Here is a 144,179-nt window from a genome sequence, read left to right on the forward strand (position 1 = left end):
TTGTATCTGTGCTTTTAAGGAAAAATAGAATAGCATAAAATCCTGTAGTTATCTCTTTTTTTCTGTCCAAAGCATTTTGCCTACTCAAGACAATACTTGGGTATGGCTGAATCAGCATTTTACAATGCAGAGTTGGGGGAGGGAATAGATGGAGGGAAAGTCAGAGAGGTGGCAATTATATAAAGACTAACACCAGCTTTGTTCCTTCATATCATCTCATTTCTCCTTGTGTCAACATTATTAAGAACCAGGAAAGCCATAGCCCTGTGGACTGATGGGAGATGTGAGAAGATGTCTCCAAACAGCAGAACTTGATCAATTATTCCCATGTGCTCTGGAGATGCAAGAAGGGCTGAGCCTCCTCTCCCCCTTTTAGTAGCTTGAGGATGAAGGTCAAGGGGAAAATTTTGGTTCTGAGGAATGAAAAGGATCTATTCAGAATTCAGTTTACACTTCTTCACCTCCCTGGCGTAAATCTCTCCCACCCCAAGCTTAACTAGGGTAACAACTCTCTTTTTTAATTTGTTGTAAGGCTCCTTGCATACCCGGAGTCTCTGTTTCTTGGTGGTTTCTCTCTTGTGTGTAAACAAGGCAGTCTCTCCCAACTCAAATACCTACAGCCTAAAATACTTTCTTCACTCGTTTATTTTCCTATTCTTGAATACCTCGTTTTTCTCTCTGTAGAGGAGACATTGCATGACCTCGCACTTGCAGCCCATCCAGTTGTTGGTGTTGCTTGTTTTCTACCCACACCTTCCAGACACTGGGTGATGCAGCATTGCCACAAGTTATGGCAAACTAGGTGGTGATGCTGTATAACAGGCTGTAATGAGAAACTCTTTTGCTTGTGACTTTAATAGCCTTTTTACCCCCGGTTGTGTAAGTAAGCAGCATGTAAATATGCATTTAAATATTGATTGTCTTAAGATACACACTATATCGAAACTATGGTGACTCTACAGGTGTACAATCTACAAATAGTTCATCCCTCTGTCTTAGTTTTCCATGGAAAGCGCAATTATTCCAAACAGAAAATGCCGAAGAATAAGTGACTGCCTGGACATCACATTATGCAATGTATTTGCATGACACAAACCACTTATTTGCATAGTTATTGCATAGTAGACTTTTCAGACCTGAACCACCTAGTCAAAATAGAAAAATACAAGGAAGTATTAGCCTCTTTGAAGATGCTATAGAAACAGGGGGATCTGAATACATAAAGACTGGGAGAACTAATAAGATCCCATTTGAAGGCAAATAGATACCGCACATCTGAGTGGTGTAAAGTGAGAAGATGGATATAACTTTCACAGTTTGATTATTATACTCTTATTCTGAATACTGGGTGACAGTTATAGGGATGTTTTACAAGGAGGATCTCTAGACAACTCTCCAAATAATTATTTACAAATTATCTCCAAGTAATTATTTGGAGAGTAACCTGGTATTTACCTTTTGTCTTACTGTAGCAGTTAGGAGCACTGCGTAAGTGCTAGCTCAAATAAATACATCTAGTATAAATCTTGTCAATCTAAAGACTTGTCATGCAGGGAAAAAGAGGAAAAGGACTGTGGGTGGAAAGATTAAGTAAGCCTTTCTACAGGATTTTTAATAATTGTGGCTTAATTTTTTTTGTTGTTTTCATACTCTTCCATGCACATTGGAAATCTGGATCTGATCTCATGTGTTTGGGAAAGAGCAATATGTTTTCAGAGTCTAAAAGGCAATATCCAGTCATCCCATAATGCTAATTCTCTCCCTTCTTTACCTGTCAACACATTAAAAAGAAAGGAAAAAAAAGACAAAAAAGAAAGAAAAAAGTTAACTTCTCCGTGCTTAAAGGTGACTTGAGGGAGGAAGGCAGGTCTTAGCTTTGGAATGCAAATTTAAGTAGCAAGATAGATATTTTATAGCTTCTTGACATACAATGTGACTTCACTTTCTGTTTTGTGTTAAATATAACATCATGTAAATCAGCTTTAGGTCTCATAATGTATCTTACATTTCCTGTAAAGGATGAAGAAAATAACCTAAATATGATTGTGGAAACATTTAGAAGCAAAATCTAGTAGAGTTTTGCACTGTCAAGAAAGTACTGTGGAAAAACAGTTCCTGTTATTAGGACCTATTTCTAGACCAGGAAAATCAAATCCTGGCTCTTAATCACATATATTTCAGGATTTTGTTATTTGAAGGTAAAATGCAGATCTCTTATGGTAGTTTCGCTTTGTACAGATTAGCAGAATCTCCAGCACTGTTGATCATGTCTGATTACAATGTCTAAACACAGAATTTTTTTCCTTCTCATAGAGAAGGCATTTGGTAGGTATGTGCATTTATGCTACTGATCCAGTCGGTTTTAGCCCAAAGTTTTCATTAGTAAGTTAAGTTGTCACCATTTTTAAGTGTCCAAATGGGAATTACAAAAGGATGCATGATTTTTCAGAATACGGATTTTCTGTAGCTAGCTTAATTCTGGATTCCCATGTCTCAAGTGGACAAAAAAAAAAAAACAACAAAACAAACCACACAAATTAAAAATCAACAGCCAAACACTGAAAGGCACTTTGAAGATAGAGGTCTAGGAGATCAAAAAAACAATCAGTCTTTGAATTCATGTGGAAAAAAATGCTAGAATGCAAATAGCTTTGTTCATCAGACTTGTATTTGCTTGGTTTCAATGCTTATTGACAAAAAACGGAAAAACGTGTAGAGAACTTGTTTAGTACTTTACAGCTTTTTTCCTCTGCCTATCACCTATCAGATCCATTTCTTTCTTAGTTTTTTATGTGTGTGTTGTTTTGGGGTTTTTTTCTCAGACATTCAATTGATTATAAAAGACATAAAGGGAAAAGCACTATTTAGAACTTTAGTCATTTTGGTGGTGGGGAATTATATCAATCAATCAGAAGTGTAAATCCCTAAGGAGCCTGAAGAGATCAAATAACGTGTCCTATTTCTCCAAGGAAAAATAGAGTGTATATCTAACTTTGCAACTCATCAACTTTCTTAAGCAGCATGGTCCAGTTCTTAACTACTCTCAGAGAATGTTTTCTAGTTGCTAATCTAGACTTTATGTGTTGTGAATTGAGCCATTTTCTTTTTTTTTTTTTTATTTACAATGCACATGAAGACTATTTGAGCATAATCTGCCAACAATAATCACTTCTAAAAGCAATTTCATATATCCTATGTCTATGTTGTCTTTGTTCATGTTTCTAAACAATTTCTCTCTTAAAATATATTCATAGGTCATGTTTTCTAAAACCTTTAATTTTAAACACTCTTTTATGGGCCTTCTCCAATTTTCTTAAAACATTGGATACAGCGTTCTGCTTTCAGTTTATCAATGTCAAACAAGAAAGGCATTCGTGTTTGTCTTTTCAAATCACACTCTTGTTTATACATCTCAGTGTGAAATCCCTTTCTTGCAACATCATATTCCCATGACTCTTTTAGTATGATGCAGAAGTATCCTACAGCCTCTTCTTCAGTACTGCTGTTATTTTATGGTTTTCATTTGCAGAGCTGATTATGATCTTACTTTTCTAAAAATCACAGTCACCTGCCACTTACCCTTACTGAGCTTTATCTTACCAGTAAGTCCCTCTGTTCTGAAAAGATCATTTTGTATTCAGCACTTAACCACCAAGTGTTTACAACCATTCTGCCTGATGCAGTCCACAGTTTTCATAACCATTCCCTATGTTCCATCTTCCAAAACATGTACAGAAATACTATCTTGAGCTTAAAAGATATATTCCAGTAGGGCCTTATTTGATACAGCCATTCATTTGGCAATGAAGCATCACCAGGTATTCTCTAGATATATTTTTTGTATATCCTTTTTACAGTAATTTAATTAACACTATGCTTCGTTTTCATCCCATGAGAATGCATTGGAAACTTATGAAAACCAGCATGTACTATTTCTCTGCCTTATGCATCATACTGTGATTGTAGAAGAAAATAGGATTTGCCCAGTGATTTGTTCCTGGTAGATATGTTTCGTAGTGCTGTCATTTTGGTGGCTTCTTTTGAATTAAGAAACAGAAATAAGGCTGAGTAGTCTCCCTTCTCCTGAATTTCTGTTTAAAAAAAAGGAAAGAATATAGTGCCTTTAAACCCATTCTGCAGTGTGTATATATATTACCTAATGACCAGATATACAGGAGAACTTTCGGCAATGAGTAAATTTCCATGACATCATCAGAATCATTTGCTGTAACTTTATCACGTATGTTATTCCACTAAACCATATTACCGTGCAGTACTTTACTATTAGTTTGAATAACCTTTTAGATATTTGCAGCTACATGATCATTTACGGTCTGGATTTTGCTGATGACTCATCTCCAGCAGAATCAAAGTAGTACAGAGCTATGCATAATACTTCTGAAGCAAAAAACTGAGCTGTATAAGCAGAAGAAACAAAACCTCCAGCATTTAAAGACAAGAAAACTAGGCCAGCACCGGTGAAAGACCATTAAGTCATCCACAAGTGAGTAATTGTGGCATTAAAAAGAAGAAAAGTAGTTATTTAGATAATTTTTAGCTTGGTCCTTCGAAGTAAAATCTTCACGATGAGCATAAGTAAGTTAAGGGAAGTGCTTTTTGGAAGTGAGATTTGATCTTCATAGCTAGTTATTGCAAGGAATAATCAGCAAAGTCTAATTGTACTGCTGTCGAATATTGAGCCACTGCCTTAAAAAGAAATTGTAACACATGTAACATATAAAAGAGAAGTGTGAAGAACTGGGTGCAGTTATATGACAAGAATAAAGGGGTACATATGAAAGGCAGGAGGTAACTGCCTTTAATGTAATGCTAAGAAAAGAGCATTTTTAATATCCCTTCTCACGCGTGTGTAGTCGTCCACTCCCCACCACTGAGCAATTATAGTAGGTGCATGTTAAAAAAATGATGAACTTTATCTGGAGGAGCAGGAAAATACACTACTTTCATACGTATTCTAAACTCCTACCCTAACACATTAGAGCAGAACACCACGTGTACCTCTGCAGAATCATAATTGCGAGCTGGGTTTGTAACTGAATAAAACAAAAGGTTCGAGTTGATACTAAAAATGATGTGGAATGTATTTAAAGAATTGCTTTACAAGGTAAAAAAAAAAAAATCCATCTACTACACATGTGATCTGATTATCTGAAAATTATCGAATTACATATTATACAAACACTCTGGAATTTATAAGGACTTTTTCAATAAAATAATAGCACCGACAGCCGTTATTTTACTCCACTATGCTGTCAGGAGGAAATATGCTGGCATACTGAAAAAGCTATCTTTGTGTAATACGTGCTTTTCCTTCAACAGATGAAAACAAATATAGGCTTTTGAAAAAGTAAAATCCATCTTTTAAGTCAATATTCCTATAGCTTTAATATCATGAGAGGATATACTAATTACAGTAAGTTTATAACCATACATCTCTTTCCTGGAGAAACTTATTGTTATGGTGGAAGTGCAATCTAACTGAATTGACGGTATTTGGGATGATTCACTGGAGAATTTAAAAGAACTTGTTATTTTTGGATAACAAACAGCATTAAAAATATTGATTACGTTTTTGCTTTTGATTGTCTCTTTTCCACAAGGTTATTTCTCCTCACATCTACACAGTGCTTCACTGGCAAGGGTATCAATCACTTCAGGCTATGGTTACATATTCCCCACAAATTAGAAGGGGCAAGGGCAAATATTTGAGTTCTCTGATTTGTGACCTTCATTAAACTGTCTAACTCCTTGTGAGCTACTGAAGTGCGTCTTAAAAACCAAGTGGTTTTCTGCATTTGGAATAGCCTCTTGGCACTAATTTGCATGTGTTAAAACCCCACAGTCCACCTAAGTCGCTGAACAAGTTTGACCTTACCCACATCTGCCTCCTGCTCTCTCCCAGTCACCTTGTGGTTTTACTCTCTGAGACACCATTAGAAAGAACCCCAAATTTCAGAGACAAGCAAAGAGGTGTTTCCAACAAAGTGCCAAAGACACCTTCCCTTCCCACCCCGCCCCATTCTGCCTTTCCTCTTGACTGCGAGAAAGCATACTGTCTTAAAACATGAAAGAAATAAGTGATATTCTGGGTCCTTAATACTCCTCTTCCTCTTCTTCCTCGCTAGTTCCCCCTGGCAGGTATGTTTAAGCGACAGGCTAAGGCCACTTACATGTGGTTAGATTATCAGGCGGATAGAACTGGTCTCACCTCTCTGCCCTCCATTTAACAAGTCTGAGTGATAAGTCTTTAAGTTTCTCTTCAGGTTTCAAGTTCTTCTTGGCATAAGTACCTAGCAACTTGTTTTTTGTTAAGAAATAAAGTTAACCTTGTCTTAAATTATTACCCAAAGAAGATGGAAAATTAGCCTTAATGGCCAAAATTAGATAACGTAATGGCTTACAAGCCCACACAGTTACTCTGGCTCTTCAGGAATCAATCACAAGTAGTTAAGCGAATGTAGCCAACCCTTCTTTACAAAATAATGCTCTGTGACCTCAGGTTATATGCTCCATCTACATTCCTTTTAATTGCATTTTCCACAAAGCTTTCTTCAAAAAAACCCAGATCAAAGCTAAGCTGAACTCAGTCTAAACTAAGTATTTATGCTGGAAAAAGGTGGAGCTACAGTATTCTAATGTGATGCCATTACTCAATCAAAAAACACAGTTTGAAACAGGATTTTCTGCTTCTATGAAATGTGTTAGTGTGTACTATGGCTTACGTTTTGTCAAGTGAATAATTCCGAAGGTCATTATAGACCTCTCTCACATCAGCAATTAATTTTTGTTTATCTGTGCTCACAAACACATGCTTCTATTGTCTGTAACAGAACTGAGCTTGTGTGCTTTAATGTGAGCTTTGCTGGTTCTCTTTTATTAAAAATCACAGTGCAGTTCCTTCTCCTGCAGAGGAAATTGGGAATTGAAAATAAGCTACTGCAGTTTCAAAGTGGAAGTGTTTTGTCCTTTGTAAAGAACTTGACAGCCAAATGAACAGTTTGTTCTGTGACTCAACGACACATCTCAACCATGAAACAGATGAGGAACCCTCACCCCAGTTCAGGTACTGCTGGGACAGTGATTTGGGAAGGGGATGTTAAGGTGTTTTTATTAAAGCAGCATCAAGGAAAAGAAACCTATTTCTCTTTGCTGAAAACATTCTAATGACAGTTTACTTCACTGGATTATCAGCAACATGCTGGCTGTGCCACCTGAATTTTAATTTCTTAATTTACAGCGCAGATAAAATAGAATAGAGCTGGATCTCTGCTGCTCTCTACACTGGGCTGGTCTTATCAAGCGTGAAGTTTGGCGCATTGCAAACCTATTCAAGTCATTATCTGTTGAGGACCTCTTGAGCCATCTCCATCTCTGCAGTGTGCTGATAAGACAGCTGTTTCTGTAGCTGCAGTGTCTCTCTGGGCCTCGGTCTTCTTTCGGTGCAAACTACAGCTTTGTCACTGTGCCCTGATGCTGTCAGTTTCTCTGTTGTGCAAGCGTTTGATCCAAATACAAAGGAGGTTGATGGCAGAGATTGACTGGCAGGTGACACAGTCTTATTATTTTACAATTAAACGTGCATTACACACCATTGGAAATATAAATCCTCAATAAAAGAAAAAGCTACCTAAGCTGTGGTGCAGCAGAAATCTCCTTTTGCCTGGTCACAGTAGGAAACAAGCAAAGATACAATAATTTGAACAAATAGACAGCTTCTTTCAGGTATTACATTTATCTGGATTAAGGCTCCACAGCTGTCTGTAGAAAATCTGAGCAGTTGTGGTTACCTTGTGTGGACCTGAGTTTTAAGATACCTTTTCACCCTCTGATGAAAAAAGTGAAACACCCTCCTTTTCTCTCCCCCTGCAAATGCTAAGCTCTTTTTGAAAAATAGCTTTTATTAATATTCAGACACTGCTGCATAATAGAATAGAGAAGAATATAGCAGCCTCAGTTGCGGTGTTCACACTACTGTATTTTTATACAATATCCCTGTCTTATGACCACAGAGAGGCTCAGAGAAGAAGAAGGTAAAACAATCACGCAGCTAAACTGAAGTGCAGGTATGTTTTGTATCAGGAAGTGTCTGTCTGAAGACTTGCTCAGAAGCCTTCATGCCTATTACCATTTATTTGTCAAACTTAAGGGAACAAGCGTAAGCTTGCACTGTAAGAATGACCCGTGGAGTCCCCCGGGGTGCCGTAACACACATTCACACACACACACAAGCAGGCACGTACCCGTGTGACCGTGCAGTTTCGCACATGAACACCACTGGGCAGGAGCCGTTTGTCTGAAGTGCCTTCGAGCAAGCCAACCCCACAGCAACATCACGTACCTTAACCGTGGTTTGTTTTTTTCCGGGGGGGGGGGGGAGGGGGATGGGGAGAAGGAGGGGGCGATGGGTATATTACCACTTGTCGCGATGCTCTTGGTCGCTGCGATGCTCTTGGTCGCTGCGGTGCCAGCAAGGAACCCAGCCCGGTGCCGGCCCCGGGACCGAGCCGCTGCCCCTCCGCCCCCGCGGGCCGGGCCGGGCCGGGCCGCGCCGTCGGGCCGCGCCGCTGTCCGTGGTGCTGACGCGGCGGCCGGGCTCCCCCGCCCGCCCGGCCCCTCCCGCCGCAGCCGGGCTTTGCTTGCTCGGTTTCTTTTGTTTTTTGTTTTTTGTTTTTTTTTTCTTTCTTTCCTCTCTCTTTATGCTGGTTGTGAGACCTCTTTTCCGCCAGCGCGTTGCACTTGCCGCTTTCACTGCCTTCCCCGACCTCCCGGTCCCGGACGGGGGGTTCAGCATGCCCAAACAAGTAGTCCCCTTCCCTCCTCCTATAGCTTTCCCATGTCCAAACACTATTTAATAAGCCATACACGTTTTAGCTTAAGGCTATGTCCAGACAGCCAGCTACCGCTAATCATAAAGACTTCTTTCCAGACATATTACATAAGCAAAGGCAACCTTCACAGAAAAACGTATTTTTCCTGGGAGAGGGGAGAATTTAGCTTTCCTTCTTCTGCCATTGCTGGCATCAAGAGCCTCTGAAAATGCACCAGAGACAAGAAGGGCCGATGACAAGACAATTCACTTTAACAGCTATTTTCTGCCTAATTTCACTTTAGCACCATGTATCGACAAATGTGACAGACGTGAGTGCATTATCGGTAGAGATATTAAGCCTCGAAAGAATGCACAAAGTTTGGCTTCTGTTGCTAAAAGCTGGTCACTAATTATAGCTGGAGAATTGTTACTTTTTGGGGGAGGAGGAGGGGAGATGAAATCAGAATCCTGAGTATCAGACCTGACAGGGAAGCTGCTGATAGCAGAGACCTTTAATTTCCTGAAAGTTCAGAAAGACACACTTATGGTTTCTAATATACACTTTGGCTTCCCCTTTCAGACAAGTTTCTTTAGTTCCAAGAACAGCTGTGTATTCATATTTTTTTGGGGGGGCGGTCAATGCGCTGAACTGCTTTGGAATTTCAGAGCGCTTATTTACTTCCTTTCTTCCTTTCCTTTTCTTTTTCTCTTCTCATACATTGCTGACTTTCTGCTAAGGAACACTGCTGTTGGCTTAAACACATTAGCACAAACCGCACAAAGTGAGAAAGTAACCAGCAACTAAATCTAGTAATTCCAAAAACGGCAACACAGTGCACAGGTTTTACAGATGTTTCCTGCATGGTCTTTGCCCTAACCCATGCTTCAAAACTCACCCCGGAACAAATAATCACTTTTTTTTCCGACAGATGTATACAAAATTTGTTGACGTATGCACCCAGAGCATAAAGAACATGAGCAAGTTCATTGTTAACGCTGGTATCATTAGAATTTCCAAAGCAGTTTTGCTGTGTCAAAGGGTAAAAGTTGCCACAATCAGACAAGAGCGAGCATCAGATACAAGCTGAACCACAGAGTAAACTCAAAGGACCTTCTCGAGCACCAACAGACACTGCTGAGGGCACGGTTTACATGTGCAGTTCCACAAACTCTGGGTGAACAGACATCACTTCACATAGGATTTTTGTACAAGCAGCTTTGAGGGAATAGTCCCATTCTTTATTTAGTCCTTAGAGGTGCTAGCTTGGCACAAGTTCCACCAGGGAGTTATTCCCTTTTTCGGAATGCTGCCGATTCAAAATGTCGGTGATAGATTGTAAATAATCAGCTAAAGACTGTGTGTTCTAGAAAAACATCAGATGCATTCGGCATGCAACTAATTACATAAAATGTAAAATCAGGCCCTGTGTAACACTCAGGTTTTTGTCACAGTCGTAGGATACAGAGATTATAAGAAACAGATGATATAAGCAAGCACGTTTTCTCTTTCATTGTATTAATCATTTATAAACACTGAAGAACACTCTCAAGAAACACTACTTTCTCTACTTGAAATTGCATGCCTCTTTATTTTTGTACCTTGCTACATGCAAATAGCAGAATATTCTAAATAAGCATGTCCTTTCTGCAGGCCGTAAGTGCTTTGCTATCTGAAATACATGATATACACTTGTGTGTTCTGTGTCAGAAAAGACAGAAAAGAAAAGCCATCTCTTGAAAGCACTTTCAATTCTGGAAAGAAATTACAATCAAATGCAATGAAGGTCAAGCAGTACACGGAATAAAAGGCATGTTTCTGAACACCATGCAGTTTTTTTCTTCCGTATAACCTTTTTCTCTGCGAACACGTATCTGTGCAAGACATAGGAATCAATCCAGGCTTCCTCCCTCTCTCCCTCCCTCTTTCCTCTTTCTTTTCCTTCCCTTCCCTCCTTCCTTCCTTCCCTTCTTTCTTCCTTCCTTCTTCCCCTCCCTCCTTTCCTTCCCTTCCTTCCTCCCTCCCTCCCTCCATCCTTCCCTTCCTTTCCCTTCCTTCCTTCCACCCAGACTATTTGTTAGGGGAAATATCACTCATTAATACGTCCACTCTCAGAAGGGCAAATCGCAAGAGCATTCCCTGGGGCAGTGACATAAACTTCACGCGCGCAGCGACGACACACATACGGCCAGAACTGCGTGGAGCAGGGAGGGGGATGGAAGGCAAAAAAAATAAAAGAAAACAACCACCAGAAACGGGGTGCTTTCCCGGCAGCTCTCCCTGAGAAGGCACGGAGCACCGACAGCCGGCCGCCCTGGGCCAGGCCGTGACGCGCCGGCCCGCTCCCACGTGGCCGGCCGAGCGGACAGGAGCCAGCGCCTCCCCACGCAGCTGTCCGCGCTGCCGGAGCCCTGGCCCGCCGGAGCCCTGTCCTGCCCCGCCGCCCGCCGTGGGCCGGGACGCGCGGTGCCGCAGACACACGCGTGACCCCGGGCCGCGCCCGCCCCGTCCCCGCACCCACACGCGACCGCGAAGGCGGCCCCGCACGCCGCAACCCAGCCTGAGCCGCGGCGCCATGGGGCCTGCCGGAGTGGCGGGGCAGGCGGCCAATGGGCGGCCGTCGCCTGGCGGGGGGGCGGGGCGAGCGGGCGGCAGCCGGTCCAATGGGGACACGCGCGCGGGGCGGCCAGCAGGTTGCGTTGCGCCCGGGGTGCGGAGACGCTGCCGCGCGTGGCGCCGGGGTAGGGCCGGGGGGCGGCCGCCGGGCGGGGGGGAGGGGAACGTGGGGGACGGACGACGACACGGGAACGGGGACGACGGGGACACACGCCCACGCCCCCACGCGCGCACCCCCACGGGCGCGCCGCCGGGCGCGGCACGCAGACGCACGCAGCCCGGCGCGGCGGCAGGCAGGGAGCCCGGGCGGCGGGGGGCTGCTATAAATCTGCGGAGCCGGTCCGCCTCCCGGCAAGGCACGGGCACGGCGCGGCACCGCACACCGCACCCCCCCTACCCCACCCCCCCCCCCACAGCACCGCACCGCACCCCACGGCACGGTACGGCGTCCTCCCCCCGCGCCCACCCCGCGATGCAGCAGCTGGCTCCGGCGGCGAGCCGCTAGGAAGGGACCGGCAGGCAGGCAGGGAGGGAAAGAGAGAGAGAGAGAGACGGTCTTTAAAATCGCCCTTCCATCCCTCTCCTCTTTGTTCCTCCGCTGCTCCCTCCCTCCCCGCTTTTTGTTCGGTGGGGTTGCGAAGGGAGGGCAGTCCTGTCACTCTCCTTTTTTTTTTTTTTTGAGTTCTCCCTTTTTTTTATTTTTTAATTTTCCACATTTTTTTCTTGTTTTTTTTTTTTTTTTTACCCCCCAGTGTTGGATTGTTGGGGGAGGGGGGGCAGAGGATTTTTTTCTTTTAGGGTTTTTTTTTTTTTTGCTTCCTTTTAGAACTGTCCCCAATTTAGCTTCTTGTGTGTTGTCTTGAGAGAACTATCCATCTGCCTCTTGCTCCTCTTTATTGGGAGAACTGCACCATTACTTTTATTTTTTAAGCCGAGGAGAGGAAGGTAAGTTGTGGCTTGATTCTTTCCGTGGGTGTGCGAGGGGGTTCACGCGAGCGCCCTGCGGTGCATGCCGTGTAAAATGACGTGTGATTACCTATATTTGCTCCCCGCGAACACCTTTCGTGCCCACCGCAGCCTGCCCGCTGAGTTGCTGGAAGTGTTGGCAGCGTGCGGAGGGAGAGAGGGAGGGAGGGAAGGCAGCTGTGGAAGCCCGGGAGCGGGGGGTGGGGGGCGGACGACGACGGACGGAGGACACTCGGCACCGCATCCCTACCTGACCCGACCCCGCCTCAAAGTTCCCGCCGCCGCCCCCGTCCAGCTGCGGGTACGTCCCGTCGAGGGGGAGCGGCCGAAGGGACGGACCCGCAGCCCACGGGTGACGGGAGGCGTATCGCTTTGAGGAGATAAACCTGCATTTGCAGATTAGCCGGGATAAGACACCCCCCCCACTCCCCCACCCCGGTAATTGCATTAGCCGCACGGCGTTCCGTGGCTTCCCGTGGTGCTGGGAGGCGGATGCATGTCAGGGCGCACAAAGACGCAGCCGGCCGGAGCAGGAGCGCACAGCGCCTAGTGTCCGCGGGTGCGGAGGGCGGGCGGCGGGGAGCCGGGGTGCTCTCCCTGATGACCGTCGGGGCCTGGGGGGGTGGGTGGGTGCCGTGGCGTTTCGTGGAGATGACAAACTGCGGGAGGGGCCGCGTCCCTTTGTTCGGGGCGCTGCGCGGTGTTGCGCGGCGGCGGCGTCCCCGATCTCTGTCCGTGGTCCTACCGGGGCGGCGGAGGGGAGGGGAGGGACGGGGCGGGGAGCGGTCCCCGGTGCGCTCGGGGGAAGTTTCGCATCCGGCGGCCGCGGCGGGGATCCGAGCGGGGCTCCGGGCGAAGGGACGGACGGGGCGTCCCGTCCTCCCCTGGCGCCTCTCCCGTCCTCTCGCCGTCCGTCCCCGCGGCGGTGGGAGGGTCCGGGCGGGAGGAGGTGGAGGAGGGGGAGGAAGAGACGATGGTAAACGCTGGCGCTGCAGCGTGTGCTCCCGGCAAGGACCGGGCCCGAGCACTGCCATTGTCGTTTAATTTATGCCCAGCACGTTGCTCCGTGCCCACCTATTTCAGATAAGAAAATAATTGATGTGGGAGCAAGCGGGGCAAATTGGTAGTTGCACCTGTTCCGCCAACTCGTTTCCAAGGGCCGGTGGTGATGCCGGCGTTGAGACGGCTTATTTTGCCTAGTCCTTGCGCGCTGCAGCGCCGGGAGGGCGGAGGGCACACCAAGCCGTGCGGCCCCCCGGGGACGGGACCCCCCCCGTCCCAGTGACAACCCCTCGGGCACTCGCTGGGGCGATCCCCGCGGGACGAGCCTCGGCGGGCTGCCGCGGCGCTCGGCAGCCGCGCTTCCCCGGGGGCGGGGAGGGTGGTGGCGTCCCCGTGCCGCCGGCAAAACGGGACGGTGCTGTCACAGCGGCTAGTGACCGTCGCGGGGGCTCGGAGCCGGGAGGGGGCCGGGGAGCGCCTCCCCCGTCGGACGGGCGGCTCGGGGCGTTCGTGCGCCCCGCTGGGGCCGCTTTCGGAGGGGCGGCAGCGCAGGACCAGCGTTTTGCAGGGAAAGGCGGCGAGCCGGGGAGACGAGCGTCGCTGGGGGGCTGTCCTGCCCCCGACCTCACCGGCGACCCGACGCCGGAACACTGACGGTAACGGGAAGGGCAAGCTCCCGCCATCCCGCTGAGCGCAGCCCGTTGCCGCGCTAGGCGGCGGGGCGGGGCCTGCCCGGCCGTACCGCTGCCTACCGGGGGGTGCCCGCCGGGCCCGGGGGCGCGGCCCCGCGGGCGGGGGGCTTCTTGAGTGGCCACCGGCGGCGTCACTCAGGCGGCGGCGGCCGCGGGGGCGGGCGGTGGGGGACCTTTATCAGCCGTCACCGGAGGCACTGCTCTTTTTGGCAGCGGGGCGGCTGCGGCTCGCTGGGGTAGCGGCGGCACCGGCAGAAGCAGCGGGTGAGGCGGTCGCGGGAGTCGCGCAGCTCCCTCGGGGCAGCGGCCACCCCCTATCCGCCCCCTTCCGCGGGCGGCGGCCACGCTCCGCGGGACCTGCCGGCGGCTCACCCGGGGCAGCGGGTGGCTAAAAGGACGGTGGGTGGATCGCGGAGGGGCTGGGAAGAGCGTGTGGGCATTGCGGGGAGCCGTCGGTTGGGTCCCCGTAAAAGTGCGGGGTGGGGGGGGGACGCCGGGGCTCCCCACGGGGCACGCGTGGAGGAGAAGGGGATGGGGAGCGGGGCTGCAGCCCGGGCGGGGGTACGAGGGAAGGAGGGGCGGCCTGGGCAGGGGGAGGCTGAGTTAGGGGCCGCCGGTGCCACACCAGGGCCCCCTCTGGAAAAGGGGGGGAAAACCCGGTGTGTGCGGGGACCGTGGCCCTCCCCGGCTCCTGTAGGTGACCGGTGGCTTCCCGCCGGCACCGGCTTGTTGCACAGCCGGTTGCAAACTCTTAAGGTGTTTGCGGCGTTACATCAAGAGGGGCTTCCTCTTGCTGACAGGGATTTATTTTATTTTTTTTTCCTGCGAATGTCTCTCTGCCCCCTTCTTCGCACTAGATGGGGTTCGTCGCTTTTTGTTTTACCCGTCAGGATTTTCTGAATGTCTCTCCTCCCCACCCCCGCCCCGTTCCCCATGTGGTGCTAATTGGGCGAGTTTAGCACCTGTTCTCCTGACAAAACATTGTTCAATAAACCCTTTGTTTTGTCTGCAACGTCCCTCCGAACGACTACCCCCCCCCCCACCTATTTCCTTCGCCGTGGCCGTGCCACTTGAGCCTAGCTCCCATTCTTCCTGCAAGCTGCACCTCTTTTTCCCCTCTTGTTTGGGTCTGACCTTGCTCGAACCGGGTCGTTTGTGTCCACAATGGTGCATCTGCCGGCTCCAGCCCGCGCTCTCTCGTCTGGCGGAGCCGCCGCCTCAGCCCCGGGGGCAGCACCGGATGAAAACCGGGCGGGGGCCGTTCGCTTTGCTGACGGGGTCGGGGTGGGGGGGGTTGCTGCAGCCACGGGGGTGTTGCGGGTCCCGGCGCAGCTGGGCGGCTGCGGAGCCCCGGGGGGTGAGGGGGCAGAGCTGCGCGGCCGCGTAGCGCCCGCAGGTGCGGCCGTCGGGCTCCTTCCGATGGAGGAAGGCGCGGTATCCCCGGGCCGAGCACCCCCCGGTGCACGGCTTGTCGTCTCTTCTTATTTATTTCTTAACGCTTCAGGCGCGGCGGGGCTGGGGGCTCACGCCGCCCTGGGTCAGCTGGGGAGGGAGTCGGCCCATCTTTTTTGCAAAGGTTTTTTGTTTTGTTTTTGTTTTTTTTTAACCTAGGTTATATGTGTTGCCTGCCTTTTGGGTTCGTCCCGCCCTGGGAAGAATGAAGTCTCTTCGTTCTGGTGGCCGTGTGTAGGGGAGCGAGGTGGCTTTGTTTCATCTGCATAGCGCTGGGGATAAGATAACTGGTCCGAGCAGGCAGACGGCTCGGTGTCCCTTTCACCTCTACAATCCCCTATCTACATCCATTTAAATACAGGTATAATTTATTAGAGTAGTAAAACTGGTCTTTAGTTAAAAAAAAAAAAAACAAAACCCAAACCCGCAGAGCGATAACCAACAAAACCTAAAAAAAGTAGTCTTATTGTAGTTGATTTACCTGAAGTCTGCAAGACCCAAATGTGTTGCTGTGTTTATTGAGTTTTTGAAGACCACTTTGGTAATATGGTTTCAGTAGCTACATAGGTCTTCACTGTCTTTTTTTTGCAAGTGATATTTGATAAAGTAGCAATGCCTGAAGAACTGAGTATTTCACAATGCGCATGTGTGTATTTTCTTGAAAGATAAAAGGTCGGGGGGTTTTTTTGTGCTAAAAAGCCCTCCATGCCATTTGACTTTGTTACTTATCTCTGCCTTGATGACCAATGTTAAAATGTGGGAGTACGGAAAATATTCCAGTAAGTGGGAACCTGTTCAGTTGAGGAAACGGACACCAGGGTACTAGCTAAAGCTTCAATTTTGCATTTTTCTTTTTAATCCCATGGATTCTGAACCCTGAAACTGGATTCAGTTTCTTCCTCCCTCTCTTTCCTGGCATTTTGGAAATACTGTATTGGGGGTGATAGTTTGAAGAGTGGACTTGACTCTATTTCATAGCTATTGTGCATAAATCATTTAGTTTTCAAATACTGAGCTGGTAATTCTACATACTCTTTCAAATAGGGTATTATTTAATCAGAGATAAATGTAGATATTTGAAGTTTTGCTGTGATATATTGAGAGCATATCCAACTATAGAGACATATGAATGACCTTGAAACTGCTAAGGAATTTTATCGCACTTATTAAGATCTGACAAAGCACATCTTTAATGCCCCCTTCAAATGTCTTACAGCTGTACCTGAACTGATATTTCCACTCAGCAATAGCTGTTTTAATTTTGTATGTTTTAATTCTGGTAGAGTGGCTGATCCTTTCCATATGCAGTAGAGATTTTTAATTGCTTTAGTCTTTGCGATGGATACCTCTTCAATATGTTCATATTTGCATAAATCTTCTCCTATTATTGGCTTAATTATACCTGTATAATATTTCCGCCTGTAAATTTATTATGACTTTCCCATACTAATCAGAGAATGGTAGGGGTTAGAAGGGGCCTCTGGAGATCATCTAGTGCAACCCCCTGCCAGAGCAGGGTCACCCAGAGCAGGTGGCACAGGAACGTGTCCACGCGGGTTTTGAATGTCTCCAGAGACGGAGACTCCACCACCTCTCTGGGCAGCCTGTTCCAGGGCTCTGCCACCCTCAAAGGAAAGAAGTTCCTCCTCATGTTTAGGTGGAACTTCCTATGCTCAAGTTTGTGCCCTTTACCTCTTGTCCTGTCCCGGGGCACCACTGAAAAGAGCCTGGCCCCATCCTCTTGACACCTGCCCTTTAGATATTGGTAAGTGTTGATGAGATCCCCTCTCAGTCTTCTCCTCTCCAGGCTAAACAGACCCAGGTCTCTCAGCCTTTCCTCCTGAGACAGGTGCTCCATCCCCCTGATCATCTTTGTAACCCTTTGCTGGACTCTCTCCAGTAGTTCCTTGTTTTGCTTGAACTGGGGAGCCTAGAACTGGACACAATACTCTTCTCCCTGGTTTCATTTTAAACTCTGCTTTTCAGTGATAGGGGAAGATCCTTTCATCACTGTAGGTTTTGTTGTCATTGATTTATTTATTGCCTCTTCAAAAATTGTGAACTACCATGCTGCAGAGTGAGCAGAGTGATCCAGGTGTGGTGAGTTGAAACTGTTCTAAACAGCTGCTAGAGCTGGAGTATCTGGTTAAAAAAACCCAACCAAACAAAACCAACAAAAAACACAGAAGTGAGCCACAAAACCCTAGGTTTTCAGATTATTTCGCAGGTTTCTGGATGGCAATATTCAAACTACAGTGAAATTCTATTACAGGCTGAATTCTATGAAAGAGCCTGTAATGCTAAGCTAGATTTTTTGGGGGGCCAAAGCTAAGTTTGCTTTATTTGAGGACTAAGTAGGAAATAGATGACATGTGATGCAGTGTTCTAAAAGCCCAAGGAATACTTCAGCTTTCCTGTACTTCTTAAAATAAGTCAATGCCGTTGCAGAGGTGGACTTTGCAGGTAAAAATAGTACAGGGATGCAAGTGCAAGCTCCTTCCTAGTAACAGTGATGTTGAAATGCTGCTTTTGTAGGTAAAACTCTTGCTGTCTTAAAACATAATGGCTTTTGATTATTTTTTGACACTGATGTTCTTCATAGCAATAAAACCAATTGTTAGCTAATGGATAAAGTCAATTTGTGGTGAACATACATTTCAGTCTTGCTTTAAAGCGATCTTTGCTTTTGCTGTAATGCTTTTCTAATAGATGCTAGCCTCTACAGAGGGCAGGGAATGTTACCAGCTGTTGCTAAGACTTTAAAAGTGAGAAGATGTTGCCTTTGTGCACTGAGCGTTCTTTTCTTGACAGCCCCCAAATCAATTGAAAAATCACGATACTATCCAGCAGGATTAGCTGATGATGCCGTGGGTTTTGACATCTCTAGTTTCAATTCTGAAGGAAGCCACTACATGTTTTTTGATCTGTCGCCTGTGTGAATCTACCTAATTTGACTTACTCAGGAAGGATTAGTTCTGGAGAAGCTGGTGTAACAGGGTTAGAGTTCATAGTGCTTAGCTACTACCACCGGTGGGCCAGATCAAGATCTTTTCTTGCCTAATCCTTGTTGAAATTTAAAAAGTCATCCTGAGTTTCTGGTGGCAAAATAACACAAAGAGGCAGGCTCCTCAACTGATTGCAGCTGAAGCTTGGAGAAACTGCCAATATTGAGCAAGCTGCTTTTGCCCAGTAGGCATTGCTGTGATTTGAAGGGACTTCTAGCATCTAATATTTTGCCACTAAGCAACTAAATACCATGCTAAATTTGACAGAAGCTGTGGTAAGAGAACAGCTAATTGTTGATCTTCCCTGTATTTGAAGTGCTGTTTCGCATGGATTTTTTTTGGCATATGGCTCTGCAGAAAGGGCACCTTGGAAAGATTACCTCAGTGAAATACTTTGCTTTTAGTAGTCAGTGTTTTTGTAGGGAGTGCAGTTTTTCAGCTTTAAAACTAAGTGAAATAGTTATAGACAGCTTATGGCAGAAATCTTAAGGAAAGCATGCTTCCTCAGAAACTTATTTAAAAATTCTAAACCCACATCAAGTTTTTTGAAATAGCTCACAGTCTAAATCTGTCTTTGCTGGCAAAATATCTGGGGTTTTAGGCGCAGTAATTATATAATCACAGAAATTGTAATGGGAAGGTCTTACTTGGATACATTTGGAAAAAGCAAATTGGGAACAAGCTGAAGCTTTCCAGATGGAGCTTAAACTAGTGTCACACTGTTTTCTATTCTGTTTGAGCCCCACTGTTCCTCATGGTACTCCAGTACTTAAGCAACAGGGGTTTTCATTTGTTTTAATCATCATAGTAATCCTGGACATAATACGGTTTTGGAAAAAGCTGTAGTTCCCCTAATAGAAAGCTGGGATGAGTGTTATGTGTTTAAATGTCTTAGGAATGCTTCACAATTGTTTGTGCACCAGCCAAGGATCAGAATGAGGATCATTGTAGGCAGTCCTAGGCTTCACTTCATAAAAACATTGTGGTACTGATTCTTCATCCCCTCATACAGCCCTGACATTGCTGGTGGCTCAAGTGGTGCTGCTGCTTATCAGAATCTGCCCAGATGCTTAGGCTCGATAAGGCTGTAAGATGTTGCAAGGATGAGTATCTTGGTTTGCTGTGTTTAGCAGACAATGGGTATATCCCAGTAAACCTGCAGTGGTTGACCAAATGACTCAGAAGCTAGAAAATAATGAAGTGCTGAGCACACTGTAGGATGGTCTTAAGGACTCCAGACACTTTCTCTGGTGTTCAGCTGAGCATGGAGTAGATTTATAAAATGTTATACATTGGACAGTTACTGAATTGCTTGAATGTAATGTAAAGTATGTACGTGCAGTTTCTTAAATACCCAAGTACTGGTAAAATAGGGAAAATCAAATGTTCAAATGCTTTGTAACACCATCTACATGGAGGTAGGAAAGGCTGTTCGAGGTATCCTGGAACATTCATTGTGACGCACTGAGCAGCCTTTCTGTTGGTCTGTGCTAGCTGCATTTGCTTTTGGATTCCTCAGGGTGAGTTTGTTTAACCAAGTACTTATTCAGACTTAACTGAATAAACTTTATGTATTTTTGTGGAATGAAACTGCCATTGCATGATTGCTGGAGTACTGATGTTCTACAGTTTAAATCTTAATGACAGAAATGAAATTAGTAGGATTTGTTTTACAGAACGGATGAACAGAGCTAATTTCCGGGAAATTGAAATAAATATTTGTAGATAAATGCCTTAGTCATTTGAAAGGATTGAGAGAAGGAGATTCAGCTATAGAAAGGGAAAAGTAATGTAAATTCAGCTTCTCTACCAGTAGTGTCCCTGCTTCTTACCCTGGTAACAATATTTTTCAATATAATTCTTATATATTCTTTAAGAAGTAGCATTATGGTCAGAAGGGGTACTTGAAGTCAGCTTCCCTTTGGCTTAAGTTGCTTGTTATTTCTTATTATATTGATTTGCCAAAGATTTCTGCCATATTAACCTGGAGTGAGGTAGGGGAGGATGGAGGGCAGAAGACGACAGGCAGATACTTTTTATGCAACTTCCACCTGGTGGGATTGCCTGGGTGAGGTATTGGTTCCACTGGGTTTTGCAGATACTCAAACAGTACCTACATGCCACAGGGGCTGAACATGGGAAGGGAGCCCCTTGGGCTGACCTTGTCTTTAATTTCAAGGTGAGTAATGGATACATTCCAAGCATGAATGTTCCATGGTATCTAAATTGAGTTTGGTAAGGAAAAAAGTGTGGTTTTGAGAGTCTTGAATCTAGAGCTGTGTGTCTTTCTATACTGAGATTTGGACAGTCAACCTTTGCGTGCAGGGGGCTGCAGGGTTTTGTTTCGGTGTAATGATATGGGAAGCCTACTGTTAATATGGCTTAATGTAGATAAAAACAGCTAAGGCTTTCATGGTTATGTCCATTGTTAATAATGGAACTACAAAGTGCCTTCAAGAAATGGAGTTCCCTGTTTTAGGCTTGCTGCAACGGCTATCAAAAGTGAGAAATTAAATACCTAAACACCAGAAAAAGGGCAAGGGTTTGTCTGCCTAGTGTTTATACTTGTCCTAGTGAGCTTGGCACTTTTTGTTTTGTAAATACTTGTGGCTTGAGTGCTCCTCTGTTTCTTATCTGTCATTAACTTCAATACTTTAAGGATATCTGTGAATGCATTCTTGAGGTTATGGTCTTCCCCCTTAAAAGCTGCAGAAACAGCTGTGCCTGGGCTTGAGCAGCACCTTTGGAGAAGAGTATGCTGAATGGCTAAATACCTTTTCATAGCTCATGGAGTCAGAGTGGCACAGATGCACGTGTTTACCTACAGAAATAGTTAAGGTTCCTGCAACACTGTTCCAGGTCACACTGTGAGAAGTGCATGCAAGGTGGGGAGGATGAGGAGGTCCCTTGGAGCTCTGGTCTAGCGAAGGGGTGTTTCTGATGAGTAAGCTGGGTGCAGGAGGGAGTAGGTATTGTGACAGAGAAGAACATTATTAGGGGTTATTTGGTCTTCTGAATTTGCTTTGAGTATATACATGCACAGCTGTTGCTCTGAAATGGGTTAATATATTGCAAGAATGCTAGCAGCAAACATACCTTCACTATGTTCCCGTTTTATTTTTGTAATGGAGTCTTTGTTTCAGTGCCATCCATTTTGTTCATCCTCTTGCAATACCAGAAAACTAATGCTGTGACCTCTGTTTTTATTCATCCATTCGCATTAAATTTTGTATGCATCAACCCAGTTTTAGCGGCAGAGCAAGATCTTGGGATTTATTTATTTTTTCTGTATCTACTCTTCATCTCCAGTCTTGAACCAGCAAATATAATTAGCTAAAGGTAAGAGGTGAACACGATTGCTTGCATGTCACAATTGATTTAAGAAGGGCTTTTAAATCTTCTACATTTAAATATAAAAATCCTAATACCTGTGATAATTGTGATTAAGGATGTTATTTTTATCTGTAGTAACATGCATAGAAATCTCGTCAGACTTCCTGCTGTGGTTCCTTTCTACCCAAACATGCAATAGAAGCTGCTGTTTCCAAAAGAGGGACAGCTAAATTCATAACTCTAAACCACCATATGCTTCTTGTAACAAACTATGCATGTACTGCATGCATGCAGTAGTGAAGAAATTAGTTTATTAATGAGTTAACTTTTTCATTTTATGTGCTTACACCTTGAGCTGTAACCCAAAAATTGAGTTCCTGACCTAAAACTGTTGTTGCTAATCTGGTCAGAGCACCCATTCTGAAGGGTACTGGGAAATTGCTGACAAAGTGAACTGCATAAAGTGAGGAAGACTTTAGAACTGCTTTTGCATTCAGATAGCTAAACTGTGAAACTTGGCATAGCGATAGCACTTGCCTTGGACTGCATCCATGGTTGAGATGTTGGTAGGCAAGATGAGAATTACAGCCTCATTAACCAACTGAGTAGCTGAATTTTTTTCTGTAACAGTTGAGCAAACTGAAAGAAAATTAAATGGAGTCATGCTTGTCTTTTGATAAAAGCTATTTTTATAAGGAGAGTGGTTCTTGTAGTGAAGTTCCTCTGAACCGGTACAGCTGAAGGATATAAAACTAGCCATCATGATGGAGACTGAGGCTTTTTTTGGATATAGCTCAAGGATCTCTTCTCTGCTGAAATTGTAACTGAGCTGTTGAATTACTTTTTTTTGTGTGGAAGGTTTCTCGCACAACTCTGAGGTGGTGACTGCTTCCACATCAAGTGGTGTAACACAAATGACAAAAGGTTTGTGTCTAGTGGGAAGGGTCCCTGCCAATGTCAGCAGTGTTGGAACTAGGTGATATTTAAAGATTGCTTCCAACCCAAAGCAATCTGTGAATCTATGATAAAATGTCAGGGAAGGGGACTTCATGTCCAAGTTAGGTAACATTAGGAGAAATGTAGATTCCATTTTTTGAATTTGATAATCTAGTCTTTCAGAAGTAGCTGTTAGAAAAGGAGTAGATACTGCAGACTTTTGCTGTGGTAAAAGTACAACCTGTTTTTCTTTTGTGTATATGGCCTTTTTTGATCTTTACAAATACTGCATGTGTGTAGCCAGGTGGAGTAAGGATTACCTGTTTTGAAACATGGGATGTCAATGTTCCTGAAGAAATGCTAAGTCAAATTGCCCAACTTTGGTGTGAATTGCATAGCATGATCAAATGCACCAAGTTTCCTGTTCGAAGCAATGCGTGACAAAGGATAATGAATTGATAGTTTCTGTAGGAACAGTTTCCTTTTTTGGCTTAAATTAACTGTGCAGTATCATATTTAACTTAAACTTTTGTGTATCAATCCCATCTAATCTTGGTATGTACTGTCAGAATGTCCAACATGAAGGACCTAATTTTGATGGCTTGCTCAAATATTCTAGTACTGAAAATTAATGACCATCTAATTGTGTCTATCCTCCTGTTTGTTAAATTGGGTTGACTTTTTAAAAACTTATTTATATATCTTTTCATGACTCACCTGAGAAGGCTGTGCTGCTTTTATCTGAATACATCTGAAAAATCTGGCTGTTAGGCTATTAGGAAGAGCTGTAGGCACATGATTGTAATGATACGTTTGGTCAAAATTCAGATAACTGAGTAAGTTCCTGTCAAATGCAGTACATGTATGCAGGACTTTCCATTGACCTACGTAAGCGGATATGAAATGATACACTCAGGTACAGAATGATGTAGACAACATCTAATACTACCTAGAGGTTTGAACAGTTGAATGCAGGTGGTAGGTGTTTGTTATGTGTAATGCATATGGACTGAAGGGTTATTTAATCCTCGGTGGAAAAATACAGTTGTACAACAGGATTAAATGGGAATGGGAGCATCAATTTCTTGAAACATAGAAGTATTTGAATTATTGTGGATGTCACAAGAGGTGAAGATATCTTTTGTATTTGAATGCAAGATGAATAGTTTGAGCAGTGTCTGTGACCCGAACTTGTAAAGTTAATCAGTTTCTTGGGACATCTGCAAAGGTATGCCTGACTCCAGTGCTTGTAATGCTCTTTGAACTCAGTAGACAGTGGGTATAGCTCATGAGTTCTTAGCTTCCGGATGTGCCCTTCCTTCTGGTACGTGTCAGCTCTTTTTTTTCTTTCCTGGCCTGAGGAAGATGATGAGCTTACTTGCACGCGTATGACACTACATTCTTAAGTCAGTGACATCCTCCAAATCGAACTTTGGTGGCATCATCATGCTGTCATGTTAAACATTTTAAAAAGTCTGCTTGAAGGCTTGTGCTACCTGATGGTGTGCTCACTACAGAGGTTCTGCCCTGCTTTGACTTAAAGATGAGTGGGCAAACATTGAAGATTTTTTTCTTAATCTTAGATGGTAATTTTTTTGGTAGGTCTTAAGTCTGGCCAGGGAAGTCGTGCACTGTATATCCTAACATGAAGAGTAATTTTCCACACATTCTTGAACCAAAAAAAGTGTCAGACCAGGCTTTTAGCTACTCAGTCAAGAAAAGCGTTCCCTGAGGAGCAGTTTCTCACAGGTGTCTCCTCTGTACCAGGCACCCTTAGATGACAGCCTAAGCCTTTCTTGCTGCTGCTAGCTGCTGTTCAAAAATGGGTGCTTTGTGTGTAGCACCAAACTAGATGGGACTAAATAGTGAGAAGCTATTCCCATAGCAGAGGGACCTCTATGCCCTGTGGAGGTAGTTTATGAAGCAGGCTTCTTCCTTGCTTATTCTTCTGTGGGGATTTCTAAAAGCAGTTTTTTTCTTCCCCTTACTTTTCCCCCACTCCAGCAAAAGAAGTCCTCCATACGTTTCCATCTGAAGCTTGAGGGGTAAAGTTGATTTTGGTGACCTTGGACATGTTGGTTCCCATAGAGACTGTTTGGTGAATCCAGTGTCTCACAGGAGCAGAGGCAGATGCAGGCCCCCTGGGACCTGCAGTGGTGGGTTGGGAGATGCTGAAGAAGCTATCGGGAGGAAGCTCATAGGGCTTGTCTGGGCTTGAGGAGGCAGGGAGGAGAAAACACCATACCAGGGGTGACAGATCTCGCTTCCCTGAGAGGGTCGAGGGCAAAATGATCTTTTTTCAGTCTCTGTATCAGGAATCTGAAGGTCAGAGCCAAAGTAGCATGGGGAAAACAAAGTTCGTCCGGTAGTGTCTCCTGCTGCATGTCAGTGGAGGACTTCACATGGTGGTGGGCACCCAGATGGGGTGCTTCACCCCAGGAAAATATTTTCATTACTACTGGTGGAGCCCTGTGCTGGCTGAGAAATAGGAGCTTTGTCTGAGGTCTCAGCAGTTCTCATAAATGCCTGCAGTTCTCCTGAACTCCCTGGATTTTGTCAGGAAAGCAGCGATGAAGGAAACTTGAAGTAAGACTTCGAGGCGGGCTGCCTCTTCTTTCTCCACCTAGGAGCTTCCTCGTCGGGTAAAGCTGATCTGTGCCTGAACCTGGGTGAGGTCTGGCTGCCTGGCTTTTCCCTCTGCAGAATGGCAGCTTGCGGTGCTGGGTGTCGGAGCAGGCTTTGCGGCAGGCCCTGCTCTCCAGGAGGAGGCCTGGGGCTGCCCATAGCAGACATGGCTGCTTCCAGACAGATCCGCAGGGGCCTCATGGCTGCAGGACCCAGCTGGGGGAGTCCCTGGTGCTGTCATGAGAACCTGCTTAAGAAAGGATAAAGTAATGCACGGGTGGAGAAGAGTGAGGGGAAAAAAATGTGAGGAAACAGCCTTGTGAGCACCGAGGGTGGAGGAGGTGGTGGCGCTGGCCCGGGGCAGACGTGGCCCTGCAGCCTGGGGAGGAGGCTGCAGTGGAGCAGGCCTTTCCCTGCAGCCCATGGAGAGGACCGTGCTGGAGCAGAAATGGCATGGCAACCCAGGGGAGGGCCCTGCGCCATCACAGGTATGGGTGTTTCCTGAAGGAGCTGCTGGCTGTGGAGGGCTCTTGCTGGAGCAGGGGGAAAATTTGTCGGTAAACCCCCGTTCTCCTTCACCTCACTGGAGGGTGGTGGCATCGGGGGCGAGGAGTTGGGAATGAAGGATTGAAATTGAGCCAGGGAAGATGGGGCTGGAGGTGAGAAGAAGGTGTTATAATCTTCTTTTTGTTTCTCACTAGTTAAATGCATTTTAATTGGCAGTACACTAAATTAATTTTCCTCAAGTCCAGTCCATTTTGCCTGTGATGCTAATTGGTAAATGATTTCATTGTCTTTTTCTTGACCCAAGAGCTTTCTCATCCTGTTTTCTCCCCTGTCCTGTTGGAGGCTGGGCAGGTGTCTGGCAAACCCACCACACAGGTCATGGTCAGTGGCTTAGTCTGTGTCAGAGAGCAGCGAATCTCTCAAAAACGGGAAGACGTAGTTGGCTGACCAGAATGATATGGTGTGCGTGTGTTAAAAGGCTTCCAAATTTAGGTATGTGTGCTCCAATGTTTGTGTGCCTGTGAGATGTGGCTTCTACAAACTCTGTTGCCTAGTTAACCGGTCTTTCAAGTGGCAGAGGAATGTGCATCCAGGATGTTATTAGTGAAACACTTTGTATTTTCTTCCATACTCCAAGCTGTGCTTGCAGGAAGAGGTGGTTGCTGTGTGTAAGTGTTGCAGGCAGGATAGCTGCTAGATGCATTTCTGTATGAGTACCTGTCCGGGCAACAGATTTTTCTCTTCATTCATGCTGACATTTTATGAAGTTTTTAAATGTTTGTGGAACAGGTGTTCCTGACAGACACAGATCCTGTCCTTCCCAAGAGGGAGTCAGAACTTGGAGGCTTTCTTAATTTTTAGGTAGACAATAGTTCCATGGCGTATGACTTGCTCCATTCTTCTATTGTTTGCTAAACAAAGACATCAGCTGTTGAAGCTGGTCATATCACCTCTCTGTGGTCTAGGCAACTGTTGTTAATGTCTTGTGTTCAGTGCCATGATGAAAGATGTGCAGTCATCCTTCCCCAGCAGTGACAGGTCTTTGTCCCTTCTTTGGAGCAATGAAAGAGTTAGGGTATTGGTGTTAGTATTACGTGTTATACTCCAATGCATAGTAATTGCAACTTCAGTTTTCTGGTCAGTCCTCCTTAACAAGTGGCTAGGTATTAAAACTTGCTGACTCAATTGTCTTTGCTTTTTAGCCAATGATAAGCTGATGGTCAGTCCCCATTGGTATCTTGTGTCCTGTTTTTCACTATCTATAGTAAATGAATGATGATCTCAATCTACAGTGTCAGTGCAGAGCCATAATAACCATGAATGTATAGAATTAGGGCCTGATGGTAGTGGTCAGAGGTTGACTTTACGGAGTTGCAGGGGCATCTGCCTTACAGACGTGCTGTTGTGGGATGGTCGTTGCTGTCAGAGCTCTGTGATCCAAGGTGCCCCAGTGGGCTTGGTGATGCTCATCCAGCTCCTGAACAATTGCCTACTATTTGCCACTTATCCCTGTGGGCAACAGTGGCAGCCAGGGGAAGACTGAAGTACATCAAGTGGGCCACAGAGCTCTGGGGGTGCAAGCAAAGGATACGGGAGCTCTGCCGGAAGTTTTCTCAGTTGAGAAGTTGACTTTCTCTCAGTCTTGTAATTGAAGGGTAAGAGTTTTGGTGGAAGGAAACACTATTTGGCCATTAATAAATGGCTTTGCGGCTAGTGCTGCATACAGCATTTTGCCTCTGATGACAGTGTGTCCCTCTTTGAGGAATGAGGGCTGAGTGAGAGACGTGGGACAGCTGACAAAGTAAGGCAAGAGCATCTTTGCCAAAGGGTTTGCCAACGTGGGGAAAAAGACTTGAAAATAGGTATGATAAGTGGGTGTGGGCAGTAGTAATAGCTTGCAGTCAACTGAGGAGAATGGAGGTTGGGGCTCTAAATATAGGTAATGTTACAGGAATGAGAGAGCCCTCAGGAAGGATAAAGCAGGCCAAAACAAAGCCCACTTTTAGTGCCTGTACCCAAGTGTGTGCAGCCCACATGACAAACAGTGGGAGACAGAGGTCTTTGTGTGGAGCTGTGGGGACTGCTGGTGGAACTGAGATATGGTGGGACTGCTTATGTGGATGACCAGTGTTGAGGTATGCAAGCCCTCTTGGAAAGAGCGTGAAGAACAGTCTGTCCTTTGTAAGAGCAGCTCAGATGCATGGAGCTCTTCTGGCACTTAGGAAAATGAATAGTCCTGTCAGGCTTGGTTATACAGGAAACTCATGACTGAGTTCCAGTGCTAAAAGTTGTGTATAGGAGATGGCAGTGAGGACACGACATAAAGGAGGAGCTTTGGCAGTGAATAAAGGGATGGTGTTAGAAACACTGGTACTCAGCTGCAGTTGGTGAAGGATGTCAAGGGCAACAAGGTGGGTTTGAACCAATAATATAGCAGCAGAGGAATATAAAAAGGAGACTGTGGACTTGCTGCTGAATGGGATGGATGATTTACTGACATCAAACAGACAAGGTGGTGAGGTGTCCAGTGCTTTTAATGCCTCAGTCTTCACTGGTGGGGTCTCCTGAGCTCCTTTTGTGTAGGGAGAGGGTGCAAGGAGAAGAGCTGTTGGGAGGAACAGGTCTGGGATCTTTAGAGAAGTCTCAGCTGTTTTGGGTCTGTGGGTCTGAGGGTATCTTTGGGGCGAGTAGCTTTGACTTTCTGTATCTGACCTGAAAAACTAGAATGGTATTGGAGGCACAGGCTCGTGTAGGTAGAAGATGTCAAGATCAGATTCTGCTTTGTCATCTGCTCTTTAAGAGGTCACTGGTTTGGAAGGTGCACTATAGCTTTTAGTTTCATGTGATGTAAGCTTTATGTAGAGAAGCTGACAAACCCAAGCTGGAATATTTTAATAACTGAAAATGCCAGCACAGTGTGAAACTACTGGCTGTTCTTATGAGTGCCTTTCAAGGTGAAATTCAGTCCTTTGCATTATTTAGCAGTTGTAATACTACTTTGACACTGTCTTCCTGGCCTGTCTTTCAGGTTGTAGGTATTTGGGATAGCAGTTAGATGCCTAGTATTATTGCCCACTATGTGGGCAGCTGCCCTTGTGAGTCTACTTTACACTTAATGCGTATCATCAGTTAACATTTTTTCCCCAGGCTTTTTCATGAATAGTAGTCGAGCCAAATGCTTACCGATTCTGAGGGGCTGTATGGTGGTGTTCTTTTGAGAGGGAAGAATATAGTTGGCTCTTCCTCTACGTAAGTTGATCTGTTTGAAGAATAAATAGTGATCTGTCTGAACTTGTTTTCCTGGTGGGGATCAGCCTAGAGGCAAACAGAGTCCATATTTAGTTCTTAAGTAGTCTTCAGAGCCCTCTTGGAGCTAAAAGGCTGCACTTCTGCATGAACCACTCTCTTGAGAGCAGAGGCTGTCAGAAGGCTTTCCTGGAAATCCCTGAGGGCAGTTCTGGGCCAGATGAGGATCCTTTGACAGCTGGGATGTTCCGCATGTGGATGTTAGTGATGCTCTCTCTAGGTAAGAGGTGAGCTATAATGAGAGAACTGCTGGCCAACACTGACCCAATCTGCCTGTGCCGAGTAGAAACTACTCAGAATGGTTGCTTGTATATCAGTTTAAGTGTGGGGTTTGGCTTTTTTCTGAGAATAATTATACTAGTTCAGATGGGAAAGGGGGTTTCGGGCACAATTCTTGGAGAACATGTCTGAACTTTATCCAGGCTTAGGCTTTTTTCAGAGGCAGGCCATCCAGTGTCCTATGAATCAGGGTAACTTGGTGTGGGCAATATCCACCTTTGTTAGAACAGGCTTTGGTCCAGTAAGAGAGGAAATGCAGCTTGAGAGGAAATGAAGAATGGAAAGATGTAGCTAATGAGTCAGAAGACTGAAGGTGGCTGTACTGATGAGAGTGACCTGTTCATGCAGTAACATAATGTAAGTCTGGTTTATTTTATGGTGTGTTAGACATGGATATCACTGTTCTACCAGACGTGACCTTTGCTTCTTTTCCACGTTCCTGATTTGTGTAAGCAACTGTGGCATTGTATAGTTAAATGGTAACTTAAATAGGGAAGGCAAAGGACTAGTTGCTCTTCTGTGCATTTATGCAATAGAGAGACTTCTGTATAGCAAATCAAAAATGTAAAAGGTTTGTCTATAACTGCTTACTTCTGACAATAATGCTTCTGGCCTGTACTTCTGCTTCTGGTTATGAGCTGGTGATGCTGCAGAAGAGGCATGCATCAGCAAGATGCCTTTTTGCAATTAACAGTATGTGGCCACTGGTCATAACTTGCTTGTATCAACAGTACCTTACTTGCTGTCCATTTTTCTGTGTTGTATAATAGTGGGTGATTTCAGGAGGATTAGGATGCAGAGATACAGCAAAGAACTCTCCTGAGCATGAAAGGCAGTGGTGGCAGAGGAGGGGAGGGAGGGATCATAAGTAGTTGAGGTATTGCCTCTGGCTTAGATATTTTAACAGTAGCTAGCTGTCCTTGTTCTGTGCTTCCTTCACTTTGCTGCAAAATATATTTAACTTGTAATATGATATGGACACTTTTCTTAGAACTTGCAGGTAGGAAGGAATGGAATAGAAGGTTAAGCAGCCTTTCCCAGTGTCTTCTGTGGGACAAACAGTAGTTGTCATGAAACCCAGGTAACCACCTGGAGGATTATGGAGAATTGGAAAACACGACTATGTTAGAATGAGTAGATAATGTTCTGCTTCAGCATCTTTGCCTTGATAGTGATGTGTTCTTTGCTGCCTGCAGTCCTTCAAGTGCCATGCATACCTCATGTGACAAAGACTATTAAAAGTAGGGATCCTAAATTGCACTTCTAATGTATTCCACCTCATGGTCATTCATTCCGTTTAGCAGTTGGGATTGTCTGTGCAGCTCAAAACCAAAACAGTTGCTGTCTTCTACAGTCATGTTACCTCTCCAAACCCAAAAGATGGCTCTTGAAAGTTGAACAAGAAAATATTGTTTTTAAATGGGCAGAGATAAGTGGATCTAAAACTGCTCATGTGGGACTGCTAGTAACTAGCCATTGTGGTGTTGAAATGGGGCTCTTGTCCTCAGCTTTATGAAACCAGAACATTAATCAAAGTTAATGTTTCAGTCTAATAAAATAGGATTAGTGATAAAGTCTTGTTCTCTCTGCCTTTCTGATTCCCACTTTTCTCAAGAGAAGCCTGTTGCTCAGGATTTAATGCTGAGAAGAGTTTTGACGCATTGGAGTTGAGTGAGGTAGACTGAATAGATAATGGTGGGGCTAGCAAAGGTCCAGCCATGCAAACGAAATGCAAGAGTGACGTGGGAAAAATTGCTCTATCCAAGCTGATGAATCCAGTCCTGTGAATGGGTACCAAGGGAACGTGATAAGCCTGGAAATAGACTGATATGGTAGGTAGGGAGAAAACCTCTAGAGCTACAGGAGTAAGATCAAATGCTTGGGTGTCCTTTTTTAATGCTTGTTCTGTGACTAGATGTTCATAGGTTGTTTTGCCACAATAGCTGCTCTCTAATATCTAGGCAAGACCTTCAAACTCATCCTTTCCAAGTGATGTCCAGAAGGAATCATATAAAAGGAATGCTTCATCGTCCTCTTCTGAAGAAGCCTACCTGAAATTTTATACATCTTTTCAGTCCAATGAATTGTAACAACCTTTCAACTTAATAATAAAAAATAGCCTCTCCTCAAGGTCAGATTCTGGAGTGAACCAGGGTGATGTTGTCATTTTATTAAGGAGAGTGGTGTTTGCAGTACTCTTAACGGTGAGCAGCAGGCAATCTCTGTGGCTCTTCCTCTAAAAGCACACTTCAAACAGTTATCTGCAGTATATTTTCCATGAACTGCTTTGCTGTTCCTTGATTAGGAAGTGCTTATGACTTACTGTGCTGTGTGGGTGTAGCTAGAGCACAGCTTCTTGCTGGCTAATCAACATTTTCCTGCTTTTTTTGCATTACGAAACCAGTCTTGCTCAAGCTAAATGTAGCCACTGTTAAAACCTGCAACGCTACTGCTGTGTATCAGTAAAACATCCTTGGAAATAGTACAAGAATACAGACCTGTACTTTTCTTCTGTGCTTCTTCCACCCCACAAATACTAGGGTAGGGAAAGGATTGTGTGAACGTATGGAATGTAAGTGACCTGGAATTCATGTATTTTCCACTCTCTTTTGTGAGAAGCAGGGTGTAATATTCTATGAAGTTGTCTACCTTGCATGTGGTATTGTCTGATTTGGAGAAGGTGAGTGGAATCTGTGAGGACTTCAGGTAGCCATGTTCATTGCGGGACCTCCTGCCAAGGAGCAAACAATTGATAGTGCAGTTATGTACTTTTCAGTCCAGTAGCAATAAGCTACTCTTGTTTGAAGGTATCAGCTGTCTTCTCCTTTTTTTCATGTAGATCTTATGCTAATTTTATGTAAGATGACTGAAGAAATGAAATATGCAGCTGTGCTGGAGTTCTTACCTGCCTGATGTCCTATGTGGAGTTCCTGGAAGTAGAAGTGGCCACTTAGAAATAGCTGTGGCTGGTTCTGGTGCATGCTGTTTCTGATGGCAGTTTTTTCCCCTCAGCATGAGCCAAGACACTGGTAAGACTAAGAAAGCCAGGGCCACTAGATTATACACCACTTGGATTGTTCATCAGTTTAGTGCTTCTGCTCTGCATTAAACAGGCATTAAGAATGCCTCCTTGTGCGTAATGTGTATGGCATTTGAAAACCCTATTCTATGTGGAAAAATGGTAACAGAGTTAATGTTCAACTTCAGTTGATTGTTTCCAGTTATGGTTCTGCTGAATACTCAGACTCTTGTGTTTTGGGGCAGGTATTTGGTAAAAGTCGGGTTGACTGTAGATGTTAAGCCAGAAGTAATTGGAAGATGGCTAACTTGAGTGGTATCACTGAACCGTTGTCTGGTCACTTTTTCCTTCAGCTTTTTGAAGCAGTGTCTTGAGACTTCTTGTCATCCATCAGGATGGAGGGTGACGGGTGGGAAGCAAAACAGCTATCAAAAGCTAACTGAAGTGCTTGGTAGCTACAGCACTGCAAAGGTTGTTGTAACAAAGAGCACAGGTGTACTCAATAATCTAACAAGTGCACCAGGCAAGAGAAGGTTAAACAGATCGGGTGTGCGTATGTGGAATTTTTTTCAGTATTACACAGATGTGAAACTTGGTGCTTTCAGGAGATGTTGGTGGAGCCTGCTTGGTGAAGAATTCCATAGGCAAGGTTTGATGTGTGGAGGGGAAAAAAAACCCTAGAAAGCCAGAACAGTGATGATGAACTTGCACAATGGATCAAGCAGCGATTGCTGTTCAAGGCAATTTCCTTCTGCTTCAATTCATTCCCAAGTGTGTTTTCCTTTTCTTTTTATAGCTTGCATACAGCTGTTCCTTAACATTGAAGAATTCAGTTCTGAAACCTCTGTAAAGGCATGACACATCTTGTCTGTCTCAAGTTGATAAGGAAGCTGTCACAAACAGCCTTGAGGAGGTAGACTGTGCAGTAGAAATGTCAGAACAGAATTAGGGATATACACCAATTTGATATATCAGGAGTTGTATCTTTATTAAAAAATTTTGAAGCATAAACCTTTATTTCTCAAACTTTAAGTCTGTTAATTCATTGAGTGCACTGAGGGTAAGGGTAGTGTTGGCAGGACTCCTTTGAAAGAAACATTGTCTTGACACAGGTCTTGCTTTTACTTACCTATTTATGCTTGGGGAAAAAATGGCACTTACTAGATAAAATGGGGTATTCTCCTGAGCGTAGGTGGGATGCTTTAAGGTACTATTCAGAACACTGTTGTCCTGGACCACTTTCTAGAGTGTATTTTTTGCGATAAACAGGAATGGAATTGCATGGTAAGTGGAAGACTTTGTTGTCCTGGTTTGAGGCAAAACAGAACCAATTTTTCAGTTTTGTAATTTACTTTTTAGGTGGGCCTCTTCTAACTGACTAAACTCTGAAATTAACAGCATATTGTTCAGAAACTGTTCACTTTGAGTGATAAGACCTGATTATACCAAGGAATGGTAGGCACAGAGGCTCTTGCTTATACTTACTGCTATAACAACCAAGGTCAGGTGACTTCACTATTTGCCCCGTTAGAGGGTTGGAAGTGGGAAAGCATAGAGGGGTCCTGCCTGCAGGGAGGAGCAGACAGGACAGGTGACCCAAAACTGACCAACAGGGTATTCCAGCCCATCTGCTCTGTCTCTTCAAGGAGTTAGTCAATAAGAGCCCCTGAGAAATAGTCCTCAAGGACAAGGGTGCAGAACAGAGCTGGCAGATCTTCAAGGATGTTTTCCATAGAGTACAAGAGCTCTCAATCCCCAGGTGTAAGAAATCAAGCAAGAAAGGGAGGAGACCAGCATGACTGAGTTGGGACCTGATGGTCAAACCAAAAGGCAAGAAGGAACTGCACAGACAGTTCAAGCAGCTTCAGGCTGTCCTGGGAAGAGTATAGGGATGCTGCCCTGTTATGTAGGGATGAGGTCAGGAAGGCCAAGGTGTGACTGGAGCTGAACTTGGCAAGGGATGCTAAGAATAACAAGAAGGGATTCTACAAGTATGTCAACCAGAAAAGGAAGGTTAAAGAAAGCATACCCTCCCTGAGGACCAAGAATGGCAAACTAGTAGCAACAGATGAGGAGAAGGCTGAGGTTCTCAACAACTTTTTTGCCTTGGTCTTCACTGCCAGCCTCTCTCCTCACGCCTCGCAAGTTGAAGGACTGCAGGACAGGGACCTGCGGGACAAAGGCCCTCCCACTGTAAGTGAAGATAGGATTCGTGACCACCTGAGGAACCTGAACATATACAAGGCTATGGGACCTGGTGAGATGCACCCCAGAGGCCTGAGGGAATTGGTTGATGTAGTTGCCAAGCCACTCTCAATGATATTTGAAAAGTCGTGGCAGTCAGGTGAAGTCCCTGGTGATAGGAAAAAGGGAAACATTGCACCCACTTTTAAAAAGGGTAAAAAGGAGGACCCTGGGAAATACTGCCCTGTCAGCTTCACCTCTGTGCCTGGGTAGATCATGGAACAGATCCTTCTAGAAGCTATGCTAAGGCACATGGAGGACAGGGAGGTGACTCGGACAGCCAGCATGGCTTCACCAGGGGCAAGTCCTGTCTGACCAACCTGTTGGCTTTCTGCAATGGAGTGACTGCATCAGTGGACAAGGGAAGAGCTACGGATATCAGCTATCTGGACTTCTGCAAGGCCTTTGACATGGTCCCCCACAACATCCTTCTCAAGTTGGAGAGATACGGATTTGATGGGTGGACTGTTTGGTGGATAAGGAACTGGCTGGATGGTCACATCCAGAGGGTAGTAGTCAATGGCTCGATGTCCAGATGGAGCTTGGTGACAAATGGTGTCCCTCAGGGATCCATACTGGGACCGGTGCTGTTCAACATCTTCATCAATGATTTAGACAGCGGGATCAAGTGCACCCTTGGCAAGTTTGCTGATGACACCAAGCTGAGTGGTGCAGTTGACAGGCCAGAGGGATGGGATGTCATCCAGAGGGACCTGGATGAGCTAGAGAGGTGGGCCCGAACAAACCTGATGAGGTTTGACAAGGCCAAGCACAAGGTCGTACACTTGAGTTGGTAGAGTAGCCCTGTGGAAAAGGACTTGGGGGTACTCACGGATGAGAAGCTCAACATGAGCTACCAGTGTGCACTTGCAGCTCAGAAGGCCAGTTGCATCCTGGGCTACATCAAAAGAACTGTGGCCAGCAGATCCAGAGAGGTGATTCTTCCCCTCTACTCTGCTTTCATGAGACCTCACCTGGAGTACTGTGTCCAGCTCTGGAACCCTCAGCACAAGAAGGACATGGACCTGTTGGAGGAGGTCCAGAGGAGGGCCATGAAGATGATCAGAGGGCTGGAGCACCTCTGCTATGAAGACAGGCTGAGAGAGTCGGGGTTGTTCAGCCTGGAGAAGAGAAGGCTCTGGGGAGACCTTATAGCGGCCTTCCAGTACCTGAAGGGGGCCTATAGGAAAGCTGGGGAGGGGCTGTTTGCAAGGGCACGTAGCGATAGGACGAGGGGCAATGGCTTTAAACTTGAGCAGGGTAGGTTTAGATTAGACATTAGGAAGAAGCTCTTTCCAGTGAGGGTGGTGAGACACTGGCACAGGTTGCCCAGAGGGGTGGTGGAGGCCCCATCCCTGGAGACGTTCAAGGCCAGGCTTGATGAGGCTCTGAGCAACCTGATCTAGTTGAAGATGTCCCTGCTTACTGCAGGGGTGTTGGACTAGAAGACCTTTAAAGGTCTCTTCCAACCCAGCACATTCTGTGATTCTATGATCTGCATTATACTCAGTATAAAAGCTGAGGGATCAAAAGGTCAGCTCTATTTCTTCAGTGGCCGATGTCTGAGGAGGACCCTGTCTGTTCATCTGCCTTTGATCCCGATCCGAGCATTCCTGACTCCACATCTGGAATCCTGCTCCTGTGCGTTGCTGACTCCAGTCTGGGACTGGTGACGCGATTGTCATCCTGGGAGCTGGATATGGTTTTGTATATATTGTATACTTTTTATTATTATTTATTTTATTATTATTTATTATTTCATTATTTATTAATATTTTAATTAAAGTAGTTTAGTTCTTTTTCTAAACTTGTAAATCTCCTTATCTCTTCCTCTCCTCTCTTCGGAGAGGAGTGTGTGTGTGTGGCGGGGTGGGGGGGCATCTGTCATTCTGATTGGCCAGTCCGGCTAAAACCATGACATTTGTAAAGACTTGTAATCTAGTGAGTGTGTAGTAAGCAGTATTGAGCTAATATTTGAAATGTTGAGTGCTACTCTGCCAAGTAATTTTTCTGGAATCTTGTGTGTGAATTCTGTCTCCATTTGAGGTGGTTAACACAAGTATATCCTTTGCTTTACTGTTGGTAGTTTCTGTAAGGGACACCTTAAAGGTATCAGTCCATCCACAGAATGGTGATATGCCATCTTTGTTTTCCCCAACATTCATATGGATTTTAACACAGTAATAGTTTGGAACTTTACTAATAGCATGATCTTGGCTGTGAATTTAGGTCTCGGATACTGCTTAAGTCTCTCTCCCCCTTCTTTCTCACTGCCTTCTCTTGCCTGTTAAGTATTGTTGCTGTTGACACAATTGTGGAAGGTAAAAATTGATGTGTAGATTTAACATAATGTATTCCTGTACCTGCAAGTGCATTTGAATGTTAATGAAATGTAGTATAAATGAACTCTTATTTGTTATTGCAGGTAGAATAATAGGATGACTACATGATGGATCCATAAGTTTCCACCACATATGGATGGTGGAAACTTCTCAGTAACTGTCTTCTCAATTGTGAGAAAACAGAATTGATGCAGATGTGTAATGTATTCTGCTTGTGTTCAATGCTGTTTTAATGATGAGAGCTGGTGCTAGTGGTCAACAGCCCTCTACCGCATACTTTAGCTTTTTTAGTCCATTAAAAACTGTCAAAGGTAAATCAATGAGTTAATCAATTATATTACTGACTGAAATGTTTTAGAATTGCAGAAGTTGGCAGGCACCTCAGGAGATTTTTCTGGTTCAACCCTCAGTTTAAAGCAGGGTCAACCTAGAGCAGGCTGCCCAGGACAATGTCCAGTTGGGTTTTGGATTTCTCCTGCTCTGCCCAGAGAGAGTCTGTATGCTCTATGGGCAAGCTGTTCAGTGCTGTCCATGTTCACTGAGTGAATAACCTTTCATATGTTTAAATGTAATATGTTGTCCTGACACTGTGTACTTCTGAAAGGAGTCTGTCTCAGTCTTCTTTACTCCCCTCCATTTGGCACTTGTACTGATGTTACCAGTAAAGATCAAGGTGAAGGCGGCATAGACTGTCTCAGCCCCTTCCATGTCCATTGTCACCAGGTTCCCTATTCAGCAGCAGGCCCACATTTTTCATGGTCTTCCATCTGCCTTTCTTTTTCCATTGATCTAAGTCTCTAGCAATGCTGGTAAGTTGAATTAACTTCTACAGTCTTAAAGTACACATTGTGTAATCAGCCAGCTTGCTAGCATTTTAAAAAATGCTTAGAATGCTTTTTCCTCCCTCTATATTAAGATTTAAGTGCTTGATTTTTAAGAGCCTGTTTTCACTGGCTGTTTTTAGTTCTGCTTTTTACACTTCTTACCATCATCAACAAAAAGAGCTATGAAGTAAAGATCCTCAAACTAAATTTTTCTGACTGAGAAGTTACCATGCTTTCCATCTTATCTAAAAGCAGTTAATATCCTTGTGTTTAAAGATGCAACTTGGTCAGTAGTTCAGAATCCTGTGTTACACCATGGGTATTTACTCTCTCTTGTTTCCTCTGCAGTCTGTTAGGCTGTTGCTGGAGACTTGCTATGGTATAGAGTGCATTATTAAGTGTTCTTTTTGAAATTAATGGTTTTTTTGTAATCTACTTTCTATATTGTGAGTTGCATGAGAAGGAAGTAATAGTTACTGGAGATCTGGTTTTGGGAAAGCTCTGGGTGTGCAATACTGGCTAAGTTGTCATATTGGGGACTTGGTTAAAAGAATGTGTCTGGTAGGAGGATGCCAAGTAACAAACAATGTCTAGAGTTTGCTTTTCATCTCTAACCTTTAGGGGAGGAACCTTGCACTGTCTAAGCAACAGTTTACACTGCTGTTGCATGGGGGGAAAAAAGCCAACTCTAGTATTGTAGAAGAGGAGTAAAGTGCATTATTCATCAGCAGCAGCATTTACTAAACCAGTGAAGACTAAAGACAACTGATGGCGCAGTAAATGTGTGCTAACCTTGTTGTCTTTGCGTCTGTAGAATCTATTGCTAAATCTCAAGATAGACCTTTGCCACAGCTGTCTCCACATCATTTCTGCCACCTTTTGGGTTTTGTGGGGAGGAAGTCTTCCATCTGCATAGTACTTTACAGACTTGTTAGAGAAACTCTTGTTCCCTTTGTGTTTGGGCTTTACTGCTAATAAGTAAGTTTAAGAGTTCTACTTGCATGCAGGACCGCTTGGATTCTAGTGGAACCTGAAATTGTAGTAGGTACTTATTTAGACTGTTTCTTTTGGTAAGTTTGTGTTGTAGCTGAGAGCTAACGGAAGAAATCCTTGTTGGTAATGTTCTGTGAATTTTTTTATTTGCATGCTGGCATTTACCTTTTCTGTTTCTGGTGTTTGCTCTTCTTTTTCCTTGTGTTTGGCATCAAGGGTGCTACATGATGACTTTGAACTGATGTACCAACAAAAATCAGATAATGTTAAAGGTAATAATTTTCTTGTTACAGAAATAGCTAAATATCTTACTTTTCTGAGCCAGTTCTCTAGCATCACTCTCCTATTTTTGACAAACTCAAGCATTTCCTCATCTCAGTTTGAATGATTTCTAAATAAAGGACAAAAATAAACTGTCAGAAGTCAATGAGCTCAGCAAGAAGGTTTTGTAGTGCTTCTCAATGTCATTTCTGTAAAAGGGATCTATTTTGACAAGTTTAGCCATTGACAAGATCTGTGGGAGAAAGCGTTCTAGCGTACCAAAGGCATGATGGTTAGAAGTATCTCTGGGTAGAGTATATAGAAAATGTCATAGATTCTGGACGGGTTTCGTGTGAGAAAGAAAAATCCCAAGAGTCTTTGTCCTTAGTGGACCAAAGTTTGAACTGGAGCTGGTGTTTGTATGGTTTGAGAAAGACTGAAGCACCTTGGACAGAAACTCTTGTGTTGGCTGACTCAATGGATGTTGGACAGCTTAGCTTTTGTGGCCCAAATAGGAACTCTGCGCTTTAACAGGTTTTGACTGAAATTGTTTATTTTGAGTAGAAAAAGCAGCAGATGTCTGGCATCTATTTATGTAGTAGAAGACGGTGATGAAAAGGTAGAGGACAGGCGGAACCTGTGTACGGTGGTCTTTCTAAGTCCACTAGACTTACAGCTTTAGAGCAATACCTGCAGTTGGCAGATTCAATAAGTTCCCTGGCTTATCAGAAAAACAGGCCTAGTGAGCACATCCAGGCTTGCATGGCTCTTTCTCTTAAGTCTTAAACTCACAGGAGAACCGGCCATCTGTTTTAGGTTGTGTGTAACTGTCACTGTTTAAATAACTTCATTCTGTGCCAAAACTTTGTGTCCTGTGTACCAGTTGAGCTAAGCTGGTGCAAAGAACAGAAAATAGAATTAAAAGCACTTTGGCAATCTGTACAAAAATGAAGTGTGTTATGAGCTAAAGAAAAAGTTACTATTTTGTGCTTCATGCCCATTAACACTTCCAATAAGCTTGAATCATTCATTATGTGAGATTTCCTGGTTGTGAGACAGTGTTACCCCTGTATGACAGATTGTGCTGAGGAGGAAGGTAAGGGTTTAGCTCACTGAGTTAATGGATTGAAAGAAATTCAGTATAAACAAATTTGAATGGCAGTGTAATATTTGATGCATGAAAATTACTTGAAAAACTGATTTAATAAAAGGGATTGGGTAGGGTGGTAAATTGAAGTTGATGTAGCATGTTGACACAGCCTGGCACAGTTTTGTTTTTCCTTTTTTTTTTCTGAGGTCAAGTTTCTCTTCAGAAGCCATGTGGTATGGTGCACAGTGTTCTGTGTTAAGTATCTGGTGTGTCAAAACTTGGTATTGAATGCACACAATTTCTGAAGAGAAGCAGGTAGTCTGGAAATACTTGTTTTAAAAGCTAGAATAAAGATGGGGCTGGACCTCATTATTTTTGAACTCCAGTTGTCTCCTGATGAAAGCAACTGTTTTTAAAATGAGATTCTTTTTTCACAGAGAATAGAAAGGGAAACCTAGAAGTTTCTTATCTGACAGTTTATCTGCCAGAATTGGGTGAGATTGTTGGTACTGGTGTATGAAAGATTAAAGGAAACCTGCTTGAAGAAACAGCTTGTCTGTTGCAGCATTTAATGTGCCACAGGTTTATTGGAGCAATGCCAGGAAGCAAATGGTTTGCCTTAGATTTGAGACATAAACTGATGGTGCTTGTAATTATCAGTAACTTTGTCCTGGTTTGAGGTAAGAGAACCAATTTTCTTCTCAGTAATTTTACTTTTCTGTTAACTGTCTTGAAACTAGCTGCATTCTCTGAAATTAATGGCATATTTTTCAGACAATCTCCACTTCTAGTGGATAAGGCCTGATGTTTATAGTGAATACCAAGGAATGGTATGCAGAGAGGCTCCTGTTTATACTCTACTGCTATAAGAACCAAGATCAGCTAACTTATTTGCCCTATTGGAGGGTTAGAAGTGGAAAAGCATAGAGGGGTCACACCTGCGGGGAGGAGCGGACAGGAGAGGTGACCCAGAACTGACCAACAGAGTATTCCATCCCATCTGCATCATGCTCGGTATAAAAGCTGAGAGGTCAAATGGGTCAGCCTCTTTCTTCAGTGGCTGGCTTCCAAGGAGGACCCTGTTTGTCTGCGTTTGATCCCGATCTGCGTGTTCATGAATCCAGATCCAGAATCCAGTTCCCATCTGTCACTGAGTCCAGTCTGTGAGTTTCCCTGTGCCTGCTGATGAGGTGATCGTGATCCTGTGGGAGCTAAATGCAGTTTTGTATATATTGTATATATTTCATTATTTTCTTAGTAACATTGTTGTCTTTTATTTTTATTATTTTATTATTATTTCATTGAAGTAGTTTTGTTTCTTTTCAACTCATAAGTCTCTCTCTCTCATTCTTCTCTCACTTGGAGAGAATTAGAGAGCATCTGTCACTTGTTTTAGTGCCCAGCCCAAACCATGACACTTCTCATGACTATGTATGGCTATTGCTTATCACTGTCAACTTGGGATTTCCCATTTTCATGCAAACATTATATGGTTTGGACTTCTGAAACTTCAGGTGTGAAGAAAGTTGCCTTTGGAGTGTGTTGCAGGTGGATCTTCAGGGATTATTGGTATGAAAAAGCTGAAGAGAGAACTGCGAGGTTGTTGAGTGTTCCAAGTGATAGTGTTCTGGGTAATTAGCCACAGAACTATGGGGATTTTCTGTCTTCATGATTCGTATCTTTTTCTGTATGTACTGCCTGTAAAGATGCAAGTGGTCATTGATGAGCTCTGAGACTTAGCACAGTACCCAAGGTACAGATGGATCTCTCGTGTGGCATCAATGAAATGCTTTCACAGCATCCCAGAAATGGGAGAAATGAGATTTTGGATGAATGTCTTACCAAATCTGAACATAATCTCCTGGGTCATGGTATCTACCTAGGGTTTGCATCATTAATAACTGAAATCAGATCTCCCTGTAATTCTGCCTATCTTTCAAGGAAACCCTTTGCAGATGTATCGTGGGGATTGCTATTTTTTTGATTCAGTTTTTTTTTTGATTTTTGGTTCTTTGTCAAGCCACTGAAATGGGAAATACTCTAGCTGTCATGACGGAGGAGGGCTTCAAATGACTTTTACTCACAGTGGAAAGTTAGAAAATTACTTAGAAAGTCACTTAGAAATAGGAACAGTCTCCTTAAGTTAATAACTCTTCAAAACTTGACCAAAATGCTCTGACCATGAAATTGTTTGGGAGTGATAGTGGAGGGTTAAGTCTGTTGCAGACAGACTGGTGTAGATTTTACTAAAGTACTAAGTTAGCAGCCAGTGGTATCATACATAGATAGGGTTTCATATCCATTGATATACTTCCAACTTGTTTGGTTCTTGTTCAAATTCTTGAGGTAGGTTTCTGTGTTTAGTTATTAGGAATGAAACAAATTTAACTATCTATTTAACAAAACTTCTGCCTGGCTTATGCCTAGATATGTACACTCTTCTGGTCTCCTGAGTTCAGGAGAGACATGAACATAGTGGAGAGAGCCTAATGAAGGGTAATGAAGATGATGAAGGGACCGGAGCATCTCTCCTGTGATGAAAGGCTGAGAGCTGGGACTGTTTAGTCTAGAGAAGAGAAAGCTCAGGGGCATCTCATTAACATATACATAAATACATTCAGGGAGGTGCATAGAGGATGGAGCCACGCTTGTTGCAGTGGTGCCCAGTGACAGGACCAGAGGCAATGGGCATGAACTAAAGCACAGGAGGCTCCGTCTGAACACCAGGAAACACTCTTTATTGTGAGGGTGACTGAGCATTGACACAGGTTGCCCAGAGAGAGGGTGGAGTGTTCCACTTTGGAGATGCTCAAAAGCTGGCTGGACGTGGTCCTGGGCAGCTGCTTCTAGGTGGCCCTGTTTGAGCAGGTGAGTTGGACCAGATGATCTCCAGAGGTCACTTCCAACCTCAAACAGTCTGATTCTGTGATTAGTTGATCAGTAATTCTAAGAATAGTGTATATGATACTTTAGTGAGCTGAATGGAAAACAGATGTACAGCTGAAACAGCTGTGGGAGTTGAAAGATGGCAGGGTCTGCGAAATCAGGGTTGCAGGTAGAAGGTCTCTTTTCTGACCTTTGTGCATGGATTCTGAAATCTTATATAGTAATTAAAATTCAGTTAGTAAGTTTGTGTTTGACTGTTTTTGTTGCTGAATTCTGCTTTTTGCTGGTGACCACGGGATTAAATACTGATGTCCCTTACTAGGACTTTAGTCTTTTTTCACTTAGTAACAAGACTAAGTTTAGAAAGCTCTCCAAAGTCCTCTAGTTAGGGAAAGTATGGTGTGGACAGTCCCTGTTTCCAGACAGGATGGAGGCATGCTCTTTCTAGGTGCAGTGACTTGTTTGATCACTCAGTAACACCGACAGTCTTGGGATGCTTAGCCTGTGTCTAAAACCCACTTCCTAAAAGCTGTTGAGGCATATCTGACTCTAGCAGGCTGTAAGGATTGATAACTGGTAGCTTTTTAAAAGGGGTAAAGGAAACATTCAAATATGCAAGGCTTGGAAATAAAGATCCTGTGTAATGTATGGCTCCTAGCATCCTAGAGCTCACATGTATTGATGTACTGATACGGCTTAACATTTTATGTCAGTTTTGACTTGGGACATCCTTCTCTTCTTGAAGCTTCTTGTAAATATTAATAGTAAAATCTTAAGGTGCTGAGCCTTCAGTTCTTTTTTTGTGTGTGTGCTTTCAGGAGCACATGTTTCTAGCTAGGAAAATACTCTTTTCTGTTTTGCAGTCTTGTTTAGCCCCAGTGTTCAGGGGACACAGCTTCATGGGGTAAGGAGTTTATTTCATGGAGGTGAAAGAGTGTTTCTCTCCATAATGGACTCCCAAGATCCCACGATTATGTGCTGTTGAATAACTGAATCATGAACACTTTGCTGAAAACCAGAAGGAACAAGCGGTCCCAGGAGGAGATTGCTCCCTGAGGTGAACAGAATCTGCTAGGTCATCTTACACTGGTGCAGTTTATTGTGGGTCAGGTAATCCAATTGTGATAGGCTTGCAAAACAATTGATGCCACATTTTCTCCACTTGCTTGTCAAGTGTGCTCTCTCAGCCAGCCGAATCACATCTACCACTTACTACTTTCTGAGGTCTGTTGAAAGATTCCTGCTGCTTCTTTTCTGCCACCTGTCTCAATAAATGTAAAAATCCACCCCCGGAGTCATACCTCTTAGTGCTTCAGAGAAGAGTCTTGCTAATAATGTTAGGCTGTGTAGCTAATCCACTTACTGTAGTGGATTCTGTAGAGAAATATAACAATCTGTACTTTGCATAAGCAAATTAGAATGTAACAGACTGGTGTGACAGTTGGGAGACTGCACCGCTTACTGTTTTCTAAAATATTGGAACTAAGGATAGATTTGGGTTTTTTCTCTACCATTTTGTATTAGTTTCTCATTTACTGTTTAGAGACCGTTTCCCATAGAACAGTGTTTCTGTTGGTTTTGGGAGCCTGTGGGGGGGTGGTAGGGGAAGAAATAGTTGCTACCTGTGGTGTAAGTCAGCTATGAGGAAGTGCTTCACTGAACAGGCATTGCTCACAGATTATTTTTTTGAAACTCTGGATGAATAGAACATTAAATGCTTTCGCTGCTGTGTGAAAAATCAAAAGGCAAGAGAAGTACAAGAGCAATTCTTGGGGAAGCAATCCTAGTCTTAGGCTGTAGTGTTTCAGTTTACTAATATACTTCTAAATACCTGTTGGCCTCCTCAGCTGGAAGACTTGTTTAAAATCACTGCTGCTGTGTATAACAGCTTGGTGTGTGGTTGATCTACCTCTTTTCGTTGAGGCTTATCTGGCTTCCTTCTGAAGGGTTTGTTTAAGGATGCTGACTTAATTTTGTATTTTCTTTGACTAATGAAGTAGAAAGCTCAAAGTTCTCAGTATCACAAAAAAGTAGTTTATTGTTAAACATCCTAGAAGAAAATGCTTTTTGTTCCTCCCTCATTCTGTGTCTCTCCAGTGGATTTGTGAATCTTTCCACGTGTTAAATGCTACTGGAAAACAAAGAGTGCAGCTGTCGAGTAAATTGGTGAAGTTTCTTGTATTCAGCATAAGTGTCATGTTCCTGTTATCAGAGAAGGGAGACTTTTAATCTTAGTGATTTTTTTTTCATATAGACAGTGCTTTTTGAAGCACCTGGTCTGGATCAGGCTTTGTCAAAGCTGAAAACATTGAGTAGCTTCTGAAGCTTCTCCAGCACCACATCCCTCCCTTCCCTCTCCCCTTTCTGATGTAGAAGATGAAGTAAATGCATTTAACTTAATCTTGAATACTTAGATTACTTAGTATGTTTTTATGTATTTTATGTACTGTTCCATTTGGATCTGGATAACTTGCAGTCCAATGACTCAGTCAGGAGACACTCTGGAGACCAGAATTGTTTTTGTAAGACTGGAAAAATGCTAGCAAAATTTTGGAAGAGGATATGATGAACTTCCTGACACAACCCTGGTCTTAAACGGCGAGCTTCATAAAAACATACTGGTATATCAACGGCCAGTTGTTACCAGTGAACTGCTCAAATTCAGGTTTGAGAAGTTCTTGGTGGAGAGAACTGACAATGTTCCAAAGTCTTAAGTTTGAGTTTAGTAATCTGTCACTTAGACTTAGTGTGTGCTGTACACTTCTGTTCATTTGAAGTAAAACTTTCACATAGTTCTGTGTGGGAGCTCCTAAATGATTTTTTCTCTGTGTACAACTAACGGATGGATCTGTTCCTAAGAATATTTGTCCAGCTTTCATCAAGACCTGATATTTTTAGATCACCCATAGTCTCCTATTGGAAAGATGAACTTGAAAGTCCTGCATGCAGGTTGGGTTGTTCATCAGAGTTCAGTGTGGTTGATCACAAGCTCCTGTGTTGAAGTCTTTGACTTACCTTTAAAAGAAGGACTTCTGTTTTTCTATGTTTAAAGCAAGTGAGAACAGGCGAGGTGTCTGAGGACTAGAGGAAAGCCAGTGTCACTCCAGTCTTCAAAAAGGGCAAGAAGGAGGACACAGGGAACTACAAGCTGGTCAGCCACACCTCCATTCCTGGAAAGATGATGGAACAGCTTGTTCTGGACATCATCTCAAGGCATGTGGAGGAAAAGAAAGCTATCAGAAGTACTCAGCATGGATTCACCAAGGGGAAACCATGTCTGACTAATCTGATAGCCTTCTATGATGGCGTGACTGGATGGATAGATGAGGGGAGGGCAGTGGATGTTGTCTACCTTGACTTCAGCAAGGCTTTCGACACTGTCTCCCACAGCATCCTCATAGGGAAGCTTAGGAAGTGTGGGTTGGATGAATGTACAGTAAGGTGGATAGAAAACTGGTTGAAAGAGAGAGCTCGGAGGGTTGTGATTAGGGGCACGGACTCTAGCTGGAGGTTAGTGACAAGTGGTGCTCCCCAGGGGTCAGTACTTGGTCCAGTCCTCTTCAATATATTCATCAATGACCTGGATGAGGGGACAGAGTGCACCCTCAGCAAGTTTGCTGATGACACAAATCTAGGGGGGGAGGTGGCTGACACAGCAGAAGGCTGTGCCACCACTCAGAGAGACCTGGACAGGCTGGAGAGTTGGGCAGAGAGAAACCTTATGAAATTCAACAAGGGCAAGTGTGGGGTGCTGCACCTGGGGAGGAATAACCCCATGCACCAGGACAGGTTGGGGGCTGACCTGCTGGAGAGCAGCTCAGTGGAAAGAGACCTGGGAGTCCTGGTGGACAACAGGATGACCATGAGCCAGCAACGTGCCCTCGTGGCCAAGAAGGCCAATGGCATCCTGGGGTGCATCAAGAAGAGTGTGGCCAGCAGGTGGAGGGAGGTCATCCTCCCCCTCTACTCTGCCCTGGTGAGGCCGCACCTGGAGTACTGTGTCCAGTTCTGGGCTCCCCGGTTCAAGAAGGACAGGGAACTGCTGGAGAGGGTGCAGCAAAGGGCTGCCGAGATGATTCGGGGACTGGAACACCTCTCTTATGAAGAAAGGCTGAGGGATTTGGGTCTCTTCAGTCTGGAAAAGAAAAAATGACTGAGGGGGGATCTTATCAATGCTTATAAATACTTAAAGGGTGGGTGTCAGGAGGATGGGGCCAGGCTCTTCTCAGTGCTGCCTGGGGACAGGAGAAGAGGTAATGGGCACAAACTTGAGCATAGGAAGTTCCACCTAAACACGAGGAGGAACTTCTTTCCTTTGAGGGTGGCAGAGCCCTGGCACAGGCTGCCCAGAGAGGTGGTGGAGTCTCCATCTCTGGAGACATTCAAAACCCACCTGGACGCGTTCCTGTGTAACCTGCTCTGGGTGACCCTGCTCTGGCAGGGGGTTGGACTGGATGATCTCCAGAGGTCCCTTCCAACCCCTACTGTTCTGTGATTCTGTGAGTACTTCAGGCATCAAGGAGTGCAGACATTCTTTGCCACCAAACATCTGAACATATCAGGTAGCATACCCTATCTGATGCCTCCTTGATAATGTATCCAAGAGATTACAAATCGGGGGGCGGGGGGGTGCGTGTGTGTTCTCTGTGTTGGTTTTATCTGCAGTGCAGAGATCATTCAGTAGCTGATACTGAGTACAGCTAACTGAAGGATGCTGGAAACTTGGAGAGTGTTCAGCCACTGAGCTCTAAGCTGTGTCGCTTTTATTGCAGCAATAAGCTTTTCTTTGTGGTTCATTAGATGCAGCTGCAGTGAATTAGAACCAGCTTAAATATAACTCAGTTGATCTGCTTTGAATGCTCTAGGTATTTTTGTCAGAAGTTACAGGCTTGCTTTCCTTTCAGGTCCTTACTAGAAAGGATGTTTAGTTATGGAAGCTAAACGCACTTTAAAGAGGACACAATGTTTGAGTTTGAGCTATGTTAGTTCTAAAAATTATCCCAACTTGCCTTTTCTATATGTGAAAGATAAAAAAATCAGATGAGGAGCTGGTGGTTTGGAGACACCCATGTGATTTCTGTAACCTCTGACACTTAACAGTCTAAAAATAGTTACCATATGGGATGTCTTTATTGTGAGGACAGTCTCTGCTACTTGAGAACCTTTCTGTGTTTAAGCACTTTCTGTGCCTAAACATTTTTAGCTATTTCTTCAACTAGATGAATTTGTCATATGGCTTTGAATGAGAGCTGCTGTCATTGTCCACAGTTCTAGCAGGAAAGGGAGTTATTTTCTCTGATTTTAGTAGAGGTGGATATGGCAGCATTCTGTGTTTGATCTTTTTTTCTACTGGGTCTGTTTCAGATCTTAGTTAAAAACAAAATGTAAAAAACTTTGATCTTACACCAGTGAAAAATGCAACAAATTTTAATATTAACACCTGACTTGTATCTATTTCGAGCCTATTACAGTTTAATCTTCTAGCAACCTACTAAGAATTCGTACCTTCAGTGGAGGTTGTTGAGATGTGCGTGAGAAACCCTACTTCAGTAGCTGTTCTTGCTGCTGTAGGGAGTTCACAAACTGCTGAGAAGTAAGAAAACATGTGATACATGGCCTATGCTGAGTCCATTTTCCAGTAGGCTGTTGTAAACAGAATAATTCTTACAAAGCAGTTGCATGTCCTTTCAAGGTGCACAGTAAACAAAGTAAAATCTAAACTTCCACGCACTTGTGTGGCACAGGTTATAATTATACGTGATATATCCGGTATTTTTCTGCTGGCAGTTTGTGGTAGGTTTGGGAGATAAGTTACTGGTAGTCTCCTTTTTTTGCAAGTTGGAAATAATTACTGTACTACAAGCTCTTTTCATCATCAGTCAAATAATGCTTGGTGGCAGGTCCTCAGTGTTAGGATGCTGCTCTTCATGTTTTACTTGTGCGGTATCCTGATTTCACCGTCCTTCTGTCCCTGCCTCTTCTGGTGGCGTGGGCTTTCTCTAAAGTAACTTGTAGGTTTGTGACTTTAACTCTGTGACTTCACCTTTTCCAGCCTTCTCATGCACAGGCTTTTTAAAAGTCTTTGCAACATCAGGCCCCAGAACTTTGGTGTGGTTAAATGAACTTCTGCAGTCATGAGTCTCAAACCAATGTCTTCTAATAATTTTTTTCTATAAGTTAACAAGTTTACTGAAGATGCAGATGTTACTTGCCTTAGGCAGCTACTCCTGATGTGCCTTCCCTGCCTAGAGTAAAAGAGCTGTAAAGCTTTTGCATTACCCATTACGCATAGGCTGAGCATTTACAGATGTGTTAGTTGAGGCACCGTCTTGCAGAAGTGACTTGCAGGTAAATAGTAGTGACCATGTATTTTGTACAGTATTTATGCAGGATTTGCAGTAAGAGAGGTTTAAATACTTTTTTCTTACTGCTGTTGCTAGGAAGCATACTTGAACCTATTTTTCTACTACTTTCCCCCAAAACTTTTACAAAGCAATGCATAAACTTCTGAAGGTTAAAAGTTGAGCATTGACTGAATGGTCCATTTATTGTAGAATTGTGTAACGTGCCTGCAGAGTGAAATAAATCCTTTTTGACTTCAGAGTTGGTTTAAAAATAACCTAACAAGCCTATGTTCTTGTTCTTCTATGTTATACCTATATAAAGGGACATCTTTGTGTGGGTCACTGATATCAGGGCTTCAGGATTTAGAGGTGCTGGTCTGTATGTTAGGAAATAGGTGGAAGGTAGTTCAAATACATTTTGACTTCTTTTTGGTAGCAGGGGAGGAGGTGGAATGATGGCACTACTTCTAAGAAAATGTAATATTTTTAAGTAGTTACCTGCAGTGCAAAAAAGGAAAAATCCTTGCTTCTGGCTGTGAGACAGTACAGTGCTTTGTATAACTGACTTCTTTCAAATTTTGGCTATTGTGACTGAGTTCATTTCCAGAAGTGGATGGTTGTTTTGTCTTATGCCTATATCCTTAGTTACGCTGTTCTTTTAAATGCCCACATTTAAAATGTGGGCAGCAGAGCTTAAATCAACAGCCTGTCTAAATGAATAGTGTGGAGTAAATAGTTTTCTTCCTGATAGACTTTCTTTTAGAGCTAGATTGTGCTGACACCTAAAGAAACAGACTTTTTCAAACTCAGAGCTGCTACTATTATAATTTGTTGAAGAATCTATTCCAGTGTAATCTGGATGGCACTTTTTTGAAAATGGGATCTACGGAAAGAAGTTCAACTCCTCTAAACTAATTAAGTAGTGTAACTTTTACCTTTTTAACTGTTTGGGTCTCCTGTGTATTTTTTAGTGGGAAAGTATGGTCATACAGGATAGTGAGAATCCCTGCCTGATACCAGCAAGGACTTTAATACTGACAAGAGCAGTTTGTTCAGGCTTCTCCATAGCACTGATGCCTTTTGACCTGTTGTCAACATGTCTCCAGTGCTTTTTTTGGTGTGTTGTTTTTTTTTTTTTGGCTGAGTAAAACGCATTCTTTACTTGATGCTGGTAAAGTTTATGTATAAATATCCTGTACTTCAGGAGATTCAGTATAAACCACTGTTACCTTTTTTGCAAGATAAAAATGCCAGGAGGGAAAATGCATACTGTTTCTGAACAGCCTTTATTAATTTATTGATTCATATGTCTTTGATATATTGATTCTTTATGTCTTGCTTCACAAGACATCCCCTTCCTCTCCAAGCATAATGTTCACCTTGTGAAGGTGGACTTGTTGCCCTTTTGGTATTAATTCATTATGAACCAAAGACAGAAACTTCCAACTTAGATTCCTCTCTCAATGTCTGAGGGATGTCACACTGTAAAATTCACCATCTGGTTTATTTTGAGATATTCTTCAGCACTTGAGAGGTCAGCCTTTAGGTGCCATGGCAAACAATGTGATTTGTCAGGTCTGCTATAAAGGATGCGAGAGATAAGCAAGGTCTTAACGTCCTGACCTCAGACTTGAGTGTTGGGTTGTCCTGGTTTGAGGCAAAACAGAACCAATTTTTCAGTTTTGTAATTTTACTTTTTAGCTGGGCCTCTTCTAACTGACTAAAGTCCGAAATTAACAGCATATTGTTCAGACACTGTTCACTCTCACAGTGATAAGACCTGATTATACCAAGGAATGGTATGCACAGAGGCTCTTGCTTATACTTATTGCTATAACAACCAAGGTCAGTTAACTTCACTATTTGCCCCATTAGAGGGTTGGAAGTGGAAGAGTGTGGAGGGGTCCCACCTGCAGGGAGGAGCAGACAGGACAGGTGACCCAAAACTGACCAACAGCATATTCCATCCCATCTGCATCAAAGCTTCGTATAAAAGCTAAGGGATAAAAAGGTCAGCTCTCTTTCTTCAATCGCTGATGTCTGAGGACCCTGTCTGTTTGTCTGCCTTTGATCCCGATGCAAGCATTCCTGACTCCACATCTGGAATCCTGCTCCTGTCCGTCGCTGACTGCAGCCTGGGACTTTCTCTGTGCCTGCTGGTGATGCAATTGTCATCCTGTGAGCTGGATACGGTTTTGTATATATTGTATACTTTTTAATTATTTTTTATTATTATTATTTATTATTTCATTATTTATTAATATTTTCATTAAAGCAGTTTAGTTCTTTTTCTAAGCTCAGGAGGATGGAGGGCCATCTATCACTCTGGTCAATCTGGCCAAAACCATGACAGTATCTTAAGTCAGATAGCATCAGCATCATATTTTCCAGCTGTTGATGTTCTCAGGTTGCTGCTTTATGGCTCATTTCTCTGCCCAGGTTCTTTTTTGTTCTGTAGTGTGGGTTACAGGAAGGTTTTTGGAGCGTAGGGGACTTTGTAGTGCTTGATGTGCATTGATACAGGGCAGGAAAGTGTGAGTTTATTCAGAGCTGTGTGCTGTTGGACTGATGTTCTTGCTATCGTGCTGTCTTGAGACTTCTCACCAACTTTTTTGTAAACAATTCTCTTGATTTTTTTTTTCTTTGTTACCAAAGTTTGAAGATGTGCACAGGAGAATAAAAAAAATTGGGGAAAATATGATTCTGAGTATTTGGGAGCCGTTCTGCAGTGGTTTACTTCTGTGACTGTTTCTCTTGCTATTGAATTAGGCATATAATTAGTTTTACAATGAAATGGGCTGTTACTTTTTTGATGCGATGCTAAATCTCCTAATACAGTGAAGACAGCTTTTCAAAACTAGTTTGAAGGAAAATTACCTAATTCAGGATTTGCTGTTATGAGATTTAGATTTCAGTAATATGTATATACAATGTTCAGTGGGTTGGACATAGATAATAGAAGTGGCTACTGCGTAAATATATCAAGTTGAAGTTTCATTAGGTTTGGGTGTAACACCTAGCATTGAACAAAAGGTTAGAAGAAAGACCTAGAGTGTACAGAAGCCAAACGGCCCCAGAAACTTCGTATTTTCTGGACAGAATGATAGGAAAATATGATTAGGAGTGTTAACTATGATGTATCCAATTCTTAGATGTAACAGAGGGTTTTGGCATCTTGGCTGCTATGTTTCTGTGTTCTTCAGTTTATGTTTGTGGAGGGTTTCCTGTCTGCAGAGGTCAGAAATCTTAAGACTTGGGTAAGATTTCTGTGCTGACTGAAATCAAGAGCAAGATTATTTTAAAATAGGAAAGGTTCTTAAGTATCCATCTCTGCATTTTTAGTTGGGTTATACAAAAAAGATTTCTACAAGCAAGTCGTCTCAGTACAGCATATGGATCTGTCATGTTGTCTTTGTTGCATTATTCATTACTTGTGGTATAGCAGGATTAAGGAATGAAGTTCTCTTCATCTGCTACTGGAAGTCTGTGCTGCATTAATGGAACCACAGTGACTTCCTATCCTTGGTGGGGCAGGCAGGGCGGAGTCATAGCTGTCTCTAAGCTTGTTTTTTCTAAAAGATGCGATGTATTAAATTCCAACCATCAAGAATGCTACGTAAAAACTGAATAGTCTTTATCTGTAATAGGTGTTCAGAGCAAACTGTCTTTGGCCATATTTTTTCATAGTAGTTAATTATGAATTGTCGAACAAGAATGACTTGTTGTCTTCAGTCTTCCTGGATGAGATTAAATCTTTTAGGTGAAGTAATGTAAGCCTCAAAAGTCTGTGAGTGAAGTCATAGAATGATAGGGGTTGGAAGGGACCTCTGGAGATCATCTAGTCCAACCCCCTGCCAGAGCAGGGCCACCTAGAGCAGGTTGCACAGGAACGCGTCCAGGCAGTTTTTGAAGTCTAAGCTACTCTTGACTGAAAGGGCAGAAAATGCTAAATGGGAGTGTTTTGGTCTGAACAGTGTTCCTTTTGCTCTTCCCAGCCCTCATGCCCAGCTGTGGGGAAAAAAAAAAATTGTGCAGCTCAAGTCAGTTGGTGCCACAGATCCCTATTTTCTTTGCCTTTCATGCTACTTTTAGACTTTTCACCTCGAGGGATAAAGGCGGGTATTTAGTATTTGTATAGTGTTTAATGTCTGTAAGATGTGATCTGAAGTCATTGAAGCAATCTTGGACAATGTCATGTCTTGGTCTGTTCAGGTAGTTTGCTGTTACATGCTGAGTTCATATCAAACTCCAGTGCCTCTTGCCCTGTCTCACTAGTTGAGCTGTTGTCTTTATCAAGATCTCTCCTCCCAAGAAGGTTTAATGGAAGGTTTAATTTTTCCTGGGCAAAAATGACTTGATTCTATGTGTATGTAATGTTGCATGTTTGTTTGGTTCAAGTACTTCATGTTGCACATAAGCTTTGCTTGTCATCAGTTTTAGAACTAAAAGAAGGATGCTGTCTCCACCTTGTGACATGGCTGTGTGTCAAGAACTGGTGATCTGCGCTAGTGGAGGCATTGAGTGTGCAGGATTTGTGTTGCTATCGCAGCCTGACACCACTTTGAAATGACTTGTAAAGATGGATATGGAGGAAGGGAGAGGCATGGATGCTCCTGAGTTTTGACTTTCAGCTGCTTGTTTTTTTTTCCCTTTTTATATGGGACTGAGGATGTTAGTTGCCTAACTAACTAGCTATGTATGTGCGAGCTTAAGGGATATTCAGTCATGCAACTTCTTCCCTACCCTACATTTGAGATCAAAGTTTACAGTGACAGAACAAAAACTTCCCTGAAGGGAGGAAATTGAGGGGATTCATCCTGTGGTTTGAAGGGTAGAACAGTGACAGAGATACCAAGTTCTCAAAATCTGGCTTGGGGTCTGCGTGGGGTGTCTGGGTTTTGGGCCCAGCCATCTCCCCGCTTTACCAGGGAGCTGTGAGCAAAGGGAGTGCTGCCATGAAAAAGCAGGAGAGCAGAAGTGTTCCTCTACCTAACCTTGTCTTCAACCTGGAAGATGAGTCCTGTCATCCATTGTTGGGCAGCTGAGGATAGTTGAGTGTATGAGGGACAAAACCTTTTAGCTATGTTCTCCTTCAGGGACAGGAATGGGAGAGTAAATGGAGTAGTGGGTGGCCTTGAAGTTGACACAGGCTTTCTTGATCAGGATGAAGCTGTTTTTCTAACTTTTGTTTTTAAATGTGGGCATCTCTTCAGAGTCAGACTAACCTGGTTAGCTTCCTTTTCCTGGCTATTGGTAAAACTTCAGCTTTTGAAATTGCCAGTGGGGCAGAAGGATGTAACTGCAGTGTGAAAGAGGAAAAAGTTTTACACAGTCCAACTGGAATAGTGAGATAAATGCTGAAAAATTGAAGTAGGCATCCTAGCCAGTTCAAGTGGAGCAGGCTCTGTATGTCTAAAAGTGGATGTTGACTTTGAAACCCTTCAAGCTGTCAAGATGCTGCATTTGAAGAGTCCTCAAGTTGTCTCCTTTCACCCCATTGAATCTGTTTTCTTCTGTTGTTCTCAGTAGGCTCAAGAGGACTGCAGATGGGTAAGGCTGAAGGGAAATGTCTGCAGTAAGATTCTGTTACTTCTTGCAGGATACAACTGCGTTTTGACAGACTTGTATTGCCTTGGGAGAGCACTTTGCTAGAAGGCTGGGAGCTAGCACATGAGACACATGGGACAGCATATGCAAGTGTTTAAAGGAATAAGAGCAAAAACTGTAGTTGGCAATATTTTGTGAATGGTAGGGTGCAGTTGAAAAGTTTGAGCATATCCCGTCCTTTAAACAAGGGTCTCATTTATAGTATCAATCAAGTCTGAAATTATTGACAATTTGTTGGAGGTTTGCTATTTGTTTCAGGCCTCAATGACTGTCTGCATGATCCAGTGATAGTTTTGGTGGGTCTCTTGAAGAACATCATCAATATTGGCTGTGTTCAGACGGGCCCAATTTGACAGTTAGGCTTTCTGTTATAACAGAAGTAATAATTTCTCCTCAGTTGGCTTTAAACTTTTTTAAATGAAAGAGGGCAATGAAAAGGAAGAATACGATTCTGTGCATAAGCTAATGAATGCTGCATGTTGATGCTCTCTTTCTCAGGGAAAAAGTTGTTATGTTGGTAGAAGTAGTTATGTGTCTAAATTGACCTGAATAATGAGGAACATAAAAATGATTTTACTTTATTGGAGTCTCACTTGAACAGATCACTTGACAGAATGCAGGTATTTGTTTTGTTTACAGAAGTCTATTAGAGTTGATATTTCTAGTATGATTTCTAAGATAACTTGAATTACCCTGTACATTTCCCTCCCTTTACCACAGCTGACAAGGTAGTTAGTAGCTGCAGTTGCTCGAAGAGCTCCTGCATGGTCTCTGGATTACTCCATTGTCAAGCAATGTCTTCACTTTGTTGTTCATGTATTGTTTTTTCAGAACTGCTTGCAAATCTTTATGCTGGCTTCTTTCCTAATACACTAGTAGCATTAGTGCCGCATTGCTTAGAGCACCCCACAGGTTCTTAGTTGTTTTACAGGAATGCCAAGTGTTTCTGAAAGCGTTGCATACTGTGTGGAGACACTTTTTTAATCCGTGTATTCATTTTTAGTGTTCCCTATAAATTTCTACATTCAGTAGGTAACTTGCCCTTTCTTCCTTCTATCCTTTTAGTGCAGTCACCAGGACTATTAAGGTTTTTTCCTGATAGCAGAATTCATTCCTGTACTGATGGCTATTTCTTATTTAGGTGTCTGCAGTTGTCCACTTGTCTTATTTCCTACCTGGAATGGGCAAGTCTATCTATCTATCTTCATCTTTGCTAAAAGCTTCTGCAGATTAACTTTTGTGGCACCAGTCACAAGAATGAAAATGCTTTTGCTTACATCCCATATGACTATTTTTTTCATATTCATCTTCCCATCTCTTCACTCACTTTCTCACCATGCCTTTGAGGTCAAGGTGTAGAAGTGTAAGTGGTATTGTTCAGTGATTCATACAAGAGCCAGTGTGAAATGGTTTCCCTCGTAACCTGTCACCTTAGGGAGGCTATGTAGTTGGGTTTTATTGTTGCGTAGGACTCCTCTGCTTTCTGGTCTTACACTTGCCTGTGTTTACGTTAGTAACTTTCTAAGTTACTTGGAAAATTTCGAGGTGACCCTATCAGAAATTAGTTTTAAGCTTTCTGTCAGGTTTTTTTGGTCTTTGATCAGTATTGTATCACAAAGTTCTTCCTCGTAACTATGGATAAATCAAGAGATACTCTTATTGGTTGGTTCTCTTGGGCTGAGTGAGTTTTCTTCTGGAGCAGTGCCCTAATCTAGTTCGTGCCACAGGTTTTTTCAATAGTGTAATGGAGGAAATGACACAAATGAATGGACATGCATAAAAATGAGGGCTGCTAATGGAGAAATGCTTGTTTATGCTGTTATAACAGTGAAAACACAGACGAAGAAGTCAGCGTGTTTTAGCCTGTTTGTGCAGACTCAGAAAGCACAATATGTGCTATTAAAGTGCGGACATCAGAGTAACCATCAGGCTCTCCTTGACAACTATCCTTCCTACAAGAAAACTGAAAGAATGAGTAGTGTTTTGTTCTGACAAGCAAGGCTGTTGACTGAAGAGGTGCCCTCTAGGCCTGTATGTGCTTTTATCCATAAAGAAGTTTGGGCTCTTCTAGCAGCCTATATATTAGTTTTTGCATATGTTGGCTTCATCAGCCTCCATGATCTCTTACTGTACAGCTTTTTTAAGAATGCACAAATTAATGCTGCTTTCATGCAGGCTCATAAGATATTTGACTATTTGAAGAAAGAGACCTTCAAATCAACACTCTAGTAAAAATAAAAATTAGTAAAGAGGAAGCATTAAGAATTACAGCTATTCAAAGTACAAACAACTATGCATTTAAATATTTTTTTGGAACTGTTAAAATTTCTTGCTGAATTCTGTTTTTTAAAGCAAAATTCAGCATCTAGGTTATGTCAGGGCTATTGCCTTTCACTGAGCCCTCAATGCTTTTTTTTTTTAAGATGTTTAGCAACACTTCACGCAGACAGCAAACAGCTTATCCTTGCTAAATGACCTTCATTACCTGTTGTGAGTCAAAGTAGGTGGTACAAATTATTTGTAAAACACACTGAGCATTTAAATTTAAAAAAAAGAATAATTTTTTACAAGCTCATACTAAAGTTCTGGTTTAGACCTTCATATCTGGAAGATACAAAGGATGTTGTACTCAGCTGTGGGGTTCTGATTGTTCTGCTAGATGGTATTGTGAAAACAAAACCTAACATCTGCTTATCCAAATAGCAACATGTGATAATTGTTACATGCTTCCATTGTACTGTCTATACCCAACAGGAAAAAGGGACAAATAATGAATTTTAAAGCATGTTCTAAAAGCCTCCTGGTGTGTAAGTCTTCAGGAGGTTCTTCATGAGTGTGTTTAGGATCTCCTAGGATTTTATCAAGAGCATTGTATCATCAGTGACCCTTGAGGCTGGAAGCATCTCAGGGTGCAACTTCAGTTGCCTCTGAACAGTGGTAACCTGTTGGAGGAGGCAGAGATGCTGAATATTTGGTGTCTGGCCACTTAGATTCTGTGTGCTTATTTTTCTGTAATTGCCTTTATATAATAATACTATTTAGAAGTATATAGCTTAACAAGGGCAAACATCTGTGCAGTGATTTTTTTTTATGTGGTATCTATAAATAGTAGTAAATTCTGTGTATAAAACCTGTGTGAAATAACTTTTTTCCTCAATGACAGGGATGCACAGGTATGAATCAAAACAGGTGGTAGAAAGGCATTAGCCAGAAGTGTGATGTACTAAAGGTTTCTCCCTAACATATACACCTGAGGTGGTAAGTGGTTGAAGGCTTTTCTGTTTTGTCAGCTCACCTTGCTTCTGCCTCAGCACTGCCAGCATCCAGTCTCAGCTTCCATTTTCACCTGAACATGAGCAGTAAAGTATGGTACATACCAAAATACCTGTTTTGCAGGGAAAATTAGTAGATCACTGTGACTATGGTTTTGCTGGTCTACCTCTTGCTAGCTCTGCTTTATTTTCAAAAGGTCTCATAAAAATCTACTGTTATGGTCAAAACTGTTCTATAGCAACCAGAACTAATCACACAAACCGAATGGCTTTTTAACTCCTGATGTCTTTGGTCTTCAAAAAAAAAAAGCTTAGTTGCTTCTCTGCTAGGCAAACCTTACTCATGACTGGCTTGAACTGAAGCTATTCAGAAACTGGAATTCAGTTAATGCCACAAACAGTGTTTAAGAGTGTTTGGATTTATAATCTTAACTGTGCTTGGTGAATTAAAAGTAACCTTATTGAAAGGTAGATGGTTCCCAAGCACTTACAGTGTTAACAAAGGGAACCACTCACAGTTTGCTGAACTGAACAACTTTGTCTTTGGTTCTGCTTCCTTTCAGGACTGTGAAGAAAGAGCAGATTTCCTTTTCCAGCTTCACTTACTTGTTCTCTTCTTAATCTGATTGTATTTTAAGACAAACTTGCATTTCTTCAAGAGGCATAGAGCCCTGTTTCCTGAACTTACTAATTTCCTAGGTTTTTTTGAATGCAGTAATTGCTGAGTTATTTCAATAATACAAAGTGTAATACTGTCTTTGTGAGGCTAGTAGTCAAAAACTATATTAACTCTTCTTAATGATACCTCGTGATCCTTCAGTAGCTCAGTATTTTAAAACTTTTTTGGAGACTGTTTACAGCTCAAATTCTATGTTAATGTGCCATTTTAATTTTAAAGTACACTGTTTAGGCTGGAAACTGATTTTTAAAAAAAACCACTTTTTTTAATTTGGCTGTATCTTTTTTTCAGGTCAGTTAAAAGTGCAAGTAAAAGGGTAAGAACTCTAGTTTTTCAGACTAGATGTAAAAGAGCATTCTGTACAGCTTTGAAAGTAATAAAAATGGTAAAAAATTCGGTAGAGCAAAACTTGTTTTTGAAACATAGTGGTATAGTAGTTAGAGAACTGACTTGTCATACATTGATGCAAGTACTTTGTGGAACTCCTTAGTGAAGATAGGTGTGTTATGCAAAGTGGAAATACTTCAGACGAGATGTTCTTTGTTTTTTTGAGAAGTGCTGTAATGCTCAAAGGCACAGTGAAGTCTGTGCAGCGAGCATACTGAAGTCCTGTACACACAGGTAAGCTGTCCTAATGGAGTTCTCCGTCTGCAGCCTGTTGCTCACAGGAAGCAAATCATCTATCAGGTCATGCTGCTCTGAGAGGCATAGAGATCCAAATATGTCATTTTATGCACACCGCTACAGTCTCTGTAGGACAGAGAATTTGTAGACTGCTGCTTTAATGCAATCTCCTTAATAAGGCTTATCTGGATTTAAAAGTCATCAGTTGAGAGTTCCATTTTTTCTTCATGTAATAAGCAGTTCATCAAACATATTTGCCTGTATACAGCGGAGAGCTTCTGAAATGCAGTTGTTAGCATTGGTTTTGGGTTGAGAGCAGAGAGAATTGCTTGCAAACTTGCAGCTGATACAAAAGCCTCAGTATTTTTCATAAAAAAGTTGATTAAAGGCATTTATTGACCTCAGAAAAAAAGACCGGACATGAAGTCAGCTAGCCATATTTTGACTTCAGTAGCAAACTGAAATGAGGACTTAGTTACACTGTTTTAATTGTTTTGAAGTATGTTTATAAACCCTGGATGCAGCAGCTTTCCAAAATCTGAGTCCTTGTTTTTTTTATCAAGTTTAGGCTTAACCTCATCTCCTAACCAGAGACAAGAAGGATCTCTTGTATTTACACCAGTCTCAAGCTGTGGCAACAGTCAGGAGTCTTCCTATTTGTGCAAGTATTGTGGTTACACTTAACATCTGGATTACTTGTAATCATCTGCAAATGGGCCATTAGTTTTTTTGGTATCCTCCTAGCACTGTTGAATTAAAATCCAGCTGGGTTTACAATGATATTTTATTTAAAAACAAACAACAATGTGCTTGGGGACAAAAATACCCTTTTGAAGAACTGTCTTGCATATTTTGCTCCAGTTATTCCGCTTGAGAAATTCTTGACTCTACTGCCGTTTGTATGTCCAGTGGTACTCTTAAAAAGCTATTGCAAGGAAACTTACTGGATACCATCTGTGCAAGATTTCAATTTACTTAATTTTTAAAACCTAGGATTTTAAGAACAGACTGTTTTAGTAAAGCAGTTTGTTTTCTTGTGTATTTTTTTTGTGGGCTGGGAAAGGCATGTAAGGGGAGCTGTTTTTCAATGGTGCATGGTCATTTTATGTGCTAATGGAAAACTGACTCACTGCATTTTCTTCCTTTCATCATCCTTCAGTCTTGAAGACTTAATATGTTTTGTGGTATAGTTCCTTTTAGACATGGTGTGGTTCTGGAGGTAGTTTCCAGGATAGATGCAGGGGTAACTAGACTGCGTTATCTTTTAAATCTTACTAAAAATAAGTATCTAATTTCATGTAAGAAAAATAACTTCAGAACTGAATTTGGAAAGATTAGATTGGAATTGCCTCAAATCCAATTAAGCCACACTGCATGGACGTGCTGGGAATATAAATGCAATTATTGTAAATTTGTACAAATTGATTTGTTGCATTATCTTGCTAATCTAACATACGGTACTTTTTGTGTCCATATTGCAGACGGCAACTCCAAACTAACATGGCAGTCAGACTCTGTGATGTGGCTTCTCTGCTTAGAAGTGGTTCGTGGGCAGCAGAGCCTTGGACTGGGGTCTGTGGGATTTTTCTTAAATTCTGTAGGCTACTTTTTTCCATGTTAATAGTGCTGAGGCCATACCAAACTCTTTAATCTCCCATTTGAAACTTAACTCCCTTCTATCTTTTGTTATAGGCTGTAGGTTGTGTCCTTTTTCTGTGAGAGCCTAGAGCGCACTGGCGTACCATGACAACTTTTACAATGATATGGTGATTTCCTGTACAAATTATACTGCAGTGGCTTGCCTTTCTTCTAATGTCAATTAGATTTTAGTACTAATTCAAAATACCCGGTGGATAATTGAAGAGTAGCATTGTACTAAAATGGTTTTGGTATGGTCTGAATACTAAATTGCAGTAACTTTAAAAACTTGTATACTGTGTATTTATGATTACTATTTTAAAAGTATATTTACAAGTCTTATTCTAAAAAACTGTTTGAAAACTGTAAATTTATCTCTTAAACTATTTTTCTGGGTGGAAAATATTTAGTAACTGCTAAAGAAGTGCTTTGTGTTTTGTGAACGGTTGTATTCAACCTATCAATAGAATATGCATTATTTGTAAAACATATTAGTATCACTTTATTCAGAGCAGATGGTTCTATAGCTGAGAAATGCTGTAATTTCAGCACACACAGGCTACTGCAGCTGTTCACTTGAGTGTTGGCTTAGGATCTCATTCTTGCCACCTGAACATGAAAATAAATGTGCAATTAAGTGAGGATTGTTTGTTGTCTTTGCTAAATCCTGCTAATTTTGATCAATGAACACTTAAAATTTGAGGAAAAAAGAAAAAGAGGATGGGGAAAAAAATCAATCCTAGAGAGCCTCGGTCAGAGCACAGCATTTGTGGCTACTAACTCTTCCAGATACACTAGTGTTTTGAGAATTAATTTATCCTAATTGGGATCATCTATTTTGTCCTGTTTTCAGCAGGCTTGTTTCATCACAGTGCCAGGAGCAGGTTACCCCTTGCAGTTCATCACAAGGGAAGAAAATGCTGTTCCAGTTGTAGCTCCTCAGGAAAACTAGATCACATTTTTGTATTAAATATTCTTAACAGATTAATCATCCCTTTTTTGTGTTTTGTTGAACTAACCTCTTGGAAAATACTTCTGCATACAGAACATAGAAATGTGTTCTCAGGAATGTCTGAATTGTAGCTTAAGACACTCAACCCCTTTCACGTTTTTAGGAAATTCAGGTTTGTACTCCCTGAGTACAGTGTCCTAATCAGGTGTTTGGGTTTGCACTGATTGCATATGCTGCTTTGAACAGGACAGTTAGGACAGATAACCTCCAGAGGTCCTGACGCTACATTGTGATTTTACAGTAGGCTTTTTTGTGTGAGAACTCCTCCTAGAAATTTAAGTATGGTGTTGGATTTTTTTTTTAGTGAAACTTCCTGATGAGTCTTGCTTCTGTGTTGACGTTTATTACTGGAGAGTTAATTTATTGAATTTTTCTGTTGGATGTTGTCCTGTATAGTTGGTCTCAAACAGGGTAGGCTGCCTTTAGAAATTCACTATATTTACCAATTATTGCCCTTCAGTGACTGACTGAGATAGCAGAGAGCCTTTTGTACATGTGGTAGCTTATGGGCAAGTACTGAGACTTCTCCAAATGATTGTGGCTGTATCTAGCAATCATACAGTCAGTTACTTTGAGGTGGAACACAGCAGTTCCTGGAGTGGTGATCATTCCCTTATTTTGATGTCTAAAAGTAAATCAAGTTCAAACATCAAATTTAACTGTTTTCAGGGTGCAGGGGAGGGAAGAAGTGAGAGCCAGGAATTGTCAGTTTAATCAAATACAAACATTTGTAAACCTACTTCCAACCTGTGGTGACAGAATGTTGACATAGAGGTTATCAAGGAAGAGGTTGTTTTCCCTCCCCCTGCATTCATATATCTCAAAAGAATTTCATTAAATTACTAACCTTGCTTTCTTCTATTGCTTTTGAGAAATAGGCTCGGGCTACAGTTAACACCCACCTCTTTTTGAAAATAACCAAATACTATCACTTTAAAATCTACATTTCACATCATTTCAGTTATCAGTTGTAAGTTAATGTAACTGATTCCCTTTGCAACAGGCCAATTCTGCTTGGTAACTTCTATGATAGAAAGGCTGTGATGCCCTTAAATGAAGGGAATGGGGGAGGATGGAAACTAAGATTTGAGTGTTGACTTCGTTGAGGGAGGTCCTAAAAAATTGTAGTGACAACTTTATTTTCCTGTGAGTTTTGAAAGCATTACCTTGACTTACCAGTTAAAATGCTTCTCAACTGGTGGGATATTTTTGCACATAGAGGCAGTGTATGGCCCTGGCAATACCAATTCTGCATAGTGACAGGTCTTTTAGATTCTTGTCTGGACTGTCCTAATAGGTGGTGAGATGTGAATTTTGATGGTTCTTGTTTTCTTTGTTTTTCAGCAGGTGATTGCTGCCATGGAAACACAACTGTCTAATGGACCAACTTGTAATAACACAGCCCATGGTTCAAATACCATAAACAATTGCTCGTCACCAGTTGATTCTGGGAACACAGAAGACAGCAAGACCAATTTAATAGTCAACTACCTTCCACAGAACATGACACAAGAGGAGCTGAAGAGTCTGTTTGGCAGCATTGGTGAGATAGAATCCTGCAAGCTTGTCAGGGACAAAATAACAGGTATGCGGGTTTGGGATTTTCTGCATCTTTTAACTTTCCAAACAGTGGGCTGTCAGATGTTGTTCTGCAATTCTCTTAAATCATGGAATAAAGGCAGAAGAAACCAATGCTGATGTTGCTAGCCAGAAGGAACTTAAGTTCATCGTTACCTAGATTCTACACACAAAAAATTAAATGTGTCTGTATTTGCATTTCATCCAGGTTTGTATGAGTGCTGTAAATGCTAACAGGGCATTTAAATCTTAAGAGCTTTAGAGTCTTTGGAAAGAAGATTCAGATGTGGAAAAGCATATATTTATACAAGGTTTACTTGAGTTTTTATTCAACTCCATTGGAGTCATGACTTCATTAGCCCTAGTTGATGCATAACTTCCTTTTTCAGGGATGCAGGTAATCAAACTTGTACTTTTGGACAAAGTGGGCTTCATTTATTCAGCTTTGTAGGTCTTTGGGTAAAGCTGCTTTTGCATTGCAGCAGTTGAGTAATTTCTTCAGGATGCACACTTGAATCACTGTGCTGTCTGAGGGCACAAGTGCGAACTGCAGCATGATGCATTCTGGTAGTACTTGATTTTAGTAACAACTGGTGCACATGTTGCATGTATTTAGACCAGTTGTTTAACTTTTAGAGAACTACCAGATGGATGCTTGCACTTAAAAACAAGAATGAAAGGGTGGTTGGCAGAGTTCAGTTTATCTAATCTCCATTTCTCAACTCTAAGCTCTCAAATTAAAAAACATTGGTGTACCACTTATGTCGACATGTTATTAGTTTTGTTCAGAAATGTTGACTTTCGTACTTTATTCCCCGGTGTTTTTTTTTTCAAAGTCCTCAAATATCCAGCTTTCAAGAACACATCTTTAAGTTATGTTCTTGGTTGCAACTCTTGAATGTGCTAGCTAGCTTCTGTGTGTTTAAAACTACACCTCTTCAAGGCTGCATGTTCTCTGTGCTTTGGTTTAAGGGATGGAAGCTAATACTTTCCTATTACTGAAAGGTAGTGGCAGAACATGGACATTTTTCTCACAGTAAAAAACTTCCTTGTGACTCAGTGTTCCTTGACCAGTGACAGTTGGAAGTGGGAAGGCAAAAGCTTTAGTTGATGTGGGTTGCTTGTGGCTTCAGTCCCTCTACAGATGTTTGTGTTGATGGCTTGAGTATCTCCTGGAGAGATGTGTTTGCCAACTGTGTACGTGAATAGTGGAAGAAAAGGCCTGGAAAAAAAGGAAAAGGTCTTCAGGCAGCTCTGGCACCAACCCTAGGACTTGTCTTTGGCATGCAGCGCATGCGTTCTTCTCTTGTCCTGATGACATATTCACTCTTCTAGTGTGGCAGAAAGAAGTTATGCCACCTTTTCCCACATTGATGCAGATACTACTGTGTCATTGGTACAAGGATGATGTTTAAACAAGAATCTGTCAGCAAAAAGATACTACAGGGATTATTTCTTGTGTGTTTAGTTCAAGTACATCTGCACCTGCTGAGAGTAACCAGAGTGAACTAAGTTAGGGATCTCTTCTAAATTTGACCATCTAGTCTGCACAGTGAGACTGACTTTAACCTGTACCTTTTTTGAATAATATGAAGTAGTTTAGTTGCCACTGCTCATGTACCTGCATTCTGCTAATATACAATAGGGAAAATACTGATGTGACACTGAATAATCACCATCTTTTTTGAGAATGCTTTTTTCTGTCATTATTCTCTGCATGCTGGAGACAGTATTTGTGACTGTGTCCAAATAGATATTTACTTGTGCATGGTGTGATAATAACCTGTTACATACAAAGGGATGTTTTTGGCATTGGTTACTCTTGATTATAGGTCTTGGCTTCTGTCCTCTAGACAGTTTTGTTGCCCTGCACTTCTTTGTCCCCAGTCACAAGGTGCATTCTCAAGCCCTACTTCCGTGCAGTTCAGCTTTATACAACATCAGTCAGTTTTATGCTTGACTTCAGGTACTGCACAAAGTGGAAACTAAAGAGAAGGAGCAATGTCCATATTCAGGCCTGAAGAGAGGTGAGGCTATCCTTCTGAGGCTGCAATAATGGGATTTTTTTTTAAATCTCAGTGCTTTCTACTGACTGTTCTACACACAGTTTGTTAATTTCAAAGCAATTTGCCGCAAAACAAGGGGATCCTGCCTGAAGAGTATGACTTTTAAAAGATGACTGACAAAACATATGCTTCTGTCTTGGTGAATTCACTGGGCCATGCTTCATGGCTGTTCCTCATTTCAGTTGGTGATTGCTGGCAGCCTTACCTTTCCTGAGGTAGGGCTCAGTTAGTGGCACAAAATGAGTCAAGCTAAGAGACTGCTTAAAGCCCAACACTGACCTTTTGGCTTCTTTCTTATTGAGTAGTCTCTGTCTGACTTCTGAAGGTTGCTTTGCCTCCCTTTGGATCTGAATGATGAGCACTTCTTCCCATAGCAAGTGGCTTGCTCTTGAGCCATAAGGTAGTGGAATGGCTAAATCTGTAAAGTACCGTGCTTTCAGCATGGTAGGCTTGGCTGCTGAAGCTGCTGCTTTTAGTCCTTCTGGGCTGACCAAGCCTCAAAGCAATCTCTACGTTTCATTGTGAAGCATACCTAATGTGCTTAGGGATGCCAAAAAAACTAGACTGGGCTTGTGCCACACCTTGCTGTCTTCAGCTGAAGGCTGGTGGGTGCAGAAAACAAGCCTGTGTTCTCTATAGGTCATGACTTCAGTGCTTTGAAATAAAAAGTCTTTCACTTAGCGGTTTCCTGACCTGTTGTTCCAGCAGTGGAAAGATATAACTGGTTCTTGATCAGTTAGTGAGATGGCTATTCAAAGTGTTTATCTCTGTCTTGCAGATCTGAGTTCACATATTTAGCATTCCTTATTAAAGTTGCTTAAGGATTACATGCTTCTCCCAATTAAGAGGCTGCTGCAGGCACACAGAAGTGAGCCTCAAGGTCTTAATGATGGATGTGCAAATTGCCCACATCCTTAAATGATGGTTTTGATGTTTTATATACAGAAGCTTACATTGCTGCTAGTTGGTGTGAAAAGACTCCTTGCCTGGGACTTAACTGCAGACCTCTTGTTTGAAGGTATTATGTCTTCTGTATAGCATAAAGTGATGCCTAAAAGGGTCCTGAATTTAAATTACATCCTTAGTAGGTGAGAACTCCAGGGTTGGAATTATTGGAGATATAGTTGATGTTTCTCCTTTATCGGAGAGCAGATCATCTGCTTTGAGGCATACTTTCAGCTGCCAGCAAAAACATTGCATCAGTCTTGTTCCAAAAGGCTTTAGTATAAATGAGATTGAGAAAAGTGGTGTCTGACCTTATAGGTGCATTGGGAGCAATACTTCTGATTTAAGTAGCCTGGAGCGAGATTACCTTGTGTTGGTGGATGCTGGGGAGATGCTCTAGTTCCAGTCCTGTTCTTACTCATTTTCAGGTTTTCTACAGAGTTCTTGAAAAGCAAATTTTCCTTTTCTTTCTACAGCTCAGAACAGGGATTGTTACTAGGTTGCTTTGAAGGAAGAGATTTGGCATGCATTTCAGAATTATATTGGTTTAATTCTTGTCTTAAAGCAGTAATCTTTTCCATCTTAAATGAACTGTCATGAGTACTGCATACTTGGTGAATATCTTGAATTGATGAGAAATTTAGGGGAGTGTAGAAATTGAAATACACTTTTCATACAGGCTAAACTGCAAATGAGAATTGATATAGGGCAAAGCTTTGGTCTGTCTTTGACTGATTCAGGTTGGCCCATAACAGTATTGGATGCATCCTTCGTTTATGACACCCTGGAACTGAGCTGCCTGCCAAGCAGATTAGCCAGCTCCAGTATAGAAACACTAAGAAATCTGGTATTATCAGTATGGGTGAATGAAATTAAACATACAGGTGAACTATTTCTCAGAAGTGAAACATTTGATGAAGAAAAGAAATTCTAACCTATCTGTCCGTATTAGCACGCAGCGTCAGTGCCAGACCATACCTCGTTAATGTGATCCACTAGTGTAAATTTAAAGACATGAAGAAGTCTGCTACATACTGGGTCATGAAAGCCACATGTTGAAATTCAGAGGCATTAACAATGGCTACTACTGTCGTGACTCAAATACTTGTCAGAATATCCTGTGGATTTGCACTAAGTTATCTCCCACCCTGTTATTTAATACTCAGTCTGAGGTCAAATCTGCAACACTGAAGTGCATTTAATACTGCTAGTGCCCCAGTTCCTTGAAGCTGTCTGCACTCTTTAGGATTGCAGTGAGTTGAGCTTGAGGGTCTTGCTGCCTTTGGAAAACCTATTAGGAGGGAAGGGAGGCACCCTGGAGTTAATTTTTTAATATCGTGTGAGTACTCTGAAGCCCTGTTTCAAAAGGGCTGTTCTAGTAGTTTCAGTAATGCTTTTTTTCATGGTGTGGAATTTGTTAAAACAACATCTTAATTGTTTCAACCAGTGGTTCTAGTTCCATGCACTGTACTGTGAACACAAAGTTTATGTCCCTTACTGATTTTTACGTAAAGGTTTAGTAGTGAGGGAGGTAGGGAAGAAGGCTGAATTGCAGAAAGTTATTGCTGGTCATCTCCAAGCATGTGGTTGGTTCATGGGTACAACTTGCCATTGGGGCAACATTGGTAGGTGAAGTGAAGTTCACTTGCTCAATTAATGGAAAAACACTGAAAGTGCTCTCAGCAAGCATTAAAATAGCTAATTATTGTTCTGTTGTTCTACTGAAGGTAGAGAAATTAAACCTTGCTACTAATGAACATTTTAAAGGATGTTGAATGAGGGTCTGTTCTTCATGTGAGAATCCCATCAAGAGCAGCATCTGACAAGTGGGGCATGAATGTCACTTATCTTCACTTGCTAACAAGAGAATCTGGCTGGAATCAGTCATTGTGCCCAGATATTTTTAGAGTCTATGTTAACTCTCATATGTTTTTGACTAAGGTAGATGTATGTATATACAAGGTACGGAACTACCACATGAACTAATTATAGTTGTACAATAGGTGGGAGACGCTGGTCTCAACAAAGTACCATAATGGAATTCTTACCAGCTGCTCTAGGTAGCAGTTTAATTTAGCTTCTTAAGTGTTTCTACATATTTAAAAGCTGCAGATAACATTTTACTTAATTCAGTGTTGAACATGTGTAATTATAAAAATTAAGCTAAAAATACTTTAAATGTAAGAGAAGATGATAAAATGGGATAAAGTCTAATTGTCGAACTGCCCCAGTTCAAGCACTTAAAAGCGCAAACTTTCTGCTCATGCATGATAGATGGATTTGGCACCTGTTAAGAAAATGCAAGGGACAGCGGTAGCTACTACGTAAAAATGAACACTTTAGTGTGGCAAACTACGTTTTCTGGTCTTGAAACTTGAGTATGGGTAAAAACGGCAATGAATGTGGTGTCCTTACAAAGAAGACTGCACTTTTTTTTAGCACCCACTGTCATTAGTGCAGATTCAGTTGTACATGTAGAAGATAAATGCTTAGTTTTTGCATTGTGCTGATTTCAGGCCTTTGCTTCTTGGTTATTTACCCAGGAGTACTTACGGAGTTGTTAGCTAAACTGACACTTTGTGGAATTGAAATGAGACTCTTAATTTCAGAGAGCAGCTGAAATCAGACGTCGTAAATTTGTGAGAATTCCTTAGTTTTCTTGGCTTCAAAGCTGTTGTGCTCTTCTCCTGTTATAATAATTATATGCTCATAAAATTAACTTTCTTTAAAAGAGAACATTTTTGTTGATAGGTCAGTTTTTCTTGTCTTTTTAACAGAATGCGTTTAAACTAGTAATAATGCATAAATGTAGACTTGATTTTCAGTTTAGCATACCTGATAGGTAGGCTGGAGATGGGTATTTAGAGATCTAGCCTGGAACAGTAGTTCACATCCATAGACTTGTGTGCTGTGAAGTCCTGGTAACTGTTTTATTCCATTTAGTAGAAGGAGGCAGGTGCTCTCCACCTGAAGGTTTCTTTTTGCATCACTTCCTGCTGTTAGACTTTCTGCTTTCTAAACTGGAAGGCAAAGAGAAAGTCTATTTCAGGACACTTTTGCAGATCACTGTTATATGGGCCTGTTTTTTTTAAAATTGATCCAGCTGCCTCCCTGTGAAGCTTAAATTTTGGTTGAAAGCCTGGTCCTTTTGCACACCTCTTTCCAAAAATCTGTATTCCCATTTGGCCCTGTGACTGATAACTGTCTGTCACATTGCAGTGGGGTTTCTTTATGGTCAACTTTATAGGCTCTCAGAGTAAAGGCTTCAGGTTTTATTATGTGACCCTTAAAAAATTTTGTGGACTTTTACAATCTAGAAATAGTAGAGTGTGATAGTCATGTAGAGGAAGGGTCACATTTCTTTTTCCTTCTGTTGTGCCAACTTTAGTCTTATGGAAATAGGCCTATCTGTCTTGTTTAACTGTGCGTATTTCATCTTGCTGTCCAAGTTCTCAATACCTGGAAGTATTGTTCCATTACTGTTTTGCATATAGTGCAGATGCAAAATGCAGCACACAACTCGGAATCTGTCTAGAACTACAGTTCTAAAAAATTTCCTAGAAGGTGAACACTTCCAGAAAGTTGTGGATGCAGCTGTAGTTGGTGTGTTTGCAATTAGAGTTTGTGCAGAAATAGTTGTTAATACCAAAGTTTCTCATACACTTTATTCATTGAAGAACCATGGTAATAAATGCAAAGGATTCTGGGGTTGGTCACAGAAGAAAATAGGAAGCATGTATGGAGTTGTACGTGACATCATCAGAGTTGAGCTTAGGTTGTTAACAGCAGTAATAGTTCTAGTTAACACTGGTCATAATTCAGTGTGTGCAGTGTATACGCGTACAGTCAGTGCAATGTTAGGAGGAACTCTGTGCTGTCAGATCCTTGGTTATAGGGAACTCTGTTCCAGAGCAGAGTCTGAGGAAACACCTGGTGACAGTGCTGAACTGTAGTTTGCCCAAACAACTGCAGCTGTGAGATGGAGAAGGGTTTTTCTTTCTGTGGGGTAGGTGCTCTGTCTCAGGAGAACAGGGGTGAAATGAGGATCTCTTAGTGATAGCTCTAATGCTTTTTGTGACTTCTGCAGCAATCTTCTGGTAATCAGGGCGAAACGTACTGTGACTCCTCAGCGCAAGCAGTAAATGTGTGTTGTCTGACTGGCTCCTTGAATCCAGAACATGTGAAACTTCTTAACTTCTGCAGTTTTCTTACTTCTATCATACCAGTGCAAAACCTCCTAGCCCATGTTAGTGTCTGGCAAGAGCAGAACTGTTGGAAACCCTGTTTCTTGTCAGCGCTACTGCAAAGCTCCTGACTTATTCTGTATGTGAACTTTAAAGTTTCAGAGTGATCTCATTGTTCAGTTGAGCCTAGGCTGGCAGTTTCTTTTGCTATTGCTTTGAACAGTGTTAGCTTACTTTTCAACCTTAAATCTTTTGCTTGCCTAGACTAATTCTAGGGCATCTAAACCAACCTTAGAGGAGTGTGGGAAGAAAGTATGGTCATATACTTAGGCCTTAACCTGAGACTCTAGACTTGCTGACACCTTGAAGTATTTTATGTGGAGATGGGGTAGGAGACAAACTGGGCAAGTTGTTCTCCTTTCTTCATGTTCCAGAGAAAGCAAGAGAAGACAAATAGTATAGCATATCTGTGGAGTGGCTTAGTCTGGAAGGTAACTATTTATCTACAGTATAGAAAGATTTAAACATTCCTCAAAAAACTAAAATTTTGAGGATGGTTGGACAGTGAGTAGATGGAATTCCAGGTATTTGCTTATGTATCATAACTGCGTCATACAGGAAGGACCACATGAATGAACAGGCAGCTCTTTTCCAAAAGAGGTTTGCTATTTTTGTGAAACTCCACAGCTCTTCTTCCTTCTCAGTCTTTACTCCCAGTGTGCGTGATGTTTGCAGTCCTATACCACTCTAATCTGTCAGATGTTTCTGCAATGTTTTGAGTGCACTTGTAGTGGGAGAGTAGTTTGGCAGCTAATGGAGGAACTCACTGAAGCTGGCTGCTCTTTTGTGGTGTGCTGAGTCTGTGAGAGGCAGAGGTTCTTGCTACCTGCTGCTTCGTGGTGTGCTGAGAGAAGGAATGAGTTCTGCCAGCCTGACGATTTCTGATTTCAGCAGGGATGTGGACAAAAGGTGTTGCCAGGCAAACTGTTATCTTGCTCGCAGGATCCCTTGTGCAGAACTTAACTAAAATGTGAAATCAAGAATAAAAACCCAATGGGATTGGAGGCAAATTTATATATAGTGACTGTTTGATCTCTTCTCTGGAGCAACTTGCTTAAGATTTTTAAGCATGGATTTTTCTGGGGGTGGGTGTGCAGGGGGAGGGTTGTTCTTGGTATCAGCTTTTTAATTTTCAAGATAGGCCATGTTTTGAACTCTGCAGCTGTTAAAATGCAGTCTGATGTGGCCTAGGGACTCAGTGTGTTGTAGCACAACAAGTAATTTTGAACTTGTGTGCTTGTTTGGAAGAAAGTACAACAGCGTAGCATTTGTCTACTTAGCTCGTGGTTGGAGTACTGTCCTGTTGTCTGGACTGCAGGAATAATCCTGAAGGAGTTATGTTTTCAAACAAGCATTATGCATGGATCCGGAGCACTGTTAATGGAGGCTTGTCTTAGGCCTGTTAATATTGTATCCTAGAGTTACTTTTCTCTCATTCTGCATATCGCTATTTATGTTATTGAAAAGGATTTAGGGGCGTTAACTGTGCTTTTTCATAGTAAACTGCATAATGTATTGGACTTTGCATGTTTCCTGGAAATGAGTCATGCAAGCAGCTGGGGATGAAGGTACTTGTCTCATCTTATGTTTATCAAGATAGCACTTTATTGTCTTCGCATTTGCATCCACTTGCTTTTCACTCTTTTGCAGGTACCACAATGGTTTTGGAAGTTTATAGGCTTTGTTTTTAAAAATAAATGGTAGAAAAAAAACCCTGTTTGACTAAACCTGCATAGCCTGTTCAGGGATTCAGTTAAGTTACCTAATTAGTCAGTTCTTAATACTGACATTGTGGAAACAAGCCATTTTTTAAAAATAATTAAACAGTTTATTCATCCATATATTAACCTCAATTAATGAGGTGATGTCGATATAAAACATAAGCAAGGACTTGATGTTTTAAAAATGGAACTCTTTTTATAAAGCTAAATATGAGCAGGGACCTCTCTGAATGTAGTGAATCAGATCATCTTCATTAAATCACTCTGCTTTTCAGCAAGCACTGTGCTTTTTGATGGGAATTAATGCAATATACATTCTCTTGCACTTTTCTGCAGATAAACTAAAATTCACTCTCGTCCTTGATTGCAGTAACTTAAAAGAAGCCTGTGAAAATGTTGGGTCTTGCAAATTGGCAGTGGTCCTCTAGTAATGTGGGATATCTTGTGCGCTTTCAGCAGAGGTGGTGCTCTTTGCTTCCCTTTAGGAGTCCCCAGCCTGCCTGTTTGGCATGTCTTGTCACCGCTTGCTCTTTCATAGTTACTTGTAGGTGTATACTGCTGTTATGTCCTAGTGATTCTAGGATGGCTGTTTGAATAAATGCTAATTCTAGTGTGTGTGTGTTAAGAGACTGAGTAATGGCGTTTTTATGGGCATCTCGCTGCCTTTCAGGGTAACTGTGCTGCGAGGTTACTGTGAGGTATTTATAATAATCAAGGTGTGTTTCAGTGAAGTCTACCTCTGGATAGTAGTAGTGTTACAGACCTGCACACCCTGAAGCCCTTTCACTCCAAGGATGTCATGTGGATTGTAAGGACCTGGGTATCCCTACAGAAAGTGGGTACTTCCTCTTAGTCACGACAAGCAGAATGCTAAGTAATAAGACTTCAAGCTGCAGATGGTCCTAACTGGTTCATGGTTAGTCCATTATGTATTGAAGCAGCTGGTACATTGCAGTATAGAAACAAGACCTTAAATACAGGCAAGGAACTTTCTTTAGCTTCATATACTTATACTTGCTCTATGAACGCATTTTGTTTTCTACATTTTATTTGCTTTCATTGTGGGACACTTAAGATGGCAGTTCTTACAATGCTAATTTGCCAGGCTGACGTCATCTTTCTGTGTGCTCAACTGCAGAAAAGGATTTTTTAATGTATTTTTTTTGTCATTAGTGTGAGTAGGAATACATTGAAAGTTGTAGAAGGCAACAGAAGAAAAATGTTGTAAGCCTCTGGTTTTAGTTTCATAATACTTTAATCCACATATAAAGGGAAAATAACTGACAAATACAAATCTGATCCTGCATTTCACTTTATGATTCCATAAACTATTTTTGTAAATCAATCAACTACCAGAGTTATCAAAGGCACAGCCATGTTACCTTCAAGCTGTTCGAGACATGGTAGAACTAACTAAAACAGAAGGAGACTTGTAATCTGAATTCTTTCCTGTATTCTGAGTTTCTGGATCTGTTGAAGATAAAAGTTGCTTTTTATCTTCTGGTCTTTCTGGTGGTACCTATGGCTTTATGCAGGTTAAGCCACAGCCTAATGTTGCTGCTCAATGATTATGAAGTCTTGCATCTATAGCAAGATGCATTGATTATTCCCCCCCCCGCCCCACCTTTTTAATAACAAAAGCTTCCTTCTGGAAGAATTTTGCTGTGTTGCTGTAAGAATTACTTTGTGTAGACATGTTTCAGTTTCAAGTAATGAAAATGTGAGCCTTTCTTAGCATATCCTTTTCCTGCGTGTATTTACCAACTACAATAAGTGGCTTGTTTTCTACTATTCTGTATTGCAGGTTAGTAGTTGTTCTTGTTTGTTAATCACAGCTATTAAAACTGAAAGAAGGATATTATCCTTTGACATACTTGCAGGGACATATTTTTTGAGTTGACAGCTAACACTTAGACTAGGAAAATAAAGTAGCTTTTGGCAACAATTGTTTTTCAATCATCAGTAAAGACCAGAAGAAACCCCACGATTGAAAGCAATACTGCAAGTTAACTTTTGCAAAATGTGCCCTAGGGGGGAAAAATAGTTTTCAGACTTTTCATCACAGTATGTCTCAGGGTGTCTTTCAAAACTCTGAGATAACGTAGCAGATAGTCTGAAAGAAAAACAAAACCCCAGCAATAGTATGTGTTAATGTGAAGTTTGGGAAGAGAATTTGTTCTAAGTGTCATGCTATTTTTTTAGTTGGGTGCAACAATTAGCAAATGCTTCTAAACACCTCAGCAGTAAAGCAAAGTGCGTTATCCACCTGCTTATTATTTAATGTGACTAGGTGGTACAATAGGGCAGAATATTTAACACTGCCGGCCATATTCCTGACAAGGAACAAATTGACTGTGAAAGATAAAACTTCTCAGCTGCATAGAACATGTTACTACTAATAATGGTAAAAATTAAAAGGTAAAGCCAGCTTTCAAAAAAGTAGCCAATTCCAGAAATTCTGTCGTATGCTTTCACGTTACCATAGGAAGGAGCTTCTGCTTGTAATATGACAAGCTAGTTTGTAAGAAAGTATGGTCCCCAGGTCAGTCATCGTTATTTCAAGCAGTTCATGGTTGTCACTAGTTATTTTTGAACACAAGAGGCAAGACTATCAGTGTTCAACCACCTGTAGTGTCCATAAGCAAATGCCCTATTACTTTTGCTTGTGCAAAAGCATACACCTTCCCATGCAGTCCTTGCTTCCAACTGTGTTAATAGTGTTGAGATTTCCTATTTAGATGTGGTATGTCTGTTAGTAACCCCCAGTTAATGTCTTTTCTGGCTTACTGAACATCTTAGATCAGGTTCATGTAAATCGTAGCATCCACAATGCCCCCTGCCCTTGACTTTCTCTGCCTGCTGTGGGGAAGAACCAGAGCTGCACCCTCATTTTTGTATCCAACATCAGGATGCTTGTGTTGATGAAGTAGCAGGTGATGTTCATCACATGTGAAGAACAAGATGCAAGGCAAGAGGATGGCACTAAGTTGATAAAAGGGTAGACTTGTACCTGGCTGAGATGAAACTTCAGTTTCTTATCCTGAAAAACTCTGACTTTCAGGACAGGTCTGTTAATAGCTGTTTAATTACAGACATAATCTTCTTACTGGATGTCAGGATAAACTGTCAAGTACTTTGATCAGTGTTCGATCCTCTTCATTCAGTCTCAACTTCCATTTTTCCAGATTCAGAGCAATACCTGAGAAAATGGGTTTAGGAGAAAGAGGCATCTAAGTATCAGATACTGAAATCTAGTAACGATCATGATTTACAGGCGTATTTTTGCAAGCTGACTAGCTTGCTAGCTCAGTAGTATATTAATTATGAGTGGTCAGTAGATAGAATCCATCTACTGGAACTATGAGCAAACTGCAGTTAAATTGGAGATCGCTCGGTGGCTCATGCAGTTTCCTTCGTTTTGCTGAAGCCGATTTTAAAATGCGGTTCAAGCCTTAATGCAAACTTCAAAGGATTGTGAAACTTGAACAATAACTTACGTTAAAAGTAAATGGGAAGAAAGCAATGCTGGTGGTGTTATTTGCTTATTCCTTTATCCCCTCTTGTTAGAGATACCATAGGTATGTTGGTAGTTTTAGGAACAGTGCTGCAGTTAAGTGAACTGCATGTCTGGGTGTGTGCTTCTAGCCTTATTCAGTGTGAAAATACTACTGTGGTAATCTCAGTGGTTTGAATCAGATGTAGTTGAGAATGGTGATTTATGAAGATACAGTAACTTTTTTCTGAAAAAGAGCTGGTACCAGCTGAATGATCCTCCTGTCTTGGCACAAGAGAGTCCTCTGTGGGCTTGTCTCTCAGGAGGATCAGCCTTGCATATTGTGGAGCATTTCGATGTCTTAAATTGCAAATGCAGACTAACAAAAGGTTTGAGTGTTTCTTGCTGCTATGTCTGAACCTCTTTACCAAATTGTCATGCTCGTGAAATTGCACTAAAGGCCAGAAGTGCTGTTGATCTTACCCGTGGCCATACTGTCTTGCCTTCAGGACATCATAGGCTGTGACTACTTGCAGTTTTTAGGTTGACCTTAACATAATGCTGTGTCTTTTATACAGTGCCACTTCTGCTTTTGTGTGCTGGTCAGGGAACACATCTCTGCTTTGAAATTTTAGGAGACTTCTGAGAAATTATATGGGTTGATGAGATGAATTCAAATGAGAGCCTTTGTATATAGGCTTGTGATGTTGTCACGTGTGTTTCTTTTAACAGCATTCTTCCACCAGTATGTGCAACTTCAGGAGTGATGAAAGGTAGAATAAAGCCTTACATCAGATTCCTGTGAACTTGACTTGGTCCTGTTTATAAAGATATGAAGATGACTTGTTCTTACAATACTTTAGTAGGTCTTTACCAATTATCTTCATACACAGGGACAGAAATTTATGGCTTTAAACAAAGTTATGCTGAGTTTATTAAAAATAGCATTTGATGTAAAATGAATACTTGCATGACTGGTGGCAGAAAATGTATTAATATTCACTAGCAAAATGGACTGCTCCGTTCCAGTCAGGGACTGGCTGGCAGTCCTTCAAGGAGTAAAGCACTGAAGGCAGCATATGTAGCTTAAGTTAAAGTATAAAAAACAAAGTCCTCAGTCTGTTAGAATTCTTACTTTTTTTTTTCTGTAGGCTTACAGGCATTGAGTTTCAGCTTCTAGACGTCACTACTGAACCTCAGAAGTGTGTTCTTCTGTCATGTTTATGCAAATACTATGTAATTTTTTGGAAGATAGGCTTTTTTAGCATTTCTTCTGTGTGGTATTGTAGTTCTTGATGGCTATATTCCTTTAATTCATTATTGTGCAATATGATGACTTCTTGCACAAGTTGAAATGGCCTGAAATGTCACTATACAGAAATCAATTACTGTATTATAGAAATAACCTATTTTTTTAAATGCCTATAAATGCCTACTTATCTTAAAATTTTTTGATTGCCCTCTGTGGAAGGTAAATGCATGAATACCTATTATTTGCTATTGAGATTTTTAATTTTTCAGAGTATCATTAGCGTGGGCTTGTGGTAAATGTTTGTACTAGACCGTGAAACTAGTTTTATAATTTAGCAGTATGTATTAGTTTTCAGATGTATTATTAACCAAATGTAAGTGTTCTTCAGGGTTTTTTTTGCTTTTTATTTAATATGCATGTCAGAATCATAATCCAAAACTGAATGATAGTTTGGGGTTTTTTCTTTTAAGAATTAGCACTGACAGCACTCAATTAGTGGGGCTACTTTTCTTACACTAATGTTACCTGTTGAGGAGATCAGTAAGTGGAGAAGGGCAGGTGGAACTTAGAAACTACCTAAGCTTGCTCGTTAAAAAGAACCAGTTCGTTTCATGCCACTCATTCACTCTCACCTTACCAGAAGCTGATTATGTACTGAAAAGGTTTCGAGAGCTCAGCTGATGGTAGTATGTTTTGTCTTTAATTTTTTGTTGGTGGAAAAAGCGATTGCTTGAAACCGTTGATTTTCTATTCTGTCTGCAGACCTTACAGGAATGTTTAAGAATTACAGACAAAGGTACAGGACTAGCTGTATAGTCTGTTAATTTAATCAACCATTACTTAAGAAACGTAGCTTGCTCAGTTAGCCTTTGCCTTGGGTGTTGGATGTCTCTGACGGGGAAACGGCAGCCAAGGGCTCCCTCGTGTGGCGGGTGCGACAAGGAGTCACAGGCATCTGGCCACATGTTAAAAGGCGAGTATTCTGGTTCACAGGAGCAGGGAGAACATGTTCAAGTAACACAAGGAGTTGACCCCGGGAAGAAATGCAGTAATGAAAACTCTTCTAGTACCAAAGCTGCTGGTTTTTCAGCACCTGTTAGTCATCTGGTAATAATGCCATTGTGTACTAATGGAGCAGTGCTGAAAAAAGAAATACCAGCTGTGTGCTTAAGCAAAAATAAAGTTCTACAATGTTGGCTCTGGATTTTGTCTGGGAAGACAGGCTTCTCAATCATGCATGTAGGAAAATTATCTTCAGCATTAGCTATTTAGAGAAGAGAGTTGTGAGGACATAGATTCAGTAGACAACTGGACAGCAAGAGACTTCAAGACCGGAAGATAAGTAGGCTTGATATTGGCCAGAGATTCCTGGGGTAAGACTTAATGTTGCTGCCCAAAAAACATTCAGAGAAGACCTAGTAAATTGTCAAGATGCTTTAATTAGTCATGAAATAAAACTATCTTATTAACCAGCTGTTCTCTAATCATGATGTTATGCAGAAAACAATATGTATTCTTTTTCAGGAGTGATAAAATGTTGCAAGACTATTGAAAATGCAGCACTTGAGTTTGCTGTGCATTTGTAACATCGCAGAGACTTTTCCTTTGTGATGCAGCTCTCACAGCATTTCAGAAGTAGCTTTTGAAAGGGCTTACTTAGCATCTGTTAAGTAAAGCTAATACTTGTCTACCTTTGAAGCCTTTCTCGTAAGGTATAACAGATGGCAAATGACACTTGAGCACTTTCAGGCAAACAGGACTGCAGAGTTCGGATGACTGAACTCTCTCTTACTATGCATCCAGCCCTGTACCATTGAGAAAAAAGATGTTGAAGATGCTGCCTTTTGGCACTTTTGCCTAAAATAGTATTTATTCTTGGTTCTGAGGAGCCTACGAGCTTCAGGGAATGTTTCTCCTGAAACTGAGTTTGTAGCTCATAGGTTGAAAATGTAACAGAAGCATTTTGCAGCAATTCAGCGCTCCTATGTCTGTTATATTATCACCCTTTGGCCACTGCAGAAGGGAGCAGCCACACAGAGACATTCCTGCATATCGATCTAGTGTTGGAAGTTTTCTTATGTTACATGCTGTAGCCACACTTTTTTATTTACTTTCACCGGTTTTCCAGGTTTGAGTATAATAGTCGAAGGGAGGGGGTATCTTTAACTTGGCCTTCAAGGATGCTGTCTGATCTGAAGGCTCTTGCCCTTTTTGGAAGAGCAGCATGGAGGAATTTAGTTGTTATGTGGCGAGTATATTACAGCTATAGAAGACAAGCCACTGGCTGTGGCTGTTGTCGCTGCTTCCAAAAGTTGAAAAGGAAGGAAGTGAATGTTGGCGAGTATACTTTTTCTTGCAAGAAATATTGTCAGGTAGGCCACTTCGCAGGGAGGTTGAGAGGGGAGGCTGTAAAACATCTTAATTGCTGCCCCAGTGTCATTGGGCTAAATGGCCTGGTTCAGCTGTGTGTGTAACTCCTTAATGTTAACAGTAGACTCTTAATGCAGGTTTGCTGGAGAGAAGAAAATGGGCTTGGTGGAGGCAGATAATTTAGTTTGGAATGTCTTTCAGTTTTTCTTACCACTGTAGTGGTAATAAGTTGGAGTACCACTTGGAAATAAGTTCTGTGTTCTCCAGAGAAACAGGAAGCTTAGAAGACACAGTAAAAATTATTTGAGAAGAACAAACTCCTCAGAGGTGGCAATTACATATAGATATCTGGGGAGAGTAAAACCTTTGTCATGTTATCGTGCACTTGTCTTTAACTGGTCATTACTATGTACGGGTGCTGCCCTCAGTCCAGTTGAGGCATAAATTGCTGCCTTGGACAGGTGATCAGCACTATCAGTCTAGCCCTTGAAACTGTCTGTCAACGCACCACCAGCTTTTAGAGTGCAACACTTCATTTGCATCTAGAAAAAGAATTGTGCCTCATATTATAATCAGAATATGTGACCTCTAAATGTGTAACAAAGTAGAGAGGGGTGTGTACGCAGCTGAGAATGGCAGCAGACAAGCAAAAAACAAGTTATGTCAGCTTCCCCATTCAAATGGGGGACATGAGTTGTATTTACTATGGAAGTGGACTTGAAGTGAAACCTTTACACTAAAGCAACCCATAGGAAAATACATGACCTGTTGCTCCACACTCTTCCTTGATAATGTCCTATTAATTGTCCTATCTAGAGCAATCTCTAGTCTTATGTGACAGGTCTCACTAGCTACTCTCCCAACATTGAACTGGGGGATGCCTTGGGACACCTAGGCTGTTCCAGGCAACCGAGTATCGCATACATGAACACTTCTCCAGCAGAAGAATTTCCTAGGTATTAAGATGCATCAGTGTTCAAACAGCTTCAGTAGTTATCTTGCTTTTTCATGTCACCAACACCCTTACTTATCTCTCCATTATGAATAATTTGGGTAGCAACAGGGCAATAGGAAAAATTGCATTGTCTCTATATCTCATATTCCTCCGCAAGTTCGTAAGAGAGCTTTGCAAAAGTAAGTAATGGTGACCAAGTAAAGTGATCTGGCTTGTAATTGGTTTTGAGCATTCAATAATTAATCAATAACCCCTTTTAGTTGGTGTAAATATCTGTGCCTCATGAAAATGTACAGTACAGTATAGTGATGCATTTTTTAAACCCACAATCCTTCTGAGTTACCAAGGAAAAACTAGACTTGGCTTCCATTTTACTAAACAACCTGTTAAGTTTCTTGATCTTTTTGTCATTTCTTCATTTGTGTCACATCTCCGGTAGTCCAACCTAAGTATTCATTGATGTTTTTACTTCTAAAATAAAGTTCTTGGAACAGGACTCTACTATAATCTGTCTACCTAAAAATGTTGAAGCGGTTGGAAATAGCCAAGGAGTCCTTTCACGTAAGTTGAGTTCCAGAGTGAGATTATTCTTATTCAGAAAGTTGAATGTATTTGTTATCAGGAGAAAGATGTTGTTTTACTAACTCAACTAAAAGGGCTTTATTCTGCTTTAAGTAATATTGCTGCTACTTTTAAAAGCAGAATGTTAAGAGTGGACAACGGGCATCACTATCACATCTACTTTGTATGACCGTTTCCTCTGTGGAGATAGCATCCATTTGAGTCTTTCTCTGAATGTTGTACAGCAGAGATTTTTTTCTTTGGGCTTTTGCATGTGTGTGCAGTTTTAAATAGGCTTCACTTGTAGGAAATAAGAAGACACTTGTGAAACAACGTAGGCAAGACAGACCTGGTTTCTTTGTGTTTCTTCTCTAAGTATTGTGAATTGGAGCCTGTGTGTTTTTAAAGCAAAAAAAAAAAAGTGACATTTTTTCAAGGCACAGTAGTAAATTCAGGAGCACTGTGACCTGAAGGCTATACCTTCCTACTAGTTTATTTCCTCTCTTTCAACTTGAAACTTTTTTTTGATCTTTCGCTGACTGGTGCCTGGGAAGTCTTTCTGCTTTTCTTTTCTAAATACTGAATCAATGTGTTCTTTACTTGCTTCTTATTTAATGTTAAATCACTTTGGCTACGCTTCTCCAGTGTGCATGTGGATCTCCACTCAGTCTCTTGAGCAGTCCATTCAAACACTGATTAGAATTAAATTGTTTTAAATTACTTTTTGCCCCTCTCCTCTCAAAATCCATTCTGTTCTGTGTATTGACTGTAATGCCAGAAAGTAAATTGGCATTATCTAATAAATTACTGTTTAATTTACATCATCATCATATGCGGTGGTCAGTTGATATTTATGAAGCTCAAAAACTTGAAACATAAATGGAACAGTTTCCTCTGTTAAAGCGAGAAGCATACTGCTTTCCCATTTACATTTTCTTAGAGGTTGAACATTTATCAGTGACGCACTTAGTGGTGGATATAGCACAGATAGGTTCACAGTGATGCCTGACTGAAAGGGGGTTTTGCCACTTGTGCTTGAATTTGACTTTGTTGCAAGTGTCAGTTACATAAAACATAAAATGTAATTAATGAAGATCAACTTTGAAATCATAGCCTTTGCTTTAAGTCCTTCGCTATCTTACAGGCTTGCAAGATGCACTTCTACTGCTATGTGGTCTTTGGTTTTTATCAGATTTTGTTGAAGCAAAATTCAAGTCATACTGCTTTTCCTCAGTTACTTTGTCTTTCCTTCCAGATCACTTCATCATTTTGACTTTCCCTATTTCAGGTGAATTCTTCTTTTACCAGTCATTTAATTAACTGTTTTATTCTGCACCACACCGTCTAATTTTCGTAGTGTCCCAAGCACAAAATCTAGTAGAAGGTGTACAGAAACAGCTTTAAACAGTGCTGTGAAATAGCCACGAGAACTATTGAGAAGCTCCTCAACTGATAGTTTGAGCATGTAACTTCTGAAGTATTGCTCACTTCTGCAAATGATCAGAATATTCCCCCTAGAAGGTGGTGAATGTTTTCGTCTTACTGGCACAAGTAATAACTCACAAAACTAAGAAACTCGTAGTCTGTCCATTCTTTAGGATAACCTAAAAATAATACAGTATTAAATTTGCGAAGTTATGGAATCTGATTTATGGAGTCTGAGTTACGGAATAAATAGCTGTTGTGCGCAGATAGTCTCTTGTCTGTGTTGAGGTTGAGTGGGTCATAATTTTTAAGATCTAGGAAAGGCTAAACTGGATATTCAAAATACCTGAACACACAATAGTAGATAGAGCACCAGGACAGCTCAAGAGTTCAAGAGGTGTCAGAGGCTTTTCAGACTGTAGTGTCATTATGCACAAATTGTAAAGACAAAGCTGAGACAAGAGCCAGATCGAGCTGACCCTGTCTCAAAACAGTAAGAAACTAAGCTGCTTTTTGATATACACTTAAATCTGAGGATTATTTAACTCATGGACAGCTATAGATTTACCTTCTTTATTCCATCACCCCGTTGTGGACTGAGACACATAATCTACTTTAACTGTGTTCCTAGATTTTGAAACAAGTGTGTGTTCTGCAGGAGACTTCTATCTTGGCAAGTGGAGTTTAGTGTAGAAGAGGCACAGATGGAAGAGTCCAGAGCTGTTTTCTGTCAGTGTTTAGTTTAATCCTTGGCTTCAGGCAATACAAATTAGTCATTACAGTTATTAAATAATGAAGTTCCTCCTGTTAGATATTCTAAGTGGTAGCTGATTTGGCTTAAGTGTATCTACCTTGTACTTGGTTGGTATTGAAAGCAAAAAGTTTAGACATTGAGAAGAAGGGAAAGGCTGCACAGAGGGAGAACTTATTTGAATTATACTAGCCAGGTATCTCTAATTTTATTTGACTAAAATTCGTGTTCAGTGTGTATGCTGCCTTTTCTCCACCTGAAATCCACAATGAGATGGGGCTTCTCTCTGGCTCATACAGCCGCAGTGGTACTAGCGTAAGTCTGGACTGAAGTCCTGTACATCAGTGAAACACTTAGGAAGAACTGAGCTTCTAAGTTCTTGTAACCCATTTGGCACTTTTGCACCAAGTGAAAAAATACTACCAGCTGTCAGACATACTTCGCAATAATTGGGGTATCTGGTGGGTCGTTGAAACACCTGCTTCTACTGCATTTTGTGAAATCCTTGTCTAGATTTACAAACTCAGACATTTGTATATGAACTAGCAAACCTCTTAAACATCTTCCCTTAACACAAGCAGAAAGACTTAAAAGTGGTCCCTCAAGCATCTGATTCCAGAAATCATGTTCAACTTCCAATTATTCGTATTGCTTATTGAGAGCCAAGATTCAACTTATGTGCTTCTGTGGAGGAAGTGGTTTTTTGACTCTGAATTATCGATAATGCATAATGAACCACTAATCTTCAGTCAAAATTTCAATCTCTATGAAGTTTTACCTATTCTTAACCTTTTCAAATATATAAGGCCTTTGGACTGTCAAATCTGAACATCTTTGAATCTTAGATGATAGCCCAAATTAAACAAAACAACTCGATAAAAGAAACCATTCACAGAATCATTAAGGGCGGAAGGTACTTCTGGAGGTAATCTAGTCAACTCCCCTTCCTCAAGCAGGTTCTCCTTGAGCAGGTTGCCCAGGACCATATCCAGTCAGACTTTGAGTATCTCCAGGAATGGAGACTTCACAGCCCTCTGGGTGACCTGCTTCAGGGTTTCACCACCCTTACAGTGAAAGCTCTTATTAATTGCAAAATTGCAGAATAGACCCACAGGAATGAGTTAAAGTTTGTCCTGAATAAATTACTGGACTTCGCGCAGCTTCCTAGGCTAGTCTACTAGTACTGATCCAAGCTTAACTAATAGAATGTCTCCAGAAGAACTGATCATGGATGATATCCTTTGTTACAGCTGGATATGCACTGTGCCTGCAGTGGTCGAGATGTTTTTAATGCGGAAAAATAGATGACATGAACAGAAGGGTAGTAGGAATAATTTCGGCACATCTTTTTCTGTTCACTCTAGAATTAGTGAGTAGTGTATTGGGAATGTCTTAAATGAAATAGCTTTCTCTTTGAGATTTTAATGTCTTTTAAGGTTGTTGTTTAAATAGGTTCCTTCCTAGGACATACTTAATAATAACACTAAAAATCAGCATTTCTGTATTAGGAGATAAGAATAAAAAGCACTGCACAAAAAGAGATGTTTCTTTAAGTTGCTCTTTTTAGAAAACAGTGCTGGGAAGAGCTTCTGCAGACAGTGGGAGTGATGCAGGTGACAGGTATAGAAATTGCTCTACTGTAATCAAACTAAAAAGGAAAAAAGTGCTTCTAGAATAAGGAACTTTGCTGTATCTAGGTAAAGCTGTAAATTAATATGGAAATGCTTCTGCATATTTCCATATTGTTTGTTGCAGAAACACAGCATTGCTGAGGTTGGAGGTGCTTCTAGAGATCATGTAGTCCAACCTCCAGCTCAGAGCAGGGTTGTCTAGAGCAGGTTGCTCAGTACTTTGTCCTGTTGGGATTTGGATGTGTTACTAATAACTTTGCATATATTAACATGTTCACGGCTTCATGTAGACAATTTATTTGTGTGTGTGCTGTTTTGAGGAGGAGATTGGGAAGAATGGGGGTAGCTTTGGGTGGTGGGGGTATGGTGGTGTCCTCTAAACCTTGGTGCTATGGTAGACTACTTTCTACAAAATTATGAATGCCAGCAGTGGCGGGCTTGTTACTAAACCCTCTCTTGTCTTACTTAATCAGTTACAAACTTTGCATCAGTTGTTTGCTTTATGTACTATTTAATACATGCTGTATAGATACCATACAAGAACTTGATACAGACAGCATACGTTCTTTTATATCTTTGCTGGCAATAAATGAATTTGCCATTTGTGCTTTATGTAATATCGTTTATCCTTTTATGTGTTTGTATCTCCAAGCTAATCTTTCAAACAAGTGTTTTGTGAATTAGATATATTGGATGCTTCCCTGTGGCTTGTTGGCTGGTTTTTGGACCTTGTTGATTCTAAAAAAAGAATGGTCAAGAGGTGCGGGAGACACTTTCTGAAAAGTTTGTGCTGATGAAGGATAGTAGTATTACTAAGTGGTATCCTTTTGCTAATGTTACTTTTTTTTTTACCTGTTTGGATACTTATGCACTAAAATATTTTTAAAGGAGTATGCTAGTTAAGAATGGTATACTTCAGGTTTTGAAGTTAGCAGTAGTCATCTCTTGACAAGCTCTCAGTGTTTAATAAGAAGTGCTTAGACAAAATACACTATTAGAAATGGGCTGTGGTTCAGTGATTAAGAGCTAATTAAAAATGCTTTATGCCCATCTATCATCCGAATTACCAATGCTAAAAGAACCTGAAAATGTTGCATTTTTGGATGATATTTAGCTCATGACTGGTTACTTGTACTGGGTGTTCTGAATATAGAAACAAAATGAGCTTTTGAACTCCTTATTACTGAGGGGCTCTATTTAGTATGTGAATAACACCTGTAGAAATGTTTGGCTTCAAATTTGGCTCAAATTCTGATACTGAAATAAATTTGAAACACACTTATTTACAAGTACTGGTCCAGAATTTTACCACTATATTTTCTCTGTTCAATTAAGAAGTTCAAAAGTGAGTAGTGGATTTTTGATGTAGTCTCAACTGTGAAGCTGCTGCACTTCCTCTAGTCTCTAACAGATCGTAACAAACTACTGAACCTATTTTGCATAGCAATTTTTAAGTCTTTCATTAAACTGACTGTAGCTATTTCTGCATTGAACTTAGGGCAGTCCATGGGAACGGAGGGAGCTAGTTAAAAACCGCTAACCTTACTGGAAAAATTAGGTGTTGTGAGCCTTTGAAACTTTATCTGGGGCAGATACTGTTCTTTAATGTAAGCAAGTTTTGCTCAGTGTGTCCATATAAGTTTTAAACATGGTTAGTTACCCATTGCGTAGCACTGCAGTACTAATGATCACTCTTCTTCCTCTCTTTAATCAGGACAGAGCTTGGGTTATGGTTTTGTGAACTACGTTGAGCCCAAGGATGCCGAAAAAGCTATCAACACTCTGAATGGATTGAGACTTCAAACTAAAACCATAAAAGTATGTATTGCTAACTATGATTTTTAAAGCAAATGAAGTGTTTTGACTTCTTGTTGATCAGATGCATGATTTGTTTTCCCTTTACATGTGTAACTTAAACATTCTACTAATGTCTATAGAATAGACTAGGACTTCACTATGTAGCAGATGGTTAGTGCTTTGTAGTCTGTTTAGATTTAGATTATGATTAAGTATAGAAAATCTAGATTTTTTTGTGTACTTGATAACATTTTAGATGTGAGCTTGAATTGTTTTAACTGAGAAATTGTACGTTTCAGTTGCAGAAATGCAATATTACGTATAATCTAAACACTGCACTGTGTTTCCTTCTTACCTTGTCAAAGAAGATGGTGTAACTTATTAATACTGCCTTTTTTAGGTTGCTAGTGTCTGGTTTCTTTTACAAATTCTTAAAATGAAATGCTGAAATAATTATTTTGGTTATCTATGAATTGTGGGAGTCCTAGGGCTCTCTGGTCTCTAATGTTTTGGATTCCTGTTTTTTCTGTTTGTCTTGTAATTGTTTACTAAACTCAGTTTCTTAAATGCCTAGAAGTAGAAATCTTAGAGTTACTTTTTCTCATCTACTGTTAATCCATTATCGGAAGTGTGAGGATACTCATTGGAGCAGTTATTTGGGCTCTGAAATATTCAGAGAGAGCAGATGAAATAAATTTTATTGGGGAATGCAGACATTTGAACATTGCCTGAAGGCCATCCATGTTCCAATCAGCCTGCTCTTTCTCTTTAAACAGCAGCGTTTGCTAGCTGATCACTTGGGTAGTGACTGCCCTCTAACTAGGATCATATTTAAGCTGTAAGATAAAGCTCACCTGTAAAAAGGTTTGACCTTAAGCAATGCAGAGCCACTTCAAGATGACTGAGACAAAAACAAGATGGCAGTAGTTGTGTTCAGAATGGCCTATCTGTTCTGGATTCGTAAGATTTAATAAAGTGGATTACACTATTGAAACTTAAATACTGCTGTTAACAAACAGTGAATTGTGGCCCACAATAACAATGGATGCTTTGCTGCAGAAAGCTTCTTGCGTGCTTCTGGCAGACTTCTTGCCCACAGGCAGTCTCTCCCATTTTCTGCTTTAGGGGAAAACTGAGGAAAGTAATTTTGTGCTCTAGTTTCTTGAAAGAGTCTTTTGGGTGGAACTGGGTTTGCGTTCCAGTGGTATTGCAGGTACACTGTATCTTGGATCTTAATGTCTTGGATTGGACAAATGAAAAATGCATCTGCCCAGGGTAATAAGTTGGATTTACTTTCAGTTTTAGAAAATGGATGTCATTGAGATTTGTGCATATACCTTCACATGAAAAATATGGGATAGCCTAGTTTTATTGGATATTTTTGACTTCAAAGAAAAAAAATTAAATGTTTGTTCTATCTATACATTTTTGGGACTTCTGTAGAAACGTTCACTAGACTGATGGCTGAAAGTGTTTCCAATTGGCCTATAAAACTGGAAGTAACCTCATTGGTTTGGTGACGGACCCTCACATTGTGGCTGAGCTAAGAACACTCCCATTCAGAAGGAACTGTCCTGATTCTGATGTGAGGTGTTACAGACTGGGGCCTCTGATCCTCACTTGCCTCTGATCCACTGCTTCTGTACTAGCCCATTAGTCATTGGATATATTTCTCTAATCCCTAATAGGGTATGCCACCTACTGTTTTCTTCAAATAAAATATATTGAAAAGGTGAATTTGCAAAATGTTGGCTTAGGTTTTTCTGTATGGGTAGAGATAGTAAAACCTATTACCTGATACCTTTTTAACAGGAAGAACAACCTGTGGAATGCTTTATGAAACACTATTGAACTGTTTGCAAACTATCTTAACTGAATTTCAGATCCACACCTCCAAAGCAAGTCATAGCAGTCTTAGTCTTGTTTAACATGATGCCAGTTTGTGCCTTCTGATTTGACCTGAATATTAAAACTGTAGGGCGGCACAGTTCAATTGATGTTGAAGGCACGTCTAGATGTGTTGGATACCTGAACCCCACTCTGCTAGGCAATATACTTAAACATATTAGATGGTGCCCTCAGTGGTATAATTTGATTTATTTTCAATGTGAACACGCTTACTTGTATTGCAGGTAGCCTGTGAAGTTTGGGCTTAATTTAATTACACAACTTCATGAAAACCAGTTGTATCTTAGAATTTTCTGGCTTCTCTTCTGGAAGAAGCTGCTGCTGGGAAGGACTTTGGATCTGCTCTATTGAAGAGCCAGTGAAAATGTGGATTTCTGTGTCTGGAGTGATTTTTCTGCCTACCCACTTGTTTGTCCATGACTTCATTTGGGTTGTCCTGGAACCAAATGTGGAAAATGCAGAGGAGCAACTCAGCGTGTCAGGGTCATTGCCTTGCACATAGTGATAGGAAAATTCAGTGCATGGTTTGCTGGCTTGGCTTCTGCTTGGGAGGAGGGAAATCCTCGGTGGCTTCCCCTCCCATTGCTTCTGGGAAAATGCCTTCAAAAAAAAAAAAGATACAGGTGAATTTATTGTCAGATTATCCGAACAGGAATATCTTTCAGTGTGGTGTAAAAGACTTCAACAGTAACACGAAAGTTTAGTAAGATTCTCTGTCTAAAGAGGAGTGGGTGGTGGAGAGCTTTCTAAGATCATGAATAGGAGACAGGTTTTTACCTAGATTATTAGGGGTAGCAGGAGCACACAGGAATGGCTTTTCTCCATGGATGCTAGACGGCTTGAATGATGGGCATGGTCTTTTGTGGATTGTAGCTGCCAAGGGGACGCTGCAGATGGCAGTAATGGAGTGCTGCTTCCTCCCTTGCCAGATGAATTGGGGCTGAGGAGGTTCCTGCTGTCCTGTTCCCAGCTCTCCGGTGTGAGAGGCCTGAAGTGGCAGAGCCTCTGTGTGCGGGAGCTGGCAGATGGGTTTTATTACTGGTGATGGGTTTTATTATTTTATTTAATGCTGGTGATACATGTGTAGATGTGTATGCAAGTATGTATTGGAAAGGGGAAAGAAAGTAGTTTGTCCAGGCTAGCAGCCTAGGAGTTGTCCTTCTTTGTAAGATAGCATTGATTATCTAGTTGTATTTTACCTAGCTAGTGCCTCCTAAAAATCATATTTAGTAAGGTTTCCTCCTTTTATAAATTCTTTGGACTATTAGGGTGTTTACATGGGTAATTATCACCTGTCAGGGGAATAAAGATTTAAGAAGAAATAATTTATCTAAAGTATTAAATCTGTAGGTTTTCTTCCCACTCCTTTATAGCTTTGCATATTTAAAAAAAAAATCAGGCTTAACATGTAACATTCTGCCAACTTCCTGTTGGAATGCAGTTTGACAAATTCTTTGTCTACAAGCACAGATGGCCTACTTTGCCATCATCACCTAGTTAACTGCCCTACTGTAGAAAGCTGGTGTAATGAAAAGAGCTAGTTATGACTTCAGTTGAAGAGTGAATACTGAACTATCAGCTTTACAAATGCCTCAAGGGCAGTATGGCAAGGGAAGACTGGAAATGAGGGATGTGCCACAACTTCATTAGTGGCCTCTGAGGCACGGTGTCCTTACGCAATACAGTTTCACCTGGTGCCTTGAGCCATTACTTAGATTTACAGTAAGGTTCATTTTAATGGAATTATCCTTTAACCTAACTGCTCAAGATCTCCACCCTTATGAAGTTCTGCCGATGATAGTACTCTTGCAAACACTGTGTAGACTTAATGGAAAATAACAAAATGCTGAAAAAAGCCATGCTTGTTTGATTTCTGAGTTAGTGCAGCAGGTGAAAGATTGAGATTGTTCCTGTCTTCACCATACCTTCACTTGTAGGGGAAAACTTTGATAGTGTCAGTTTTTATAGTAATTTTTTCATTAAATAACATCCCTGGGGAGCAATGAAATATGAGTTTTGTAAAAAAGCCTATTAAAATACCAGAGGCAAGCGAGCTGTGAAGGTGAGAGAAACCCTCCTTGCCTTCCGTATTTTTTTTCTTCCAGCACTAAGGAACATTGATCTAGTGAGTAGCAAAAGAGGATCCTATTTGGAGGTTTAATTAAAGCTAGTGAGCTTTACTGGTGCTATCAATCAGCAGAGATTGAGAGAGGGGGCATGGTGCCAGACCATTTAGTGGTCTTGACAGTGTAATTAAATACCTCAGAACTGTATTCTCAAGGTAAAATTGAAGCGCTCTAGCAGATCGGAAGCAGAAGAACAATTTGTCTTGGAACAAAGGTAAAGGTGGGTTTTTTCCCTTAAATTTCTGCAGGAGTTATATAAACGGTAATTATACAGTCTTTTAGCTATGTTACAGTTAAAGCTTTGACAGCATTTCCATTTTAAACCCCCTCCCCACCCCACACATGCCTTTTCACCCCCAGGTAAAATTTGTTCTTCACTGAAATTCAAATCCCCTCAGACTTTGAATGTTACTTAACTAGGTTGAGCTGGATGCTTGTTTTTCATGTTGCTGAATAATATGGAGAGGAGGATTCACTTCTAAATGCATATTGCTGTCACTTTCTGTAAGCCACATTATGGCCACATCGTTGTTCATTAATGCCTAACCACTCTGAGGAAAATAACACCGCGTGTCAGACTGAACTACAAAATGGGCTAATCTCACCTTCCACCACCACATAGGTTGTTTTCTCTTTGGACCCCAAGTGCTGTGTTGCAGATGACTAGAGTTTCCTGCAGGAGTCTTTCCCGGCTTTCCCTGGGGCAGAGGATTCTTAGACCAAGGCAGCTCACCCTGAGGCTGCTGAGCAGGTTTGGAGCAAAAAACTTCAGTGGTGCAGTAAGATCCTTTCTGAACCTGCATAAGGGGTTTCTGACACAGAAATGCAGATGTTAGAAAGGCCAACAGGACTGTATAGAGCTGAAGGAAGACTGCAAGCATTGTTCAAAAGCCAAGCTCTAAGCAAGCGAAATAAGCCAACAAAAACAACAAAAAATTGCTTGTTGCTACTGAGATCAATGGTGCATCTTCTTGTCCTCTGCCCTCTCATGCTATACAAAGTTCTTTAAGTAGGATACGGCTTTCTACATGGGTCCAAAATGCTGCAAATGCCAGTCATGGAGATCTGTCTGTTTCTTTTTAAAATCCAAATAGTTGTCTTCTCCATAAGAATGCTTTTACTATTGTAAAATATGTCTGCATGTATTTTTGAAATTATGGAAGTCTTGAGACAAATTGACCTCTATTAAACTAGTGGCTTTCAAGTTTTTGACATCTTAAATATTGACTCTGGGTGTCTTTCATCGCTGTAGTAGTTTTCCCTGAAAGGTTGTAAGATATTCCAGTAAAGCGATAACTATAAGTGGCAATGGATAAGTGTTTTGTGCATTTCTATAAGGTGTGTCTGTGCAGTAATGCAAGAGAGACCCAAGGGAGATATGATTGCCATTGTCTCTGTCAGCAGCAGCAGCTCCCTAGACACAAACATGGGGAAGCTGAAGTGTACTTTTTTTCTTCAGAAGAAGGGAAAACTAGTGAACAGATTCATCTCAAGTCTTAAAACCAGAAGAAGAATTGGGGTCTGCTGTTTTGAGCTTTTGTTCTTTTTGTATTATTCCTGTGGAGGGATGGATATTATCCTGTGTACTCTTGTTCTCCAAAGTATGAAATGGTATGTGGTTTTTAATTGGAAGTGTCCAAAACTTGTGGTGCTCATACTCACTGGTTGGACATGAGTGGGGAGGGAGTGTTCATCAGATCAGAATGAGGAATGCAAAGTACGGAGGAAGGACTTCCAGGCTATAAGAGAGACATAAGAAACTGAAAATGTTTGGAGACTGGTAATTACAACTGCAATTTTTTTAATGTTCTTCTATATTAGTCCTTTTAAAGGCAAAACAGCAGAATCATTGTTCTGTGATTGTAGTGCATAATTCCCATCTCCTGTTTTAGTGTAGAGAGAGGCCAGTGAACTTAATTATTGTCGTTCTCTTAAAGTGGTATGATAAACTTCTGATAATATAGGTAAACTGTTGTACTATTGCAACTACTTCTGGGAAAACCTGTGATTCTGTTTTCGTCCATAGCAGGATTTCCAGTTGGTTTCTGTCGTTAACACATATGTACTATTATATTTTCTTCTGTTCACCAAATGGTATTTTTGTGTCTCATGTATTGGCTTTAGACCAAATCTTGTGAAAGCCTATTTCTGGTGTTCTTTTGTGGCACGTACAGCAGCAGTTTTACTGCTGATCTTCCTCTGAGTAGTGTGCTGTCCTTAATCGGTAATACTCTAAGGAAGACTCCTTGTTCTCTTCCTCTCAGTCATGTAAAGACTGGTCTTAAATCTAAATTCTTCCTGGAAGAAGGCTGTCATAAGAGATTGCTAGTATAATGGAAATGTGTAGACCTATATCTAGTAAAGAGAAACAGAAGAGGGGGAAAAAAAACCCACACACACAAACCAGAAACAAAACAGAAAAAACATAATCAAGAACTAGGAACTGAAGCTGCCAACTGGAGATGGAGTGCAATGTCAAATTAAAGTTGGAGAAGAGCTAACCAACAAATGTGGTGACTTCTGTATTTCAATTATTCTACTCATCCACTCTTTTCTTATAGTACAATATATGTACTTAGAATTACCTGAAGATTACAGAATTAATTTAAATTCTAATAGGAACAATGCAGTTTAGGTCACATTCTACTAGAAACAATGTGGTTTAGAGCCTATCCAACCTGGTCATCGTACCTGTCCTTTCTGATCTTAACCTTTGCAGCCAACAGCCCCTTTTGTCTTCATCAGGTCTTATACCAGGAAACAGAGAAGGAAAGCCAGTTCACCCTTTGCAAGGTCAATCTCTGTGGATACTTAATCTAAAATTCATTGAGCCATCCTTGCAGAACACAGCAACCATTGCTCAGGGGTGTCCTTTGGCTTGGCTGTTCTTTCTGTCTCTCACACTGCCGCTCTGAGAACACGGATACAGCTTTTTGCATAAGTTGACCGTATTCAGAATACATTGTGCTACCATTTTACAGTTGGCTCTGAGCCTATGCGAGGCCAAAAGGAAATTTAGGAAGACTTCTTTTTTCTGTGACATTGGAAAGTTCTCATCTGGTACTATGACATGCTCTGTAAGCATCCGTTTGCTAACTTTGGTTAAGGCTTTGAGTTTTTTTCAAAGTCTAACCTTGAAAAATTGTAGGGACTTTAGAGTTCTTGTGTTTAAGACTCTTAAGGCATATTCTTAACTGATGTCACTGATGTTTGAGGAATGTTTGCAGAGAGCTGGTAGAACCATACAAACATGCAAGATACCAGGACAGTGCATTTATTAAGAGCAAGATCAGTTTGATCTGTCCTTGCTTGCTGAGTCACAAATTTATCACTCGTACATGAAATAAATTCAGATATCTTTGAAATAGTTGCTTGCAGAAAATTCTCTTACAAATTGGAAGAAACTTCTTAGCAGCCATGTTCCTCCTAAGAATTGCAGAACCAAGGGATTGTTTTCTGGTACCTACTGAAAGTCAGAACCGGCCTGCTGATATAATTGAAACCACGCAAAGAAACCTGTCGCTTGCAGACAGCCTTGTCAGACATGCAGTGAACTCTAGTTGCTAGTTTTCTCTGGCTTGTAAGAGAAACCAGGGTATAAATCCTTCTGGAGCAGGTTTAGTTGCTGGAAACTGCTGCACAGAGTGACGTGAAATCCCATAAGGATGCTATTTTCCAACATCATGACTGCTGCTCTTCCAAATGAAAGATGGTTCTCTCAGATAACGCGGTGTTATCCAAGGGTGTGAGACTGAGTTAGAACCAAGGCTTCCTGAATCCAAAGCAAAGGGCATCCATCTGGCTGGGTACTCTCAGCATAGGGTGAAGCTGGGGAAGGCCCATTAAATTCTCCTTGAAACTATAGCTCTGATCAGGCCTGTTACTGCTATGCATGTTCAATTTGATACCATTATTGATCAGTATTGCTCCTGCCTAGTGATAAGAACTGGCCATGTTTTATTAGAAAACCCATGGCCTAAAGCTAGCTTGATAATGACAAGGAAGATGAGGTGACGAATTACTGATGGAAGGCCAAGGATTTATCTGAACTACCTCAATGTGAGTGCTCAGGTGCTTTACACAGTGGGTCTTCAGCATATGGGAAAACATCTTGTGTTCACAAGGAGGTATTTCAGTATTTTGTTTAAGATAACCTGAGGAATAGTACTGGGAAAAAATGCTTCCCAGACTGGAGATTCCCATGCTTTCTTACAAAACACTTCTTCTCAAGAATGATTAATTATGAGCTTTCTCAGCTTCTCGGTCTGGTTGTCTCTAATGTCTCACTGCTATTGTAGGCCTTCATCAGTCTTCTCATCCAGATGAGACTTGCTGATGGCCTCAGTTCTTAAAACTTGCTTTACTGTGCTGAACTTGCTGCTTCCTATGCTTTAAAAATGACTAAATAATGTCCCATTCTGAGGAAATCTCAAATGTGAGAGAGGACTGGATTAAAATGCTGAGCTAGGACTTAGCCAGAGTTGAAGCCAGATTTTTCCTTAGATTTAATGCTGATCCGAGTAATGTCAGCAGCTAGCTCAGTTTCCTAGCTTTCTGGCGGAGCTAGGGCGTTTGACCCGCTGTTCGCTGGAAAGCGGGGCAAGCGTGGGCTGTGCTGCAGGCGAAGAGTGCGAGTGGCTGCGGTTGTTGTTTCCTGACTGACAAGAGTCAAATACAGAAAGGTGGTAGAAGAGGAATGACAGTAAAAAAATCTTTGAGCTCTGGTACTCGTCGTATCAGCGGTGGTCGTATCTGTCCAGTAACTAATCTGAAAATTAGTGGAAGCCTCAGATGCTGGAGTCCGTATATCCAGTGTCCATACTGTACACTAACATGCTTAAGAGTGAAGGTCATAAATATGTAAAGGGTGAGCAGTTACTTACCAAAAGCTGCAAGAGACTACTTCTCTAAGGAGGCTTCACTTTGTTTCAAATTAGCTGCAAGAGAGGTCATTCCTTAGTTGTGAAAAACACATCTCCTGCTTTATGTTTTTCCCCAACTCAGAAAGTATGTTGGGCTTGTATTTGTGAGTCTTAGTAGATGTGATGTGGTATTTTCAGCCTACAGCTCTTTGGCAGATTTGTATTATCTAGATAAAATTATCCTAGTTCAAAGGAAGAGCTTCATAAAATACAGGTGCTCCTGTGTTGGCTAGTAATGCTCATGTGAACTGCTGTGCCCGTCAGTAATCACTTTGAACATCGTATTTTAGGCCTGCTTATATAAGAAGATTGTAGAGGAACTGGAGCTTCAACAGTGTTTCAGCTTTTGATTTGGACGTGGCTGCCCTGGTCAGTGTAGTGCTACTTGTGTGCCAGGGTTGTAGATGTGTTTCAAGAGTGCATGTAGCAACTGACATAATTACTCTGTGCTGCAATATCCTGAGACAATAACTGACTTCACAGGTCCCTTACAAATATACCTTGTTCCGTGCAATCCTTGAGGAGAAAGCTTTGATGTCAGGGCAATGTATTGATGAGCCATTTGTCTCTGAGGCGTAGCTCATCATGATCTCCCACCAGTTAGTACTTCATGGCCAGATCTGGTTCTACTTGCGTCTGTTTTGTGGAGGAACAAAATGTCAGGTGGGTCCATTCATGCCCTCAGCTGTTCAGGTACAGAACAGCCATGGATCCCATAGCTGACCTCAGGGCTGCAGCTCTGGCACTGGTTGGAGCTGCCAGAGCTGGCACTCTTCTTGGGATGTGGACTGAAATAGCAAAACCTCTTCTGATGGTAGTGCTGAAAGGCTGTTACTTCTTGTCCATCTATTGAATACATTACCTGTTGCAGGACAGGCTGTAAAAGTGAAGCCCGTATGGCATATGGGTGTATTTATTAGCTTAAACTACATGCTATAAGTGAAGCTGTGTTGAGTTATATGTTTTTGTAGTTCCACAGAGTTGAGTCTAAATTGCTTGTAAGCCTGTTGTGTTTCCAATTTGCTTTGCCCACAGAAAAAAACGCGGCTGCAAGCTTCCACCACAAACTTAGTCAGCACAGCATGGACATGTTTAACAAGGCAGTCTTGTGTATACTGTGAAAAGTGACCATCAAGCTTTGTTAGGAAGGGAACTGTCTTTCATTTGAGGGGAGAGAGAATGAAAACTTGATGAATATACAGCAACGTACTCTCCTGTTTCAGACAACATCCTATCACTGGCTAGTGACAGCTGAGACCCGGTCTCTGCTGTGTGCTGCAGCATCTTGTTACTAGAAATCAAATTAAGAAGAGTTCTTGAGTCATGGTGTCTCATATACTAATTTAAGTGCAAGTTAAGAATGCTTGCCTGGCACAATGGTATCAGAACACTTCTGTAACAAAAACAAAGAAATACGTCCTTGTTCTTATTATACTTGCCAAGGTGGCTTACCCATTTTTAATGTATTCCTCTTCCCAACATAAATCTGTCTGGCTTGCAGGAAGGTTTAACCCATTTTCATCTGCACAGACTGGGTGGTAATTTACTTTTTTGTTGGATTTTTTTCTTCCCCAATGAAACACGCATTTTAAAAGAACTGGATGCTATCCATAAGGCAAACAGTGTTCTAAGCTGAAAGTTTACACTGGAAGTTATTTTATGCAAAAATTTACTAAAATCCTGATTTAAAGATTTCAGATTTAAAGTCTTGCAAGAATACCTTAAGTAGAGGTGTTTAGAATTTAATATAACTTCTTCCTGAAGTTCTTGCAGGTAATACAAATGCTCTGCCCTCTATACTGCTAATAAACTGTAAGATAACAAAGATGGAAGTATGATGCTGAGGTGTCTAAAGGTAGTAGCAGGTAGTAAGAAACTGAAACATTAATGTTTTAGGGACTGGGTCACTCTTTTTTTTTGTCAACTTCTTTAACCTGTTAACTTCCACAGTTTTGACTTCAGGATTGTAAATCAGTTCGTCTTGATGTTCAGAAATTTAAAATATTAAAGCAGTGAGAACACTTGGATTTGGTATGGTGATGTTTGCATTTCTAGAAACAAGTATCTGTCTTACTGGAATCTTCCACTGCAGTTTGTAAAACCATTTTTAAATTGGTCTCTCCAGAGTAGCTATGTTCAGTGTTGTACAGTGTGTGTCATCATTAAATATTTAAAACTGTAGGCTTTCTGGCTGCTTATGACTTGCATTGTGTTCGATGGTTTTGATATTGCATAACCTCAATGTTTATCTGTTAAATATTCACCTTTTGAAGTGGCTGTGGAAGTAATATTTTAGCACAGCTATTAATTTGATGCATATGTATATTGTTTGAAGAGATTGAATCTAGAACTATCAGCAAGTAATTACTGAACGAGCAAACTGACAGGAAGCAGGTAGGGAGATTAATCTGGAGAGTATCTGCTTTAAAGTGAAATAGCTGGACTTCAATAATGAATAGAAACTGTATATCCCATACTTCAGCCAAGCTTCTTTTGAATGGGAATTAGTTCCCTTATCCCTGTAACGTTTTGTGGTGTCTGTCTCTAGTGATGTTGATTTGCAGTAATCACAGATCACTACTAATGTTTTGCCAAAGAAAGTCAAACTTCAATTACGTTGGGTTTCTGAAGTTCTAGGTTTCTTTCAGATTTCTTGCGTGGCCAGAACTTCTGCTGCTTAGCAAGATGACTAGAGATAGTGTTTGGATATTGGTAATGAAGTACTGATTTCAATTTGATGTATGTTATTCCTGTGACTAATCTGCCCAGATTCTAGTATGCATCAGTCAGGATACAGGAATAGTCACTGGAATGTTTTTCATGTAGGGTAATCTGTGATCAGCATGTGTTCTTAGATGTTAAAAATACCTTGTAAACACACTTCAAGAATTTAAATGGAATGATACTGAAACTGAACTTAAAATGGTAATATTTACTGGTTAGAGCTTACTACTTTAATTTACTTGCTTTCTTTGAATTCCATTCAGTATAGGCCTTGACTGCTATGTCAAACTCTATGCCAAATAGCATTTACCAGCTAGGGCATGGGCAATAAACATTATTGGATCAACTGTCACTGTGAAAAAACTCATACTCATTTGACAGAAGAAAAGTGAGAGGAGTTTTGCAGATACGGTTTTATTTCTTGACAGATACCAGTTCTGTAGCATAAGGCAAACTTGTAGTAAGTTAGCAAACATTTACTGTGGGTTTCCCCTCTTCTGAGGGGCTCAGAGTGAGTTAATATCCTTGATATGTGACAGCATGTGTCCAGCAGTGTGAATTCCCCTTTGGAAGACAGTGTGTCTCTTTCAGATTTCTCTTGGAAGGAGTAAGGGGGCAATAACTGTACCACTGATTTTATACAAAGTGTGAATCCTCTGTCTTCACTTAATTAGCTTCGCTTGATCAGAGTTACTTCCAGAGTCTGGGTAGAAGTTGGTTTTGTTTAATATCTTTATCAGTGGTCTGGATGAGGGGGTTGAGTGCACCCTCAGTCAGTTTGCAGATGACACCAAACTAGGTGGGAGTGTTGACCTGCTTGAAGGTAGGAAGGCTCTACAGAGGGACCTGGACAGGCTGGATTGATGGGCCAAGGCCAACTGCATGAGGTTTAATAAGGCCAAGTGCTGGGTCCTGCATTTCGGTCACAACAACCCCAAGCAACGCTACAGGCTTGGGGAAGAGTGGCTGGAAGGCTGCCTGGCAGAAAAGGACCTGGGGGTGCTGGTGGTCGGCCAGCTTCACATGAGCCAGCTGTGAGCCCAGGTGGCCCAGAAGGCCAACAGCATTCTGGCTTGTATCAGGAATAGCGTGGCCAGCAGGAGCAGGGAAGTGATGGTGCCTCTGTACTCGGCACTGGTGAGGCCTCACCTCGAGTGCTGTGTTCAGTTCTGGGCCCCTCTGTACAAGAGGGACATCGAAGTGCTGGAGTGTGTCCAGAGGAGAGCTACCAGGCTGGTGAGGGGTCTGGAGACCAGGTCATATGAGGAGAGGCTGAGGGAGCTGGGCATGTTTAGCTTGGAGAAGAGGAGGCTGAGGGGAGACCTCATTGCCCTCTACAACTGCCTGAAAGGAGTTTGGAGAGAGGTGGGTGTTGGCCTCTTCTCCCAAGTGAATAATGACAGGACCAGAGGAAACGGTCTGAAGTTGCGGCAGGGGAGGTTGAGATTAGATATTAGGAAGAATTACTTTACTGAAAGAGTGGTCAGGCACTGGAACAGCCTGCCCAGGGAGGTGGTTGATTCACCATCCCTAGAGGTGTTTAAGAAACGTCTAGATGTGGCACTTCAGGGCATGCTCTAGTGGCAGCGATTGTAGGTTGTTTGGTTGGACTCGATGATCTTAAGGGTCCTTTCCAACCATGAAGATTCTATGATTCTATGATTCAAAGAAATCCCTTAAGATTTGTTAAGTGTTGCGGCAGAAGCACAGAATGGCTGAGGTTGGTGTGACCTCTGGAGGCCTCTAGTCCAATCCCCTGCTCAGACCAGGTTTACTATAAGCAGGTCTCTCAGGCCTTGGTCTGGTTGGATTTTGAACATCTCAAGGGGTTAGACTCTACAGTCTGAGTAACTTCTTCCAATGCTTAACCACCTTTTGCCATGAGAAGGTGTTTTCTTATGGAATGAAATCTATATGGAATTTCCAAAGGAACTTTTCTGTGTTTCAATTTGTGTTCATTGCCTCCTGTCCAGTCAGTCACTTGATACTACAGAGTCTGGCTCCATCTTCTTTACTCCCTTCATCAGATTTTTATGGCTGAGATCCTGCTGAGCTGCCTTTTCTCCAGACAGAGCACTCCCTGCAGAGATGCTCCAGTCCCTTTTGTGGGTCCCTCTCCAGGCCCACTTTTGTGGCCTTTTACTGGATTCGCTCTAGTTGTAAATATCTGTCCTGTAGTGAGGAGCCCAGACCTGGAGACAGCCCCCTAGAAGTGTCTCACCAATGCTGGGAAGGATCACCTCCCTTGACCTGCTCGTAATGCTTCTATTAATGCAGTCCAGGTGGCCCTTGGCCATCTTTCTTGCAAGGGTGCATTCTGCTGGCTTACAATCATCTTGGTTTCTACCAGGACTCCAAGGTTCTTTGACAAGATGCTTTTCAGCCAGTTGGCTCCCAGCATGTGTTGGTACATGGGATTATTCCTCCCCAGGGGGAGAACTCTACTTTTCCTGTTTGCCCAGTTTCTCAGTCTGTTGAGGTCCCTCTGGGTGGCAGCACAACTCTCTGGCCTATCAGCCACTCATCCAAGTTTTGTATCATCTGTGAAGTTTCTATGGGTGCACTCTGACCCATCACCCAGGTCAGCAGTGAAGATGGTAACCAACATTGAATCCAGTATCGTTGGACACCAGTGACAAGCCTCTAGCTGTACTTCATGACACTGATTGCAACCCACTGGGCCTGGCAGTTCATGCAGTTTTTAGTCTATGTCACTGTCCTTAATACCTATAAGTCCACTGTACTTAATACTTATCTAGTATGTCCTTAAGTGCACATAGGTGTATTTAATGTGCAGTTTGTGAGGCTATTATTGGAGACAGTGTCAAGTCTTACTAAAGTTGACATAAACAGCATCCACTGTTCTCCCCTTGTCCACCAAGGCAGTCGTGTAATTGTAGAAGACTGTTAGGTTGGTCAGACGTGATTTCCCCTTTATAAACCCGTGCTGACTACTTCTAGTAGTCATTCACGTGACTGCAGGAGATTTTCATGATCAGTTGCTCAGTCACTGTCCCAGAGATTGAATTGAGATTGACTGCCTGTAGTTGCCCAAAGAGCAAGAGAGTTTCTTGCCACTCTAGAAGATGGGCGATACTTGCTTCTTCCCGCTGCTCAGAAACCTCCCCTGTTACCCATGACCTTTCAAAGACAAGAAAGAGTTGCCTTGCAATGACATCCATCAGCTCCCTCAGCACTTTTGGGTGCAGCCTTTCAGGCACCATGGACTTTAATCTGTGCAGTTTAAATATTCCTCAGTGTGATCTTCCTCCACTAAGGGCAAGTATTCTTTATTCTAGACTTCCTACTATCTCATGGGCTTGGGATTCCTGAAGGCCAATTGTACTGGTAAAGACTGAGGCAAGGAAAGTACTAATTATCCTGTCCTTTTCTGTGTCCCTGGTCAGCAGTAAGTTGGTATTTTGCCCAGTCTTCCTTTTGCTGACAATATATTTGTACAGATCTGTTTTGTGGCCCTTCAGATCTCTCATCAAATTCAAATCTAGGTGGACTTCAGCTTTCCTAACCTCATCTGTGCATGATCAGACACCACTTATATGTTCCTGCTTTCGTATCCTGTACACATTGGTTTTGTGTTGGAGTTTAATCCCTTGTTAATCCAGGCAGGCATTCAGACACCTCTGCTTGATTTTCTGCTTGCTAGGGTGGACCTTTGACTTGGAGGTGATCCTTCAGTCACTGGAGATGGTAAGCAGGGACATCAACATGGTTTCAAGACCTATAAAGCTCTTCTAGCAGCTTGCTTTGCAAGAATTGTGGCATCCACGCCAGAGGCAGTCACCAGGGAGGTCCATCAGTGTGATGTATGGGTAAGAAGGGAGAATTTTAACTTCATTCTCAGCACTACTGAATTTGAGCTGCAGATCAGTCGGACATTGTGAATTAGTTATTTTCTTCTAGCCTACCTTAGCGTCACTGACCAGGAAGGAAAGAAAGTTTAGGTATTAATCAATGCCTCAGAGGTCGCTTATTTGATTTAAGGTTTTTCTTTGCTTTTTATGTCTTTGTCCTTCCATCTTCATAAAGAACACAACTCTTATTTCTGCTTACGTTGTACTTCCTCAGTTTTATACTGTCTAACATGTCGAATCAGAATGACTTTGACAGTTAGCAGTGGGCGGCTGGAGGCAAAGTCCAATTACTGCTTTAGATTGCTTGGAAAATGGAGCTATTTAATCTATCAGCACCTATAGAAGTACCTCTAGAGCAAAGTCTAGATAGTTTGGAGACCGGGAAAACAGTAGCACCATAAAGTATGGTTTAGGGGTTTTGGTATCTTCTGTTCATACAGATTTCTTTTATCCTGTTTGAAAGGAGGTTGTGAAGCTTAGATTCTGCAACCTCTGTTCTGAGTGCTTGCAAGCATGCATGCTTAGAAAACAGCTTAGTAACAGGTATTTATCTGAGTTCAAAGCTAATGTAAAGTCCACAATACCTCCTTAATCTTCAGCAAACCATCGCTTTGGGGTTTTTTTGAGTTTCTCAGTGAAATGTTGTTTGACCAGCAGTCGTATAGCTTTCTTGTTAAATATAAAGATAAGTCACTGTTTTTCTCCCTTCCTTAGCTGATGGTCACTGCCAGGAATTCTGACTTTGTTCCAGAGGACCTGGCCCCAGTGCGTATGGAAAGGAAATCTTGTGTCTGGCACCTTACACTGAAAACCATTCTATCCAGTCCTGTTTATCTCAATTCCAGACAGAATTAAAAACTGACAGATAAAATTGAGATGTGCTAGTGACACAGATGTGCTAAACACATCTGGTTTATCTCTAGGTGGTCCCTGTCCTCACCTGCTTCCATTGCTGTGAAACTTTACATTAATTCATTGTGTTCAGTTACAAAATGGACTTTGCTGTGCCCTCCTGCCATGTGGGGTTAAATTTGGGTAGGTGGAAGGGTTCCTTCTGAAACCAAACATTTACTCAGTGGTTCAGAACTGCTTGGGTTTGATAACTCAGGATTTTGTTGTGTCTAGTCTGTCCCCCAGGCAGTCTGTCTCCATTCTCTGGCCTTGGGTCTCCTGTCAAGTGTGGCATGGAGCTTTATTTGTTAAAGGAGCTCATAGCTGAGTAGGCAAGTAGGGCAAGTTCTTCTGTTGTGTTTTTCTACTTTTTGCATAGCCCTTGCTGTTCTTGCTGCTGCTTTGCCTGAATGCAGGCAACCTTTACTCTCTGTTTTCCTGTCTCTGGTGCAGCTTTCCTCTCAGACTCTCTTTGCACCTGGGAATATCACAGGTATATACGTTTGCCTGTGGAAAAGTATGAAAATGACTCAAGATCTAGAAACTTGTTCTTTCAAATATGGGTGTATATCTTGTGAAGGTTGAACATACAGAATAAAAAAAAATGTTTCAGTTTTAAACACAAGTTGCAAGTATTGGGCTTTGGCTACAGAGACATATAATAGTAGCAGTTTTACCACTTCAGGAAAAAACCTGTTTTTACAAAACTTCAGTGTTAAACTCTTCAGCACAGAACTGGCAAAACCAGTTACTTGACCCAGCTGTTTCAGAATCTGCCATACAGCTGGTAGCTGAAGTCTGATCCCTCTTCTCTTTGTCTGACTTGAAAGACAGTGCTTTCCACTCATCTTTATTTCTGTGGTTCCGCTGGTATTCATTGTCCTTTGCAAATCCTCATCTAAAGAAAGGGCATGGTTAGTCAATCAAAAAGAACAAAATGATACCACAGTAGTGCCTCTCCTTTCCTTTCTTCCTCTGAAAGGGCTAATGTTGCTGATGAGATTTGGACTTGAGTATTGAATCTACTGTAGCAAGTTTTAAGAAATCAGAATTATGGATTTGCCTTTCCTGAAGGACCTGTTAAATTTCTCATCTACCTTGTTTAAAGGCTCTCAGGAATCGAGTTTTCTGTCATGTGCAGAAACGTGACTGCTGTCATTGTAGTATCTTCTATCTGGTGTCTTGTTTCCAGTAGTTCGTGATATTCCATCATTCTTGCAATTTAAAGCGGCACTGCGTAGTATATGGATAAATTACTTAACAATGCTGCAAAATGGCCATAATCACTTTTTACTTCTACAGTTCTGATAGTTAGAGGGACTTCCTATGGCAGGTTACAGGCACTTAGGTCCTGAACACTCCTTCTGTGTGAATCTGACTCTAGCTAGTAGTTGATATTGTCTTCTAGCAATAATCCTATGTTGACTTTTTTAAGTTAAAAGAATCAAGTCAAAATAGAAAATCTAGTTATCAATTCGCAGTATACAAAATGAACTGCTGCTTTCTGTTCACACTGTATCTTGAAAAATTGTAAGAGGTACTAAAGGTATCTTTTTAAAGAAAAAGAAAACTATTAACTTATTGGAAAATAACCATTGACAGTGTATGTGACTGGATTATAGAAGAGGTGCCTGTGACGTGAGAAGCTGAGGTGGAAAGATTTGTTCAGAGTCACATAGCAGGTGTCAGGAATATGTTTTAGAATGTGGTGAGGTCTTTTTTTGGTTCGCTGTTTTTTAACACTTAGCATCATAGACACAGAATCCAATCTTGATAAAGGGTCTGCGGCTTTCTACCACCTTGATAGTGGTAATTTTCATGAGCTCTTCTGTGGACAGTTCCCTAGTGCATGTTTTTAATAATATAAAAAAGTGATAGGGCATGCAAAAAAAGAGGACCAAGTAATCTCAAGTTCAGTGGACTCAGCTCCAGTGGAAAACAAACTGTTCTTCAGTGTGGCTTTGGAGTTCCAAGAAACTGTATGGAAACTGGGAAATTCTGTCATTCTTGCTGTAAAACTGGGTGCTGCCAGCTTTTCTATTAGGATTAAATTTGCACATCTTCACAAAAAAATGTAAATTCATAGAAACAACTGAGGTTATTCCCAGCTTGCCTATATGGGAGATCAGAAGACAAGCACTTGAACTTGGGTCTTTAGCCCTTGTGTGGCTCTCATGTTAAAAGAGCAAGGCACTGTGGCTCACAGGGATGTGTTTTGGATACTGTGTTATCTTGGACAGCTGCAAGTTCTGTAGGTCAGCCCTGTTCAGCCAGCTTTGGAAGATGCCTTGCACAAAGCCTCTGGGTAGAACATCAAATGATCACAGCAGCATTCAGGGTACTCCTTGTGTAGTCTCTAGAGTGCTCTATTTCAATTGCCTTTTTTGTTTTGCTTCCACAGGAGTCCTAAGAGTCTGCTGGAGATGAGACAGGGGGAGAATGTGAAAATAAATGTGAAAGGATTAGGCAAAAGATTCATTTACAGAGTTAAGTTCTAGCTGCCCAGAGTTGGCTGATCCTGCATTGCAGAGAGGGAAGGAAAGGATATAAATCTAACCACTTCTTGAGGCTCCTTTTTACCTTTATATTTTCTACAGTGGAAACCCCAGATAAAATATTTTGACTTGTCCTGTTCCATAAGCATAGATATTCTGTTTTAATCTTTCCTGTACTAAGGATAAACCACTTGTACAGACTTCAGTGGGAGGTACTAAACTCTTCAGCATCCTGGTTTTGTAGTGTGTGTCTAAGGATTGGAGAATCTAATTGATAATCTCAATAAAATATTTTCGACTGATACTTTGAGGCAGCAGGTAAAAACTTCTGTCAGAAAGGACCCGAGAAGCCCAGTGTTACTGGGCATTTGGTTGTAAGACCTCCCTGTTGCAGAAATTGGCAAGCTGCTGAACAGCCAGCATGCAAGTTCCATTCCTACTTCTGCCATTCATTCTTAGGCCTATAAAAGTGATACAGCAAAATCTATCTTGACCTCATGAATGATTGTGTGTCATCTGATAGCAAGCTCAACACATGCACAAAGGGCAAAGCACTTGGAAAAAAAAATTGCAAACCTCTTCATGCTTTGGACTGTCTTTCTGTGTTTCTGACCTAGGCATCAAGGTGAAAGCTTTATTCCTTGTATCTTTTAACGATAATGTAAAGGAAAACATGCTTGGATCTTCTTAAATTTCTTTCCAATCTTATAGTAAGCTAACTGGGAACACTTTTTCTACACCAAGGCTTGCTGGAGTGTGTACCTAGCTTTTCTCCTTTATTTGCAAGTACTCCTTAAATTATACAAGAGTTCATGTAGCCAGCCTGTGTTGTGTGTTCTGTGTTGCATTCCTTCAGTGTTTTTACAGAAGCCAACATAAAAAAAAATACTTAACTGTCTTTGCAAGGTAACTTTTCTGGCCCTTAAAACATTTCACTGTCGCAGAAAAAAATTACACTGTCCTATTTCAGCTGGTTTAAAGTGTTTGATTCCTAGTTTTTTCACTTTTTCCTAAGGTTTCCTATGCGCGACCAAGTTCAGCTTCTATTAGAGATGCAAATTTGTATGTTAGTGGACTTCCAAAAACAATGACCCAGAAAGAACTGGAACAGCTCTTTTCCCAATACGGACGCATTATTACTTCTCGAATTTTGGTTGACCAAGTCACTGGTAAGTAAGCAGTTTTGCACTTCCTCTCATTTTTGGTCTGGCGGTTTAAGAAATATTTCACCTTTCAGTACAATAGTCTTGTCTCTAGAATCTGTGAAAGGTGTATGTAGGCCAGAAAATGCAATTTTCTGCTGGAATTGTTCATAAATATGCATGGACAAAAATAGATTGTGGAGTGTACTGAGCCAGCTTGAGTCATTTCTACCCTGAAGGTGCAGGTTTGAAGCCTGTTTCATGGCTTGTAATAAATTTACAGCTGCTATAATCTTCCTTTCCAAGCTGCTGCCTGAAAATAGTCCCCGTGTGCCTTATGAAATACTATTAAACACTTTTTTTATAAAAATAAAATTTTATGCAGAAATGCACAGCTGGTTCTCTGAGGCTAGCATTACAAAAGACCCAGGCTGGTAACTGCTGGTAAGACTGTTTTCAAGGTTGCCTCATTAACTTTGGGCACACTGAAGAACATGAACTTTGAGTTCCTCAGGAGCAGATAAGTTCTGTGCTTAGCAGTGCCCTAAAGAGCTAAGCTCTAACAGGTTAGTTGCGTGATTACAGTATGTGTCCTAACTGGTGAGTGAGTGTCAGGTGACGCTCTGTGATAACTCTTCGGACTTGGGCAGTAGTGCATGTATTTTTGCTGGCTCAAATGGGTGATCTTTGTAATTTACTGCTCTTATAATTTGGCAGCTTTATAATTTGCCTCACCTGCTTCCAGCAGGCCTGTTCCAAAAATAAGCAATCAAGTGAAATGCCAAGTACATGACAGAAGTATTGAGTGTGCAAAGCAAAATGCAAAGGAGCATGGCTCTAAAAATTCTGATCTTTCCAAAAAGCTAGGGGTGTGAGGCAGAAGAATTCATTTACTCACGTAATTATTCCCTGAATAAGAAGCTAGTTTGGATTTTTTCATAGACGTACCTTTTCAAAGGTATATGTCATTGTGGGTGACAAAAAGCTTTCAGCTGTAGGATGTCATAAAAGTTTTCAAATGGTCTTACTTTGAAAGGGTTGTGCATGCCAGTGTTGGACACTTGGCTGACCTGTAGAGGACCTCCTATGTACTATTTTGCAATTCCACTATGTTAACAGAAATCTAAATATTTAAACGTTTCAGTAGTGTAAGTTAGTGAGAGTGTAGAGAGACAGGGAAAGGAAAGCTAAAGGCCAAATAGTCACTTGTAGAAGCAGCAAACTTGCAGGTCAAATTTCCTGTTTCTGTGCAATAAGTAGCTGCTTTCAGTATGGTCCTTTATGTTCATGCATAGAAATGGTGGGATTTGACAAATGGGCCAAATAAGTAAATGTAATTAAACTTTTAAATGTTTACTGCAATTCTAAGTACTCCCTGGCATAGACTGTTCAGGTTTAAGCTTTTTTCCCTCCTCCTTCTTAGTAATTTGGAAGAGGTAGACTCAAAATGGTATGAATAATAAGGTTGTGACACTAACTGACAGATAAAAAATTCAAAGTTGAAGCTGTGACACTCGCCTCTTTAAAAATTTCTTATGCCTGCTCATTGTCACTCTGATGGTTTAAATTGTCATCGTTTATGAACAGAATACCTTTCTTGTTGCTAATGTCTTTCTCAAGGGAGGGCAAGCATCTAACTTGTCTGTTTATTCATGAACCAAAATACAAGAGGCCTCTAAATGGATTTAGGAATATTATAGCAAAGCATGCAACTAACTAGTGTTGGCTGTAGTAGCTTAGTGTTAATTGGTTCAAGTATTGACACCTCAGTGTGTTTATATTTAAGCCACAGTATAAATTTTGAGGTGTGATGTTCCGAAGACCTTCCACAAACACTTACTGATCCCCTTGCATGTTATCTTTGATTTTTCTATACCAAGGAAGAATCTATGGCCCAAGAAAAGTTTCCTTTGAAAAATAATACCGACAAAAATGTGGTGGTATGCTGAAACTGAATCTCTTGCTTAGCGGTAAATATGGACTGTTAAAACAGGCCCGTAATTCCCATTACTGCAATCTAGAACTTGCACTCCATTCTTTGACCTCCCAGCATATTTGCTCCAAAGGGGACTGCAAGGAGTGCTGCAGGAGGGCATAAGCCATTTCTTGCTGCTGGGGAGCAGATGACTAAATTATTTACAGAATTTCTGTGAATTTAGATACTTCAGAGTAGCAAGAACTGAACAGAGGTTACAATGCAGCTGGTTCCTGGTTCACTTCCACCCTAACCACAAATGGCTTTGTTTCAGAATTACCCTTTGGCTCACTGTAATTGTCTCCACTGTGTTTTCCCTCAGCCTTCCAAGCTTTCTATGGAATGTATCTTATGTCAGTTAACATAAAAATAATAATTAAAAAAAAAATTACAGTATAAAAGCCTCTGAATTCAGTTCTAATAAGCTCAAAATGATGTGTTCACAGCAGTTGGCCATTAACATAGCAATTGGTTATGAAAATCAAATGTTAACATTAATATGCCAGAGTCTCTGAATTATTTATTATATACTTTCTTCACCCTGTGCAGGGGTATCAAGGGGCGTGGGGTTTATCCGGTTTGACAAGCGAATTGAAGCAGAAGAAGCTATCAAGGGCTTGAATGGCCAAAAACCTCCAAGTGCCACTGAGCCCATCACTGTAAAGTTTGCTAACAATCCAAGCCAAAAAACCAATCAGGCCATCCTTTCCCAGCTGTACCATTCTCCAAACAGAAGGTATCCGGCACCTCTAGCTCAGCAGGCTCAACGTTTTCGGTAAGTCAGATACATACTTGTGTGCAACTGTGCTGGAAACCATGTATTCCCATAGACCTGTTAATTTCCCTCCACTCTTTCCCTTCCCATTCAGTATCTAATAAACCTAGTTAGAGTTAAACCGAGATGACATCTTTTTCTTCTACACAGTCACTTAAAAAAAAAAATCCCTTTTAAAAGGTTATTTTTAATTCGTAGATTATTGTTGATTAATGTGCAAGTTGATCCAGTTAACATTGACCTAGACGATTCCATTTTCTTCTTAGCCATATGGCATGCCACAGCCAGCCTCTTTTTCCACACCCCCTGTCTTTCCTCCCCATTCTGGCTTTCAGTTTTTTTTTCCTAGTCAGTTGTCTGAATCCTGCATACCATGCTTTGTCTTTGCTCATTACAAACTTCTGTAATGAAGATTATTCAGATACATCCACAAAAAACACATGCAGAAAGTATGTTCCCATCATGTTGAAACTACAGCCATACAGTTCCCTGTGATATTTAGTGTATTGAAAAGGACAGATGGTGAGAACAAAGTGAAACAAATATTGTATTATCTACATTCGTGAGTACCTCAGATTTTTTTCAGTGATTTTGATCGTTTCTTCCCACCCTCTGCCCTGCGCTATGTGACTGGAATGTGCTAAACAGTAATAAACAGTTTCTATTTTATTTTTCAAGAAATAAAATCAGCTGACAGTTTGCTTCAAAGAGAATATATCAAACTTCAAAAGCTCTGCATTGGCCACCCTACTTTTAGGCTAAACATTCAGAGTTCATGGACTGAGCGTCTGGCAGAACCTCTGAATTCTTCTTTTCTTCAGCTTTTCAGCCTTATGTGCTCCAGGTGTCTCACAGGTGCAAACGTCAGCACTTCAGTAGGTTTTCTGCCCTAAGGGATAACCAATTTTATTTGTTGTTTGGTGGATTTTTTTACCATTTCTTTGGGAATAAAAGGGTTAATTTAAACAGCATGCTGAATATTGAATAAAAGTAGGCTTGCCAATTGACCATAGGCAGAGCATAGGGGCAGAAGTTACAGGATGGACCCAAGTGCATTATATGAGATATGATCACGAGGGAGCTGTTGTACAGCCTGTGTGTTAACAGCATTCAATGTACTCTGGCAAGTCTGGCCTGCTGACTCCTTGAGTTCTTCTGAGTGCACTTGATCCCAGATACTCAGCTGTGTTTGGTATTACTCTGATACTGGCTGGGATACTATCTGTATTTAACTGATACTCCAGGTAGATCTGTCATGATTTGTAAAAAAATCTTGAACTTTTGGAGTTTTTTTTCTCTGGATAGGACCTGAAGTTCTTTGTAGTAAAGCAATTTAAATAGACTACCCCTGTCCTCCAGCATTAGGCTTTGAACCTTAAAAATTTTATTTGTCTGTGATTTATTTTTGTTTAAAAAGGAAGTATATTTTTGTGAAAGCTCATTTAAATTTCACTGGAAAGCTGTTATTTTTCTGAGAATATTAAGTGTGAAGTGATGCCTGAAACAACCATAAGAGATACTGTGATTTGCTGCAGTTAAAACTATGATGGTAACAAAAAGCGCTGAGTTAGGTCTGTAGTGAGTAGGAGGGGGAGTAAAATCTTTCTCACTTCTATTGGTGTGGAAGGAAGAACAAGGTTGAACTGACTAGTCAAAAGTAAACTGGGGTTGCAGACAAAATTAAATTATATTTTTTTATAATTTTTGGGGGAAAGCCTTCAGGCTTCTGTTTCTTTAAAAGAGACAGCCCTGCTGAATTTTAAATTTTTATAACTCTAAAGGGAAGTGTGTCTTTTTTCGTTTCTTAGGTCTCTGCTTCGTTGCTGTTGCAGCATTCCAGCTCTGTTGCTGACTACGTAGTTCAGATTGCACCAATACATCGGATCTTTCATGTCTCTTACGTGCAAGAAATCTTAGCTGTTGACATTTCAGGACTACCTGATGCATTTTCCCTGTCTTGGTTAAAGGCTGAAAAGAGAGTCAGCATAAATTTTAGTAGTGAAGGACAACAGGATCACTACAATGCTCCTTTTTTCTTATTAAGAAAAATATTGACCTGAACTTTCAAAAGCAGCTATATATAACTGTTTCTCAGTTCCTGTAGCATGTGTAACTTAAAGCATCTTTGAAAATTGTCCAGTGAATGGCCCTGAGAATTTTTCCAGAATATTTTTAAGTCATCCAGGTAACTGACGAAAACTGTTAGGGTGATACTGTCACTGTATGAAGTCCTCAGACAACTGCTGGACAGCAAGGACTTGGAAGTGGTGGTGTTTCTGGAACTATTCACCTTCCTCTCTATCCCTAAATGTTAATGACAATAGACCTCTGTCGTCCATACTAAGTCTACTGAAGTAGTCAGGCGTTTTTAATTTACTCTTTTCTTTTAGGGGTTCAGTGGCTCACTTTCTTGTCAGTGCATCCCACAAACCCTGCTCACTGCAGAATCATAATGCTCTGCAGTTTGGTCTTCACTTAGCTGCAATCAAGACCAAATATATTTTCTCGAAGCTTTTTTGTGCACAGGTGTATTAACACTACTACAGCACTTGAATTTGTATTCTGTATACCAGTAATGGTTCTTAAACCCTATAGCTCAGTACTGGAGAGAAATCGCAATAATGCACAGATCTGTAAGGTAGCTGTAAACCAAAAACTAAATCAAGTGTACCTCTTCTACGTAGGCACGTGTTTTGTGGAGTCCTTTAACAAGACTTTCTTTCTCTTCACATGTCTGAGATTTGCCAGGAAGAAACCAGAGCTTCTTTAGGGCAGAAATTATCTTACAGAAACACTTTAAGGGAGTTGAAGAGTAAGATTAATAGGGCTGGTAGGTGCTGTAATGTTCTGAGTATTGTCAAGGTAATTCCAAAGGGTTTAGAATGGTGTTTGCAAACTCCAGACTAGCAGCTTGGGGGAAGGTGAAGGAAGAAATACATGGAGAAAGCTTGCAGTCTAATGTGTGTGTGTGTGTATATTCTAAATCTGCTTTATTATGGAAAAGAGTAGGAAATTGAAAAATCTTTTTTGGAGTTCGTGTTCTGACCTTTGTTACTCCTCCAAAACCCTGTGTCTATCTGGGTATTCATGTCAGAAAACTGTCAGAAGCCTCAGTAAATTCTTCATCTAAAACAAGTTAGTAATCTTGAAAATTTCACTGAGGTGGTCACTGACTATAAATTTATGCTAACAGTATTTGACTTAGGCTAAACTTGTGGAATGGTGCACTTTCTGAACTGAACTATTAATGGTTGTGGATACTACAGAAGAACATCTGTTTTGTATTCACTAACTGTATCAGGTGTAATAAGGTGCCACAGCTCTTTTAGTGGTGATACTTTAACTTTGCATGAGATTCTGTACAGTGCAAGGGATGTGGCAGTAATATACCAAGTTTCCTTAAGATTAAAGGGTGTAAAAGTCTGAAGACTGAACACTTTGCTAAATGTTTTGCAGGTTGGACAATCTGCTCAACATGGCTTATGGAGTAAAGAGGTAATAAAGGACTATGAGGTTCATGATAACCAAATTATTTTTAAGTATTTTGCGTATTCTTTTTCAGTAAGACTTATATTGGATTTTTGCATGTTGAGACAAGCTGAAATTGTTCATTTTGATACACTGTGCATGAAAGAGACAAACCTTCTGTAGCAGTTCCATGGAATTCTGTTTCAAATGATTTACTGATCCTCACTGGTTTTATAGCATGCTTTTATTCTGTTTTTCTATGTTACTTCATTTCATAGAATCATAGAATCGCTGAGGTTGGAAGGGACCTTTAAGATCATCGAGTCCAACCTTTAGCCTACCCTGACAAGAGCCACTTCTAAACCATGTCCCTCAGTGCCCCAGCTACCCTTTTTTTAAACACCTCCAGAGATGGTGAATCCACCACCTCCCTGGGCAGCCTATTCCAATGTTTAATAACCCTTTCAGTGAAAAAATGTCTCCTAATATCTAATCTAAACCTCCCCTGACGTAACTTGAACCCGTTTCCCCTCGTCCTATCACTTGTCACCAGGGAGAAGAGGTCAGCCCCCATCTCTCTACAACCTCCTTTCAGGTAGTTGTAGAGGGTGATAAGGTCTCCCCTCAGCCTCCTCTTCTCCAGGCTAAACAACCCCAGCTCCCTCAGTCGTTCTTCATAAGGTTTCAGACAGACCTAGCACTGTTCTCCCTACTTGTGTATAGTATTGTACATAGTATTTGTGCAGCTGGGGAAGAAAATATTTGTGATGTTACGTTTTCAGTCTGGCCAACATGTTCATGCTGTGAAAAGCCCTGTGTCATTTTCTCTTTTATTTTGAAATTTCTTTGCTGGGATTTTCTGTGAACGGCTACTTTATGATTCTGTTTCCCTCATTCTTTAGTAGGTTTCCCCCAATGACCATTGATGGAATGACCAGTTTGGCTGGAATTAATATCCCTGGACATGCAGGAACTGGATGGTGCATTTTTGTGTACAATTTGGCCCCTGATGCTGATGAGAGTATCCTCTGGCAAATGTTTGGACCCTTCGGAGCAGTAACCAATGTGAAGGTCATCCGTGACTTTAACACCAACAAGTGCAAGGGATTTGGGTTTGTGACTATGACAAACTATGATGAGGCAGCTATGGCAATAGCCAGCCTGAATGGATACCGCCTTGGGGACAGAGTACTGCAGGTCTCCTTCAAAACAAACAAAACGCACAAAGCCTAACAAGTTTATTCTCAGTGCATTAATACATGAAAACTATACAACAAAGGCAATTTACAAGAAGCTTTATGCATTAGTAAATGCCTTTGTTGTATGTCAGTGTGGAAATGGGGATAAAATGACTACTTAGCATCCTAAGAATATGTGAGATTTTTTATTGCTAATATTTGAATTAAAACTTCTTAAATATCTTTTGTGTTTGAATATTGACAAGAGGTACAGGGTTTTTACCTGTCACAATGCATATTCTATTGCCTTCTTTGAAGAAGGTGGACCTTTTAAAATGTTTCAGCTAAGGGAAGAAGTTTTTTTCTTTTTACATGACTGCCTTTAACCTATGAGTAAATATTGAGGCTTTGTGTTATACTTTAAGTTGTTTTTATCTTATTTCTTGATTTGCCTTGTGTTTAATTTACATTTTAATTGCATTGCTGTTTTTTTGTTCAAGAAAAGTATTTGAAGTTTACATTTAATTTATAAAGTTATAAGCAGTATTTATTTTATAATTATCATTTGGGTCGGGGAATGGGAACACATTATAAAAGCTTATTGTAAGAATACTGGAGAACTTTTCGTAAAGCAGTACCTTGCCAAAGAGATAAGAGCCTCTTTGATGTGGGTTTAAAAAAGCATCTATTTTTATAAAAAAAAAAAAAAATTTGGAGAAACTTTTTACTGGTCCTGGAACAAATATTTTGACTTGAATACTTTGAGAAATCTCTTCATATGACACCTAGTGAGCTTTTAAAACTTACCAGGAAATTTGCTGTTGTTGGGGAAAATTTAGAAAGATTTATGATGTAGAAATACTTTTGAGATCTTTGTATTAAGAAGTAGAGTCAATGGGATGCACTGTTGGTTTCATTTTTGTAATCATCAGTGGAGTCTTTGATCATCCTGGTTATTAGGTGGCTCACATTAATTTGTGCTTTTGAAACAAATGAAAATTTAAAAAAAAAAAGAATATAAGAGCAAGCAGGAAACTTAAAATACTGAGAGATGGGGGAAAAAAAAAATCTGTTCTTCCTAAAGAATTCCCTTCAGATAGAGCTCATGGTGTTTAGTGATGTACTTGCTATTGTTTGAAGAATTGTTTTGTCTTAAGAAAAGACATTGAGCATGGTTTGCGCCGTAGCAAATCAGCAGAAGTGGCCTGAGTTGGGTGTATTTGGAGGTATTTTGAAAGTTATGTTCAAGGCTAACACCTGAGCTTTGTGTAATGTAAATAAGACCTTGAGTTATGAACCTTTCAGCTAATTTTGGTTTCAGTTAATTTTTTAAGTTACATGCCAAGTGATGTTAAATTTTGAATGTTTTTGTATGAGTTTTTTCTTTGTAAATGGCATTAACATTGTTACTTGAGGTCTGCTTACTCATTTTTGTTGTCCTGAGGACTTGAATTTACAGTGCATCAGATCTGTTGCTATTTTTGTCTGTAGATAGTCTAGCTTCAGCTGTTTATGGTGATGCTACATTTTTGTTTATAAATATGTTTGTGGTAAAAACGAGTATAACCATAGGTTTTGAACAAATTTCCTTACATTTTTCATACAAAACCCATAAATACCTGTATGCTATTGAAATTTAACTTTGTATGATGCTTAAATCACTATTTGGGGAAATAGAAAAAGTCTTTACCATGTATTGAAGAAATTTAAGAAGAAGAATACAGAATATTTTCTGATTAGCATCTAGCTTATAATTAAATTTTTAAAAAAAAAAGCTGAGGGTTTGATGCCTTCACCAGGATGCACTGACAACTATGTAGTTACGTCCTGCTTTTTGTATAAACTGAGATGCTCATATGCTTCCCCTTAGAAAAAGCAATGTTCTATGCATAACATAGTTGTACACTATCTTTGCAGTTGCTTTTGGTTCTTATTCTTTTAAATTGTAGTTATAAATTTTTCAGTATAGTACAGTACATATACTGTGAAGCGCGTGCTAAAGTGACTAAGCGAGTTTTCATGCTGACCCACTCAATGCTATTCAAAAATCAATTGGCTTCCTGAGCACTTCCTCATTCTTAGGTGCATTTAGATTGTTAAAGCTAATCCTCTGCATTAAAAGTTGTATATACTATAGAAATCACAAACTTTCCAATGTGGGGAAAACAGTAGCTACATGCTTCTTTCCTATACTACTGTAGCAACTAACGGCATTGATGAGAAGGCATGTAAATTGGGCTTCACTTTACAGTGTTTATCAGAGCACTTAGTAAAATATAAGGCTCGTATTTATTTGAAGTTGTATAGTATGACTTAATTCACATCTGTTGGAATAGAAAATATATTCTGTTGAGTATTTAAGAGGTTGTACATGTTTTCTTTTGTGTTTGGATCCTTTGTACTTTTTCATGTTCAGTACATCAATAAACAAAGTTGAAGGGAAAATAGTGTCATGAGGAGGTCCTTTACCGTATTGTTCCCTCTGTAAGTAATCTGTAAGTGAAAGCAATTATGGTAAGCAATCCAAGTGAAAGGTTTCCACAAAGTTCTTGAGCTCCTTTTAACTTAGCTTGGGGTCTTAGTTACCAAGAAGGAGGTAAGACAGTGGAGCTGTGTACCATTTCTGTTATGTTAGAATTAGTGTTGAATCTTCTCACTTTGGTTTTATATGAACCACTCAATACTTAAATTGATATAATAAATGAGGATTGTTAAACACATTCAGTAAAAACTTAATATGCTGTCTGTCTAGCAGACTGCTATTCAGTGTAGCTAAGTTAATGCCCTAGTGTGTTAGAATAAATACAGAGGAGAGGGAAGGATTTACTTTTTATTGGAATGTCCATTTGCTGTTTAATTACTGCATTAATTTCTGGGCTCCATTAATTGAGTAGATATTCAGTTAACCTTAGTTTGCTGTTCTTTTCACTTACCATCTCTTGAAGAAATTCTTTAAAAATTAGTCAGTTGTCTCTTGCCCTTTTAAAGTACGTATACTCCTAAATTTGTTTGCTTTACTCAATTGAATGAGAGTAAATTTCCACCAGTGAGAATACAATTCCAAAAGTAGCTTATGCAACATAGCTTTTATTTCTAATTGTTTTCTTTCCCCTTCTCTTTTATATCTTTACTGTGAGATATTATTTTTTTTGATACAAAACCTTGCAGCATGTGTTGTGGTGTGGAGCATCTCCCATCACTACAGTGTGATAGAGTTGAGTTTACTTGGATGATGGGGTCCTAAGTCTGTGAAGAAGACACATAGATAACTACATCAAGATGCCAGTCATAACCAGTGCAAGCACACTGACTCTTTATATTTACTTATAGAAATAGTGTGTACCGATGACCTTTTATGTGGTTGTGTTCTTTGGTGGCTGGAGTAATGAAAGGATGCAAGACAGTGCTTGGCAGCAAGTGAGGAGCTATATTTGGAGTTTATATTCCAGCAGGGACATCTGTGTGTTCAGCTTGCACTCTTTCACGGAAGGATAGTTTTAGTTCTCAACTTAGACCAGTTTGAGTTCAGTGTAACTAGCCACGGTTGAATTATTTTGTTATATGGAAAGGAGGAAAAAAGTCTTTATGTAGTTGCCTGCAGTTTAAAATCAAAACTGGTTATATTTTGAGGGTTAGATGCAGATAAGCAGGCAGTCAAGGAGCAACACTAAAAATTATCAGTCGTAAGTGCAGTTGCCCAGAGGAAAGGTCAGTGCTGAAGAATACAAGTATCGTTTTATGTAGCTCAGCACCCCTAGGTAGTGAGAGCTCACAAGTAAGGGAACCTGATGCAAACTTATGCAGAGGTAGTACTCTTCTTACTATATTAAAGTTTTATGATAAAGCTAAGGAAGAAAATGTGAAACTGCTTCATGCAATACGGTGGAGGACGACTAGTTCCTTTTGTACCTAAATAGTAAGAGTTCTGGGAACGTCTTTAATGTGTGGTACTAAGAGTGGCAAGATAAGACAAGCTGGAAGTATGACCCTGGCAGAGGGTGAGCTGTAAGTGGGGAACATGGGTGTTAACTGGGGCACTTGTGGAAGGGGTTCGTTACTGCAGAAACATACTTGAGGCTTGTGTAGCCTCTTCTGCGAAGGATTTATGCAGTGAAATCAACCACAACAGCTGAACTTCCCACCTGTGTATAGAAGAGCCTGCCTTTGGCAGGAGTGTGTCTTCCCAGTGCAAATGAAAAGGGTGCATTTTTGTAGAGCGGATGCGATGGCTGTCTGCTGGGGTTGTACGTGGTGTGTATTCACTGCGTGACACCCAGGGGTCATCAAGGACTAGTAAATGTGAGATGCTCTTACCTGTACTGCTGAGCAGGACTGACTGATGGTTAAAATCCATTTCCCTTTGTATTGTCACTTCAAACACAGTGCATGAAGCTGACAATGTGTAGGAATGGTGACTTGAGTTAAATCTTGAAAAGCAGCAACTAATTAGCTTTAATTTATAATTTATTAGTTTATAGTTTTATTTTATGACTAGCAGAGAGTATCTCGGGTGTTTGGGTCTTTTTCTACTGTGACAGTTTGAGAAATGAACACAATTTGAGATATGCTCCATCACGGGCAAAATGGAATTATTTTTTTTGCCTGGTATTGTGCTATTTCATCCCTGTCAGCACTGTTGATTCAACTGTGCTTGCACCTTCTTTTATGCTGGGCTTTGTCTGCCTAGTTGTGGCATTTGGATTTCAGCATTTTCATGTACGCATCTCAAAACAAAGAAGGATGCATCTGTTTTTACACTGAAATTTCCCTAATTAGACTACATTAGACTACAGAAAGTAGAGGCATCTGTCAACAAAACTACTGCTGTGATGCTTTGGGCCAGCAGATGAGCTAGCACATCAGAGGTCATCTGGGACAAGCAACTTAAAACAAAGCTGGGGGAGAGGCTGGATCTTTTGGTGGGAGGAGGTGGAACAGGTACACTGTGTTAACATGGGAAGCCTGCTCTTGGGGTGAAGAGAAGTTTTAATCTGAAAAGCTTGACTTGCTGACCGCACTTCTAGCGACTATGAGGAAAAAATTGAGGAAGCAACGTAAACTTTGAGGTACCTTCAAAGCAACATGAGTGACTAAAGTGGGTTAGGAGGTTGCCTAACTTACGCTATCAAGTCTGATGCATTACTGTCTTATCTTGTAAGTACTCTACTGTTTTCTGGTTTTGACCAACATTCTGCTGAGACATAAATGGAGACAAGGAAAACTTTATTTTTTTTGTATACGTAAGGCCACTCTAAAAACCAAGCATAACTGCAGAAAGCTAATAAACCATCTGATTTCTTATTTTATGTAATATATCATGTGACTCCTGTACATAAGTGAATTTAAGTCAACATGACACTTTTAGTGACCCTGTAATACTGCAAGGAAAGTTGCTACAACTGCTGACAGTATTGGTTATAAACACTGAATAGTTTACAAAAACATAAGGGCTGAATTTTAATTTGAAGCAACTCTTACTAAATTACTCTCACTTAAGTAGTAGGACCCTTCCCTAGTATAGCACATGTATTTTTGTTGTTTTGAATGCAAGGTTGTTCTCAGTTTCAAGTGTTTACATGAATGTTCTGCTGATAAAAGCTTCTGCAGGTCACCCAGCTGCTGATACAACAGGGCTATTTGCTAACACTTATGAAAGACAATATTCTTAATTAAATAGCCCTGAAAGTTAGTCCACCACTTCTTGATGTCTGTCTGAGAAGTTTGGTATTAACTTTTAGAAATGCAGGGTATTCTGTAGCAGCCTGTTGTGTCAGAAGGAAGGTGGAGATAAGTCAAAGAAAATGTTTTGTTTTTTTTTTTTCTACTACTATCTATACTTTGTGTCATCATACAAAAATACAACAAGCAAAAGCGTCGTGGCAGACTTTATTTTTTCTGTCCTTGGTTAACATTGGCACTATTCTTATGGATCCAAAACAGTTCTGTTGTACCCTTCGCTTCAAGCTGTCCATCTTCCCTGTTCAACAGTTCATGTTTTCTGAGAAGTTATACCTTCAAAGACTTTCTGGTTGAATTACTTCTTTCTTGAAGTGTTGTGTTGAGTTGCATATTTATTGCCAACAGCTGTAGTATCCATTTTTATTGCCACAAACTCAGATATGTTATAAATCTGAATTTTGAAAGTAACTGTAATGCTTGCTGTTAATGATACCCACTTATGGCAGGCTTCTTGTATATAGGCAAAATATTTAGGAAAGTGAGTTTAGGCTTCCTCAGATTGCTGTTTGTTGTGCTAACACTCCCCAGCCACCCCACATGTGTGTGTTACCCCAGCCCACCTCTCTGATCTGTTATTAACCAACCCAGCCTTTGTGCATCCAGTCCATGCAAAGGGATTTGTGCAAGTAGCAGAGGGAAAGCTTGAGAACAAGAACACAGGCTACATGTTTTACAGACCAGGGAAGACCAGAAAAGGCAAAATTAGTCTTCTAATTACTTCCATTAGGTTGCCTATACAGGACTTACATAAACTGATCCACAGCTGATTAATAACTTTCTAGTGAGAACTCATTTCTAGATGCTACTGCTTACTTTCCTGGTTGGAAACAGCGTCTTCCACGTTCTAGATAGCTTAACAATATTTGCCATAACCCCGAAGCTGATGCTTTAGGAATTTATATGGCCATCCCTTGGAACAACTCAGGGAAGAGAGGAGGGAACCCTGAAGTGGTCAAGTCTGGACCAAAAAGGAAAGTTTAAAAAGTTGTTGAAAATTCAGATTATGTTGGATGCTCATCAAAACTTCTCTTCTTTCAAAGATTACCCTCTTTAGTCCTCTGGCTTGTTCTTGCTTTCTCTGGGAAAATGGGTATTTCATTTCCTGCTACCTCTCCAGAAAAGCAGAAACAAAGCAAAAAAAGGGTGTGAAAAAGCCAAAAGCAAAGGCAGCAAAAGCCTGAAAAGGAGCTTTCACATTGTGACACCAAATTTCAACAATTCTGTCATTTACTAGTGGGCTTCTTTGAAATCCATGCAAAGCATGGAGAGCAGAAAAACTAATTAAAAGTAAACTAAAAACTTAAAATTTAATTTCTAATAAAATGAAATTTTAATCATAGAATTAAATAATAGAGTATTATTTCTTCTAACAAAATAAAATTAGAAGTGAATTTACTCTTTGTTTGACTGAACTGCCACCACTGAAATGTTGTATATTACTTGAGGATTTCACTTGATCACGGTAAATCTTTGAAGAGACCCATGCTTTAAGCATTTGCTCACAATAAAAGCCTGTAGCTATTACCTGGGAAAATGAAGAGTTGAACAAATTTGCTTCCAATGGAAGCAAATGGAGTTTGAAGTAATTATTACATGTATCAAAATAATTTACTTTATTCTCTGTTCCACACAGACGTTTTTCCTCAGCAGCAACTCTAGATGAGGATTTCTGTAGGACAATGAAGGAATTGGTCCATACCAGGCACTTAAAGGCGAACTCAGTTTTCTTGGAAAAGGTTGATACTTTTCCAACTATGCAAAGTTCCTGAAGGTGCTGCTGCAAAGCCTTTCTTTCACCTCTAGTCTCTGAGAACTATCAGGAACTTCTTCCATTGATGAAGATCAAATTTCTAAAATATTCCAGGTGGGAATATTTTTGTTCTTCTTCAAGGTACTAAGGCTGAAATCACCTCATAGCATTCTCTAGTTCTTAATTTTTTTACTTTTATAAATTTCAAACTGTAAACAAGCCTTACAAGGTCTAATCCAGGGAATATGTGGTATATGATTTCAGGGAGTCTTGTCAAGGCATTATGTGACCATGTTTGCTGCTATTTGACAGCATTTTCTTCCTAGATGATTCCTAAGCGTGAAAGGTCCGTCAGTAATATGGCAGTATTGTGACAGATGTCACAAAGTATTCTTCCTCAAATGCTGATCTTTAGCTTTTTCCAAATACCCTGTTTAGAAGACAACCCGGTAATCTGGTGAGTCTACGCAGTGTCAAGTATCCCTTCAGCAGAAGGAGCTTTGAAGAGTTGGGTAAACTTGCAAATTCAAAGCTATTTGTCAGAATCCAGAAGCAGTCATGGTAACAGTTACCAGCAGGTTTCTGGACTGGAAGCTTATTTGGGATTTTGTGTGGGTTTGGGCAACGCAGTCTTCTACAAGTGTCCACACATTGGGAGAACACAGGGTCAGGCTCTGGGAGAGACCCCGTTCCTATCATAATCTGCTTTCGCTTAGCCACCAAGACAGGTGGAAAATTAAGAGTTGAGACTTTGGGTTCAGAAAGTTGCTTTGAACTTCTTGCATGTTTCTCCAGGAAAGCATGTACTAGGCAGTGGAAGTCACCAAAGTGACAGTGGGATGAAGCAAGCAGCTCTGGGCTTGGTTATAGGAGCCGATTTAGCCAGAAGGGGTGCACTTCAGTTTCTTAAGCAGCTCAGCCAGGCTGTGGAGGAGATGAAATAGAGTCTGTTGGAAGCATCCAATGTGAACCTTCTATCAGAATGCTGATACCTTGTTCTTTACCAAAATGAACCTCCTCGCACAACAAAGCTTTGGGAGGATAGTTATATTCTTCTGCATGTTAGTACTGTCATCTCTCCACTGTAACTCCAAGGCTGCCATAGAAATATCATCTGGGATCTACCTAGTTTAATTCTTGCTGTCTGTTCAGGCTCCTTTGCCTAGAGATGAGCAGGTGTGTCATGTTCACAGGGAACGGCACTTCACTTTGAAAACTGTGGAGTTTTTGTTTCTCATTAGGTTCCCCTAAATGTCTTTGAATTTTGGCAAACCTTACAGATTCTGAACTGTTCTTCCTAAATCCAGACAGCTGCTCACCAGCTGAGCTCTATCAGCCCTCTTAAAAGTCTGATTTTCTTAGGAAATGAAGCAAAGCTGGTTTGGGGGAGGTTTTGGGTGGGTTGGTTTTTTTTTTGTATCTCAGCTTTAGCTGCCCATTTATTGTCACTTCCAGCTTCAGCCTGGTATTTTGTGCATAAAATACTTTATGGAAGGAGTGTAAATAAATTCACATTTATTAATATTAGTATATCAGTATTCCCAGTATGATGTTTTCAGACTCTGGAGAAAAGAGGGGAACGGATGAGAGTGTCATTTGACTTTGAACACTGGCATGTTTTTCTCTCCTTTTGGCTACTGACACGAGTTTGCAAGCTAAACATTTTTCACTGAGGCTGTGATCTTTCCTACTTTGTGAACTGAAATGCAGCACTCAACTCAAACAAGTCTGTATTTTTAATTTCTTTCTGTCTTAAAATTACAGCAGTGCCCTACTGCAGGTATTACTGATGCAGTCAGATGATCATCAATTCACTCTGCAAATTGAGTTATGAAAGAAATCGAGTGCTCTCTGGAACTACTATCAGCATATATGCAAAATAAAAATAAATCTTCCCAAACATGAGGGAGCAATTTATGGGGGGAAGGCTTAGGAGGGAACTATAGTCACCTTGATGTGTAAATACTGACTATTTTTTTTCTTTACGTTAGACTGCACATGCTTTTTCTATTGCTGCAAGATGTATCTGTGCAGTTGACAAGGTGCATCTGTTCAAGGTGCTGGCAAGGACAAGACCCAAAAAAAGAAGATCCAACCACCTCGTTGACTGGGGACGGTGAAAAGACATTTTCTTAAGCAATTGAAAGCTCATCTGGATTCCCCTGCCAGCAGAGGTCTTTACAGGTAAGAAAAAACTTCAGCGTAAACTTTTTCTTTCTGTGCATTTAAGCACAATCTTTACACTAAGTTGAAAGTAAGACTTGTGAGCAGTGTAGGACCAACAACCCAAGTGGTTTTAAATATCAAACATAGTGCTGATGCTTCTGCATGTGTAGCTTTCAGAGGCAGAGATCCCTCATAAGGTAGGCAAATTCACCATGTATTTTGCACGTGTGAACAGCACTTATATTCACAGGTAAGCATGGCATTTTTCATGCTGCACTTCCCCCGTGATGTATTTCTAGGATGTGCGCTCTTGTAAATAACATAGTGAATTTTTAACAGGAGCAGGTTCCAAACATGCTAAGTTGTTCACAGCTATAGCAGCTCCCTAAAAGCATACCTCAGGAAATCATAAAGTGTCGTATAGTGCTAAAGATATGCAAGAACAGCACATGGGAAAAGTGACACAGGGCTCTTGTTCTTTGCTTATGAAAGTTAGGATGTTGTGTTGGGTATCTCCTATGCCAGGTCTGGCAGACTTGTTCCCTTGTCCCCCCGTCTCCTCGGAGGCAAGACAAAACCCAACTTCAGGTGGAGTGTGGGAGCGTGGGCATCTCTGGTTGATGGTCCAGAGTTTGCTTGGTCTCTTCAGTGCAAGGACTGCATCTACAGGGTCAAGCTGGTGTTGGAGGACACGAGGTGTCCTGGTATGGCTTCTCTCTGGCCACAGGGCTGTTGCAATTGTGGTAGTCTGCTGTCCAGTGCATATCTTGGCAATAAGGCAGACCTAGCCTTAAACGGTTGTGGACAACTACTCAATCAGAAATCTGTTAAAGGATTTTTTTGGGAAACTGATGTTTAAAGAGATGATAAATGTTAATACAACTTACTGGGATAGTCTCTTTTTTTTTTTTATTTTGTAGGAGCCTTTGTCCTAGGAAATTTCAGAAATTCACTGTGAGAAGTAGAAAATTATGTGATAATGAGGAGTTCAAAAGAGAAAAATGTCACTGAGATAGAATTGCTTTATTTCTTCTGGAACAGAAATAATTCTAATAATGGTCATTTTTCACTATGATCTTGTTACCCTCTTTTCTGTAGCTATTCATACTCCTCTTTAGATTTCAAATTGAATTTGTAAATATATTGAAATTTTTGGAAGCTGGTAGGTGATTATTTTTCCTGAAAATAGGCCACTTACTGTGTTTCAGTGAAGATGGTAGAAATTTTGTGTGAAGGGTTAAGGTCAAATCTCTGATTAATGAAACTACTAGCCAGTGTGGTGGTGTGTTCTCTTGCTGTTCAGGATTTTTCTAAGAGGTTAATGAAGCATGGAGCCCATTGTGAGATCAAGAAGCTGATTTTAATGAAAAAATGAACATACAAAAATGCTTAATGTTAAACTAGTCTTTAAAGACCTCTATCTGTGGAAAACCTTTCTCTTTGCCCAAGACCCTGGATCAAGCAGAGCTGCATTTGTTTAGTATTAGGTATTTGGGAATACTGATAAGTCATTGCCCTTCAGTAAGAATGGTTATCAATTTTTCTGTTTGGTAGGGGTAAGAGGATTTCCTTTTTCCCAGCATAGTCAAGGGAAAAAATATTTTGACCCTGTCTACTGCAGGAAAGTAAACTGTGCAAAAACAAAACACTACTCAGTTTGAACTGTATTATGTAAATTCCACTGCTAATGATTTTTTCATTGCACACTGTCACTGTGTAGAGGAAAACAAGACCTCACACTGATTTCCACTGTACCACTGGCAGGTGAATCTATACACAGTTTCATTGGAATTGCAAGGTCAAAAACAAAATGAGCCTTCTAGTTCTATGCTGTCAAAACTGTAGTTTTGTGCGTAGCAAGAGAGATGTTATATGATGAGCTGGGTAATCAGCTGAGACAATCAGTTGAGTTTGATGCTAAATTCTGTAGTCTTGGGAACACTGCAGCAAATACTCTGTGTAAAACCAACAGGAGGGAGAAGAAAAGAAACAGAAATGTTAAGAAAATGAAATCTTTACCCAGGTATGTGATATTCCAAACACTGTTCTTTCCAGGATTCACTGAGAAATGGATCTATTGCATGAAAGAGAGGCAGATTGGTAAAAGCAACTAGAGGTCTACCCATTAGTGGAAATGATACTTGAAAATAAATGAATTTTCCATTTCTTTTTGGAAAACTTTGTTCTCAGAAAGCCAACTGTCTCCATTTCCTGATCAAGACCAGGAAGACCTCTGGACTGCAAAGTGTAACACTGATCAGCCATGATAGTTCAGATAATGCCACAGCACACCACTGACCCCAGTGGCATCCTGTGGACATGGTCACAAACACAAACAAAAGCTTCATGCGTGTGGGACTGGTTTCCTCCTGCCTTTTTTGTTTTGTTTTTTTTTTTCCAGAGGGTCATGAAGCCCTTGCATATGTGCAGAACAGGAATGAGCACTGAAATGTTGAGCCTTGTAATCACTCCTTTCAGCAGAAGAGCTGATTTCCCCTGACCTTCAGGTGTATTAATGACTGGAGGATCTTATTTCAACCATTATTTTTAATACGCTTGGCATATGATGGCAGGTGGCTAGGTCCATTGCATTTTATCATTGATTCAGCTGTAAACATTCCTGCTTTGAAACAGTTCTTGAGTGAAGAGTGTTTGGTTCAATTTGAACTCAAGCAGTACTATCGTAAACGTTGGTCAAGAGGAAAATGCATTTGAAGAATTTGCTTCCATTGTTGGGAATAGTCCCTAGTTAAAAAGCTCTTAACATTAGAACTGTTTCATTGCAGTGGCATGGAAAATCTAAAACTTCCTTAAACTTGCTTCAGATACTTTGTCCGGTCTGTGAACAAGGGCCTGGTTACAGTGATTTTGTATTTGCGTCATTGCTGGGCTACACCCTTGAGTTCACTTATCTGGAGGTATACAGTAATGTATGATTTTGTGCCTAATTGTGTGCTATTCTTCATGGCTTACGCTGCTAAAACTGTGGGGAGCGTCTTTGCTGGTGCCTTTGGATTGGTGTACCAGTTTGTGTGGTGCTAGATGCCTCTGTTTTGAAATGCGTAATCAGTGACTGCTGAAGAGCAAATCTGTGCTGAAGAACCACTAAAGCAGCTGCATTCAGCTGGTATGAGGCACACCGTGATGTCATGGAAAATGCGCTCACGAGCTCAGTGAAGAGCAATTCCCAAGAAGTTATAGTTATGTACAGACTTCTATAGGAAACAAGAGAATGCAAAGTTTAACTGTGTTTAGGGTAGGCTGTAAAATATTTCTGTGAACAGCTGGTGTTCTACAAGAGTCAGTAGTCTTAGGCAATACTCCTTGAAACAGGAAAAACTTAAAGCCGTTTTGTATAATGAACTTTGACTGAAAAAGCAAGTGCTGAAGACTTCCTGAAACCTTTTCTAGGCCGTGCTACCCTTTTTGCAACTTGCAGAAGGCATTTTACCTTTCAGAAAACTTGAACCATGATTCATGGCAAACAGCAGCTGCCTAAAAATGCATTCATATTTCACTGGCAGAAAGCCTTCTTCCTGTAGTGATTGTTTATTCTTTTTGTTGCTGGGAGTAATTAGCAAGAGCAGTCACTTGCAGCTGTTAGATGCTCTGAGCTCCAGCGGAGATCATCAAGGCTTTGTGTGCGTTTAGGTTCTGTTTGGAAACCAGTGAGTCTCTGGAGTACTTTACATCAGGGAGTGCTTTTGGCAATTGGTGGGTCCACTGAAAGAAATTAGATAAACTTATGCTTTTAATTTTTAGTTGAGCAGCTGGGGTCTTACTGCGTAATCCAATTTGGTGTACATAAAAAAAAAAAGAAAAAAATTACAGATGACCTGTGTGAATTTCCTAGGTTTTATTGTCTGTACATCTGGACAACATATGGTTTTAACAGGGGAAAAAAAAAATAAATGCCCATCAGGCCAGGTGAATGGTTGTATCGCAGCATGTCCTTTTTCCCTTGTGTGGTCTTGACATTTGTGTATAAAACTGTTTTCTGCAGTAATAGATGTGAGTATTTCTCACCGGGGACGAGACAAACATGAGCATCAGTTAGAATCATAGAATGTGTTGGGTCGGAAGGGACCTCTAGAGATCATCTAGTCCAAACCCCCTGCAGTTAGCAGGGACATCTTTAACTAGATCAGATTGGTGGGTTGGAAAACAGAGCTAATAGAAAGCCATGGTCCATATGTGTGCATATGTCTGATTCAGAAAACAGATGAACTTATGTACTGTTCATGACTCTATGCTTTGCAGCCGCCAACTGCAAAGAGATACCATGTAGGAAAACCCTTGCACGTTATTTACACAACCAACAGTAAGTTCTATAGTTTCCTTCATATTGAGTTGTCTTTGAGGAAAAATCATATTGTGTGAATCCATAATAACTTCTTCAGCTATTCAGATTTAATGTAACTGCTAGCTCCTTTCAAAAAGTGGAGAAGTCTTCGTGCTCTTCAAGTATTTGAAAAGAACTGGTGGTGTCACACCTTTGATTCTTTTAGTACTTTCATGTACTCTGGAAAGGGAACTTCATTAACTAGTATTCGCTAGCAAACCATCAAAACTTAAACATCTGGTTGAAATGTGGCTGGTTTCATTTGCTTGTTTTAAATAGGGCAGTTAGAATAGCTTTCCTATCCTGATGTCTGGTCAAAGAACTTAAAATTCTAAAATACTTACTTGTCTTGATGGAGGCTATGTGTTAGATCTTGTCAGTATGAAAGTTCTTAAAGCATAATTTCAGGCAAAAATGCCAGGAGGCCTGTGTGGATTAACAAAGAGCTCCTGGACAAGCTCAAAAGCAAAACGGAGGCCTGCAGAGGGTGGAAGCAAGGACAGGTTGACTGGGTGGAATACAGAGAAACTGTCTGAGCAACCAGGAACCAAATTCGGCAAGCTAAAGCCCAGATAGAATTAAATCTGGTCAGGGACATCAAGGATAACGAGAAAAACTTCTATAAGTACGTCAGGGGTAAAGGCAAGACTAGGGAAGATGTGGGCCCTCTCAGGAAGGAGACAGGAGACCTGGTCACCCAGGATATGGAGAAAGGCTGAGGTGCTGAATGACTCTTTCGCCTTGGTCTTTACCGGCAAGGGCTCCAACCACACCACCTCAGTTGCAGCATGCAAAGGCAGGGTCTATGAGAATGAAGAACTGCCCACTGTAGGAGAAGATCAGGTTCAGGACAATCTGAGGAACCTGAAGGTGCACAAGTCCATGGGACCAGATGAAATCCATCCACGGGTCCTGAGGGAACTGGCAGATGAAGTCACCAAGCCACTTTCCATTTTATTTGGAAAGTCGTGACAGTCTGGTGAAGTTCCCACTGACTGGAAAAGGGGAAACATAACCCCCATTTTCAAAAAGGGAAAAAAGGATGACCCCGGGAACTACAGACTGGTCAGTCTCATCTCTGTGCCTGGCAGGATCATGGAGCAGATCATCATGGAAACTCTGCTAAGGCACATGGAAAATAAGGAGGCGATTGGTGACAGCCAGCATGGCTTCACCAAAGGCAAATCGTGCCTGACAAATTTGATGGCTGCCTATGATGTTGCCACAGCATTGGGAGATAAGGGGAGAGCAACCAACGTCATCTATCTGGACTTATGCAAAGTGGTTGACACTGCCCCGTATGACATCCTGGTCTCTAAATTGGAAAAGCATGGATTGATGGATGGACCACTTGGTGGATAAGGAACTGGCTAGATGGCCACATTCAGAGGGTTGCGGTCAACGGCTCAATGTCCACATGGAAACCAGTGAGGAGTGGCGTTCCTCAGGGGTCAGTACTGGGACCAGTGTTGTTTAACATCTTTGTCGGTGACATAGACAGTGGGATTGAGCATACCCTCAGCAACTTTGCCGATGACACCAAGCTGTGTGGCACGGTCAACACACTGGAGGGAAGGGATGACATCCAGAGGGACCTGGACAGGCTTGAGAGGTGTGCCTGTGGGAACCTCATGAAGTTCAGCCAGGCCAAGTGCAAGGTCCTGCACCTAGGTCATGGCAATCCCAGGCACAAATACAGGTTGGGCGGAGAATGGCTTGAGAGCAGCCCTGAGGAGAAGGACTTGGGGGTGCTGGTGGATGAGAAGCTCAACATGAGCCGGCAATGTGCACTTGTAGCCCAGAAAGCCAACCACATCCTGGGCTGCATCAAAAGAAGTGTGGCCAGCATGTTGAGGGAGGTGATTCTGCCCCTCCACCCTGCTCTGGTGAGACCCCACCTGGAGTACTGCATCCAGCTCTGGAGCCCTCAACACAAGAAGGACATGGACCTGTTGGAACAGGTCCAGAGTAGGGCCACGAAGATGATCAGAGGGCTGGAACACCTATGCTATGAGGACAGGCTGGGAGAGTTGGGGTTGTTCAGCCTGGAGAAGAGAAGGCTCCGGGGAGACCTTATAGCAGCCTTCCAGTACCTGAAGGAGGCCTATAGGAAGGATGGGGAGGGACTCTTTATCAGGGAGTGTAATGATAGGACACAGGGTAACAGCCTCAAACTAAAGGAGGGTAGGTTTAGATTGGATATCAGGAAGAAATTCTTCCCTGTGGGGGCGGTGAGACACTGAACAGGTTGCCCAGAGAAGATGAGGGTGCCCCATCCCTGGAGGTGTTCAAGGCCAGGCTGGATGGGGCTTTGAGCAGCCTGGTCTAGTGGGAGGTGTCCCTGCCCAGGGCAGGGGGTTGGAACTAGATGATCTTTAAGGTCTCTTCCAACCCAAATCATTCTATGATTCTGTGGTAATATTTGAAATGTGAGATAGGTTTTCACAGAAAAGCTCTCATTTGCATTTCTGTTGATACAATACTTTAAGTAATTTCAGAAGGAAAGACAGACAACGTATGTGGAATGATCTTGGAGAAAATAGCGACCTTTTGGGATTTGAGACTGAAGAATACTGAGGAGAAAGTACAGAGGAGTTCACAAAACAGTTAACTTCTGATGGCCTGGATTAAAATGCGTAATAATTTATATAGAAATGGGAAGCTAGTGGGTGATATTCTTCTGGCGTTTTAAAAGTCTATTGGTTACAAAACCATGGCTATGCTCAATCATTGTGTGCACAGTAATGTGTTGTAATTCATCTCTCCTTTCTGCCCTGGAATTGTGATAGTTGAAATAGCTAAATGTTTAAAAATTTAGAAGGTGTAGTTTTAATAAGCTCTGGAAATATTAATGTATACTTTAAAAAGGTCTGCAATCTCAGCAAGAAGTGGTTTGTCTTCATTAAAGAAACATTTGGAAGATGATGCATAAAGAGCAGAAACTATCTGCTCACTCAGTCTATGATTGTTTATATACTTGCTGTACATAAGAAAAATATCTATAGAGTACAATGTAAATGAAAGTATGGATTATCCTTGAAAGTGGTATTACCATATGTGAGTATATTGTGTTATTCTGTAAAATACAAAGTAATCTCTTTTTGTGCTGCAAAATAGAGTATTTTATATAGGTTACAGATTTTGGAAGGAGACTCTTCCTCATCAAGATGAGGAAAGCAGAGTCACTTGTTGAAGGTCTGAATGAGCATTTCACAATACACAAGAAAGAGGTACTACAGCTAATTACTTCAAAAATGTATTGCGTTTTAATTTTGGCTGCTATGAACCTTTTCTTTTAAGATACATACTGATCAGACAAACAGATGATCAGTGACACTGAAAGAAATCATGGTTCCAGAGCTTGTGTTTTTCTTCCGATCACAGCAGTTTGCATTCCCAATCACTTAACCGCAGTGTGTGTAGGAACTAATGAGCACAGGAGAATAAATGCCAAAAAGTCCTCTCATGATGAGCCACAGGTATGGCTTCTGCTTCCTGTCTCATGTACAGTTAGTTACTCAGGACATCTCCTACATGGCCACATTCACCAGTAACTTGCAAGTAAGTAAGCAAGCATCTGAGTCGTTTGAGGTTGTAGAAGAATCTGCTTTTGAAAACCAAAGTCTGAAAAATTCCTTCATCTTTGTGTTCAATGAGCATACTCTGGACGAGACACTGGTCCAAATGAAGGTTTTGTGTTAGTATTATCTTTGCTGCTGGCAAGTGAAGTACCACTTAAAGGTGCGTATCTCACTCATATTCCACTAGGGTTTTCCAGGAACGATTCCCCTATTTTGCTCAAGCAAAATGCTGTATGGATTTTTATTGGGGGATTGATATTTTTTCCTTATTTTGCGTCTGTGTTCTGCACTGCTTCTTCTTAAATGTAACTCTTCAGTGCTTCTGATTTTTATTTTTAATGTTAAATCTTCTAATGAAAAAGCCATGAGGAGAGATGGCTAATTTTATGGAGAATGAAAAAAGGGAGTTTCATTTATCTCAAATTTCCTTTTTGAGGCTTCGGAGGCCAAAGTAGTTTCATGTTTACCAGTACGGTTTGGTTAATTGAAGTTCCTTGCATCTGATATTTTTCCAAAGAATAAGCCCTATTCATGCAACACTAGTGCTAATCTCATTTCATATACTCTGCATTAGACAGTTCTAGAATAGCAACAGTTTGTGGCTATGAAATATTTTTTCTCTCTGCGTGAGAAATAAATAAAAAATATAAATCCTGTCAGTATGAGGACTGTACATGTTGAATGTTTGCAAATCTATCCAACAAAACATGATTGAAGATTTTTGAATTGCTAAGCTATCATTATAATGTAGATGTAAATTAAATATAATCAGTAGTAGTGTTGTCCCATTTAAAGCTAACTATTTTCTTTAACACTGGGGTAAATATGCTCATTACAAAACCAAACTGAAGTGTGACCTGCTCACATCAATTTTACATTTTCAAGTTTTTATAACTGCGATACAATCAAAGTTAAGTGTTCAGGCCTCCAGGATTCCTTGCATCTCTGTAGTGCTGCATAATTAACTTCCCTGGTTTATAAAAGGTGTCTTGCTCCAGCCGAAATTGTCATTTCAGGGACCTTAGGTGGTAAGAGAAAAGTAGGGAAGGGAGATCGTGGGTGTTTTGTGAACCCTTTAGTGAGCACTTCAAAGTCAACTTGACTCCACCTTTTTATGTCCAAGTGCTCTTTTTCCTGTGGTTTTCTTTTTTTTTTCTCCCCTCAGGAGGTTTAATTTATCAGAAACTGCATCTACCCCTTCTGTAAACAGTAGCTTCTTCCCTTGGATCACAGCAAAACTTACCGTAAGCTGTCAGAGACACTTGACACCACTTGTAGCAGTGCACTCTCTCCTCCCTACCTCCACGCAGGCCACGGTTGGGGTGGTCATGGCAGGGGTGAGGGACGGGACCTTTTCAGAAGAATAGCACCGAACCCAGATCCGTAAAAAAGTTGAGGTCCTTCCTTTTTTCCTCCTGTGCAGAAGCTTGTCTCTTACAGCACAACATGAGGCTTAATGGTAATGTGTTGTGACTGATCCCTATTGCAAGTGTGAGCTGTGGCTACTTGCCATGAGTAGGCAAGCGAGCCTGTGTTGCTTATGAAGAAGTGATACTGCAGTGAGACAAGGAGGTGCGACTGCAATTTGCACCTCTACTTCATTTGCCCAAAGGCCCCGCGTTTTCTTTGTTGGTATTTCAGGGAAGTGACAAGGGGACACTAGCCAAATGCACCGTTGACAGATGTAGCCGTGGCACGCAGACACAGAGTCTATCGTTCATGCTTAAAGCTTTCTTCTAAAACATAACGCGTTGCAGGGGGCCCACTACCAGCAGAAAGTATTTGCTAATTGTCAGCCAAATGCTGAGTTTTTTGACTCGCTGCAGCACTTTTAAATCAGAGCTGATGTTTGATGGAGGGAAGGAAGGGTTAGCATTTATCCTCGACAGTCTCCTGCCAGAAATCCTGGGTCCAACGTGCACGCTTCTAACACAAATAGGGTGATAGCATCAGCCCTTGCTGCACAGCAGATCTAATTTTGCTAATGAGTCTCTCTCATTAATACATCAGTCAGCTTTTGTTAAACTGACATCATAGCCTCTGCCTGTGCCTAATAGAGAGATTTAAGCAGGAGCCTATTAATGGCATTGTCATTATTCATCACCGTAACTGTCAGTTTCGCTCACATAAAGACAATAACAGTTTAAACAAGGAAAACGAGCTGTGGCTGAAGTGTGCTGCATTCTGCTACGGCACAGCAGATGCAGAGAGGGATATTCTGGCTGCTGGCGCTCTTTAGTGGTAGCTGTTATTAGGGTGCCTAACGATCTGGGTGCTTCGGCACTTAAATCCTTCAGAAACATCCATGCCTGTACAAACATTGTCTGTGGCTTGCCAGCTGGACTCAAATTGTGGCAGTTCCCCTGTTTTTTGTGTCTGCCACGCAGGTGACTGACCTAGGGATGGAGGTGGCTCCTGTGGGATGTCTGGGTGTCCCTCGTCAGGCTGTGAGCTGGGGCAGAGCTGACCTGCTTCGTCAGAGGCTCCATTTGAGGAAGGACATTGTTTCTTAAAAGGAATCTCTGGTCTTTTGCATAATTCATAGTTACCCTGGTGTGGATTGTTAAGATTTTTCCAGCTGGTACTGTATATTGGGAGAAATCTTGATGGAAGGAGGTAATCAGGAAAAGTGTTGTTCTCTGCTTAACAAGAATCCCAGAAGCTGTAGCCACTTGTCTCCCTAGCGGCCTGTGTGCCGATTGGCGTGTACGTAAGCTGTACAAAGTGCTGTTTTTCACATGCTAGTCCAGCTGTGCAAAGTACATAAATTATTCATTGACTCACTCCTGGAGTGGGGAAAAAAACCCTGTTTCTTAATATAGCCAGTCACACACACACTGTTGCAGAAATCATCCTAACCAAAATATTTTTTGGTTGTATTAAAGCTAAGTAACTGACTGGTATCTGAAAATTTGGAGCACCTCTTGCATTCATCAGGCCAGAAGCACGCACTATTCTAAAGGGCAATCAAACTCAGTCTGTCCCTTTTCCTTCGACGTTTCTATGCTGTGTATCCTCACAGAATGACAGGGGTTGGAAGGGACCTCTGGAGATCACCTAGTCCAACCCCCTGCCAGAGCAGGGTCACCCAGAGCAGGTTACACAGGAACGCGTCCAGGTGGGTTTTGAATGTCTCCAAGTTGGAGGCTCCACCACCTCTCTGGGCAGCCTGTGCCAGTGCTCTGCCACCCTCAAAGGAAAGAAGTTCCTCCTCATCTTTAGGTAGAACTTCCTATGCTCAAGTTTGTGCCCGTTACCTCTTGTCCTGTCCCCGGGCACCACTGAAAAGAGCCTGGCCCCATCCTCCTGACACCCACCCTTTAAGTATTTATAAGCATTGATAAGATCCCCCCTCAGCTGTCTTTTTTCCAGACTGAAGAGACCCAAGTCCCTCAGCCTTTCTTCATAAGAGAGATGTTCCAGCCCCCGAATCATCTCGGCAGCCCTTTGCTGCACCCTCTCCAGCAGTTCCCTGTCCTTCTTGAATTGGGGAGCCCAGAACTGGACACAGTACTCCAGGTGCGGCCTCACCAGGGCAGAGTAGAGCAGGAGGATGACCTCCCTCCACCTGCTGGCCACACTCTTCTTGATGCACCCCAGGATGCCATTGGCCTTCTTGGCCACGAGGGCACATTGCTGGCTCATGGTCATCCTGTTGTCCACCAGGACTCCCAGGTCTCATCCCACAGAGCTGCTCTCCAGCAGGTCAGCCCCCAACCTGTCCTGGTGCATGGGGTTATTCCTCCCCAGGTGCAGCACCCCACACTTGCCCTTGTTGAACTTCATAAGGTTTCTCTCTGCCCAGATCTCCAACCTGTCCAGGTCTCTCTGAGTGGTGGCACAGCCTTCTGCTGTGCCAGCCACCCCCCCCCCAGCTTTGTGTCATCAGCAAACTTGCTGAGGGTGCACTCTGTCCCCTCATCCAGGTCATTGATGAATACATTGAAGAGGACTGGACCCAGTACTGACCCCTGGGGAGCACCACTTGTCACTGACCTCCAGCTAGAGTCCGTGCCCCTAATCATGACCCTCTGAGCTCTCTCTTTCAACCAGTAAAAAGTTTGCCTTTGCATGATCAGGTGAAGACAATTTTTGTAATTGTATTGAATGCATCTTTAAATCCATAATACTAAAGGTTTTCTTTATGAACAACTGAATCATTTCTGTGCAAAACTTCAGTAGTAAATGATGAGAAATTTGGTTGCTATGGGATCATATCTGACCACTGTAATGCAAGAGTATGGTACCATCTACCAGTTCATCTTTCTTCTGCTGTCCTGAAATGCCAGTGCTTCCTTTTACATGCTGATATCCAAGAAGATACTTAAATCCAGGGCATCTACTTCTTACACCATTAGTTTAATATGTATGTTTGGTTGAGGGTGGAGAAGTGGGAGAAGGAATACTTGCTTTCGTAGTCATATGTAAATGAGACCAATAAATCATGTTTGAAACACTCAAACTGAAGTCCATAAATTCACAAAGGAGAGGTTTTGCTATATAGAAATAAGGCTGAAGGGAATCCTATGTACCTGTGTATTGTACGTATGTATCCTGTTGTAGGATCTCCTAATTTTTTTATTACTTTCTATAAGAATAATTTGGGGGTTTTGTGTATATGGTGCATAAGGTGTCATTTGAATCTATTGAAACTCTTCAGATAATCTCAGTGAAGCTACTCCAAGAATAAGAATGACCAAAAAAGCCACAGCTTCTCTGGATAATATTTTTTTTTATTAGCAATATTAGGTGTAGCCAGTGTTGATATTTCTGGGGACAAAAGGCTTGACTTTAATAAGTGTTATCCTATGCCTGCCATTGCGCTAATAAAAGAGCGTAGTCTCGTCCTGTCAGTACTTTTGTCAGGGGTATCCAACTGTCCAAAAGCAGGTCCAGATGTACAGAAAACTTCTGATTGGGCTCTTCTCTTAATTGTTAAATCTTCACAATAAAAATACAAGGGACCAACCAGGATTCCCCCAGATAACAGCCTTTAAGCAAAGTTAGTTTTCAGGAAAAATTACTCAGTGAAGCGGTACAAATTGCCCAGCCTTGGCATTTCGTAACCTGGCCAGCTTGAGAAACCCTAGCCGTCTTTTTGTAAATCAGAGCATTGTAATATTGTTCATCCTCTGGTTTATATATATTTAATCAGAAAACAGTCATTATTTGAGCACTTCCTGCATTTTCCACGGTTGTCTGTGCAGATTAGAGTGTCTAGGCCAACTTCCAAAAACTTAGATTTATTGAAATATGTTATTAAAAATGAAACGTTGCTTTATTTCAATATTTGAAGAAAATATACTTAATGTGATGTAGAAGTAAAAACTTGGGTTTGGTTCAAGAAACAAGTGTGGGTATTTTAGGAAAATAAAAATCTGCTGCTTTTTTCTTAAAATAAAAAAATCTTTTCATAAAAGAGCACTTTAGATACCTTTAAAATAATTCAGCTAAAAAGATAACATTTGTGTAGAAGCAAATCAGTTGTTGCACTTGCTGCATAAAGAAAAAAGGCATTTTGGTGAATATCATACCATAGTACATACTACCTTTTTTTGAAGGGTTGGTTTGTTTCAGCCATTAAGTGGCTTGAAATGGAATACACATTAATGCTTTTATGTAGGAAATATATGAATCTACTTAAGCAAACTGCTTCTTGAAGATCAGTGCCCTCCAGATGCAAGGTTCTTAGAAAGTCATGAGATATGGGCTATATTCCAGTTTTCTTACCACAGTGTTTATGAAGCGATTGCACTTCTGTTGCCAGGGGCTTTGTTTTCCCTTGTACAATCAAAACAATAAACCTTGCTAGCATTTGTTAAAGGCACACCTACAAAAAGTGAGTGGCAGAGGGAAGAGAATATATAAATGAATGTCTTATCCAAGCTCATACTCCTGTCTTTCTCTGTGGAAAGTCCATTTTAATGTAGGAACATCCCTGAAAAGGAGTGACTTTAAAAGATAGAAAAAAAAAAAACCAACCCAAACTCTGAATCTGACTTTTTCAGGTATTGTAGTTTCTATCTTAGGTGCTGGAACCCCAGGGACACAGTCTATGACCCGTTTAGAGGCTTGTAACCCTGCTTATGATCTGTGGCTCTTAAATATCAGGCTGCAGTGGCTTTCTGCTGTTTGTCTGGTAGTCCTGTGCAAATAAAACTTGTAATGTTAAGGTGGGAATCAGGAATTGTTCCGCCCCAACAATGGTGATGTTGCCTGGTTTGTACTCCTTCCCTGGACAAGCTGTTTGGGAGCCAAGAAACCATGCCAGGGTTAATGGCACAAACTTTTTCTCAGCTGTCACATAGAAAAGTTAAATTTTTGTTGTATTCCACAGTCGGCACCTTAAGACATGTTTTGAGGGTCTGGGATGTGTGTGGTGGGACCCACGAGGACCTTGTGGGGAGCACTTCCATCCACGGAGAGCTGCTGGCAGCACGGGAGCTTCACTCACCTGTTCTTAGCATTTACTCCAGTCACCAAAATATTCTTGCAAGGGAGAAAAAGAGAAGTGCTTCTCATCAGGAGCCATCGCTGACTTTTTCTGAATTAAATAATTACTGAAACTTATTTCACACAAGAGTGAAATAAGCCTTCTGAAATGTTATAAGTAATTTGCAACTTAGTCAAGAAAACTGAGCCCTTTCGTGTTCCCCCGTTCCTTGCTGGTCTCCGTACGGTTTGAGATGTAATTTACTGATGTCTCTGAACTCTTGCATTTCTGGTGACTCTTAAATATGAATTCCAGGGGAGGCTAATTTCCTATATATGGTGATGAGCATGTGCGACACATAGATTCTGTTTATGTTTAGATAGGAAAGGGAAGAGAACAGGAGATGGCAACAGCTCTTTTTTCAAGATTTTGTGAAATGACTTTTGATCAGCTTATGTTAAGGCAGAATTTAGGGCACAGGACTACTGAAATGCTTTATTTTTAACTGAAGTGGAACTTACTGATTTGTTTGCATGTTTGGTCCTGTGTTCCAAGCAATGCAACCTTTGTAGAAAATGAAACAATGAGATTATCATAGTTTTCGTGGGTTTTTCCCTGTTGTCCAGAGGGACTAACTGTATGGACGCAAATTGAAAGGTTCCTTAAGAAGATACATGCAAGCTATATCGTTAGAAGCTTTCTCTTCATATGTTAGTAGACAGTAATTAAAGATAAGCTTCAATTATTTATAGAATTTAAAGCTTGTGAAACTAAAATTTGTATTAAAATTCATTGACATTTTATATGCGTGATGTCCGTGTAAAGCGAAGTTCGAGCAGTGTTGGGACTCAATGGTATTTAGAATTTAAAAGTATCATTTCAGCCTACGTACAAAATCAAAACAACCTGTGTGACCGACTTTTGCTGATTTTATTTTTATTTGTTCCCCCTTACACTATTTGTGCAAGCTGACTAATCCTTCAGGGCCAAGGGGGCAGGCATCTAACTTACTAGCTCAAGCTGATGTTTTAAAGCAGTATACAGTAGTCAGTTGCATATGCTGAAATTAGTCATGTGAGTGCTTATTTTGCATTGACTGAAGGCCTCTCTTTAAGAACAGATAGACAATACAGTATATATTTGGGTGACTGGAGAAGATGTTTCAGAAAAGATAGCATATGCAGTTGTTAATTGGCAGTAAACCACGAGCTGCAGGTGGTATAGGAGGTGTAGGAAGGCACTAAACTCCTATAATGTCTTCTGTACCTTGATCTCACTTTAAACTTGGCGGGTTCTGAGGTTGAAATCAGCATTACTGCTGGAACAGGCTTGGGATGCAAATATGAAATGTCTTTGCCTAATGGTGTTTGCAAGGTGGCTCATTTTATCAACAAAATCAACCAAGTAGGCCGTTTATTTTGTTAAGCATTAAAGATGGCAGGGACTACATGAAGAAAAGGCACAGACCACAATACATGACTGCTGTCACTTGTTTTCAAGGAACACTTTCCTTCCGGTGTCTCAGCTCAGCTTGTATAAATTCTTGTTCATTCTGTCTCCTGTGTGTGGTGGGAAACTGAGGCATAGATGAGGTGAAAACAGTTGTTCAAGGTCATGCAGGGACACAAACCATCTGAAAATCTTCTTCTTTCAGTGCTTTAACCATTAGAATGGCTCAGAACCCTCCAAGAAGACAAATTGTGCTTAAAGTAGCAATTTAAAACCATTTCTGTCTACTCCATTGCTCTGCTTTAGAGACCAATTTGTTATTTCGTCACTGTAAGAATGCAAATTGGTAGAAGTTTGCAGATGAAAATTTCTTCACAGCAACATTTCAGTTGCCTTGTTGGTGTAAAACTGTTGATCCTTATATAATTTAATTGGTAAATGTTCCTTGCAAATATGTGAGGTAAACTGGTAAATTAGAAGCACATGGTATTTTTGCTTTTAATCTCCAGGAAAGTGGTCATGTTTGTGTTTTTGCTGCAACATCGTTCCTTAAATGCTTACCAGGTCTTAGCTGTGGTTTTGATTTCATCTTTTTTTTTTTTTTGTAAAAGAAACTGCTGTAGAACATTTCCATTCAGATGATGGACAGCTTTATACCTGCGTTCATAGGCTGATGAAGAGGCCATACCAGAAATACAGTTCAGGGAGTGAGTAATTCTTTTTGGTAATGATGGTGTAGGATTAGATGTAAGAAATCTTTAAAGCTCCATTCCTGTTCTGTCTCCAGATGGGCTTGAAACACTTACAGGTCTTTATTCACAAATTGTGAAGCCCACAGGTTCCATTACTTGCCTCACTGCGCTTCATAATAGCAGAGGCAGTTCTGCTGTTAGCCATAACTATAGTTATTTATACACCAAAATGTTTAATGCTCTTTTTCCAGTAGCTAGGGGATAAATAAAAATATTCCCATTAAAGGGGGAGGTATATGGATGCACCTTACTCCAAAATAGGTGAATAACATTCCAATTTGTTTAATTCCTTAAAATTCTTTGGAGTTGTTTTTATCCAGCTTGTTGCTGCATGTTGAAGACGGACTTAGTTTTTTCACCTAGGACATGTTTGTTCTGTATTTGGATTGAGAGTAAACTCCAGTTCAGTATTGGCTCAGCGACCATGAGAATTCAAGTGTAGGTGGTGGTGTTTTTCTGTTGAATAAGCGGAGGAAGATCACGGCGGATATTGTAGTAGTTTAACACTTAGTCATTGTATCACTTCCCATTGCTGACATTGGTGCAATCAGTCTTATCCTCTCAGTTCTCTTTAAATTATTTGTATCATGTTATTGAGGAAAATATGAGATGGAATTTTGCATTGTGTGAGATATTTAAATCATGTAGTTCCAACTTACGTTGGTACAGTAGTATATTGGGTTTGCATGGCAAGGTTTTGGTAGCAGGGGGGCTACAGGGGCAGCTTCTTTGAGAAGCTGCTAGAAGCTTCCCCCATGTCCGACGGAGACAATGCCAGCCGGCTCCAAAATGGATCCACCACTGGCCAAGGCTGAGTTCATCAGCAATGGTGGTAGCGCCTCTGGGGTAACATAGTTAAGAAAGGCAAAAAACTGCTGCACAACAGCATCCAGAAGGGAGGAATGAGAATATGTGAGAGAAACAACTCTGCAGACACCAAGTTCAGTGGAGAAGGAGCTCCAGACATCAGAGCAGAGATTCCCCTGCAGCCCATGGTGAAGACCACGGTGAGGCAGGCTGTTCACCTGCAGCCCATGGAGGTCCATGGTGGAGCAGATATCCACCTGCAGAACGTGGAGGACCCCACACCAGAGCAGGTGGATGCCTGAAGGTGGCTGTGAACCTGTGGGAAGCCAGCACTGGAACAGGCTCCTGGCAAGACCTGTGGACCCATGGAGAGGGGAGCCCATGCTGGAGCGGGTTTGCAGTAAGGACCTGTGACCCCATGGGGGACCCACACTGGAGAAGTCTATTCCTGAAGGATTGCACCCCATGGAAGGACCCATGCTGAAGCAGTTCATGAAGAACTGCAGCCTGTGGGAAGGACCTACTTTGGAGAATTTCATGTCTGCTGTGGGAGAGACGCCACCCTGGAGCAGGGAAAGAGTGTGAGGAGTCCTCCCCCTGGGGAGGAAGGAGTGGCAGAGACAACGCGTGATGAACTGACCACAACCCCCATTCTTCATCCCCCTGTGCCGCTCGGGGGGAGGAGGTAGAGAAATGGGGAGTGAAGAAGGGAGGGGTAGGGGGAAAGGTGTTCTAGGGTTTGGTTTTATTTCTCATTATTCTACTTGGATTTGATTGGTAATATATTAAAGTGAAGTCTGTTTTACCTGTGACGGTAATTGCTGAGTGATCTCTCTGTCCTTATCTCAACCATGAGCCTTTTGTTAGCTTTTCTCTCCCCTGTCTAGCTGAGGAGGGGAATGATAGAGTGGGTTTGGTGGGCATGTGGCATCCATTCAGGGTCCACCCACCAGAGCTAGGATATGGAAGAGGCAGCAGTTGTGTTACAGAGCTGTAAATAATAAAAGCTGTCTGGCAGCAATTTGGAAAATAAAAGTAATGTTGGGTCATTGCATCTCGTCTTCTGTAGTCAAAAAGCATCTGTAAAACAGAAGGATTTACAAAATTTCTGTTTGTGGAGCAGAGACAAAAAGTGCTTCCTATTGCATCCTGATTGTGAAATACTACTACTTCCACCACAAGAACCGAGCAGGACACTTCAAGAGTATTGCCAGCATCCAAAAATTGCTGTCATTGCAAGTACTTTATAAAATCTTCTGGAAGTTGTGTTTATATGTGGACTGCAAGCAACTTTGTGAAGGACTATAGAGTAGTGTGCAAGAAACAGGCAATGGCAGACCAGTCTCAAACTCGAAATCTACGACAGAATTCCCTTATATATGCCTTTTAGCTGTTCAAAATACAATAGCTTCTTATACGATTACACAATTTTCCTACACTGCAGAAATGTGTTGAATCAGCTTGCATGGTTTATACTTCTGTTGCTGGAATTAATTGCAGTGTCAGTCAGTCTGCAGTCAATCAGGAAGATAACATGCAAGTTGAGTGGTTGTGTGTGTTCATGTGTACTACATATTTATAACTTTCTATATTTTGCACTCTTAATTTTCAGCTTGGATAGAATTGAGTTTCTTCCTGTCTGAGTAGTAAGCCTGATAAGAATATTTTAAGAATCGAGATGTTTGCACATCAGTTTGAAATAAAAATCCTATCCCTTGACCTTAAGTTCTTGTGGCCATTAAAATAGCGTCATGCATGACCATATGAATGAACACAGTTTCTTGGGGGACCCTCCTCAAAAGATGAAAACTGCTTGACAGAGATGGGATGTAGCTGACAATGTGGGGCAGGACTCTCCTTGGAAAGAGGCTTGGTAATTTTGTGAAGACACCATCAAACTAGGGGGAGGTTTCCCATAACCTGAGGCAAGTAAGGGCTCCAGGGGCAGAACACAGGTGTCCCGGGGACTGCAAAACTGGGGGGAGTCGCAAAAGCGTAAAGGAAATGGAAGACAAGCTGGAAACAAGGAAGAGCCACCAGGACATTACCCATTGCCTGAGTGTGGAGGGTGGGGTGAGGACACCCAACACCCAGGTGCAGCTGAAACTGGTGAGGCAATGAAGGGCACAGAGCTTCCCTGTTGTACATCAACAGTAAAAGGAAAAGATAAGGAAAATATAGCCCTTCTGCTTAGTGGGGGGAGCAGACCTCATGACAAAGAAAATGCACCCAAGTGCTGAGGGAGCTGGTGGAAGTCATTGCTGGGCTGCTCTCCATCATCTTTGAAAGGTCCTGGAGAACAGGCGAGGTGCCTGAGGACTGTAGGAAAGCCAATGTCACTCCAGTCTTCAAAAAGGGCAAGAAGGAGGAGCCGGGGAACTACAGGCCGGTCAGCCTCACCTCCATCCCTGGAAAGATGATGGAACAGCTTGTTCTGCGCATCATCTGAAGGCCTGTGGAGGAAAAGAAAGCTATCAGAAGTACTCAGCATGGATTCACCAAGGGGAAATCAT

The 144,179-nt window shown here is 41.3% G+C and overlaps 1 protein-coding gene across 21 annotated transcripts; it reads left to right on the plus strand.

The window, feature by feature from the left end:
* The first annotated feature begins 10,831 nt into the window (after positions 1 to 10,831).
* ELAVL2 (ELAV like RNA binding protein 2) lies at positions 10,832 to 117,082 on the plus strand. 21 transcript variants are annotated; one of them, XM_074570257.1, is made up of 10 exons: positions 10,832 to 11,569; positions 15,716 to 15,917; positions 60,301 to 60,393; positions 61,214 to 61,304; positions 63,727 to 63,967; positions 87,089 to 87,192; positions 107,125 to 107,278; positions 109,776 to 110,001; positions 113,458 to 113,496; positions 114,372 to 117,082. In XM_074570257.1, the coding sequence occupies exons 4-10, from the start codon at positions 61,233 to 61,235 to the stop codon at positions 114,700 to 114,702; spliced, it is 1,167 nt and encodes a 388-aa protein (XP_074426358.1). In that variant the 5' UTR covers positions 10,832 to 11,569; positions 15,716 to 15,917; positions 60,301 to 60,393; positions 61,214 to 61,232; the 3' UTR covers positions 114,703 to 117,082. The 21 variants fall into 21 exon arrangements, with proteins under 21 accessions (XP_074426358.1, XP_074426355.1, XP_074426361.1 ...); XM_074570254.1 differs by lacking the exon at positions 10,832 to 11,569 and adding an exon at positions 11,591 to 12,389; XM_074570258.1 differs by lacking the exon at positions 10,832 to 11,569 and adding an exon at positions 13,979 to 14,068.
* The last annotated feature ends 27,097 nt before the right edge of the window (positions 117,083 to 144,179 follow it).

Source organism: Larus michahellis, chromosome Z, assembly GCF_964199755.1.
Source record: "Larus michahellis chromosome Z, bLarMic1.1, whole genome shotgun sequence".
Taxonomy (NCBI): Eukaryota; Metazoa; Chordata; class Aves; order Charadriiformes; family Laridae; genus Larus; species Larus michahellis.

Excerpts from the sequence above, each read along its gene's own strand:
- ELAVL2 (XM_074570257.1), top strand. The coding sequence starts at position 61,233 with ATGGCAGTCAGACTCTGTGATGTGGCTTCTCTGCTTAGAAGTGGTTCG. Across the intron at positions 107,279-109,775 it reads TTTGGTTGACCAAGTCACTG|GGGTATCAAGGGGCGTGGGG; the intron begins GTAAGTAAGCAG and ends CACCCTGTGCAG. Across the intron at positions 113,497-114,371 it reads ATGGCTTATGGAGTAAAGAG|TAGGTTTCCCCCAATGACCA; the intron begins GTAATAAAGGAC and ends CTCATTCTTTAG.